This window comes from Phasianus colchicus, chromosome 1 (assembly GCF_987193195.1).
Source record: "Phasianus colchicus chromosome 1, bPhaCol1.hap1.1, whole genome shotgun sequence".
NCBI lineage: Eukaryota > Metazoa > Chordata > Aves > Galliformes > Phasianidae > Phasianus > Phasianus colchicus.
The window spans coordinates 54,729,793-54,851,688 of record NC_143436.1 but is presented as its reverse complement, the minus strand read 5'-3'; the positions used below and the strand labels follow the sequence as shown (position 1 = coordinate 54,851,688).

Below are 121,896 nucleotides of genomic sequence, written 5' to 3'. Positions count from 1 at the left end.
ATGCTGTAAAGACATTCAGAAGAAGGTCAGAAACTGAAAATTATGTAAAATAAAGGAAATAGTTTAATTAAGCATCTGCTCTATTCTCTTGATTTTCATCTGTTGAACATAGAGCAAGAAGTAGACAACTGGCAAATCATTTTAAGATTGAAGAGAAGTGGAGATTGGCCTACAGTTAGAAGTCTGAGATGGCAACCTGTTGGGAAACAATTTCTCTCCCTTTATTTTTCTTTCTTTTTTTAATGCCGTGTTTTGAGCCCATTAACCTTATATGTCTTCTTGGATATTGCCAGGATATATAAATATTCTACTTTCTCTTTCAAATGGTGTTCCCTTTGCTTACATCTCTCCTTGCAGATTTAAACCTCTAGTCTCTTTGGAAGTTTGCATCACTTTTGAAAAACAATTTTAGGAAACTGAGAAAACACACAAGATGTAAAAATCATTAACAGGCGTAGTACAGGGTTAGATTATAGGACATACAGAAAAGAAACAAGAGTTTAATCTGAAAAGCAAAGCAGAGGTAGAAGCAAAGCCTTAGTTTAGTTATGACATATATTTTAAGTTGCTTGTATAACCAATGGATCACTGTGCATCTAGTTTAGATCACAGCACTCTTATCAGTGTTCAGGGAATTAGCAGCCCACTTAGAAAGTTCTGTTTCTGGTCTTTGATTCCAATATTAAAGGAAAAGGCAGTGATGTGTGAAGGAGAGGTAATGTGAAGAACTAAATTCCACACTTAACTGTCATTGCCCATGTTTTATGTTTGCCAAATCTCGGTGTTGTCTGCAGGATAGCTTCAGCTCTATAAAAGCTGAGCTCACTGAGTTCTTACTGTGAGGCCGTGATTTAGAGAGACATGTTAATTGGAGACAGGTCACTTTCAGTAACTGTTTTGTGGGGGAGACTGGACTGTAGGAAAATGTAAGACTGTTTATTGGAGTTAAAGAGGTATTCAGACTTCGGAGAGAGTCCATGTTGCGTCACCACCAAACTCTACTTGACAGAACACAAACATAGTGCCACGTTTATAAATAAATAAAATCAAGGAAGTAATGCACACCTTTCATTTTGAATCTAATGTATTTGTGGTTTTGTACGTGGTTACACTGACTGTAACTTTGAATATTTTCCCCCAGCTAGGCTTGTGTTCCCCAAATGATATTACTGTAAGGAAAAAACTTGGACAGATTCCCACTACCTGGTTTTCCATAGGAGCCTTGCATGCTTTTGGGAAATCAGCCAAAAGATCTTCCATAAAATTAGAAGATTTAATTAGATCTTAATGTCTAAATGGTAACAACTTGAGCAAACTCCAAGTATCTGGTTATTATAACAGTGTGCGTCATCTTTGAAGACTTGCAAGAAACAAGTTGCTTACTTCTTTTTCCTCTTCCAAATTGTGGGTTAGTTTAATAAATAAATGATTAAATTATTTGACTTTTCTATCAAAGGAACTGCTTTGGATCATCAGATAAAAGCAAACCATTTTTGGCAGGAAATTAATTTGTAGTAAGGAAACTGTGCCAGACAGAGGAGATGGAGTTTCTATAAATTCAGAATTCCATTTAATAGAATGAATAATAGTTGGAGAACTTATCCAGCACTGTTGAAGCCTTTGTTCAAAACATCACTGCTTGCATAATAATTGCTCCCTGAGAAACCCAAGATTTACAGTGAAAAGAATCCTGAAAAACTCTAATTGGAAAATGATTTTTGATTTATCTTTTGATAATAATTTACAAAGAGCAGCATTATAGTTTTTTTAATTTGAATTTCAGGAGGAAGCCAATTTGTTATCTTAAACCAGTAAGGTAAACAAGGAGCTTCGCTCACACAATTGCAGGCAGTTCTCACTCAGAGGTATAGGAAAAGTGGTAAACGCTATGGACTAACTCTGTCATAGAGACATACATACTTTCACACTTAAAATGAATCCCACTCTTTGATGAATTAGACTAGATTTGAGTAGTCTAATCATGTGATGCCTTTCAGGTATTACAATTATTAAAATATAGTCTTATTCCTTCTTGGTTTTTTTAGTTGTTGGTTTTTTTTTCCCCCCACGTTTGCTGAAATAATCCATGGAAAAAAATATTTATTATTTATTTATTATAAGAGTTTGTGGTAATTTTCCAAGACACTGTTCCCCATTTTCATCTTGAACATAGAGCCCTGCCACAGACCTGGTTTGTGCTAAGGGCTGTCTTTACACCTCTACTCCGGTGAGCATTTTAAGTAGGTACCACTGGAGAACATTTTATCCCCAATACTTTGCTACTCAGCTGTTTTCTTTTGAACTTTAGCTAAAACATGGATTATGTCTGGTTGTTCCGTAGGAAGCGCTTTTTCTGTACATGTGACTCCATATCAAGGGATTTGGACTGGCCTGGTTTTAGGAGTCTTCCTTTAATCATTACAGTGTTTTGAAACCTATTCTGACCCCCATCATGGTACCTCCCTCAGATGTGTCTGTGGCACACAGTTTTGTGCTACAAAGTTAGAATGCACAAAATGATGGGAAAGTATTTCCACCATATTCCAGTGGAGCAGTGCTGTGCAAAACAATGAAAGTAAACACTACCAGGAAATTAAATGAGATGATGACTTTGCAACGTTGTACAGTCTCTTCGGGAAGGTTTCAAATGATGACAAAAAGTACAAGATAATAAGGAACCAGGTCCTTTGATTAAGTATTGCAAATGTCTTTGTTAGAAATTACAAATTACAGAGGTCTCCATTGTACTGTCATTGCAGTTGCCACCAAGCAGTTGCAGTCTTGTAATAATTTCACCTGCAGACCCCTGTAGCTTGTAAGGGAAATCACTTCCAGTTGACAGTGGCTGACCCTTTGACCCACATGATGTTTTTGCCTAGATCACGAGCCGTGACTGATGTGCACAAAGTACAGCCCATCACAATCCAAAAACTCACACTTTTCATCATGTTGCATTTATCACGTGTCTATACAGCACACTTTTGTAGAGTCTACCAGTGTAAACAGTCAAGGTGGTTTGAAATAACCAATTGGTAGACTGGTAAGGCAGGGGGACATCTCCATGACATCCTGCTTCTGGTGATCCTACTGTCTTTTTTGCACTCTGGATGAGGAATGATGGCTTCATTCCCACTGGAGGGCCAACTGTGCAGTGTATTACTTGTGAGCCTCCCCTGGCTGGTTGTACCTCTCCCAGTGACAGAAGACCGGTGCAAAGAGCCCTGTGCTGGAGGGGCTGGCCTTGTTAAACTATGCTGGGATTTGTTTTTCTGCTTCCCTCACTCCCTTAGCAGCAAAATCCAAGTGACTGCACTGAGTTTCCTTTTATGTGCCTTCTGAGAAAGCCTTATGTTCAGAGCTGTGCTGGTGACAATCAAATTAATCACTGTCCCGTCAGCAGCTGTGCTTCAAGCTCTCCTGGCAGTGGCACAGGAGGCAGGCTGCAGCCTGGGATGTCAATAAATCCTTGTCCAAAGTAGGTCAGCAAATTGTGCCTGGCTTCAAGAAACAGCTTTGTTCAAAGACAGCATGTTTCTTGGTGCTTCTGAAGATCATTTTCTTCAAATGTCTTCCATGGAAAGAACCCTGCAGACCTCAATGGAAGTGCTGATTCTCCAGAGTCTGAGCCCTTTGGGCTCAGAAAAAAGTATTCTGAAGAGAGAGAATACCAAAGGCTTGTTTAAAAAATGCATGAGGAATCCTTTCTAAGGAGTCTTGCTATACCTCTGCTGTTTTCTTTTCTGTAAACATATCCTTCAGAGATATAAACGATATAAACATCTTAAATTTCAGTTTTACAGTATCCATATACAGCCTTACCAGCTGAAAGCTTACCTGGTCCAAAATACTTATTTCAAATTTTGATAAGAGTTTGTGCATATTATTCTGATTTCCAGGAAATTATTGTAATTAATTGTTCACTCCCACAGCTTGTGTTTTTTTATTTTTAACTTCAGGGTTAGTTTCAACTGACTTGGATGCTGGTATTAAAATGACAAGTCCTCTCCTTTTGCAAAGTATTTACCAATGACAGCATAGCCAGTGCTGCTTGTCACTGTGCAACTGCTTGTGGCAAAGTTGTGGTTTATGGACATCACTTATAAATCAAATTATTCTAAATAACTTTGCTTCTTATGAAGCTTTTAGGTCAAGTCTGAAAGATAGTAGAGTCTATAAAAACATTGGCTCTGAGCTACTTCAGGTTGTCATCCAAGACATAAAAATACATTTCTGACTGCTAGGGTTTTTTTCTGTAATGAATTCCATGCTGCTGTCCATTTTCAAGGTGATTCTTTATAGCCCTGTTCCAGTCTTTCTTAAATGCTACTGTGATTCTGCAATAAATAGGCAACCAACCATTCCTGGGTGCTCTGTAAAGTCCCAAATACAACATAGCTTAAAATAAATGTTTGCATCCTGGTGTGTTTTTCTGACCTCCAGTGCACACTGTGTATGTCTACGCTATGTCTAAATATCAGAAGATTCCCTCTGTCTTGCTCCCCTCCTCACAACAAACAGAAAATATTAAAGAATGCCAAAATTAATCTTCCTAATGTATCCACATCATGATAGATGTTCAAAAATATGATCAAATTCTTTTTTTTTTTTCCCCCACAGGATATATGCTGTAGTAGACTAACCTAAGCAGATATTCATATTTTCCCTGAAAATTTTGCACATCTTTGTTTATTCATTTTATCATTGTTTTACCGTTGCTTGGGACCAATTTATTGCCCAGGAATATGTTTTCTTGAAATGCCTGCACAAATTAGACAATACAAATGCAATTTTTTTTTTTTCTTCCAAAGTAAACATTTATCTTTGAATTACTAAAAGTTGCTTCTTGGTCACCCAAAGGTGGTCTTATTACTGAGGGCAATGAGGAAACATATCAAGCCTCAAGCTCAAATGATCCTGCTTAGACTTTACTGTAATTTACTGGGAAATCAAAAGTTGCCATTGTGCTGCTGAAGGCATTAAAATAACCTTAAAAAGGGAGGCTGATGGCCTTACTGCTTCTCAAAAACTAGCATAGGTGCATCAAGGGAGAAGAGATATCTGAAAAGAAATACAGCTCCTTCAGATGGCCAGGAACTGCTTGGGAACATGATGCAAAAAATGTAGTTTTCCTAAAAAGCCAAATGAGGAGCCTGTAAAAACAGTTAATCACTGGTTTATTCTGTCTGTGTCTCTGTCACTGCTGTTTTGTTATTGTTCCTTAAAATCTAGCTACTTGTGGAAAAAGTCAGAAGTACACAGCTGCTCTTTTCCAGGAGGTTCTCTGTTGTTGGTTTGCTTTTGATTCTTACTGTTTATCTGATTTTGGAACTAAAAATAGACATGAGGCACTGGAAATCAGAAACTCCAGTCCTGCCTGTGCCACAGGCTTGCTAGTGTTGGCTATATCAATTGGCCCAAAACCTTCAAAAAGCTTTCAAATTTGAATGCTCAAACATGGGGCCTTTGTTCTGATAAGATCTCAGTATTCCTCCAATGAAAGCCAAGAGTCTGTGCTGGTGAGCTTGTTCCCAAGGCTCTTGCAACCCCCAGTGAGGCTGGGCTGCCCAATCTGGAACCTGTTCTCTGTTCTCTCTGTGTCCTCTGCTGTGCATCAGCTGGAGGACAAGGAGGTGTGCCTCTTGTGTATAGAAAAAGGAAACTGGAAGGAGATTCTGGAGGTGAGCAGAAAAGCAAGCGTCACAGCAATGCTGATGAATTGCTATCTGTTGAAATGCTATTCCCTGCACTTCTTGAGTGGAAATTATGGAGAAGCAATCAGAAGCTTAATTTCATTACAAATCCTGAGGAACATTACTCATATTAGCAAAACAACTTAGTGTGTTTTTCTTCTTCTTTTCTCTTTAAAAGCCTCAGAATGCGTGACTGTTTCCATTAATAGCTTGGAAATAAGATCTTGTTTTTCTTTGAGGGAAAACAAATAATTCCTGATATAATTCCCAGCCTAAATGCAATTGCATGGATCTTCCTGTGAGTTTTCCCACCATGTTTGTAGCCAGGCCTGGAGCAGGACTTGCAGCCAACCATGCAAGCTGACTACAGCTCCACACATTGTGAACAACACTTTTTCATCTTGCAGCAGGCTGCTTTGCATTCATCAGAGGTAATACCAACTGTGCCCACCTTATGGGTTGAACAGCTGCCAACACACCTGTATGGAAAGCCCTGGAAATGGCTCACTTGCATGTTTTTTTGTTGGCTTTGAGCAAAATTCTGAGCCCTTCAAAAGGAAGTGGAGTAAGTTTTTCATATGCACATTTCATACAGATATGTCTCTTCTGACTCTAAGGGCGACTGTTCAATCTCACTGCTCCCAGAATGTTCAGACAAGGCCACGCCAAGGCCCAGCCTGAGAAAAAACTCTAACATCACAAAAATCCAGACTTACCCTTAACAAAGTGTGAAAATGCTGTGGCCAAGCTCTGTTTGTAAGGAAAGATTTGGACAAAAGGCTCGTTCCCTTCCCCCTCTGCCCAGAAAAGGGATCAATGACAGAAGTAATTAAGAGATATTTTTGGTGTTTCCTGTATGTCCAGCCTTGGATCTGTTAGCATCAGAGTTTTTTCTTCCTGCATTCACACCCTCTGGCTGACAAATCGGCATGCATCATTGCAGAAGAGCAAGCAGCTCCTGCTGGTGCAGGGACCTGAGCATGGTGATGGGGTGATGTGGTGATGTGGCTGGGCTTCTCTGGGGCCTTCACTCACATGCAGCTGCAGCTATGGGTGGGGAAAAGCCATTTCACACAGATGGCAAAGACAGGAGTGATCTCAGCGTGCTCCTAGCTGTGTGTTGGTTATCAGGTCCATCAGGCCCCAGTGTGGGACTGCAGTGTGTTGAACATCAGTTGGACAATAGCAGCCAAGGCCTTGCCATAAGTAACCCTGGAGATCAGCCTCAGTGAGGCCGCTTCTTTCTGGAAATATTTCCTTTCCTGAAATGCTTTGAAAGGGAAGATCTGGTGGCATTCCCCAGACACTAACAGGTCAGCAGGTGGCACTGAGTGAAGACTGGAGAGACAAAGTTTCTCTCCTCTCCAGAGAAGCCTGTTAAATAAGGTGTTGTGTGAGGGGAAGGGCACCACAAGAGGATGCAGAGAGTGCATGGAGGAAGAAAGGAAGCAAAGAAACAGTAGAGAGCGCAAGGAGGTCTGAAGGTATGTGGCTGAACTTGTGGTTTGTGTGGGAAAATGGGGAAATTAGGGGCATAACATGGCCCTCTGGGTTCGTAAAAGGGGCTGTAGACTTGCATTGGGCTTTTAGGGGCAGATGCCAGGGAAGGGATGTGGGACAGACACTGGAAAAACTGACTGCAGAAAGCAGCCACCTCAGGGTATTTGCAAACTCTGCAACTTCTTCCTTTGACATCAACCACTGCCAGCAAATTCCTGGGCACTGTTTCACCAGTGAAAACATTTCAGGTGTGCGGAGTTGGGGATTTACAGGCTGACAGCTCAACTGTGATTAAAGTGGCAGACTGGCCTTCTGGCGAGGAAAAAGGAACCAGACATGGGGAAGTGGAAGCTTTGTGCTGCAAAAGCCCTCACTGCACAGGGACTGGCAGATTTTTTGTGCCATGAAAGCAGATGTGAGGTTAAGTCACAAGTCTTAGAGGTTTGTCGGGAGGATCTATGCTGAAGAGATTGAAATCTTACCTCCACCTGGACTTGGCCTGCAGTGTGTGTCATCCAGTGGATTGCAGGGAAATGTTCAAAAACCTATGGGTATCTTCCATGAGCACCTTTGTGGGTGTTTAGAAATCATGGCAGGTCTGAGGTGCTTGGAAGGGAAACACCCTATTCAGAAACCAGATCTGGTTGTGACTGCTTAACTGGTAGTAAGTGATGTGACTCTGAAGCTATAGAATCACAGAATCACAGAGTTAGGCCGCTTGGAGAATACTGTAGGTGATACTGTAGGTGCTCAGGGCAGTAGACTGTGAAAGGTCTGTGTGCTCCTCCCTTGCCTTGGGATGCTACTTAAGGGCTAAAATGTTGAGAAATGAATAGGTAGCAAGAGCTGTTGGAAGAGGCAGGCCAAAGGCTTCCCAGCTGGAGTGGGAACCTTGCAAGGAGGAATCAGAGATCTGGTCCTGCTTGTGATGGGAGCTAAGAGGGATTGTAGACTCTGGGAACAAGCAAACGAAACCTTCTGTGCAAGAAAGGAGAGTTTCACCATCCCTTTCTTGTATACGTGTAAGGGAGGCAAACCAGAAGTTTAGAGCTATTTTAGTGGGTGAACATTTTTACGTGGCAAAGAGGAAGCTGGTGAAGGGTATGGAGCACAAGTCTTATGGAGAGCAGCTGAGGGAACTGGGATTATACACTGTGGAAGAGACTCACGGGAGATCTTAGTGCTCTCTACAAGCATCTGAAAGGAGGTGGTGGTGAGGTGGGAGTCAGCCTCTTCTTCCAGGTAACAGTGATATGATGAGAGGTAGTGGCCTTAAACTATGCCAGGGAAGGTTCAGTTTGAACATTAGGAAACATTTCTTCTCAGAAGGAGTAGTGGAACAGGCTGCCCAGGGAGATGGAGTCACTGTGCCTGGAGGTGTTCAAGAAACATGTAGACGTGGTATTTTAGGGACATGGATTAGCGGGCAATATTGGTGGTAGGAAGATGGTTGACCAAATGGAGGATCCTAGAGGTCTTTTCCAACATTAATGATTCTATGACTCCATTTCTCCTGCTGAGCATGCAGTGGTTATGCAATCACCTTGAACATTTCTATTCAGTTTCCTTATAAGCACATGTACTTGGACAGTACTAAAAAGGGGATTATTCCAGCCTCGATATGTTACTAAGACCCAACAACAAAGTTGCAAAGACATCAGCATGCACACGTGTTGGGTTCCCCACGAGAGGGCAGCATTGCTCCAGCAGTGATTGGGTTACTCTCCTGCTGCTGAACACAGCTCTGTAGTTCTATTTGATGGGCAGGCTGAGAGAGGAAAAATGACCGCACAGCATCGATTTTCTCATTGCAGCTGAGGAATAGCAACATTCAGAAAAGAAGAGATTATTTAATGGGGGAAAAAATCTGTTAAAATGGAAAACTTTTAATTTGTGTGCAAGGGAGGTGAAATGTAAAGTTAATTTATTTATGAAGGGCAGATCTTTTATTCAAGGTTTACTCATAGCATGAGAAAATTAGAGTTCATTATTTTGTATGCTTTCTATCATTTAAAACTATTTGTCCCACAAGTTGAGCACTGTACTAATCTCTATGCCTAAGTGAGGCACTTGGTCCTGACTATGGGAAATGCAGGTCACCTCCAAGTATAATTGAGCTCAGCTGGGTTCTAGGCCATCGATACCAACATGGTCCATTGGTCCTGAATGGAAGTAGCCCAAAGAAAGACTGCACCACTTAAAAGGTTGGCTAACAAAAGTTAAAAAAAAGCAAAAACAAAAACAAAAAAAAACCACCCAAACCTTGTGGTTAGTTGTGGATGAGTCTGAACGAGACGGGATTGCAGCTGGCTGCTGATCCCACATGCTGTGAACTGGCAAAGTTACTCCTCCCAAGTGGCCAGTGAAATATATTCAGTGTACAGTCAATGTTTCCTTTACAGCCCATGTCTCCTTCTCTTCCAGGAGTTGAAATGTCAGGGAGAGATGACGTTTTTCTGCAGAGAGAAATGCAAGAGCTGTGTTGAGTGCAAGATGAATCCCCTTGAAGCAGCCCCTCTACCTTCTGAGGGTGGAGAAGGCTGTGTATCTGCCTCAGTGTTTCACAGACCATTGCTCAGATTTGTGCTGAGGTCCAATTATCCACTACCATCACTAGCAATAATAAGAGAATTGAGGGGAACCCTGAAAGCACTTATGGGCCTTAATGACTCTGGCTGGCTTTCTCTAGACCCCCACCTGTGCTGTGAGCCCAGGAACTTATTTCAGCCCAGCCTAGGGCCTGCTGCCTTGTCACTGAGCTGGGCTACTGCTGAGTCTGTCTCCAGCCCCACCAGGGCCATTCTGTGGCCTTGACCTGTCTGCTCCTGGCTCTGGATACCCTGGTATTGGCTTGACCTTTGCTATGCCACCAAGGAAGCCTGTTGCCTGCCTTGCCTCCCCATGTTCAGCCCTCTGGGGCTGCAACCCTTGGTAAGTGCCACCCTGTGCAGGGCTAGCGCTGACACTTGGCTTGTCCCCTGTCCTGAGGCAGCCCTGTGTGGCCCACTGGCAAGATGCTGGTTTTGTCCAACCTGTGTCCCATTGATGTCTGGGTGGTGTGTCCCCCATTAGCTTATTAGGCCTTCCTTGCTGACATTTCACTGGCTGTTTCAGCTCTGATATCTCTGCACTAATTTTACGTGCTGTAATATGAGCCTTCTGCCAATGGGGAAGGGATAAAAATAAGGTTGTTGTCCTCCTGTTGTGCATGGATATGAGTGTTATATAGAAATGGGTCCTGTTGCAAAGTAGTGCTTTTCCTTTTTGGACTTTGCAGTCATAGGGCACAATCAAGCGATGGATTGGGCTGTGGTGTTTCAGAAGGGAGTTAGTATTTTCATTGCTCTATCTTAGCTTGTAGTAACACTTCCTTAGGAAGTGCTCTGGCATGCCAGAACCAGTGGGCTCACTTAGCAGGCCAGCAGCAAGTTAGCAGAGCACCACGAGAAACAAATGTGTTAATGAGCGTGGTGTCTTCACAGCAGACTCATTTTTCTCTCCTGGAAGACAGACTATAAATCACTGTAAAGCATCTTGTGCTTTTTGCCATGGATATCTCTCCATAATTAACTAACATGCATTGGTGTTTCATTTCTCACAAACAGATACTTATGGCCCATTCTTCATTTGGGCTAGATTTAAAATGAAACAAAAAAAATGACAGCCATTGTTCTTTGACTCACTCAGCTCTCCTTGGTAGCCAAAGAGTGTTTCTTCTTCAGACACTTCCCATTACCTCTGACATCTAATCTCTTTAAGAGGCTGGGCAATTTCAGGCAGCTTTCAGTTTATACTCAGTGTTATTAGAAAAAATAAATATGCCACCAGGAGAATTCCATACTCTGAAGCAGAAAAAAGAATGAACATAAATGTTTGAGGGGATACTTTTGTATCAGTAAAAAAGAGTTCCAGAAAGTGGTTCTTTCAGCATCAGCACAGATTAAATAAGAAGTATATCATTTGTCTTGGTCTGTTTTAAAGATATCAAAAGGGGAATGGGTGACCAGGCTTATAGAGCTTCAGTGCATACCTTTCAGTGCACAAAAAGCTGTGTCACTGCAAAGCCTTCCCAAGCGCTTCAGATACATTTCAGAATCCTGCACTGCCAGTCACAGATTTTATTCCAGTTGCTCTTAAGAGTGATTTATGAGTACAGAGTGCTGCACATCCCAGGGCGCTTTGAGAAATTGCAGTTACTCACATCACTCAATCAGTTGCCATGCTGTGAAGGACTTGGCCTAATGTGCATTTTCAGTGCATCGAGAAACCCAGAAGTGCAACAAAAACAACTCTCCAAGAGGAAAATACTGTGGACTCAGTTTTCTTGCTGGGCTGAGAGACAGAGAGAATAACAGATGGCAGCTGTGTTGCCCAGTGATCTGTTGGAGGATGTTTAGATACCTTTGAATGCACATAGTTGTGCAGGATGGATAGCATTAGGCAGTGCTACCCAGCAGATGAAGAAACAAGACCTTTTTCTGAAGAAGAGTGGATGAAATTTGGTAACCCTTATTAAATGCCAAGACTAGCAGCAATTTCTCATTTACTCTAATGTAGACATCACAAGGCTTGTTTCACATATGCTGTCCTATTGCAATGAAAGGAATGATGCCTGACTACAGCAAGAGGAGACCTGGTCCTGCCTTTGTCACACAAACAGTCAGGTTTATCTGAAAAGCAGCATAGTTCAGAAGATGCTCAGTATACTTTGAATTTGTTCATCTATGTGGGTTTTTTTCATTGTTTTTATTTCTGTTTTTCCCATCTAATAAGCTGAAAAACCTGCTTGGAGCTGTTTTGTTTTTGTGTGTGTGTGTGTTATGGGCATGAGAAATTACTCTCTCCTATGTAGATATCTACTGTCTAATGAAGGAAAAGCTGCTGCTGCTAACTAGAAGACATCATGGAGATGATAGATTAAGGTCTTTCCCTTCTGCTAGTCTACAATGTGATCGTCAAAGACTCAGTTCCTCACAGACCTGAAAGGCCTTTTTTTTCCACTCCAGTACAGAAATGTGAATATGACACACATTTGTTCCTCAACAGTCTTGAGGGAAATAGCAAAGGCTCTGTGCCTAGTGACTGAGCCCATCCCATGTACGTTAGTTTTCCTTAAAATCTCTCTCTGAGATAATAGGTCCAGTGTCATGATGGTGATAATTCCTTTGCTGACAGGCTCTGCACTGGAGCAGTAGCTCAGCTTTAACTACTGGAGCTAGGAATTCCTGCTGAGATTTACCGTTTGTACCCCGGGTTATGTCCCTACATCGCCCCGCCATTTGGCCACTGTGTTTTCCTGCTTCTGCCAATGCTGTGATTGTAGGAATGGAGCACTTTTACTCTTGAAATATCTGAGACCTGTTGCAAAGCCCGTTAAAACTGATGCAGCTTTCTTTTATGGATTTCACTAGGTTTGGCTCAAGTCCTCGGCAACATTGCTCTTGCTTAATGTGAAACTTGGAAGCAACCCTGGGTAAACAAGCCAGGCTAATATTCTACAGGCTGATCGTAACTACTTGAAGGAGAAGGTAAGATGTGAGGTGGGTGAACGAGGAAAAAATATTAACAATCTTTATCTTAAAAAGTTTTATCCAAGAAGCATCAGGCTAGATTTGACTTTGGTGAAATATATATCTAATCTTATATGAGTATGTCCGTTTTACACTAAAATTCATGAATGAGTGCCAAATATCAGCTCTGAAAGAGAGAGGCTTTCAGCTTATGGCAAAGCCCAGCTCAGATTTACACATAGGCAAGGGAGTTGCCAAGAACAGAAGATACTGCATGGCCTTGTGTGTTAATCTCAGGCTCCTGGAGAACCAGGCCTGAGGCTAAGGGAAAGATGCAAATAACTAAACCAGTGCTGCTTGACAGGGACATGGGTGATGGATACGCCCATCCTTCTGGTGATAAAATTGGATGCTGCCTGTGCTTCTGAGATGTCTACTCCAGATGGAAATGTCCTGCTTCCAGCCTCAACCATAGTGACTTTAGTTATTCTGCTTTGTTGTGCTCTTTTGTGCTCTTCTCAGGAATCACTGACCAGTACACTTCTAAACTCTTTTGTAACCTGTGCTAAATGCACTTTGAATAAAACAAAGTAATTAGAAATCCTGTGCTGTTTTCTGAAAGCAGATGGAACCCATCTTCATTGGAGATGGGATCCTGAAACAGCAGCGTGACGTTTTATGGCTGTTTCTGTGTTTGTGTTGATCTGCTGAGTACCATGATCACACTAAAATGAAGCTATCATGCCAGAAATTTGGTTAAGAGGGACCACCCTGAATTTTAATAACAATTTTGAATAACATCTTGGCATTTCACAAGCGTCTTGGCTGCTGTTGGATTTGTGCTGTTATTTCAGTAAAGAAAGTGCTCCCACTGTCTTTCAAATGTAAAGTATATGTCATATTTTTACTAAGAGATCTTTTAAGATCTGCAGCATACCAAGTGGGAGATATTCAGGGTCATGATAGAGCACTTAGCATAAAACCTTGGGAGATGAATTCATTAGCATGCTAGCGAGTGATGTAATTTTGCTGATATTAAGACCTGATTAAAAGGCCCAGCCTTTTTATGAATCATTATGCGTTTTTGGAGGGGTGGGTGGGGAGGAATAATTCTGTGTTTGTACTCGTGCAGTCATGCTTATTGCATTTGACTCTTTTCAAGCTGGACTGGTCTTAGCCGTACCTTTGCCATTCTATGTTTCTTTTGTAAATTAAGCTACTGCAGTATTTTACAATTTGCAGACCAGATTCAATCCTCATGAAATGAACAGCTACTTTGCAGATAGCAAAAGTTGTGGAAAGTGTGATACGGCTTCTCTACTTGTAGAGCCAATTTTTGTGAGGCTGTTGTGCTGCTGAGCCAGAGGAACATATCAGAATTCCTCCTTCTCCTCTTTATGTGGGAATGTGCTGCTGTTGTGATATCTTAGTAGGCAAATCTTGCAGTATTGAACCTTAGAAGGGTAACGCTTTTAAAAGTTATTGAAAAATAAGGGTCATGATTTTTCCCTGCGTCCATGTGGAAACCTGCAAGAAATCAAACAGAGGGAGGCAGTTTTAAAAGAGAAAGAAGAAAGAGAGATGTAGATGATAATGGAATATGAAATACTGGCACCAATGTTGTCTAACTGGCTCTTATTAGAATTTACTTCTTCTCTACTCCTGCACTGTTGTTTAGACACTGCTAACTTTGGTATGTAGCCTGTGTATGAAAGAGCACTTGCTCGTGAGAACCATTCCAATTAATGGATCCAAGCTGTTTCATGCAAGAAAGGGCCGGAGAATTGCTTTCTATTTATGCTAAATTAGAGTGGACGTGAAATAGCAGAGTGAGCTCTCAAAAAGACTGAAACTTTAGCAAAAATTTGTTCTCAAGAAGCCTGATCCAAAGCTCATGGAAGACAATTGTTTCACTAACTTCAATGACCTTTGGATCACACTCCAAGTTCTGTGCTAAAGCTGGTGTATGTTTTATTTTATTTTCTTGTGTTTGTACTACTGTTTCTGTCCAAAAGCAACTGTTAGATTTCTGGAAAAGACAATTTGAGCAATTAGAGTGAATGAAACTTTGCTGTGAATAAGCTGCCAATAGAAATGTGCTAATGGCACCCAGGGATTGAGTATTAATAGGGACTAATTAATGGGCCTGATTTGATGCCACAAAGGGAACACTGCTACCATTTGTGCTCTGACACAAGTTAAATGTTAATGAGTCCCCAGAGGTGTCTGAATTTGGGTCCCAATTAATGTAACCACATGCATGGCTTAGCCATTTGTATATACCTAAGTGATATTTGAGTTAAGTGAATCTTACTTTTACTTGCTGATTATGAGTAGGAAAACCCCTTAATAAGACAAGATATTGGTGCTCCTAATATTGATCACTCCTAATATTTTGGTATCTGAAACCTATACCGTACAGGAGGATGGAGTCCCATCATACCTCTGAAAATCTTGTTTAAAATGAACTACCTGCATGGTGACAGAAATCCTTGAGACTTTGTGTGTTACACTGCAGGAATCAACTGGTGTTTTATGTACTGTTACCAGAACTGGGGTTTGCACTGCCAAGTTCTCTGTGCCAGGTCTGCACAAGTTGATTGTGGATCAGTCGTGCTGAGGAGTGTGCTACAGAGATTTCTGCTCCTGGAAGGCAGCATTGTAGGCCTATGCAGATTGGTGTGCCTAAGTAGCACTGCATTGCACAGCATGGATTTACTCAGTCTATGTACATGAAGGCATCTACCTCCATCTGGTGAGTCTCTACAGGTAGTAAATATAACCTCATTTCAAAGACTACATCTCTGTGTTAAACTCTGTACAGGCATAGATATCCCCCAAAAGTGCTTACAGTCATCATGGGCATTAGTTTGAATCTAGATGTAGCTGAATATTGTTTCTTAGATCAGAGCTTTGCAAAACACACTTAATCATTTCAATCACTCTTAGTCTAGAAGGAACTGAGAGTACTTTGGAGGAAATTCATACATATACTGGCACTTCTTCAGTCCTGTTGGCATGGGATCTCTTCCAAGTAGGCTGTTGTTTGCTCCCTGAAGGTCTCCAATCATGGACTATATCAACAAAGCCAGCCCTGTGCAGTGATAGATCACTGCATCTAGAGAGTTGGTTCTCAGTTCCCTAGTACAAATCTGGTGTGGTAACAGGTTTTTGCACAGACTTCCTTCTAGGAGACATTCTGCGTCAAGTCCTGGATCCAAAGGGACCCATTATCATCACAGACTTGCTTTTGTTTCCCTGGCATCTGTGGTTGTGGGACTGTTTAAATATGTGTATTACCAAATCTACTAAGATGGCTTGTGGAGGTGAAGAAAGGGAGCAAATGATCTGCTTTGTGAGAACTCTTCAAGGCTGTTTGTTCTGTCAGGGCCTACTTGTGGCTACAACTCTGTGTTACCTCATGCTGCAAAGGTCTGTGCTCAAAGCTAGGTTTCAGGCAGGTCTAAGGTGACGCCAGAGCAGCAACTGCCTCTATCATCCCTACAAATTCTCCGTTTACCTTGGTTATCTAGCTGACTAATTTGCTTGTTATTGCTGTCACCTTTGCTACCGCTCCCTAGTTCCTGGAGAGGCACATCTAGGCTGTGTGGTACCCTGCAAGGGAGAGAAAAAGCACTGAGAAGCCTATGCTTCTCTTCTGTGTTGTTCATCTATCATAGATTTGGGAACAGAGATAGACAGCTGACTGGAGACACAGGTAATGCAGATTTATAAGTTGATACATACTCAAGATGTTGATACGTACTCAAATCCATAGTATTTCCATTTGAATATTTCCCTTCTGAGTACTGGAGACACCAAAGCTTCTATAAAACATGCCTTCCTTCTAATTCATGTTTTTCAAGCAAGAATGTAAAGGTTGTGAAGCTTTTTAGCTGTACCTGGAATGTAACTGTAGGATTTCTTTGTAGTTTTAAGATTTGTTTATCCCATGTTTGGATTCACCTTGCCTGAAGCTGTTGTATTTGTCTAACTTCAAGGCTTCAACTGTGGCTTCAGGCTTCCAGTATTCAAGGTACAAGCTTATATATATGTACTACTGCTGGTAAATTCTTGGAGGTAAGATAGCTCGCAAATCTTATGACCCAGTAGTTGCTGTATGGGTTTTATTTCAAAGCCTTTAATTCACAGCTACACCTTCTCTTTGTTGTTTGTTTGAAATGGATCCCCTCAAACTCTCAGACTGGAAGGCTGCCCAAAAGCCTGTGACATACACAGAGTTGATCTTCTAACAGTTGGTCCACATACCTTTGGTGATGTGCTCATGACGACTTTGGCTTTCCTAAGCTGAGCATTGTGCAAGCAGTTATGTGTCAGTGCATTCACTTATTCAGGTCTCCAAACTACTTTACTTTTTTTTTTTTTTTTTTGAAAAGAAACAGCAAGCAAGGATTATTATAATGCCAGTCATTTGCAACCACAAATATTACAAAAGCAAAGCTGACAAACTGGGGGAGAATGCAGTAAAAATAATACAAACTTTCAAAATTAAAACCAGCAGATTTGAGGTAAAGGCAACTAGAAATATGTGCCTATTGATAAGAGCCAGGAGCAAGAAATACATGTCTGTAATACATATATGTTATAAAAAGTATAAAGATTGATTCAATATAATTCTAACTTCAAAACCCTTCAATTGACTATATTTTGGGGTTGTTATGAGAAAAACACGCATTGTCTGTCTTCAAACACAAAGTGAGTGAGCTAGTCCCTCTGGGCTCTTAAAGTATTAAAGACAAAGGAGTTCCTAGAAAGGGAGAGTTGAAGCACATGGATGATTCCTGTGCTGTGGATCAGTCTCTTGGAGGATCTTGTCTTATTTAGGGGTAGATGGCAAGGAGCACTGCTAAGCACTGAACTGAGTGCTGAAAGTTAGTTGTTGCATAGGCTGCTTTTGTCTCTTTGTGACACAACTACTGCTTGCTCCCCTGTGTAAGCTCAGAGCTTTACCAGTTTGGGGAAAGAAAAGAGATAGAGCAGCTTGACTGGCAGCATTTAAAATTATCCTCTGCGGGTGCTTTGAATTCTTCTGAAGGGTTCTTGTTCTGAAAGGGTAGGCTAGGTTTGCTTTCTGAAATCATAGATATCCAAAAAAGTGTGTAGAGGCACATCAACTGAGCCACACCTGGCTTGCTTCTGTTTTGCCAGGTGTAGACACAGTTCAACTGTGCTTTTCAAGCAGTGTTTTCTTACTCTGTTGGATTAGCTTCTAGGACTGATCCACCTGGATGTCAGCTAGACAGTGCCTTTTCAAAACATCATTAATATTGGAAGTGCTTGTCATTCATTGATACACACAGTTCAATATAATATTCATATGTCTTCATATAAACAAATAATATCCACCATTAAAAATAAAGCTGAGCAGCTCACAGATTTTTTGAAAGTCCTGTTTTCTGGGAACTTGAATTTATGAATTTACCTGCATTATTCTTACACTTCCCTAAATTTGTAGCGAAAGTAGTGCCCAGGTTGCAGTAGGATAAAGATGTATATTTGTACATGCATGTTGCTGTGATTGCATAACTTTCAAAAAGCAGACCCCACAGTACTGGACAAGGAGACAGCTGCCAAGTAAGACAGTGACATCATTGTCATTGGAGATACTCATCTGTAAGGTTTGGGCTGGGATTAATATGGATAAACACGCTGCTCTTCAAAGGCGTGGAATAAAGAACTGCAGAAAGGTCTTCTTCCAGCTCTAATGCTTCTGTGGAAGGCTGTCTGGAAAGTAGATTAAATGGCAAACAACCCAATGTACTCATGGTGTTGCTGAAAATAGCAAACGGTGTATGGTTTCAGTTAAAAGCTACATGGAAAGTTGTGTATGCTGGAATTGTGGGATTATGGTTGACAGCAATTGCTCATCTCAATGAGTCTTGAAACATCTCTATGTTGGAAAAATAAAAATAAAAAAATCTTATACCCTATATAATGTTTAGTGCCTAGCTGTATGTGCCAAGAGAAGGCAAGGTTGTCTGTCCATAAGCATTTTCCAACAAAAGAAGGCAAAAGCTTGGGTTGCCTGACTCACATCAGGCTCCTCAAATGGCAAATAAAGTGTGGAGCAAATCCTGTGAACTGATGTAACTTAGGCTAACGATGTGTGCAGAAAAGGATTTCAACATTTAGCTGCTCAGAATTTTTATCTGTAGAAATTTAAATTGAATTATTAATACATTTTAGAAGAAGGGAAAGATGTGTTGTGACTTCTTTCTGGAACGGCCCCATTTCATCTGAAAGGGTATCCGCTGTGGAAAGGAGAAAGGAAATCCCCTTTCATGTGTCCTGCTTGGCAGAGCTGTGCAGTATAATGTCTCTGGCTTAAAAAGATTTGTGGCAAGCAGATAATTTCTTCAAGGGGAACAAGTAGTCTCTTAAAAGATGCCCTTTATACAACAGAACTCTAAAAAGCCTTGGCAGCACAGCCTTAGCAGCAGATGAAAAACAGGCTAAACTGTGTGCTAGCAAAGGAGCCTGAGTTGATTTACGGAGACAGAAATGAAGTCAGGTAAGCCTTGCAGAGGCTTCAAGTCATCAGCATCACTTTTTCTTCTGGGTAAGGCTGTCTTTTGTATGTTGTTTTCTTCACCAGTCTTTCAATGTATGGAAAATGCAAGATATTGCAAAATGTGTGGCCAAATACCATGTATTTGCAACCTCCCTGCAGCAACAGCAGCTGTTCCTTATGTGGAAAAGTGATATATCCTGTTAGCTATGCTAAATCTGATGTAACTAGGGGAAATTCTTTTCAGGCTGCCAGCAGCATATAAATGTCCTGCTCCAAGGAATGAAAGAAAATACAAAAAAGCTGGGAATACCTCTGCTGATAGCCAAATAATAATAATAATAAAAAAAATTTTTCCAAAACATACGTCCCTTTCATACATGGTTTCCCCTTTCATCACGGGTATGGTTCAAAACTCCAGTAACAACCTTTCCATCTATTCTAGTGATGTCAGTAGATTTTGCTCATTATTCGTATGATCTGCAGAAGCTGTTTCTCAGCTAATTTCTCTGGAGGTTTCTGAAAATCAAAGTTTTATAAAACTGTGAGCTGACATGATTCTTACTCTTACCTTCCATGCTGGTGCACTGACATTTTCACAGTTTCTTCACCTAACTCAGCTGATACATCCTTAGATGTATGAGGTACAGCCAATAGGTGGGCGTTAGGGCAGACAGATGTTGATACTGTGGATAGAAGTACTGTTGAGATAGATCCCAGAGGCTATTATAGATAGGCCCATCAACAATTTGAGTACACAGAGGTAGTGAGTGTGTTCATCAGCTGTTGAGCCTTGAATACCTGAATGGCAATCGAGAGTACAGGAACATGGCAGTGTAATTTTTAAAAGGCACTGGAGAATTTCAGCAATTGGATCTTTGTCGGTTCCTTTTGGAAACCTTTTGAAACCTATAAAAAGATGGAATTTTGGCTTTGATCTCAAAGCAATAAATGTGCTTAGAAAAGTTGCTTTCATTAAAGATTGAACCCCTATAAAATACAGGAATAGCTGGTTAATTGTTGAAATCACAGTGGGACCAACTTGGGGGATTAATGGCGTACCCTTCTGTTTTGGTAGACTGAAGTAGACAGAGAGCTATTGGTCCTTCTTTTAGCCTGGGGATACAAGTTTGAATTGCCTTGTCTAGCTGGAATGTACTGCGCATCCATAGGGATAAAACAGAAGTGAATAGAGAAAAGGGAACTGTACTGAATAAATAATATAATATGGCACATTTCATGGTGATCACAGTCAAAGGTTTATATATAATGTACAAAGTTGGACTATTAAAAAGTGATGTTGGAGTGGTATGCTTGCTCGACTCACATTGATGGCATGTTTATCTTTAATGTGTTTCAATGGTTCTGTAATTTTAATGCTAATAGACCATTCCTGTGGTTTGCTTTATTATATGGAACCTGAACAGTGTTTTATAAGTCATTTTGGCATGTATTCCAGTTGGACAAGAGAAGCTATTCCAGTTGGATGAGAGAATTGATTGAAAGCTGAAAACCAAAACATATCTGAGAAAATGCCAGCCAGAGAACACAATGTGAATGATGTTGAAGCCAATATAGTATTGCTACAGGGTTAATACTATTACTAGGGGTAATGAATTCTGAATGCTGTTCATTTTTAATCCCTATCTTCTCTGAGCAATGAAGTGCTTGGGTCAAAGTCATAAAGCGTAAGCATAAAATAGAAGGAGCTTGAAACAGAATATCCTGAGCTAACCCATACATGTATATGCAGAAGAATGAGATAATATATATAGTTGCTGGAACTATTTGCATATCTGTATGAAGGATTTTATATAATGTTACCAGGAGAGACTTGTTTGATGTCAGTCTTAAGAGCTGGCAAAGCATGGGGGCAGGTTGGCTCTAGTTCAGGAAAGTGTAACATTAAGCATTCAGGAGGATTTACTTGTATCCCTAAAGTTGAACACATGTTTAAGTGTCCTCCTGGCCTGGGGCCCATTTGTTTAGTACCTTGCAGAACCAACTTCAAAATGGTTGAGTGGGCAGAGGAGTATTAGCTAACGCTATTGCAACCAAAGCTTGGAAATAGATGTGGTACACTTGCCTTAAGCCCCAGCCTCTTCTTTCTTTCTTTTTCTTTTCCTTTCCTAAGCTAACGATTAATCTAGGACTTTTCCAAATTGACTGGGGAAGCACTGTAGGGCTGAGCACTGTATCTTCATCTTCCAGGCTTATGTAGAACTCTTGTTGACTTCATTGGGACAGGGTTTTCCAGTTGGTGTTTAAAGCTTAATCAGAAAGGAATACTCATCCTGCAAAAGGGAAATATTTTGGTGGCTGTAACTGTCTGTTGGCTCAATGAACTTGTCCTCCTTCTGGTGGCAGAAGATCAGCTGCTCTGTGAGCCCTGGGGTGGTGTGCTCTTACACAGCTGGCTGGCTCTTGTGGACCATAGTGAGCAGTGATCATGGGGCACTGCCCATATGGCTGCCACCAGGCTCTGCTGCCCTTGCTTTTCCAGCAGCGCCACTGCAGCCATACCACAGACAGATGTGAAACCACTTGGTTTTACTGTGGCAAATCTACGAGTAAACTTAAAAACATTAAAAACTTTCCCAGTGATGTGCTGGGTCCTGTGATCTTGTGAACTGAAGCCAAAAGTTTACCATTTCTGTTATGGCTAAACAATCATGAGCTGCAGCGGGATTTTTGTTCTCGTTCTTTTAGTCTAGTGGGAGATTGCTTTCTTTGGTATAACATAATTGCAGTGTTCTCCATGGAATGTTATGTCTGGCAAGAGTGCAAATGATAGAACTGAGGTTTGGAGCACCTTCTATCTTCACAGTGGGGAGGCTGAATTACTGCTAAGGGGAAAAATCTTTATTCATTTATTAATGTATTTTTGTCAGATATAGCCAACCACAACTTGTTTCCTCAGACACGTACATGTGGAAATACTCGGTTTTGAATATGCTCTCACATAAAATGTGTATAACACTGCGCAAGTACTAATAATCCAACTAAAACCAGCTTCTACTTGCAGAAGTTCTCTCTAGAAGGCCATTTGCTGTTTTATGTTTGAATATAATTTTCCCATTTGCCAACGATGTTTAACACAAAACTAATCTAGCTCTGAAAAGCCCAAGCTTTGATTTAATGGTCGAGCGAGCAGAGTATGGATTTGAGAGAGGAAATTGTCTTCAGCTAGTATCTCCTTTGACTTCAGACAGTTCCCATTGGCTCTCAGACTCCGCATGTTTAAATTGTGGGTAATTAGTTTGTGAAGTTTTTGATACCAGAATATTTTATAAGAATTCTTGATTTACAGTTTGTCTACTTATTGAAGAGAACCATATTCTTGCGAAGGAAACAAGTCCTAAGTAAACTGTCTTTCATCATGCTGTATAATCACACGTTCTGGCTTTAAAAGTCCAAGGATGTTCCCAGAAGGCTGCATATTAACACAAGTACAGTCCTAAGATAGCTCAAGGGTGGTCAAACTTGTGAAGATGTGAGTAGCAAAATGATCACAGATGGAGACTGCGGCTTCATGTGTCCTTGGACTGTTAATCCTCTCCACTAGTTAAGACATCCCATTACCTCAGCCTGCTGCTCTTTACTTGGCCTGTTATTTAATGCAGCCCTGGAGTAATCACTACTTTCATTCACTTGCAAGTCTGTTTGGGGCAACAACTTTGTAAATTCACATTACAAGATATTTCTAGTTGCTAATGCTCCTTTTTATGTGCCCTTTTGCTCAACCCAAATTTGAGAAGGAAAGCACAATTTTAATTTATTATTAAGCAGTATAAGAAAGTGAGTTGGCAAGAAAACATGCTAACTTGTGAGTTAGAGCTCCTTGTGGGATCAGCTTGAGCAGTGTTATACCATAATACCAAAATTCATCACGTGCTTTCTCATCTAACTGTCTTCCTCAGCCTCTCTACAGCTTCAGTGACTCCTCTTCACACTTTCTCATAACTTTCACATAACTTTATGCCAGTGGGAATTTTTGTTGTTGTTACTGACAGGGAAAACAGGAGTCTTTTATTTCTGCTATGTTTTCTGTTCAGAATTAGGAGGACAAGAGATGTTTGGAACATTCTATTGAGGGTGGCCTTTTTCCTTGATGTGACGTATGAATTTTTTTCTGGTGGGGTCTTATGCAGCCATCTAGGCTGCAAAAAGCTCAGTACACTGTTTCATGATGCAGAATAAAGATTTGCAAAATATCCTAACTGGAGTAAGGCATGAATGAAGTTGTGGGGTGAAACCTGTTTCATTTTTATTTTATTACTTTTTCTTTTTTCTTTCTTTCTTTTTTTCCTTTTTTTTTTTTTTTTTTTTCCCAAAGTAGAACTGGAGTATGCTTTTAAAAGTTTACCCACTATTTTCCTCCAGTCAAAACAAGCTAATGAAGTTGCCATGGACCTAGAAAAGTACTTGACCAACTCACATCAGCATTTCTGATGGTGTTCAGATTTTTCATTTTGTTCTGATCTCTGTTTTAAGATTTAGTTACTGAACATTTCTGTAAAGATAAGGTAATGAAGATGATAGAGTCCCAGTTATACCTTTTAAAACTTGTGCAAATAGTATGCTATTCATAATTATTTTTCTGTGCAAGAATAAATCCCAAGCTTGCTGCAATGTTTTTACAGTGTTTTAAATGTAGAAAATGGACCTGTCAATCCAGCATGTTTGGAGAGTCTGTATCTTTGGAGTTCTTGTCATTTCTTCCATCTCCCAAAGCAGTAGGCATGGCCTCTTGGCCTCACTCTCTAAACAACCTAAATGGATTTAAAACAGATTTCAGCATGGTCAGTGCACATTGTTCTTTGCCAGTCAAAAAAACAGAATGATCATGACATAACGTTCTTATCCTGTCTTTGCTTTTGAAGGTTCCTTTTGCCTGTTCCTTTTGTGGCACAAACTGTATAGCATGGGTATCCAACCTTTTGGCTTGCCTGGGCCACACTGAGTGAAGAATTGTCTAGGGCCCATCTATGAAGGTTGCTCTGAAAGTAATGTCTCCTAATTATTTCTGTTGAAACTACAACTGACACAACGAGTACGATAACACTATCTAATAGAGCAAATTCTTGGCTACAGAACACTCTTTCACTACCATTAACTATGTATTTTCACCACCAATGAACTAGAGTCTGCATGCTGCACTCGTAACAATCCTCACCAGTGGAGGTGATCCATTGTTGCTTTTGCCACTGCTGAAATGGACTGTCCACTGCCTCACTGTGCTCACATCCATTGTTTGGTCTCCATAGATGTTTGGCAAGTGTTGATGAATGTCATTAAGTGCCTTTTTTTTTTTTTTTTTTTTTTTTTTGCATGGAGGAGTTCGATGACACACATCCCTTTACTTCATACACACTTCCATGTCAGATGCCATTCTGTCAGTCTGTCCCTCTTCTGCCAACTGTCATGCAGCAACAAAATGTAATGAGATATTGGTGGGAAGGTTCAACCTCTACTGCCATGCCACCAACATCCACGTCTGACATCACGGGCCAGCATCATTAAATAGGAGACATTACTTTTGAAGCAGCCCTCATAAAATATATAACATACTTAACATATGTAAGTGACAGAACATAATTTTAATTTTTTTTTTTTTTAAATTAAAACATACAAAAAATAAGCAACAAAACCATAAAACTAGTGGGATATGTGACTTTGTTTTTGTGCAACTGATGCCTCAGTCATTGATCAGTGGCAATGGCTGCAATTCTCAGTGAGCTCTCAATGTGTTTCTTACAGATTTTTGCTGAAAATTTACTCTCTCTGCACCTCATCCTTGAAAAGAATTTTTCACAGATGTATGTATTGCCAAAAAGCAGTGACATGAATAAGGTGTGATTGTGAAATGAGGAGTATTTCTCTCTGGTGAGAGAGAGCTTATAAAGGTTGGGTAAAGAGACATGGTCAAATTTTGTACTGTGACTCTATACATTTTATCTGAAAATTTGCGAGTTATGTATTTATGTCGACTGGTTTCAGTCCAGTATGTACCAATTACACACGAATGTTTTGTTGTTGTGAATGATGGGTGTGTGCCTGGGATCAGGCTGAGCAGCTCAGTGGGGCAGAGCTGTTGCCATGACTGCATGGGGCAGCTGCAGAATGAGCTGGGCCAGGTCACTTACAGCCTGGGGGCTGTGGGTTGGATGTACCCGTTGTATGGCAAACAATATGGTTAGTTTTCAGCTAGAGGGACAGTCTTTATTAACAGAACTGAAGAGGTAACTGTCCAAGAAAATGATCAACAAACAGCTCGAGCTGGTTGTAGGACAAAAATATCCAAGCTCAATTATCTGGAAAAGAGCTGAGATGATCAGAGTTTGAGTCTACTAATAAAGTGTTGATGCAGGGGTTTAGAGGTTTTCAACACTTGCTGAAGGAAGAAAAAGTTGTAACAGAAAGTGTTTGCATTAAATATCACCTTTTCCTGAATCTGTTATATCAACTAAAATGAAGCATTCATTTTTCAAGGCGGATTATTACCCTGGAATTAAAAAGGCATTCTTAAGTTACTTATATTCAGCTTATCTGTATGGCTACATCTCTTCAACTTCCAGTAATCTGCAGTGAAGGGAAGATTTCTGGGAAGAATCTGGGAAAGCTAAGATTAATCCATAGGTTAAATTCCTTCTTTTTCCTTGTTTGGTGGACATGGTAAAATGCACATTTAATGAGAAGACTGATTTTCACCACAGAGTGGAGGTACAGTTCTATGAACTGAAGGAACTGATATCTCTTCTACCATAGGCAAAACTGGCTCTGGTTTGGCTTTTTAGTATGTTTATCATGTAGTTTAGAGAAGCAATTCTTGTTTTTCAAACAACTGAAGTTTAAAACATTAAATCCTGATTGGTGTCATTGGAGTGAATTTGTGTCTTTGCAGTTGGTTTGTTCTGTATATGCTGGTATGATTAGCTGTAAATCCACTGGTTGAAACCAGTCTGTGTATTGGTTATTGAGTAATTGTTCAGTACCATACCACAAAGATCACATAAGATGTAATCCTAAATGATCTATCATATGACATCGTATTGAGCTGTAACTACAATACTTTTAGAGGAACTGTTGTCTTCATTGTATGTTTGTATATACAGTAATAAAATAATTTAAGGAAACCATGCGTACACAGGTAAGAAGGAAAAAAAAAAAGCATGTTGTATTAGCATATGTGGTACCGTTTGTGCTCTTGATATATGACAGGATTGTTTTCTAGTCTGGAAACTGAGATGAAAAGTGAAAAGCAGTGAAGTTTTTTATGCCTGTGGGGAAGAGTTTGAACACACGTTCCGATGGGTATTCTGCTTGCCAAAAGAGGAATCATTCTGTGCAAAATGTAGGTAATTGTAGTAAGACACTTTCTACTTTGATCAAAACTGTATGCTATTAGAAGATTAGATTCTCCAGTGCTGTCAGCCAGGCTTTGCTGATGTCAGCAAAATTTGATTTACTCCAGACGAGAATCTAGAACATTTTTGGGCTTTAAGGCTGAGTTGGAAGAATTTATTTGATGACACATCCATTTTATTAGGTATCAGTCTGATTAAACAATCCAAATACAGTCTATCAGCCAGAATTCTGACAGGAAGAGATGGATGAATGAAAAATCAACTGGAGATGGAAATGAGAATATTTTTTTCATTGGGATTTCCAAAAAAATAAAAATAAAAAGAAACGTAGCTTGGGAAATTTCTCAGTAGAAAGCTAAATGCCTAATGAAATACATCTGAGAGACAACTGTCACAGAGATCTTAAATGATGTAAACAAAAAGTAACTGAAAAAGATTGAGCCTAGAGATTCATTCCAATTTCCATTTGAGTCAATTGAAAGACTTGCATTGACTTCACTGAGAGATGGCTAGAGTCCAAACTCTTTAAATATGGCTAAGGGCTCTCAATGGATAACCTTTGGCTTTCTCTAGCCCATCACTAACATCTGTCCTTTGGGATATCTGTTCTGTGGTGCAAAGATTTCTTCTGTCAAACAAAGTGTGGGAGATCTGCTCGTTTCTCTGTCCCTCCATACACATGAACTTGTACTTGCTAAACATGAGACCTCTGAGGACTCTGTTTCTACCATACTGAATATTTGTCTCTTTCTTACCCCTTGGCCTTTCACGGAAGGATTTCCAGCTCTCTCCTGCCCTTTAACAGTGAGACAATATAGCATTACAGACTGATTATGGAAACACTTTGGTGGTCACTTTTTTAGGAGGCCAAATTCACTGCCTGTTTGTAAAATGTAGTCAGTCTTTGTTTCTAAGATGGATTTTGTCAGATTTTACCATCTTTATACATTGCATTCCCTTGTGATTAACCAAGAGTTTCAGTCTTTCTCCTGCCTGTGTCATAGCTCCAGACAATAGACTTGGAAATTTCCATCCACGTGCACTTGGAAAGTGGTGGAAACTACCATTTTTGAAAGGGGTTAATAATATCTCAGAGAGTCCAGCAGAACATTTGAAACATTTGCCAAATCCTTGCAGGATGGCTGAAACACTAGCTCTCCCAGGGAAGCATTTTTACTGAATCTCTTCACGTCAAATAAAACACACCTCTGGGTAAGCTTGTGTTTCAGTATTTTTAATAAGAGTAGATATTATACCCCTGCTGAGGAAATAAGGATTTAGTGTTTTAGAACAGTCTGCCAGAAAAAGAAGGGAGGAGGTATTAATAGAACTCTCTTCAGGACAAAAATGGAGAAAACTTAATCAGAGTGAGAATTTTGGCAAATCTGAGTAAGGGAACCTTAGTAATGCTCATGGTTAGCTTGGGTGGTAGGAGTAGTAATCTCATATTAGGAAATTCCCATGACATTTGATTGGAATGAAAAATTAGATAAACATATTTAATTGAGCCTGGGGGATTTAATTTTTTTCTTGCTCATGCAATTCATAAAATGATTCTTGTCACCTTAACCAAAAGTAGAGGAAAAGTCAGAACCAAGAAAACAGAGGCTTGGAATCTTTCCTCCACTACAGATAACCTTGAATGCCTTAAATCAGTCATTTATCATTTGTCCTCCTGAGATCTTCTGGGGACTTGCGGTAGACTAATTGAGCTGTCCGTATTCCCAAACATAAATGGAGCTCTGAAAAGATCACAGATAACTTTGGATACATTCATTCTCTGATGCCTCTTCCTGCCAGGCCTCCTTTACCTCATTCTTTTTATTTATTTATTATTTTATGTATATATTTATTTTTATTCTGTGGGTTATGAGATTAGAAAGTAGAAACCCTTGTGTTTCGGCAGAATGAAGAAGACTTCAGAGCTACTAGACACTTCAGATTCTGTCTGCGTGGCATGGGTAGGGCATAGATTACGTGCGTGAAGATGTAGGAGGGTTGGTGATGTGGGTTTGGATGCCCGGATGAGGGAGAACGTTATCATTCTAAACAAAGGGCTAGATTTGAAGAGGGGAAAGTCATCCTCGTCTGGAATGAAGGTGTACTGCATGGAGAGCTGCTGTAATATTCTCGAAGGTTAGATTTAGGAAGTGAACCTGGATGAAGTTCAGCAATTCATTTTTCATCCTAAAATGCCTACTTGAAGAGGTCACAAGTTTTGCCTTCTTCCCAGGCTATGGATCCATTGGATTCAAGACACAAATAAGCAATAGATCTTCAAGATGAAATGCTGTCTTTTGGGATGTGCAAACACACTCTGCAAAGATGGGATGATTTGTTCAACTGGTTCTGAAAAGGGACTCTGTGCAGGTCAGATCTCTGAATCTGAATCAGGCTGAATTTGAACTGTAGGAGCAAAGTGATGGTCCCTCCAAGAAAAAGTGCCACGGACCAGAAAGGCTTTCAGAGGATTTAAGAGAAGTTTCAGGGGTGCTTGAGATTGTGCCTAAGAGTTTGTGATTTTGCAAAACTGTTCTAGGAGGCAAATACTACCAGAATATGGAGGTGAAATGTCTGCGGTCATGTCCCTCCAGGAATTCATCCTGTTCAGATGTCCTGGTATAGTCCCAGTGTCAGTGGGCATTTGTGAAGTTGAACCAGCTTTGCTATATAGAGTCTCTAAAACAAGGTGAAAACATTTCCAGAGATGGCAATTTCTTACTAATAGATTTCGAGTGTTTTCCAGTACTTTCCGCAGTTTTTCATGAAATTGAAAACATTACAAATCTCCCTTTCAAATGCATTTTTCATAACCATGTGAAAAAATCCAGTTAATGTGGTTCACATTTTTATAGTAATGAGCAGAGTATTAAAATATGCATGTCTCAAAACTGCATAATGATCATAAGAGTTATTATTCAGAGACAGACAATAGCAATATTAATGAAGCTCAGACATCTGTCAAACTAATCTGTAGTTTAAAGTTCAGGAAACAAAGGCAGGATTTGATGTTTTTTTAGCTGTGATTTCCCATTTCTGTTAAATTCTGTTGACTGTGAGTTGTTGAAAACAGATTAATTTATACATTTCATGAGTTTACAGAACCATAGTAGCGAGGAACTTAGAAGAGTTGATATAGTGAGTCCTCAGAACTTGCCATATTGGTACGTGAAATCTGGAGCAGTTCATACAATATAAAATTATAGCAGAAATGGTGGAAGTAGCCTCCATGGGAATGCTGCACTAGTGTGTAGAAAAACTCACAGACATTCAAATTCAAGGGGTATCTTCTATTAGTTTCCTGGAAATGGAGTTTCACTCTTTTTATGTAAAGGTTGTCAGTTTCTCCTCTTAGAATTCTGATGGTTGCAAGGGGAGAGGAGCAGCCTGCTATTCGTTTCATAGTTTAGAGTTAAAGGCAAAATCTGAATGTTGAGGATGAAGCAAGACATTTGCGTACATGTTTTCTTTTGTCTCACTTGTTTTCCTAGCCTTTTTCTTTCCTTATCAGTTTTATGAAACTCTACATACAACATGAGAGGGGATTAAGTTGGTATGGCTATAAAGTTTAGTGTGAGCGCTGGGAACTGCAGCTTAAGGTGTCACTTGCTCTAGCTGAGGCAAGGAGAGACTGCTGCAATGCACATCCCAGCACTGCCCAGAGCAGCCTGGGGTTGTTGGACCCAAGGTATGTTCCTCTGATCCCCCAGTGATCTCACAGCCTCCTGATGAACAGCCTGTCTGGGTAGTAAATGCATACACCTGTTAGAGTTTGGGTAAGGAGGGTTTGAAATATGATGCATACGTAGAGCCAGTACCATGCCTTGAATGAAAGATTTAGGGCTGCCTGAAACAGAAGAGTGCATTAAATTAATGAGCCTTTAAAAGCCCTCCCTTTGCTGAGAGAAAAGTTTCCACCAAAGTACCTCTGTTACCACCAGTGAAATGCTGTCAGTTTAAGCCTTGCATCCTTTCAGTGTATTATAAGGATTTATAGGATTTCTACTCTTTGATAGCCTCCTACATACTCTACTTTCACTGCGTGATGTAATTAATCTAGCTCTTTCATTTTTCTCCAATAAAAATAAGTGACATAGCAAGGACGTACAAACCCAAGAAGTAAGAAAATCCTTGACAGAGCTCTTCAACAGTTGTCAGTTTCACAGAGTTAAGAATACGGCCACTATGAATGCTGTGGAAAACTCTATGCGAATAATCAGCTCAGAGAAATCACAGGTCTGGCATGCCTTGAAAATCAATTTGATCTTGCAGGGCACCTCTGCAGCCTGGCTGGGCTTTGAGTTTGTAGTCATAAGAGCACAGCAGAGGTTCCTCCAGCACTAAGTGCCGTGCTCTGCCTCTAAAATAGACTGTGGGCTGAGAAGTGAAGCTTGTTGGAAAAAAAGCAATAACATTGGTTAGGTGGGTTCCACACACATTTTGTAGATTTTTCCTTTGGCAGAAGGCAGGAAAATGACTCTCTATCTTTAGGAATGCAGTTTTTGCTTACACAGCCTTAGTTTTGCAAGTTGACAGGGAGTCATCCACTTGCATACGTGTTCAGATTCAGCCTCTGAATTTAATGCATTCTGTTTGCTGGTTGGATATATTGCCATGAGCATCCATTAGATTGCCCAAGGCACTCAGGGAGAGTGGAAATCATTTACTGAATCCTATTCTGAGCAGCTGTAGTGCTACACATCTCTTGCAGTACAAAGCAAGTTGTTAAGAGGTCTCTGTTTCTGTTCAGTCAGAAAGTACAGGTTTATTGAAAAAAAAATCACAGAGAATGGTTAAAGGCAAAGTTCTTCTGGAGTTCAGGCTTGAATTTTTGCTCAAATTCCATTAGCATATCTTTGAATGAATAATTAATGTTACTCTCTTTGAGAAATCAGCATGCTAGTCAACAAAAAGATTTTGTAGAAGTTTCCATCCACCTGAAAGACTTTTGAGTGATTATCTCTTCTTTACTTTCACTTATCTCCAGTAGCTGTACTCTTCATTTTGGTTATTGTTTGGCTGCTACTTATGTTAGTGTGCGCCTTCTTTTAAATAGCATTCAGACTTCTCATAGAATCATAGGATGGCTTGGGTTGAAATAGACTGCAAGGATCATGAAGCTCTAACCCCCCTGCCACAGGCAGGACCGCTAACTTCCATATCTAATACTAGACCAGGCTGCCCAGGGCCCCATCCAATCTGGCCTTGAACACCTCCAGGGACGGGGCATCCACAGCCTCTCTGGGCAGCCTGTTCCAGCACATCACCACTCTCTTAGTGAAGAACTTCCCCCTGACATCCAACCTAAATCTCCCCTCCCTCAACTTAAAACCATTTCCCCTTGTCCTGCCATTATCTACCTTTGTAAAGAGTTGACTTTCCTCCTGTTTCTAGGCTCCCTTGAGCTACTGGAAAGCTGAAACAAGATCACCCTACAGCCTTCTTTTCTCCAGGTGGAAAGAGCCCAGCTCCCTCAGCCTGTCTTCATAGCGGAGGTGCTCCAGCCCTCTGACTATGTTTGTAGCTCTCCTCTGGACACTCTCCAACAGCTCCCTGTCTTTCTTGTACTGGGGGCTCCAGATCTGAACACTGTACTCCAGATGGGGCCTCACAAGAGCAGAGTAGAGGGGGACAATCACCTCCCTGTCCCTGCTGGCCACCCCTCTTCTGATGGAGCCCAGGATACCATTTGCTTTCTGAGCTGCAAGAGCATACTGCTGGCTCATGTTAAGTTTTTCATCCACTAGGACCCTCTTCTCTGCTAAGACTGTTTGTATAAAGACAAGAAGTTATGATAAAATTTTTAAAAAGAATATTTGATTCTCACATGTAATCCTTCTACTGTTTACATGTGGAATAATCAGAGTTGAATTACTGTTCTGGAGTTCAGACTTCTGGAAATAAAGACATGTTTGCTACCTCTCCTGGCATGGGAGAGCTCACCAAGATCAATGAACTTGGATAGAAATATTCTGAGAACTCCTGTATAAAATAAATATGTGGCGTTATTCAGATGTCCTGGTAATGAGTATATTGCCTGTGGCATTATTTTAGTGATGCAAGCTCAGAATACTCTGAAATCACCCACTGAACTTTGCTGAACTACAGTATGGCAACTGCCAGAAAGAGATGCCTGCTAGTTGCCATCATCAACTCAAAACTAGTCACCTTGAAGAGATGTTTGTGCTCCACTATTCATCATTTTATTGGCCTTTTGTACTTCTTTTTTCAGGTTAGTTTTGCAAGTGAATTGATAATAAGTTGTGTCTAGCAGTCTCAACACAGGAGTTAGCAGTCGAGACCTCTTGGCCTCTAGTCACTCATCTGACAATGGTATGTTTCAGTTTGATCAGTTCACTCAATTTCTTTGAGTTACAGTTTTTAATATACTCTGTCTTGCTTATCATGAGAGTATAATGGAAAAGACTACATTCATTTTTTATAAAAACTACAGTCTCATAATAAATCTTAATTTTAGATTCCAAATTTTTTTTCAGGTAGGATAATAAATAATAATGATGTGGTTATATGTGAAGGAAATGATGAAACACAAGTGATGACTTTGAAATTAATAGTGTGTGAACACAAGAAGTTATAGGAGTGGGAAAGAGGTTGGAAGTAGGTTAATCATAGAATCGTTAAGGTTGGAAAAGACATCTAAGATCATCTAGTTCAACCAACCACCACAATGTTGCTCACTAAACCATATTCTTTAGTATTACATCTACACATTTCTTGAACATCACGGGGGATGACGACTCCACCACATCCCTGTTCTAGAGTCTGACCACTTTGAGAAGTTTTTCCTAATAACCAACCTGAAATTAATGTGTAATTAATTCTAATTCTTGGCAGAAGAGAATTTGCAGTCATTTAAATAGCTTATCTTAGCTAATAACTTGTAGTCCATAGTTAACTTTTTAGTTGTTTTTATTTGAAGTCATTTGCATGGACAATATAGTGACTAAGTGGCCTTAACTCAATTTCTTTCTTGATCCTGGTTGTTCTCTTCATTAGAAAGTATATTACCTTGTAAAAGCCATAAATCATCAGCACACACTTGTCTGTGTATGTTCTTAAACACATACACTATTGAAGTCCCTGGGTCAAAATTTGTCTGCCTAAGACACCAACAGTGTTTTTTATGCAGGACAAATATTTACAGTGATCAGATTCCTCTTACTTTAGAGATAATTAGTCTTTTGACACCAGTCGAAAGATGATGAGAACAGTGCTTGTTCTATTTGATACCTACTGGATATACATATTAGAACTCCTATTCCTGCATCCCATACTCAGCATTGAAGGAGTCTACGTTGTGGATGCTACTTCCTCTAGACTGTATCAAGAACATCCCCAGCAATATTTAAATAATGATTTACCCTAAGTCCAGCTGTTAATATGACAACTGCATCTTTTTCAGCCCCGCTCCCAATTTAGCTCATCTAGCAAATGGTGGTATACAGTAAATAACTCCAGGTCACTAGAACATGTTGTTTGTGTATGGAACTCTGAAAAACAAAAAAAAGTCAAGTTGATTCCAAACTAATTCAAGACAAAATTTAAAAAAAATCTAATATTTATAGGAGACAGAGGCCTCTGAAACATTCACCATCAGATACTGTATCACCACTTAAAAATAAATTTGATTTCTCAGTTTTTAGGCACTCTTCTATATTGATCATCCGCCGTACTTTGTAATAATTTACTGAAGAAGGATACCTCCTTTGCACTTTTTCGAGCTCTTTCAATAGTTAAAACTTAATCCCTCTGCCAAGCCAAAAGAGAGAAAGATAACTCCTAGCTTGCTGAGTTGCCGCCAGCAACCGGTAGCTTGGCTGAGCTTGGCAGTCAGTGCAATCGTTACCTTAACCTCCATTCTATTACATCCACAGCTCCAGCGTTGCCCTAGTAATGACATGAAAAGATTGCACATTTACTGTGTTTTTTTCTTCACATTTTCTGTGTTCTTCTTCCTATAAGTTATTTTTGAGAACGTCTTTTAGGGAAACATCACAATCAGGATTGATCCATCCATCCCTGCTATTGATCCTGTCATTCAATTATAAATACCCGTTAAATAAAGTTTCAGTAAGTTGGCAGTACAAAGAGATCATTTCAATGGTTGGACTAAGATGATCTTAGTGTTCTTCCCAACCTTTTTATTCTATGATTCCGGAGCATTTACATTACTGCTTTAGGAATGAAATCATAGATGTTTCTGAAGATTTTATCACAGTCTTGCCTGAGATTCAAAACTTCAGAAAGTAGAATCTTGTCTGTGTAACTTTTCTCAGTTATTTGAGTATATCTTTAAAAAAAAAAAAACTGATGAGGAAAATGGAAAACAGGACATCAGTGTTTCTGCTCAGGTCAGTCATATTGTGAGATGTCACTGAAATAAGAAGGTAGGGTTTTTTTGTTTGTTTGTTTTCATTTTTATTATATATTTCCTCACAAAACAGTCATTGCAAGCCTTAAGGTTATTGTGGTTGGCATTTACAAAGATGTTATTTATCCTTAAAACAGTTCCACAAAATTATTATGTGCTCACCTAGGTCTGCAGGCTTGACTGTGCCAAAATAAAGGACCTATGCAAGTGATTGAGCAGTGACTGCATGTGCTGGTGGCTTAACCTTTCCACTGCAAATGATTTAGTTTTTTGTAAACTATTTAAAAGCAGCTGTGAGTTAGGTACTTCTATGAATTACACTGCTGCATTAGTCTGACATTTAAAAAACAAACAAACAAAAAACAACACAAGAAACTGTCAGAAAAAAAACATTAAAGCCTCAGCCCCCCTAACCTCTCTCAGTGATCTGAGGTTGGGATTGCAAGCAGTAAAATTTAGTAAGATATACTAGGTGACTTTGGACTGCACCAATGCAAGTAAAATGCCTCTTTTTTTAAAAAAAAAAAAAAAAAAAAAAAAAGAACAACTTCCACAGAAGTTTGTGCTTGTCACAATAGTGCCTGGGGGCACTGCTGAACAGTGTGTAAACATGCAGCTACAGTACAGTCCACAGGCTGGAATGAGTAATGGTAGCTAGCAGCATACAGTGTCTAGGTTAGCCTCACTCTCCTGCTGGGTATTTTCTGTTGGAGCTTTCAGCACAAACTCCTTATTCAGTTCCCAGACTGCTTGATTTTTCTTCTACGACAAATATGATTGTGAATTAAAGCAGAAAGAGAGCTTCAGGTTTGCTCAGCTCTTCCTGTGAAGGAGTTTGAAGACATCAAAGATGTTCCCATGACAGACAACTGGGCACAGCCTGTGTTCAGTGTCCTTGGCACACAGAGGAAACTGCCAGATTCTGACTGTTCACTGGTGGATTAATTCACAATCCTGCTAGCCAGGAAAAATTTAGCAGAAGTCAGTGGTCCTATGGCAGTATAAAACCAAATCAAAAAGAAAAAGTGGACCAGAGTGAATACAGCTACAGGATGGGATGTTTTACCAAGTCCATTCTCACTCTGACAGACCAAGTCAGCTAAAGAGTAAGAACTAGGAAATAAGCACTAGGTATCTACAGTATCTGTTTTCAAAGTACTGGCTCTGTGTCAAGGACTGGCAGTGGCCATTTCAAAGAGGTGTTGTTCCAAGGTAAGGGCAGATCATAGGAGGAAAAAATACATAACTCCTTTTTATATTATTAAGGTTTTATGTGAAACTAGATCAGAGAGGCCTAAAGTGATGTGTCCAAGGATGCTTAATGAGGAAGAGAAGTCAGTGATAAGTCTGGCAGATAAATTCAAAGTCATCTGACAGCCTAGTACAGGAAAAGCATGCCTGCTGCAGAACTTTCTATCCACTGGTGCTCATGAAAATGCCCAAAATTCGTCAATAAATAATTTCTGTGCTTGTTTTGGACAAAGGTTAAAACCACTCCTTCTGTCAGATCACCTAATATCCATGTGAGAATTTTCCCTCAGGAACAGCATGAGTATTCATGTGGGACACTGTTTTACTAGTGTTCTACTGCTTCTGAAGTACAGAGATGATTCCTGTTTACTGAAATACTGAAATATTTTGATAATGTAGTTACAACATTGGAGCCATGATTCCTTCTTTCTTATCTTTCCTTGCCTTGTCTTGCCTAGCCTTGCCTCCTCCTCCTCCCCTTCCCACTCCTCTCCCCCTTGTAAGTCTTGTACCTGGTGAGTTTTGGTACATCTCCCTCAGTCTGTGTCCTTAAGGAATTTTTGGACATATAAAATTGGATCATGAATTCTTTGGTCTCAGCAATCTGGCTAATTGCTGTGATTATGATTACTCAACTGGCCATGACTCCATAGTTGCTTATTTTCTCTCTCACCTTCTTAGATGTGACCCAGAATCGTCTGGGCTTGTTCCCTCAGAGCTCCAAAGCATGCATGCATGCAGGAATAGGTGCTGTGATTTATTGAGTGCTGCTGGTAGTGGAGGACCAAGAAAGTCTGTTTCAGTGAAAGTCCAGAGATGGTGAAAGGGTTTGAGGTTTGTGACCCTCAGGCAATGTCGTGACCTGTACTTTTACGAACATCTGGCTTAAAATGTTGCTGAAATGTACAAGGTCTTAGCAGGTATTTTAAGAGATAGGAGATTGTAACATGTTTGCAACAAGAAAAGCAGACATTATCTCACTTCAGAAAACACACTGAAAAGAGATAATAAAACTCCTACACAATTGTAACTACTTTTGCTTTCCTAACCTGCCTTCAAGTCTTGTGTTGCCCTCAGTGTGCTTTGGATTAGTATCCTAGATAAGGAGGCAAATCTCAGCCCAAGGAGAAAGAAAAGAGAGTATTTGTGCAGGTTACATTCTTAGAAGTTGAAATACTGTGGGGGGGGGGGGGGGGGGGGAAGATACAATTCTATTGATAGCGATTGCACTAACTATGGGTGAGCCTCTATGGTGAGCAACCATATTTCCTCGTTTTGTCTGTGTCTTCCTGAATTTTGTACTGTGTTTAGCTTTCAACTAAATTTCAGCCCAAATGAATTCCATGTTGTTGGAACTCAACAGTTACAGTGAGAACACATCCACTTTGTGCTGAGATTGGAAGTAAACTGTATCTTCATTGAGCTGGTATGGGGGATAGGGATCTACATGGTACCTCCATGTGGTAAATATATATCCAAGTAGCTTTTAGCATAAATGCATTGAGATAATATTGCAAGGTTGAGTTTTGTCACTAAAGAACTATGGACATCTTTTTCCTACTTTACCTTCTAGTTTCCTGGATATTTAATTCCCAATAAAATACTCAAGAGAAAAAAGATCACAGACCCACAGATAATCGCAGTTTCTCTTTGCTGATTAAAGGAAACTTTGACTCTTGCAACAAGACACACTGCTCTCAAACATGCTTGATGTTGTTCCACAAAATCAAACCAACCTCTGGCAAGACCTATCCTGGGCAGAACAAAGAGGATAAAGATAGATACACTGCATAGAGTCTTAGCACTAAAGCCTATCTGATCAGTACTGTGGTACTGTGCTGTAAACACACTGTAGTATTGAGCAAAAACAGCACACTGCAAAACACAGCAATGAAGAATGGGAGACATGCACCATTTAAATCCGGCTGAGATCCGCTTACTTTCACGCAATTAGGTGGGCTAATTTATGTATGATTTGCTGCCAAGCCTCAGTTCCACTGAGGAGAAAGGAAAAAGATAAAACATGAGTGCCCTTTTAACTGAAGTACTTAGATAGTACTTAAAGACTTTCCATGTTGAAAAGAAGTCCAGAATACCTCAGCCAAAGGGAAGGTGTTATTTTTCATGGCAACTTCTGTGTTTTGAAAAGTATTTTCTTTCTTTTTGAAGTGAAAGCAATTCTATGGGATTTTTTATGAAACAAAAAGTACATCTTCTATTGATGTTTTATATATTTAGCTGCTGGTACTAGTATAGAACATAAAATGTGCAGTTTCCCATCACAATTGAATCTAACAAAGGCCAAAACTCAACAGTGCATGCAGCAAGGTCTAGAAGTGGGTGCATCTTCCCAGAAAAGTGCCCAAATCTGGTGCCAATCAAAAAGGTGTGTTTTCTTTGTTACCTCATCAAAAGTATCCTTCTGTCAGAACACAACAGTGTTTTAATGGAAAGGCTTTTTTGTGAAAATATTTTGACAATTCTGTAAATGTTCCTTTGAACTTCCAAAGACAGTATGGGTTCTGTATGTTCCTAATATCATCAGAGTAGTTTGCTACAAATTTAGACAAAAGTAACTTACACTATAAAAGATCGAATTAAGCTTCTATTTACCTCTTGACAAACCACAATATCCATATTTGATTGTGAAGTGTTAAGATACTTTTAATTCATTTTTAATTTTATTTTGCTTTCATAACTAACTCCTTTGTTTTAAATTACCTTCTGGCTCACAGAATCTGCACATCTGCCTATAGCTCTCTATGCATGGCTAATAAGCGATCTCCAAAGAGTCACAAAATATCCATGGAAATAAACATGAGAAATGTACTGCAAATAACCAATTAAATTAGTACTAATTATACAGATTATATGATTATTTTCATAATGAGTCTTCCCTATACAGCTTAGTGAGGATTTCTCCGGCCATTTTTAGTGGTTTCTGTATTTTCCATGCCACATCAATTTTCAGCCTCCTGCAAACCTAATGAAAATTGAACATGTACATATATAATTGAACATGTACATATATGTACATGAATGTTTGGAGAAAAGATGCAAAAAATAACATTTGCTAATGTTTCCCCAGTTATGAAGAAAATCTCTGATTACATGCAATCTGTTCACTGAGATGCACTTAAAGTCATTCTTTCTTGAAACAGAGCACCTGTGTTGGCAGTATGACCCAATCTGAAGCTCAGAGACTGAGGAACAATTCCACTCACTAACATGGGGTTTGAAACAGCGGCCTCCACAGCCTCTGCTTTCCTGTTCACTGCTTATCTGATGATGGATTTTCAGTTTGTGATTTCTTCATCTTTGGTGTCTCCGACACTGCATTGATTGCCTTTCTGCTGGGCCTGCTACTCTCCAGCATTTGTTACTAGGTTTAGCACAGAAGGAACCTTGTAGCCTGTCCTAAACAGGAGCTCAGGTGACAAAATCGATATAGTTTCTTTTGATCTTGCATTTATAAATGTTTGTTTTACAGTATTCTTTCACCAGAGAATTCACAGAAACTATTTATGTTGTTGTTTTTAATAAAATCACATCTCTCCGAGTCTCATCTCCTAGTAGTTAACCCTAATGAGATATAGTTCCAATTGTTTACCTAGATTTTTGGACTTAGCATATCTTAAGCTGTATTTTATTAGAAATATCATTACTTGCAACATTGGAAAAAAACATTTTCACGATCCATTTGATACCTATAGTTAGCAAGAGAATTTATCTTATTCCCTGTACATTTTTAGAAGAAGACAATTTTGGATCATGATGTGCGTGGGGCAAACTTATTTTATTAAACATGTAAGAAAATAACATTAAGTTGTATTTTTCAGTAACATGACAGCAAGAAATACCTTCAAAGAACCTTTCCTGGAGTTTCTGGTTTTATCAGGGTATTTGGTCTCCCTGGTTCAGTGCCTAGTAAAAATAGTCCAGCTTTAATAAAGCACAGATGTTGACATATTCACTCACCTTCATCATTGCATGGATGCATTTCATACTGAATTTCACCTAAGGAATTTTAGACTTTACAGATAATAATCAAAAACACTTCTGGCTTCCCTTTGGGATCATTGCTGTTTTTTTCAGATCAAAGATGCCCCATCAACATAATGATTTGAGATGGAAAGTTGTGATTTTTTTTATGTACTAATGAAAAGATTAATGTGGCTTAAGTATGGTAAGTTTAGCACCTCTATTTCTTAACCTTGTTTAGCCCTTCTGCTATCAGACCATATTTTTGCAATTCTTTCCCCCAAATCCTTCTTTGTCCTTTGCTATCAGCAAGGGTAGTCATCTATAATAAAGTTAGGATTCTGTTTCAATATAATTAAATGCATTTTCTTGCTGAATACGTTCCAAGCATTCCTTGGAAATACTTCCTTTTTCATGTAGAGAAAGGCTGGTATGTTTAAATTTCAAACAGTACCATTAGTACACAATCCAGTACTTTATTTCTAATGATACGTCAGATCTGGAAATTCCTCAGCCAGTTCAAGACAAGCAAAGGGGCAAGTTTTCAAAGAAGCATGCTGGAGGTACACCCACAAAATCCTTATAATTGTTAGCAGATTTTTATATTTCGCTTTGAAGATTTATCCCTTTCATACTGAGCATGCTCTGTAGACCATAATAGATTGTTAGCAGTGATTAAAAATAAATCCCATTCCAAAAGCATACTGCCTTTAGAAGGAAGAATGTTTTAGAGTGGTTACTGTAATGAACATGTCAGTGAGGGATAGCTGAAAAGATGAAGTGAAATTATCCATTTCTGGAATCATGAGAGATTTGGGTCTTTTACTTTGTATGAATCCCTTGCTCAGGAATCCTCAAATACTGAATCAGAGAGAATCTCCATAAGACGGTGCAACAAATAAATAAAGATGTTTGTAATATTGCCTATATTATATTTGTAAAAAAGCTTTTTGTTCTCTTTTACCCCAACAGCCACGTTGAGTTCAAGCTGAAACTTCACCGAATTCACTGAAATACAAATGAGAGTGTATAATTAAGCAGGAGCCCCAGAGGAAACAATCTCATTGCTAGGCAGGAATCTGTGATCTACAGTTGTACATTCATTGCTATCAGATTTGCTTATGGCCTACATGGACAACCCCAAAGCAGCTCTAATTAAGAAGATCTAGTCTAAAATCTGAACACTAAAAGGAAGGTGTATTCATCTTATTACTGCTCATTGCTTGCTAAGCAGTTTGATTTCTTTGTTTCCAGACCAAACCCCATCCTTCTGATGTCAAAGTTCAAAATTCACACTGGTAAATCGGTAAATAGGGTAAACTATATCACACAAGTGTGATAAGTATCTCAGAGTGCTGCACTGGAAGCACAGGAAGTTGAACATTAAGAGCAGAATGTATAAACTATGGATATACATTTATATAGGAATTATAGTTAATCATATGTGTTGTGGTGAAGGCATGAGGCATTACTGCAATGCAAAGTCTGTAGTCCAAAGTGAGCCTTTCCTCATTAAATGAGCTGTTGTGTTTTTCCTGGGAGGGAGAAGGCAGCTATACAAAAATGCTCACGGACTCAGGATTGTTACAGCTTCAATTTCTGCTGCAATAAAGGTGAGCATTTTGAAGGAGGGTTGTTCAACCTGCAAAAAAAATTTTTTTTTGTTGTGAGCCACATGCCAACCAGCATTAGCAGCAGTTTCACCAGCAGGTCTAGAGAAGTTTTATGCATCTTTAGTGAGTACTTATGGTAAACCTCCAGCGTAGCAGGTCCAGCTTTGGATACACCAGTAGCATAAACAGAAACAAAATGAAGAAAGCAGTGGGCTTCCAGGATGGCTAAGGAGCTGGAGGTTATGATCGTTCAAGGACAAGCTCAGGGATTGGCATTTGTTTAACTTGGGGAAAAGAAGGCAGATGTGTGAGCTAATCATCCTTTATAGCCCAATATGGAAGGTCTTGATTAGCTGGAGCCAAGTTCTTTTAGGAGGTGCAAAGTGAAAGGACAAGAGGTACCAGTCATGAGTTATCGCAGAGGAAATTCTAACCAGATCTTAAGAAAAAAATTGCTTTCCGGAAGAGTGGCTCAGCACAGAAGATTTGTGGAGAGGCTGTGAACTCTCCATCCTCGGATATTTTCAAACCTTGCCTAGATGACATCCAGTGCGACCTCATCTAAATAGTAAGTTTGCCTGTTTGGAATAGAATCTTGGATGAGGTGACATCCGGAGATCTCTTCCAAACTAAGTTTTTTTGTTATTCTGTAAAGAATGGGGAAGGAGAACTGATTGCCAGCATTAGAATTAGAATGTGCTGGTGTGTAGCCTATGCGAAGATGCCAATGAATGAAAACTGTGATGAATCTGAAGGATACATTTTATTCTGGCAAGATCTTCCATGAAGTTTAGATGGCATGTCTCATAGCACTGAATTTGGGAAACAGTCTGTTTTAATTTTAATTGAAACGGATTCACGGTACAAGATTTTGTATGAATTTGTTTGGCTTCAGGAAGGTAATTCTTCACTTTCATAATACTGTAATACCCTAGAAGATATATGGGGTTCTCTGTATGCAACAAGACAAGTAGAATGTAGTTCTAAATGCAAGACTCACCCATACCATTCTTAAGAGTGCTTTGTCAATGCAACATTCTTGAAATAAGGATCAATTCTCATTCTCCTACGTTGGTTTCTTCCTGGTGCTTCCTTTGTTGTTGTTTTTTGTTGGTGTTGTTGGCTGAGTATATATATACTAAAACAAAATAAAGGACTTATCCTTCAAACTATTGGCACTGCAAGGGACTGGCACAACTTCCTGTGATTCTTTGAGGCCAGTCTGTTGGTATGGTATTTTGTTTATTTTACTTACTATTAGGAATTGTTTTCTTCATCTCTCTCAAATCTTATGACTGCTGTGGCATAGCAGAACCAAAAAAAGCATTTAGAAGGTGTCTTTTTAATTACATACAGTATTACGCTGATTAAAGATTCCAAATATGATAAAGTCGTAATAATAACAGCAAACAGTAAAGTCTATTATCCAGTCTATTAAGTTCAAGTAAGCCACTAAACAAACTAGAAAAGCCTGCAGATAATAGGATCTTAGAAGATACAGTTAATAGAACCTTTGCAAAATCACTGTACCCATTTCTCCAACTGTGCTAGGATCAAACTTCTTCTAAAAACCTGCAGGGGTGGATACTCCCCAGTTCTTCTGGCAAGCAGTTCAATTGCCTGACTACCCTTTCATGAGAAAGTCTTTCCCAAGGACACCATCTGATTTTTTTTTTTTTTCTGCAGTTTAAGCCTGCTACATCCTGAGTATCTTTGGAATTGAAGAACAGGTTAAACTCACCTGCCATACTGTAGTCTTCCACATAGATTAAGACTTCTAGCATGCTGTATTTCTTTTTGCCACCACCTTCCTGCAGTTCTTGTTCCTTCAAATGCCATATATTTAAACAAATTCCTTTTATTGTTTTCCTGTACATGCTGCAATTTGTCTGCAACTTTATTTAAGTGTAGTGTCAAGCTGGGAAGTGGATCTCACTTGGGATCCTTCCAATACTTAGCAGAGTAGAAGGATTTCCTGTTCCTTGAATCAGAATCTCGTGGGTTTTTTTAGATTTTTTGCTATTCCTTGGAAATGATTTTTAAAATTCTTATTTTGACAACTGAACACACATCCATTTGTTTTCTCCTAAAGAAAAAGCACATTTCTATTGAACTGCCAAAACTTCACATGGAAGCAAGTTGAACAGCCATACTCAGCAAAGTCTTTGGAAATTTTAACATCATATATGATGTACTTGAGATTTGGCCCTGAGTAGACATTAGTTCTTGATATAATTGATGAGTTCTGTTATCTGTTATTAACTGTAGTACATAGCAGTTTGCAGGTCCATGGCTAACCTTTTGCCTGATTACTCAAGAAGAAATTGAAGTAGAATGCGATTATGTAGCTCACAATAGCATGCAAGTCTTGGAAGAAATGCCTTCCTTCTAGGAAAATTAGAATAGATCTGTTTGAGAGTCAGTCTTTTCTGCTATGCAAGAAAAATCCTAGCCTTGAACATATAGGCTCTCCCTTGCAGTGAAGCTTGAATTTCCCTAACTGAGTAGTCCATTACTTTGATCGTGTTCCATGTGTACAAGACAATCCAACCAATCTGTTACTTGCGACTTAAACCTTGAGTGTTATAAATAAATGCAGTGCAACTGCTGGCTAAGGGACAAATCACAACATTAAGACGATTAAGAGAAAGCAGAGCGTCAGTCCAACTACAATAAAGCTAATATCATTCAGTCCACTGTAATTTAAAACAGCTGTCAGCTAGTCCTGGCTTGTGATACAACAGGCCAAATTCTTGGACACTGAGTTATTCTTAGAAGTATGCATACAGGCATTGGCAAGTCATGCTGCAAATTGCCTGTTGCCAGCACCCTGTCAGTTCTATATGCCAACAGATATAAAAGCTATTGTTCTAGTTCATGAAAAATAACTTCAAGTTTTTAATTTCAAATTACTCAAAGGCTGGGGGGAAATGGGAGCCAGTGCATTTTAAACTGAATCTCACGCAGATGACAAATAATTTGACAAATTCGATTCACTCAAACGCTAATGGAGGTCCCGTTCATTCATTGTAATGAGCGGTGTGTGACCCAGGCTGGTCACCTCAAATGAGGGATGGGAAGAAAGGGAGAAGGACTGTGTGCCTCACAATGAAGAATAACATCGCTGCAAAATAAGTAGGCATCATACCTTCCATAATAGTTAGAATACATATTATTTTGAGTCTGATATGTTGAAATGTACACTCTCACCTACTTCATCTACACTTTCTTCCAAAGATCCATGCAGCTACCAGCATGTCCTGTGTAATATCACTTAGGAAAGTGAAAACATAAATGGAATTTTCAATAAAAATATTGTTTGATAAGAAATGGAATTATTTCTACATACATCACGCTTTCAGCATCACTGTCCTAGCTAAGATTTGTATTAGGGGTCGAACACATCTTTCCTTTCTCTTGTTCATGGAAATGCCTGATTCACAGCATCATCCTTTCTCCTTGTTTTCGTTCTTCTCTATGACTCCTTAAGTGGATGCTCGTACTTTCACAGTTCTGTGAGCAGTATTCATGATTTGGGAAATAGGGATGGTAGGAAACATGTATCATCGCAATATTCACAGGATGTATTGATGAAGTAATGCTGCACACAGGAATATTGCAATTTTGATTATGTTTTCATGTAAAGTGGAATAGAAAACTGGTGGCATTTAAAAAATAATAAATGCTATTGCACTTTGAGAGATATCCAGATTCTTTCTTATGTTATACAAATTCTAAAATGGCTAAACCTTCAATAGGTGGAGGAACATAACTTTGTTTTTAGGTGTGAGATAGAATGAAGCTCAGTTCTGTCAAGGACGTAACACATCACATTTCTATGTGCATGTATGGGCTCCTGGGAAAATATGGGGTTAGAAACAGCGGGGTGTTGAAATTTAGGCACCTCCATGGGTGACTGATCTGTGGTTTTGGGGTTGCAGTCCTCCTTTGTCCTTCAGTCTAAATTCCACTGAGTTGTAATACCATTCTAATGCCAAAGTAAATAAGAAATGGATTACAAACAGTCCTCATTGATCTGAAAGATTTTTTTCTACACTGGTTTCTAATTATTTTATGGTCTGATGGCTTTGATGGTTTCTTTTCTCAGTACCAATGAAAAACTTATCTTTTGTTGTAATCTGTTTCTATCACTGTTTTAGTTTGAGGATTAGACTTGAACAAAAATCCTTCATTTGCTGAATTTCATCTGGTCTCTCTTATGATGCAAAAGCTTCAGACAGCAGCCATTATAAGTACCTGCAAAAGTCATAAGCAGGTTTATAAGGTGTCAGGCTTAGAAAAAGAATAATCTTGTTGCTAGCTCAGAAGACAGTCACAAATCAATCACATGTTGTTTGCTTATGGGGTGCCACTGAAGGCTTTCAGACTAATTGGAGTCTAATGTATCAAACGTGAAAGGAGATTATTTTCAAATGCAAAGAATTATTAAGGCTAAATTCTGGATACAGAGCCCATGACTGAATGAGATCTCTTTGGAGGTGGAAAAAATGATAGAAATAGTTGAACTGTTTCTGTTTTGTAATAGTACTTACAATTAGTAAATGGCCATTTGCACTGCTGCACGAGGGAGTGTTTCTGCTTCACAAGTGTGTGAAGTAAGGCTCACAACATGAGGTATTGCTCCCATACGGCAGATGGAAGAAGCTGGGTGTAGAGAAGTGAAGTGCTCCCACAGGAAGCCTTTGGCAGAACCAAATGAAAAGAGTCCTGATTCATGGTCTGTGCAACAGTTGCTTGATTACATTTTCCTTTTCTTCTTGCCTTGTTTGCTGGTGAATCATGATTGTGGGTGACCCCAATTTTATACTGCAGATGGTAACATTTAAATCTCATGAAAGTTTTCATCTAATGAACTTTTTTCTATTTTTCTTTCTTTCTTTCTTTTTCTTTTTCTTTTTTTTTTTTCTTTCTTTCTTTTTTTTTTTTTTTCCCAGCTGCAAAATAAGACACTTCCCTGCATAATATCATGAATCTGGTCCACTGGTTTTATATTCTGCACTTGGCTAAATGAATAAGCCATTCTGAGAAATTTTATCAATTTTTTCCTGATTTTTTGGTCGTGTTTCTTTCTGCTTTTCCTTTCTTTCTCTCCATCTTTCATAAGGAAACAACTATGGTTGTGTTGTGCCCTGCCCAGCTTATAAGCTGTGAGTACCACAGTAGTATCAGGGTTGATTCGGTCTAGATAGAAAACATGAAGCTCGGCTCACTTCCCAGTTGGAGAGTCATGGGCATAATCTCATACTGTTGATGCTTTCTATATACTGTGAACACCACAGGCCACTTCATGTTCCTGCTATTGAAATCCTTTGGTTTTCTTTGATAAAAAAGAAGTCTTTCTACATACTTTCTAAAAACTATGAACTCATTGCAAAGAGAAAACAAATGGATGGGACAGGACATTTCTTAATAGCTTAGTTGAAAAGAATTTTCCCTCAAAAAAAAACCCAACTTTTTTTGTAAGGGAAAACTGTAAGCCTGATTGCAATATAAGCACAGCATGAAGCAATTAATGAAGGTGGTTAATACTGGTACCATTTAAACAAGGTGCTATTTTGTCCTTACAAGCCTTATTGGGAATGGATAAGCATAAACTCTGGTTTGCTGGCTTCCTGAAAAGCAAATGGACAGCTTTAACAGCTGAACAAGAGTTGTGTGGATGAGGAAGGTAACAGAGGAGATGGGCCACTTTGAAATTACCAGTAAGCAGGTAACATTTAAAAAAGTAACCATTATTTATCTACCTTCGTGAGGCCTCATCTGGATTACTGTGTCCAAACCTGGGGTCCCCATCACAAGAAAGTCATTGAACTGTTGGAACAGGTCCAGAGGAGGGCCATGAAAATGATCAAAGGACTGGAGCATATCTCCTATAAATACAGGCTGAGGGAGATGGGTTTGTTCAGCCTGGAGAACGAAAGGCTCTGGAGAGATCTCACTGTGCCTTCCAGTGCTTAAACGAAGTTTATAAACAGGAGGGAGATAGAATTTTACATGATCTCATAGGATGGAAAAAGGGGAGCAGTTTTAAACTAAAAGAGGGGATATTTAGATTAGATATCAGGAAGAAATTCTTTACTCAGAGGGCGGTGAGGCGCTGGTACAACTGCCCAGAGACACTACGGATGCCTCATCCCTGGAGGCTTCGAGGCCAGGTTGGATGGGGCCCTGGGCAACCTGAGCTGGTGGGTGGCAGCCCTGCCCATGGCAGGAGGTTGGAACTGGATGGGCTTTAAGGTCCTTTCCAACCCAAGCATTTTATGATTCTATGATTGATCTCCTAATTTTCATTTATGAGTTTGTAACCTGATGAACAAAATAGCAGAAATCTGCCCTTACTGTGTCAAAATGCTCCTTCTGAATGTAGGTGATGAAAAATACTTTGGGGAAAGAGGTTTTGTGAGGAGACCTATGGTCTACAGACACAGTCTTTGTGGAACAGCATTTCTGTGCATGCATCTCACGGGCAAGAGAAAGAGAATGTGAATCACCCCTCCTCCATGCCTGTGGAGAAAAGCATTTTAATTGCAACATGCATGATTCAGATTAGACACCAGAAAAAATTCTTTAAAGGCCAAGAGACCATGACATGAGAGTAGGTCACCCAGGGATGTTGTGGAATTGTGTCTGGAGGATTTTTGAGCAGTTAGACAAGCAGCTGCCAGAAGTGATGGTAAGCATAGCAGATCCTGCCCTGGGGCAGAGCGATGGGCTAACTGACCTCTCAAGGTCTTTTCCAGCCCACGTGGCCGTGATTGAGGGAAAGGTCCAATTACTTATGATGGGAGCAATGGAGTGAGTTGACAGCAGAGGAAATTCATGATGAATGGCACCTTATCTAGTTCTCTTATTGTTTTCTCTGCTTGCAGGCTATTCAGTATGGTGTGACTATACATTTGATTGCAGTGCTTGACTATATTTCTCTTTACGTAATTAAAGAGAAGAACACACCTTTTTTAACTTTTAGACTTTTTCAGTAATTTTTAAAAACATTTCACTTTCTACATTAAACATTTTCTCTTGCAGCTGATTAATTTTGAAACTGTATTCTTAAAGTCTGTTACTGGGGGTCTGCAGAGATCTATGTATCTATAGCAGCTGATGAGCATCACTGAAAACTTCAATAGCTTTTCAAATCCAAATAATAACCAACACAATTGCTTTAAAAGCATTTGGTTTATTTCTCTGATGTTGTTAGTAAACTAGAAAAAGGCATCCAAAAACAGGCTTTGCTCTACAATACTTCTTAAAACATCTCTGAAATGCAGTGTGCTTGAGAAAGAGAAATCTCTTTCTTAAAAGAAATATTTTTCCAGTATTTGCAAGATGTCATAAACTGTTTTATGCATAGAGAAAAATGGAACATCTGTGCCATTCATATTTATTTTCCCAACATAGCCTACCAGAAAATAAAAGAGAAGGGGGAGGATTTATTTTGCAATTTCTCCACAGCTGTTTGTGTGAATGTCCAAGGCTGCCAAAAAAGAAACTAAAAGAAACAATCAAATAACTTCCAAGATTTAAACAAAAGGGAGAAAAATAATTTAGAAAGGAGAACCCAGCATTTATTTTCTAACATTTCATGTCATTTATCAGAGCGGCTACACACGTCAGCTTGGCTGTCTGTAGTGCTTTCTGATGCGGTGTGGAAAGCAATTCTGAGGAAGGTCTCCAAAGAGTAGGTTAGATGACCCCAGACCTGCACATTCATTTTCTAATGTTCCCACATAAAAGGCTATTGTCAGCTTAGTTCTCCACATGCTCCCCTCCCCTCGCCCTCACACCTGTGATAACTCTATTATAAGGTTGCAGCCCCCCTTGAAGATTGCTCATCCCTTTTGATGTTAACTGAAAAGAATCACTGAATTATTCAGCAGTGAGATCATCATGGCAGATCTCGTATTGCGCTTGGCAATTATTGTATGCTGTCCCTGGGAAAGTCCTGCTTGCACAATGGCCTAATTCCATCCTGATGGCTCTTACACCCATTTTCGTGCTGTCTTGCTAAGGCTCCAAAGAAGTAAAGCTCCTGCTCTATAGCAAGTGTGGCCTCCAGTCTCTTAGTCTGGAGCTGAAGGAAGATGCTATGACTTCTCACTGACCCATGAGTAGATGAAAAGCTGGCTCTTGTGGATCCCAACCCCAAGCCTCTGTTAGCTGGAAGGAATGCATTTCTTGGCACCAGCTCTGTATGGTTGATAGACAGTGCCCTCACAGTGGGACCATGAATACACATTTGAATGGCTTCAGAAGACAAAGAACAGATGTTGGATCTGTGTAACAAACCATGCCTCAAAAGGCACACTTTTAACACATCTGTAACTTTGCATCTATTTTCTCTCAAGGTGAGGGTAACAGCAGCATCTAAATGGCATAGGGAGTGGCTATTAGCTCAGTGTCAAACTTTATAGAACTATCTAAACTCTCTTGTCAATGCTTCATAAGATAAATTTTTGCATCCAATAGCATGATGACTTTCTTGAAGTCTAAAATGGGTAGCTTTTGTAGAATGAATCACAGTGTACTCATATTAAGAAAAAAAAAAGAAATGAACATGTCTTGAGAAAGAAAAGAGTGCTTCCTCAGAGGCAAGCCAAGAAGGATAGTGTAAATAGTCTGTTAAAAATACACAGCCAAGGTAGTAAGAAGTAGCAGCAGAAGAATCCCACTTAGCCCAGGTTTATGGAAGTTGTCAGGAGCAGAGAATGAGACTGAAAACTGAGAAGCCAAAGTGAGAGTGAGAAACTAGTTCTGCTGTGACTGAAGAAAAGAGCTGAGGTGACATCAGTGACTTAAAAAAAATAATGGGCAGGAGGGGATAAAGTGAGGTAACAGGAGTTATTTTAAATTACTCAGAAATTGCAGGAATTAGTGGAAATGTGGAGACCAGATGCAGCTGTACAGCAAAGTAACACTCATAAAAATGACTTCTTGGTGTGCTAAGGCACCATTCAGTACTCCTGCTGGCAAGGAGAGCATAGATTCAGGTCTCTTCCCCAGGTAGGTCTCTTCCTGAACTGGCCTGCTTGGCTGTATTTTATTAGAAAATACTACATTTCTAAGGCTGACATCTTGAGGGTGAGACTTTATAAACTGGGCTTCTTACAGCACTTCTTCCAGGGCCACAAGGGAGGCCTAAAGCTGAATGCAAAATTTAGGCTAAGGATTGCATTGTGTTGGTTCCAGTGAAGATTTTCTGTTACAAACAGGATTTTAAGATGTATTGGTAGTTCAGGGATAGACAGTGATACACAAGCTAGCAGGCAGGGTTCATAAACACAATGCATCACTGCTGCCTGCGGAGATGCTCTAGGCTCGAGGCTGCCCAGGGGGAGGCAGCATCATCTGTGGGGTGGCCAAGTGTCCTACATATGGGGGCAAAGAAGGGGGATGAGCAGTACTGTTTTCTGTCCTCATGTCATGCTGATCTGGGCAAGAGATGGAGCACACCCAAAGTGGTGGCATTTGCACCATCAGATGCTGCAATCCAAGAGCTAAAGAAGGTGGCAGGCTCCAAGCTTCTGCTTGTCTCTCAGTCAGTTCTTTTGAGTCTACAATGCTGAGGACTTAGGGCAAAGTCATGGCACAGCCATAGCTTCAGCTGTCCCAGCCCCTTTGCTCTCTTGTTCTTAGGAAGTCTTAGGTTATAAGCCATGACAGCTGATGTCCTTAGAGGGCCACTGGTTCTTTGCCTTTTTGCATGTTTCCAAGGTTCTATCCTTTCAGCTGGCATGCAGTGTGTATGTAGCTATGTGGGTTTGTGAAGAGGCCCACTGGCTCCAGACATGCTCTGAGTGGGGAGAGAGGAGGGCATACCTGCCCCTGGGTGTTCCATAGCTGTGCCCAAATAAACCCAGCCCTAAGCATTGCCTCCGCCTGGCTGCCCAGCAGTCCACACCAGAGGACGTGGAGGACAGCCATTCAGAGAATACAGACTTGGTACAGCAGCTGCCTGAACTAGCAGCCTGCTGCTCTGGTGGTGTGGCAGAGGCTGATGTAGAGGGGCATCACCGTAGGGTACACTGTTTTCCTGCCAGATGCAATTTGCCTGGGCTGCACTGAAGCTTGAGGTCAGGCCAGCGCCCACAGGTATGTGTTTAGACCCTTTTCATGGGGCTGCAGTCAAATTGTAGAGATAGCATCTGTATTTCTCATACTGTGACAAAACTTGGCTTCATGTCCCTACTATAAGAAGACTGAGAGGAATACCAAGCTGGTTCTGATGTAAATGCAGCTGAACTCGCAATATACGTTGACTGAAGTTCTGTGACTAAGTGCAGAAAGCATCTGATAGGAGTGGAAAACACCAGCAATGCAAAGAATAGACAGTCTTGATCACAAAGGGACTCAGGGCTGCAAGTGCTAGGGCAAACCACACCGGTGTGCCAAAAGCATCATTAGAAATTTATTCACAGAAGAGGGTGTTTTGCACCTGTGTTATCTGAACTCGAACCCTGCTGGGGCTGGTCAGCAGTCATCGGGTCACCTGCATGGGCTGGTGGGGCTGGGTGACTGACCAAGCTGGGCTGCCTGCTGCTAGACTTTCAAAGTCCACCTCGTTTCTCTGAGGGCATCTTGAACATAAATCCAGAGAGAGGTTTAATGCTGTCATCCAGACGGCAAGCTGTTTTTCTTTCAGAAATGATTGCCATGAGGAAAGGGGAGATTAGGCCCTGCCAGCCAGCCCTCCAAGTGGCTCTGACACAAAAATGTCGTTATCGGTGCTTTTAACCAGGCTAATTGATCACTTGTTAACAGTGGCCCTGACCAGCGAGGTCTGGGAGGGGCAAACTTGTTAAAATGATGACTGCTGATTGATTTTTTAAATTTGGGGTAGATAAAGCCAATTTGCCCGTGACACAGAGCTTAACATTGCATTGTTTTGAGAAGTGCTGCGGGATTATTGGTGACCTCCAGGGGTCAGAGCCAGTGGTTTTTCCATGTCATCTGACAGGGAGAGACCTCATTAACAGAGACCAGGCAGCTTCTGCGAGGATGGTAAATTAATGATGATACAGAGGAAAGAGTGCTATCTGCAAAATGCATGCTGTCATTTCCTTTGGTCTGTGGCATTTCCTTTTCCATCTCCTTCACAATGTTCTTTAGCTTGCAGCAGAAGTGGCCTGCCATGGTCTGTGTCCCACATGCATGCAAAACAGGTAATGGGATGTGCAAAGGAGTTTTCCAAGGTTGGGTGTGCACTTTTGTGCTATCTCCATGAAATCTAAGGAAGATTGACAGCTGATGGATCGTAAGAGGTTGCTGTATTTTCTTTTGCTCCTCTCCCCTTGCCACTTCTAATTATCTGAGTTGTCAAGTCTGGGATCCTTCAGTCTGACAAAAGTGACGCTGGGAATGGAGAGGCTGAACAACTTGCTTACATGCAGCTCTTCAGGTGTAATCAAAGATTGGCTTTGCTGTATCTTTTACATGAGATTGTTTGACTCAAAACAGTGGTCATTTCAGCTGAAAGCAGTAGCGAGAAAACAAATAAAAAATAAGAGTTGTAAACAGACCTAAGTTCCTCCTCTTGACTCCTGGGTCATCTCACCAGCCTCCAGGTACCGTGGGCTGTTTACATTAGTCTTACAGAAATGAAGGCAGGAGCTTGCAATTCCCTACCATTGCATTCCATCAGTGTTTGGCCGTGTCTTTAACCTCTGCTCCTCAGGACAGAGAGCGCACTTAACAGCACTAGCAGCTGGCTGATACTATTGTGCATGTGCCAAAAAGCGTATGAAAAATACACTGAAAGTTTGCTGGGATTACATTTGGGTCACAGAGATGAGGAAGGTAGAGGCAATACGAAAAATGGTGCTGGAGCAGGAGATGCGGACAGGAAGTGAGATGCAGAAGGAAAAAGGATACAGAAGAAACCAGGCTTGGGTGGACCAGAAACAGGCCTGGGGCCTTGTTCTCTGCTGCAAGCTTGTCCACTAAAGAAGAGCTTATGAAAGTCTCTCCTCCTTAGTGGCAAAGAACAGTGTAATCTTGTCCGCCTACTTCCCTGTTGAAGACTTACCTGGAAGTCAGAGTGATTCCACCTCAGAGTGTAACAGGGTTATCTGTACCATCCCTGTAGTGCCTTGGCTGGAACTCACCAGTATGTCTGCTTTTTCAGATAGTTGTTTTAAAAGTGCACACCAGAAATACATTAGAAGAATGCCATCATTGTCAAGCTGTGGTCTCACAAATTAGGAAATAACAACACTACCAATCTGCAGCTTGAATGCACACTGTGGGGAGGCGTTCTGGTGCCTGTCTTCACCTATAGTATCATAGATACATAGGCATCCCTTTCTGTATTGTTAAAAATACCCTTGATTGTTAATTCAAGGCCACGGCCTGGAAAACAAAACCCCTCCCAAAATATAACTGCTTTAAATCTAATGCCATTTGTGTGGTGCTGAAGGATGCACAAACAATAGTAATCCACAGAATAAATAAATGCACTCTTATGTTCCAGGCTGATCACATGTATAATGTCTCACATTGGTACACAAACAGTTCTGCTTGCAAACACAGGCTCCCTTTTCCATTGGGGAATTTCACACCAGAGCTCTGCAAGACTGAGTCCTTGTAATGTTCTTTCTGGACAAGGACAGGCAACTGTACAGTTGCTAATACACTTGGACAGTTTTGTTAAGGATATATATTTATGCCACAGTCTGTGGAAAAATTATCTGTGAGACTTCTACACACATTGTGGAATATAACAGTGAATTGGGAACCAGATTATATTCATGTACCATGACCCACTTGAATCTATTCTGTGTGCCTGATCCCAATAAAAACTGTATGCTCCTGTCAGATATAATAACAGCTCCTTTTTCCCTCCTTCTCTGAAAGGTCAAATCCAGATTGCTAAAATGTGAAGATAGTAGTGCAGGGGGGAGTGCTGTCACTCTTCTGAGATCTTGAAATGGCCTGCCATGAGTCAAGTGCCATTACTCCGAGTGAGGTGAGCCTTAGCCAGTGATCACCCACTCAAGCAAGTAGGCTGACTGACATATGACTGACAAATCTAGACTTAAGTGTCAAATGCCTGGTGCATACACATTTGTCAAACCTTTAAAAAGACAACAAAAGCAAAAGTGTTTAATAATATAAGCATGCTAGTAAAGATAGATAAAAGATGAAACCTTATGTTGAAACTGCAGGGTGTTTCAAGTTGTAATGACAGTCTCCTTGCTATTTAATTGGAAACAATTTTTTTAGTTCAGCATCTTAGACACAAATATGGGCCAAAAATAGAAATGTAGCTAATCGTAGATACCAGGAGACATGTTCATTAATGTACCATTGAAACACGCAGATGGTAACTACAGCACACTTGCTTTGGTGAATATATATATGTTCATTATACCCTATTAGGTGATTTCTTGGCTTGGATTTGTGAAAAGTGCAGATATTTGAACTCTTTTTGAAAACTCTTAAATCAGAAAGTGCTGTATTGTACTTACCTAGATTCAAGTTTAACGTGCTCTCCTCAGGCCCATCATCATGTTTTCCAAGAGAGGTTCTTTCTTCCAAAGTCACGTACATAATCTTTTGTTTAGCATGTCCAAACACTTGAGCCTCATGACGCTTTTTACATTTTTGGAAAGGCTATTTACAGCTCACCAAACAGAACAAATCTCTCTCTATCTGAAAGCTAATATGTACAGCCATTTATTTTCTGAGGGAAACATCCTCAATCAGCAAAATGATGAATGAACAGCAAAACACCTTCTCTTTTTCTCATATGCACCTAAAGATGAACTGCATGTTTCCTCCTCCTGAGAGTTTCAGGTGGAACTTTCATAACCGATTTGGCCAATTTTGACCTATTTTGTGATGTTTCTTGTTCCTTACTTAAGGCAAGGAAAGGGAGCACGTCGAGCCCTTCCAACACCCTTTCATATGGGGCCTCATGCTCAGCTATTCCAGCTCTGCTGCCTCTGGGCTGCTCCCATGGTAGGCCAGGTGGACAAGTGGCCCTCAGAGTTTCATAAATTCTGAACGTCAGAGTAGGTGAAGGGAGAAATAGGGAGTGAGAGTGGTAATGTTCAGTTAACTCTGGTGAAGTGACATGTGAAGAACATGAATGAGAGCTTTTCAGCTCCGAAGGAAGTTAAAAGTGCTATTTCTCAGGTGAAAAACATGCTGGTGCAGTAGTACAGAATTTCCCATACTTATGAAACCTCACCAAATTCTTCCTGATTTTGGATGCTTTAGATAGGCTTGCACTGCTCTTGTCCATCTGGGCATGGCTGTATGTTTCTCCAGCAAAACAGCTTCTACATTGCAGCCTGTCCTCCAAACCTACAACTCCAGACAAGCCCACTAAAAGAGAAGAGGACTTGTGGCTACTTGCATGTTACAAAGCTGCAAAAATAAGCATCTTCCCCTACCCTGATGACAGGACCTGAACTCAGCGACATTTGTATGGGGCAAATAACCCCATGGAGTCCATCTGACTTACTCCAGACTTCTACTGACAGTCACCAAGATTGACATCTCCTTCTTAGCTGATAATCTGTTGTGCTTTGCCTTATGTATCAATTTAGTTATCTGTGAACACAACTGACAAGAGCACTCAAAGGGACTGTTTAGCAAACTGATAGTATATCTCAGAGGAAGCATTTGCAAAATGTCAGTATCCCAGTAGAGATCCTGGAATAAACAGTTCCAGTAAAGCAAATATATTCCCCTCGACAGCAAACAATGGATATATGGCTGGTCTAGGTTTTTCTCATTAGCCTCCTGAAATGTCAGACCTGATACCACATTGAATTCTGGGGTTTGTTCTTTTGGTGCTTGAGCCAGAGACATGGGAGTATTGCAAGGGTAAAATGCTAGTTTGGAAAAGCCAGAAGAATAGAGAATCCTTGCTCAGCATCTGTCCCACCAAATATCTGTGTGTATTTGAAATGATCCCACCCGATGGCACAAAATAAGTAAGTTGTAATTTGACTGTCTCAAGAAGGAGGAAAGGAAAAGTCTGCTACTAATATGAGGCAGACAGATAACAGTCCTCTGCATTTCCTAGGTGAGACTGAAGGGGCCAGTCTATTGCTCATTCAAAGCTGACAAGAGCTAAATTATCTCGCTCATAAAGAAGAAAGTAAACCAGGTATCTTTGTATAAAAACACACACACACAAAATAAGCCAACCAACCAACCAACCAACCAAAAAAAAAAAAAAAAAAAAAAAGCAAACAACACAACTGCCTACCTCATTTAGCTGTCAAAGGCTTTTACGGTCATCCTTGAGCATGAACCACGAGAGCCTGTCCGTGCCTATCAGTTGGTTAGTCACAGGAAACTGGGTGCATTTTAGAGATTCCATTGTCCTTTCATTCCCGTGTTTATTTGTCTTCCTCCACAGTGCCCTGAAAGTGATGGATAGTTTGTTGACTTCTGAACCCAAAGATAACTTTTTGAGTCGTGTCTCATGTTGGAAGAGAAGCATGTAAAGGGGAACAGGAAAGATTTCAAAGATTTTGTGCAGCAGAGGATGGCAGCAAGCCATTAATTATGTGCAAAGGAATAATAACAGATAGGCTTTTTATTTTATTTTTTTTGCAAGGTGAGCTATTGAGTGAAGTGAATAGCTGCTGCAGAATGACTGCAGCCCACGTAACCAACTAGGATTTTACAGTCTTTGTATGAAGATATTTAAAAAGATTAGCACAGCTTTGGTAGGATACATTGGTATGCTGGGATAACAAGGCCCTTTGGAAAGCTTTGGAAACTTCTTCCCCACCCCCCATCAAATTACCTCCAAGTTTTTATTTATTATTACTTAGAGAGCGCATTAAGTGCACAGTGTGCATTGTAACAAAGTCATGGCCCCTGCCCTGAAGATTTTACAAGTCTGAGGTCTCGATCTAATACCCACTTAAATCTGTGGGAGTCTTTGCCCCGACTTCGGTGTGGGTTGGATCAGATCCTTATACAGCATTTCATGAGACTTAGCAACAGTTCTTATTACACTCTAGCATGCTCAGCTAGTTCACTGCAAATTCATGGCTGAACAGTTCCCTGCAATAGTCCCACTAAATGCAATGACAACATTTCCTCCTTGGAGCACTTACTAACCTGGGCAACTGCAGGCACAGGGAGTGGGAAATCAGAAGATGAAAGGGTGGAGGTGAGCGTGCTGGTTGCTAGTGGATTTTTACCACCAGGAGAAGCATGCACCCATGACAGTACATTAGGCTAAAATTCCTTACCCTTCCTTTCTGCCTGAGTGTGAGCTGAGCAGTGGGGAAATCTCAGAGGGCACAATCACCCCGCCTTCAGCCCCAGCCACCTTCCATAAGAAAGCTGCCTGTGCAGTCTTTACCCTAGCTTTACTGTGGTTTACTGGGGGGAATTTACAACTCCTTTTCAGTTATCTCCATACCAGATCTGCAAGGACTGCGCTTGTCACAGACATTTGTGCATGCTTGCTCAGAAAGACTGTTTTTGTATGGTTTAGCTTTAATACAAATGCTTTAGGCCTCAGTGCAGCAAAGTAATTAAGTATATGCTTGACTTTAAGTCCATGAATGATCGCTGAATCTGCCTCTTTGTACTTAGAACAAAACCCGTTAAAAAAAGGAATAGCTTGAATGCCAGCAGCCCAGCTGTTCTCGAACAACCCTCTAATAACAAATCCGAGAGCATTTGCATTGGTAGAAACAAAAGTTGGATAAGGAGGCTGATTCACTGTCTGGCTTCTAGAGACATTTTATAAATAGCTGCTAGAAAAACACAGGAGGTTTTTTTATTATTATTATTAGTTGATAAAACATGTTGACAGAGTCCTTTTCAGGATTGTAACTTGGGGGCAGCATGTCTTTTTTGGACAGCAGACACATGGCAAACAGTTTATTTGCTGAAGAAAGCCAGATGCTCTGTGTCCTTGGCAGGCGATTTGTAAGATTAAGGGAAATCAAGCTAGCGACTGGAGTGTGGTAAATAAGGAAAATAAATAAATAAAACAGTTGCGCTGCCCGCAAGAAACTCTTCTTTCCTTTTTGAAAGGACAGCTGGTTTTCAGCTACTTCGCTTCACAGTGCGCGGCTGATGAGGGGAGAGAAGGCCACCTGAGGGGATGAGTGCTTCTTGTTTGTCAGCCACTGCCTTCTAGCCTGCTGCTTCGGTGTGAACAAACTCCAGTGCCTCTGTGGAGTCTTACAGCACATCACGTGGAAGATTTATGGGCATGGCATTGAGCAGCTGATGTGTGAGATTCGCATGAAGGACTGGCAGTGTACATGGCAGGCATCCTCCATCAAGCAGCAGCCCAGCCTGACTTTGAAGCCGTTGTTCTGGCAGATCTCTGATAAATAATAACATGGAGATCAAGGGCCAGATAACAGGAAATACAGTGCATCTCCTCCATGTGGGGCTTGATCCATAGCTGACGCAGATCAGAATCATGCCATTGGAAAAAGAGAATTTGTGTAGACTCAGACCAGCTGAACACCAGAGCTACCAATAAAATAAAGTAGTTCTGTGAATAAACAGAATACTAGTGGAGGAAAAAGTAGAGAGGATAAAGTTTGTGTTGTTTATCCTTTATGCAGCTGGCTTTTCTTAATTTTTCTTTAGCAGATGTTTGTGCTCTCACAGCTTTGAGATCAAGATATACCGCTTTCAAGCTGGATCAGGGAGGGGGCAGGAATGCTGCAAAATGTTCCCTGTGCCATTAGAGTTCGTCAACCAATGATCTAGAGAACCTGTGTAATAGATTTTTGAATGTCTTCTGATCCTTCTGAATTGTACACGCTCTCACTCTTGTCATGCCTCTGGGTATAACACTACCTTTTCTTTGATCAGACTTCCTTCTCAAGGGAAATACTGACACTACTTCAAATACCATTAGCGTAATTCCTCTGTCACCCATGGCAAGGCAAAGGTGGAGAGAGATATTTCCCCACTTGTATTCTCTCTAGTAGAGGCTGTAGAGATTACAGTGTCTGAGCATCTTCCAGCAGCACACTGCCATGACAGTATCTATTCCATAGTGTCATTCTTTTACCTTCATTCTTCTAAGAGGCTTGTGGGTGCAGTGAAAGCATTGTGAAGTGAGAGGACTTGAGATAAAAGGCAAACTATCCTGTATCATGAGAGCTATGCTCTCATTCATGCCAGGCTTATTTCCCTTTACATTAGCACTAAGGGACAGTGCAGAGAAATGAATTACCTAAGTGTCATTACACTAGGGTAAACCAGAAATGAACTTGTGTCTTACTTGAATAACATGAAGGAGACCCTAGAGATTGTAAAAGTTCTTGATTTTAACAAAGACCCGTCCTTCCTGCCTTGCCAACTAAATCCAGTTGGGACAAAAAGGGAGAGGGAAAAATGTGAACGGTGCATTATGTGGTGAGCAGCAGAGTCAGATTGTGCTGCCTAAATCCTCCCAAAGGAGACGAATTTGGGGAAAAAAAAAAAAAGAAAAAGAAAAAAAAAAGGGTAGGGGAAAAGTTCTAGTATGAGTTATACCTCTTTCTTAGGAAGCTCAGGCCCCAGACAAGAGATTACATTTACAGTCCCTCTTTTTGCATGGATGGACACCCCTTTATACCTCTTCTAGTCTGGGGGTTGACATGTTTTCTAGTGACTGAGGGCTACAACAGTTGGTTAGGGCAAGGAACACTGACTGGGAATGCTTGAGAGAGATGAGCTGCTGGCTTAAGACCTTGGAAATATCTTGATTTTTATTTTTTTTAAAGGCCTATTTTTAATTACTGTAACATTCTATTAATATTCAAGAGAGATAAATTAGGACCATAATTCTATTTTGAGATTGTTTTTGTCTGAGTATTGGTTTGGACTGCAAACCAGCACTTTGGCAAACTCACACTTTCCTGCATTATGGGAGAACAGTCCTTGGCTGGACCAAGTGGGACTGGAGTTAGCACTGACTGGACATGCTCTGACTGGGCGCTTGGTGGGATTTTGGTGAAGCTGCAACCATTTTGTGTGAGGCTCAAGTGCTTTCAGTTGCTGGAATCTAAGGCTAGGGATTACATAGTCTCACATAAAAGAATACAAATAGTCAGATGTTGGGATTTTGAAAAGTGTTTAATGTGACACTTTGAAAAATGTGTGTATTTCATAATTTCCCTTGAATTGCCTAAGCCTAATCTGATGTGGGTCGTGTTTTCTTTAAACTGCCTCCCCACAAAACCATCCTCCATAACAGTGTACCAGACTATTTATTCCTGGGATGGCTTGCATCACCCTTGAAAGAATTTAATAATAGCACTTGGATGGTGTACTGTTATTTATGGAGGAAAAGGTCGTGTTTTGTGCCTACGCTGGCAGTGAGCGGCTGCAGCTTTTGGTAGCAGAGTATTGGATCACTGTGCTGCGAGCAGATAGGGGAGTGTGTCTGACAGCCAGCCCTGTTGCTGTCACCACTGCAGAGCTGGGGCATCCTGCTCCTCTCTTCAGGCTTTGTTATTTATATTGCTCTGTAAATAAAACTGCTGCCTTTTCCCTCTGATAAATGGTGAGGAAACCACTGCAAGTGAATATGAATGGGGGAGTTAAGTGGGAGTATCATACTGTTGATATTTACTGGTATCCTGCTCCGAAATGGAGAAATTGGTGGCTGGTTTTGTTTTTATTTCTGGAAAGTGGTCATTTTTTATCCCTAGTATTACTCCCTTCCCATCCAGCTCTTGTATTGTTTGCCAAGTTTTGCTTTCAGATGTTCTGGAAATGCCCTTACGGCAGCAGGAAAATTCAGCACTGCCAGCCATGCCTCACTCCCAGCTGCACGTTCTTCTACCCATCCCACTCAGCTGCATGCTCCCCTCACTTCTGCTTCATCTCTGCATCCCTCTAACTTTTTCTTATTTTGGTAAATATAAATAGCAAAATAGTGGTTTCATTTTCTTCTGGAGTGGACCTTTAAGCAGAACATAAGCCTTTTTATTTGAGTACTCCATGTATGCAAATTTATAGCATAGTATTTTGTATACAAACAACCTTATAGAAACAAACCATTTCTTTTCTCCTGATTATATATGTAAGTATTATTATTATTATTATTATTTTTAAGGAAATGAACAATCAAATTAAAGGGGATATTATGTAGATTCATCTTTAGAAAAAGTTCAAGCAGGAGGAAGAAATCAAATCTTAGTCTTAATCAAGAAAATAGTACAGTGTTCTAGAAGTGCTGTTGATGTCTGTTGTTTTGTGCTGTGAACAGGACAACAGATCTTTTGGGAAAAAAGAAAAAAAGCATTTCTAAGCCCAGGTTAAGTGCGGTAAATGGAGGAGACTAAAGGCTTTCTGCTTCATTCCCTATACTTCTGTCAGCCATGTTAGCGAAACACTACCACTGGTACCATTGGCAGATAAGAGTCTGCCAAACACATTCTCAGTTGCAATCACTTTTCTTTCCATTCTGGAATTGACTCTCATGATACTGGTGGCTCTTCAGTCCTAATGGCAGCAACCAATACATATTGTTGCTGGAGTAAGCGTGGCAGGTAATGAATACTGACAGGAAGCAAGTTTTTTTCAAATAACTTTACTAAGTAGACATGAACTTCTAGAGAGGGGATCGATCCTCTCAGTTATCGTCCGTGGGGATGGAAAAAAATATATATTTGGTCTTCAGTTTTTAACAGTTTCATGTATTTGTGTGTGTGTGTGTGGTCTAGACTCCTGTGCAGTTTAGTCATAGCCTAGCCCTGATTTTCCCATTGTTTTACATTTAAGTCATGCTTAGCACTTTCCAACCCTCTTGCCTTTCCCCAGTAATGTTTATAATTTACCAAGTAAAAGGGATAAAGGTTTTAGAGTAAGTTTCAATCTCTCCCTCACTGCTAAGCATCCTGATGGAGTACAGTCTTGCCATCACCTTATAAATCAACTGTTCCAGAGGGGAAAAGGGACTGTGAAGATAATTACTCTGAAAAACTTGAAATGATCTATGCCTGAAACAGCTGGGAAGACTGCTAATGTGTAATAGAAAGCTTTACACAAAAGAAGTGGTGATGGGTTATATATATATATATATACACACATCTCTCTCCTTCTCTTCTCAAATGCTTGCAGATGCTTGACAATGCAAAATGATGTCTTCGAGGTGTTGTGCATCCACACAGTCACTGACCATTGATAAGCCATCTGGGATGAGACAGAGCTTTAGAAACTTGAAGCAGAATAAATGTTCACCTTTGGTTCCTGCTGTTCCAGCTTTATAAAGTGACCCCCATCTAGCATACTGGCCCATAGTCCGTATGAAAACTGTGAGGCAAGGGGACCAAGTCTGCCTGCCTTGCTATTCCTATGCCCAGCACCATCCTCTGCCCCACCACTTTGCTTTGAACTTTGATCCTACCTTCTTTTTATTTTCTCAGCGATTGAGTTAAGGTCCAGGATTTAAGCTAGTTGGTTTAAATTCAAGCCATATGAGACAGAAGTGATTTTCTTGGACAGGAAAAATAATCTTGGGGAGTTTATAGGACTTACAATTGCTCTGTATTTTCATGGAGTATGAACACAATTTGTCTCTCTACTTCTCAATCTCAATGTCTTATTGGATCTTATTGGATTAACTTGTTGTTCTTGGAATTTCCATTTGCTGGCAGGGGCTCAGAGAGCCTTTTTTCACATTTGGTTAGCCTGGAGATTTCAGCTTTTCTTCTACAGTGTGAGATTGCTTACACAGGTGATCTCTGCTCATCATTTTCTGCTCTCTGTATTTGATTCAAATTCATATCTCTCTATCCATATTTCAGTCCTCCTTGGACTGGGGCTGACCTAAGCAGAAACCTAGGACAAAACAGTCATGGTTAGCCAGAAGATGGTATTAATGCTCCTACTGCTTGCTTACATGCAGTAGTTTCCCAAAGAACTGGGCAATGTTTTGTCAAATGTAGAAGTTGCCAAAATGAAGAATGGTGTGGTATGCACAGCTTTGAGTGCTTTATGGAGAATTATGTACCCAGGAGAAGCCTCTGAAAAACCCTTCTGGTCTCCAAGTGTCATGGGTAGATGTATCTGAGCAGCTTGCTATAAAACTCCAGACACCTAACGTTGCCACACTTTGAGTGAAACAGCAGCCTGATGCAGCATGGTTGCAGTGCAGTCCTTCCCCCCACCTGCACAACAGTGTCTGCGATTCTTCACACAGAAGTCAGACCCTTCTGAGACCCAGACATTCATACTCCTATCAAAATCTGAACAATGGTTTTATTCCATCAACGGTTTTAGGCTTTCAGCTTCTGCTGTGAATGAAAAATTCATCAGGCGAAGGCTAAAGAAGTCACACCTGTCAGCCTGACACACTGTTTATCTCCAAGATTTTACTTCAGAAAGTATAAACAGTAGAATATTTATTTTCCTTCCTGCCATCTATGAGGCCATTCAGCAATTTGAGTGTGCTCATGCACAGCTTTCATGGGCCAACCTTAATTGCACAGCAATGTGCCATAAAAACAAAGATTAGACATTATTATCTAGGAACCAATTTTACATTTTTCTCCTCTGACTTGAACTGTTTAAAATATAGGGCACTATCTCATTTTGGCTCTACATAAATATCTCAGTTGTCAAACTGCCCTTACTTAACCAGCCAACTTTTCTTGGTGGTTGAAAATCATAGTGTTTAATTGTGTCAACTGAGGTGAAAAATGTTATTGGTTCACCATCTGGCTGCACCATGTAGTTAAAAAAATTAACCAACACAGAATGTGGGATTTCAGGCCTGAAAAAATATTTTAACCATTACAAATGAGTATGATGCAAGGACAGAAGAAAGCAAATATACAAGTTATGTGTTTCTTTATCCAGGTGCATTCTTGATTTCTCCTAGATTCTTCCAACGAGCATGTAATAAACCGGGGTGTGATCGGAGCCCAAGGCATCAGTAAGAAGCTTCTGACAGATTTCAATGAGATTTTTATTAGTCTGTATCTGCAGTCTTGAAGATATTCAATAGCCATTGTAAACTACATGAGCAGAATTAACAAGTAAAAAGCAAGAAGGACTAACATGATATGCAGTTTTTCTGTCCCCAGTATTTACTGTAACTCTGATGACCTCCTCTATTTCACACCAAAGATGGAAGTAGCTCAGTAGGGAACTTCATAACAAACTGCTGTGTGCAGGAAGAAAAACCAACCTACCAGATATTAACTTTTAGCACCCATTGAATGCTCTTTGTGCTGGACAGAAGTGTTGGCATGCAGCGTAAGCCATCTGCTCCTAGCAATAGGTGGTTTATGGTATTTGAAATCCATTTTGTACAACTCTTCACCAATGAATAGTGCAACTGTGGCATTAGCTCTTAGCTAGGAATCTATCAGAGAGGAAGCTTGACGGTCTGGACAAGAGGGGAACACTTTGACCTGTATCAACTCTCATTTTCAGAGATTGCCTTCTGCACTGTGCACATATAATGCTATAGTGTTTTTAGCAAGAAAAATGTTAATGTGGATTTTTTTTTTCAATAATTGAGCTGCTTGAAATCCCTCTCCATAGCTCATCCTTTGTCCTATTTGGATGTAACCAGAGGTGCAGGCTATAGCAAATTTAAGATGAAAAGGGACGGTTAGTTCTATTAGCCTCTAATCCTGCATTGTGTAGGCTATTACATTCCACCCAGTGACCCACACTCAGAATCAAAATATTTACCTTGAAGAAAAGCATTTGCATCTCCAGGCAATAAGGATCTTTTATGCTGGAGGCAAATGGCAGGAAAGACTGAGATAAGTACAATTTGCATTATACTGGAAATGATAGGATGAAGTACGCACTCATCTTCACAGCTTCCTCTGATAAGGTGGGAACACTGCTGAATCCCTGGGAGGTTTTCAGATACGAACCAAGAGGGCAATTTTCTGCAGGCAAGGCCATGCTGGAGAGCTGTGATACAGTTCTTCGGCCAAGGAAGGTAATCTGAGAAACAGGCATTGACTCTGCTTGGATTGAATCACCTCAGCCAGTAGTGGTTATAGTTATACAGTTAAACAAGACTTTAACCTCTAGGACCCCTTACTGCGCATTACTCTTCTCCAAGAATGGAATCTGATTTGCTGTATGAAAAAGTTGCTCAATAAGGATTTTACTGTAATCTATCATCATGTTTTCCCCCATGGAATCTCAAGCATTAGGTACGATTAAAAAATCAGACACAAGGCTTTCCAGCAATTTTATAATACTTTCAGGACTGCTGTGTAGTAAAGGCTTTTGCTGCATCAGTGTTTCCTCTAAAGGCGATCTTCCACAGGGGAGATTTTCTTGGTAATACCCCATATCAGGTTGGTCAGTCTCCCACGTGCTTCAGGAGTTGCCACCTACATTTTTGTGAATGTGACAGTTCAGCAACATGTTCTATAATAAATAGTCTGTTGGACAGTTGCTCAGTAGGTGTTTCTAAACCCTACTTCTTTTCTGAAGAATATTTGGATTGGGAAGACATTGAGAAACAAGGTATGAGAGAATTGCTTCTGGCAAGATTGCTTGGATGCCCGGAGCTCACTTTGCCAAGATAAGTAGCCTCTGGTCTGTTCACAGACATCCTTTTAGTAGGGGCCAGCGAGACAACACAATGTGAAGAGTGTGAATTGCCATGAGCTTGGCAGTCTCTTTTTTCTGACCTTGTTTTTTCCATAGGGTTGACTCAAACCCTCCCCATTTTGCCCAAAAGCTGCAGGCACTGCCTTGATGACAACCTGGCAGTGGTGGCCTTTCTGTGCTTCTGTTCTCCTCTTCTTTCCAGTGAGCACCAAACAGCACTCTCACAATGCTCACAATTGCCTTCCCCTGAGTTATCAAGGAACTTATCCACGGGATGGGGCTGCCATAGGGGGCTGGCCAGCAGTGAGGGCTAGCTGTGGGTTGAGTGTACCCAGAGAAAGGCTAGCAGGGGCAGAGTTATTGTCCCAGCTTTCTTTTTTTTGTAAAAGAATGAGGCTTTTCTCTACATTCCCCCGACATCTCACTGGTAATTTCTTCTTAATTTCCTGTCTTACGTTGTCTAATACTGTTATGCCAGCCCAGTGGAATAGAAATTTTGTTTTCCAGTCCTAAGGCAAGGTTTGCTGTGAAATGAAAAGACACGGTCCAGCTTTAGTTTTAACATATTGTGCTAGTAACAATTCACTGAGCTCTGGCATTCTGCTTGGTCAAAGGGCATTTCCTCCCCTCCCTTCTTCCTCCTTCTCTCCCTCCCTACTAGTTTCTTATGAAAATAATAAAAATAGAGTGTTTGTTGACTGGGTGGAGAAATTGCATTCAGATCACATAATGTCTGAGGCCTGGCAAGACTTTGTGAATCTGTTCTGGTCTTTGCTAAGTGGATCAGGGTGCCCTCCAGTCTAGTAGCAAATATGTTAGGGAGGGAGAGGAAAGAAAAAAAAGAAAAAAAGAAGGAAAATAAAAGCTTGTAGTACTATTAATTAAAGAAACGGGTCAGTATGATTTGCAGCCCTTGACCCTTCTCCTTGTTATTTATTTATTTATTTAGAATATAAGAGATTCTGGTCCTCATCACGGTGGAAAAATAAAGTCTTTGTGGTTGGAATCACATTACACAGTACTCACTAAAACTGGCACTTCTACAGGTCTTTTATAATGTGATAAATGTGTCTGGGTGAGGATCTTAGTAGGGTCTAGTAAGTGTGCACATATCAACCCGTTCCCTACTCAAAGGGAGATTAATGTATCTGAGCACAGATGGACACTCAAGCCAAAAGATAGGAGCCTTAAAGGCACCAAATGCTCATCTCTCTCAGCTGACAGGACACTGACAACTTGCATCCTCCTAGTCTATCACTGAGAGGTCTCAAACTGTTTCAATTAACTGGGTCTCTCCTAAGGCTTTGTCCCTTGCATTAGTTTTGGAGTCAGTTTTGTGCTGATGTGCTGGACCTGCTTTCTCTGAGGCTTATTTCTCAAAGCACTCAGTTTCTTCACAAGTCTGATGGTGATGTCTGAGTTTGAAGCTTCTTCCCAGTTACGACATTTCCCTTGGGCTGCTATCAAAGACTACAGCAGCATGCGCCTTCCTGTTTTTTTATTTGTGTGTGTACGTGTGTTGTTCTACAACACACGAACAGGAATTTCCTTTCCCAAGTCTAGACATCAACCACTCACTATTTCTGTAGCTTGCAAACAGACTGTCTGCTGCCTTGGACACTTTAATTTTTCTCAGGGGAGCAGCGAATTCACACTGGGCTGATAGAAGAGGCCTTGTGCGATACCGCAGTGTATGGTCTGGTTTGTGCTCACGGTATTCTGACTGCACTAACACTCCATACAGAGCTCTCCTGGCACCTAATAGCTTGTTGTTTCTCTGCTTCCTGCTGCAGAGCCTGCCCTTGCTACCCTGGTGCTGACAGAGCACCTGTCCTGCTCTGAAAGGGAAACATGGGGACCCCCTGCTATCTGCAGACCACTAGCTAAGATGGCTGCCCTGGCACCTCAAGGCATCCTGCTCTGATTTTGTCTCTCTTCTTTGTCTTTGGGGCTATGTGTGGCTTAGAGGGTCTGGAAAAAGGCTCCTCAGGGTGTTTCCTGGTTTTGCAGGCTTGCAGGGCATGGGATGCTTCAGAAAAGCAGATTTCAGTGGCCTTTCAGAGCAAATTAAGGCTGTCAGTACTTTCCTGGGGTTTGCTGAGAGCAACAGATGGATCCTGAGAACAAGCAGTAGTCACTTTTTATAGGTTTTCTTGGTGGCTACTCTAATATGAATTTACCAGGAATAGGGGTAAGACAGAAATCTCAGAGAAATGACTTCCAGAAGGCTCCAAGTGCTGGTAAACTTAGCCCTGGTGTATATCAAAGGTAAGCAGCCCATGACTGCATAACAGATACTGTAAAGCAGAAGAGAAAAAAATCAGTGGGGACACTGGGAGTAAATTCCCACAACACAAATGACTTATCTTCCCCCTTTTCAGCCTGTGACTGTCCATCTGCATAAGTGTCTGTCTGTCTGTCTGCCCGCCTGCCTGCAAGTCATTCCTCTTCCCAAGAGCTTTTGAAGTGGTTGGCTAATTTCAGCCAAATTAGTTGAGTGAGAAAGATCTCAGCATTGCTAAGATTTTGGGAGTTTCTGGAAAGTAGGCTTGGAGAAAGAGCCTCTGCCAGAGCCTTGGCTAGAAGGGCCTGTGGGATGGGCTGAATCCTTGTGACATTCTGTGAGATTACGACAGGTCCTCAGGCAGTACAGCAGAAAAACAGACTTTAGTGCTCCTGCTTGTCATGCTCATCTGTGCATTCATAGTAGCCTGCTATAAATTCAGATTATGCTGCACTGCAGGACAGAAGGAAAGTAAACATCTACCTGTGGATACAAACAGTTGTGCTGAACTGTTTAAGTCCTGCAGTTTCCATACATTCCTTTGTATGTCTCTACACTGAAACACACCTGTAATAGTCACATCCAAACAGCTGTGGAAGTGTGTAGAGACAGTTACTACAGGATTCTCAAGATGTCTCTCTTTGGGCTGCCTTTTGCAGCGTCTCAAGGATATAAGCTGAGAGAAGAAAAGAATTAATTACCGTAAGCTTTATGTTGTAAGAAGGAAAATTCAAAGTTTCCAGGTGATGTGGTATTTCCTGTGGAAACAAATAGCCAGAGGCAAGCCTGGAGAGGTATAGCCAGCATTGCTGAGGAAAGCCAGAAGAGTTAGAGATTAGGCAGACAAGGAATAAACATTGCATACTGTGTACCAGGTGAGGAAGTAGCACGTCCTAGGAAGTGGTGACAAAGTGCTGTCAAGTGGTGAGCAAGCATGAGGTCTCAGTGGGGCTGGAGGAGTCTGGGCTGTGTCTGCTCAGGAGCAGACGTCCCATGCTACTCAGTCCTGTTGCATCCTTTACTGGTGTCAGCACAAATGAGGACCTACAGAGATATCAGGAAGGAATTAACAGAGTCAATTAGTTGTTAAACCCACTCCTGACAGCTGGAGATGCAAGGAACTCCAGGTGATGGGTTTATCTGAGCAGGAGATTGAGAGGCCCCCTGGATCTTGGCATGAAGTCTCTGAATGTGGTAAAGGATGGGATACTGAAGGCTCGTGTTGTGCCTTGAGCACAGCAGGATGTAAGTCTTGGAAAGTGATAAATCCAGAAAAATCTAAATTGGAAATGAAACTTAAATGTCTTAACTCTGAAGGCAACAAATGTCTGGAATAGCTAACTGAGGATGTGGTAAATTCTCCAGCATTCGGAGACAAAATCAAGATACCCTGGATCTCCCACAAGGTACAAGGCTTTATTCAGAGATCAGAGGGTGAAATTCTGTGGTGTGAGTTATGCAAGAAGACAAGCCAGATGATCCGTCTGATCTGCTCTCGCCTTCACAAATATGAATCAATGTTTAGCAAGGATATAGAATTACCAGGAGACAAGAAACTGAATAATAAAATAACCTCAGCATATTCAAGAGTTCACATCAAAGGGTGGACCTTTTTTTTTTTTTAAGCGGCAGTAGTGATTTGGAGGAAGATCTTGGGGATGGAGGAGGTTGTGTTGTTTTCCTACTTGGAAATGTGACTGCTGTCCAACTCTGACCCTAGGGACAAAGTTAGTCTTCATGCTGGAACTTCATAAGCTTGTTCATGGGCAACATTTGTTGGAAAATTACTGGAGTTTCTAGGTGGGCTTATTCTAAATCATAACTTTCTTCAAGATGTATTTGTCAGTCTTCAGTAGTACAATAAAGCATGGTCCTGCACAGAACAGATTTACCCAAATGGGTTATTAACCAGGATTAGGGCCAAGCAGACGTCAGTATGACTGATTAGCTCAAAATAAACAAACTTGCGAGATAAGAAATATCTCTGGCTATGCTTCTTCTGGTTGTGCATGCTCAATAGATGATGGGAAATGACACATTAGGTAGGAGGTAAAATGACTCATGCCCTGCTGTAACGTGTAGAAGTCAAAGCAGAGGAATTCAGGAATTTTCAGTCTGTGGGTATAATATGAGCAATGGCCCAGATCCAGGAAAATCTGCAGTGGAGATGGATCCCCTCAAGGTGTGGAGCCTCTCTGTCTTAGAATTGTGCAGGTGTACAGATTTATTTTGGCAGCTGAAACTCTCTAAGTACTGACATTACTATCATTTTTGTTATGCCACACACATTAAAGTTCTGATAGCCAATAATAATAGAGAAGAGAAACTGTTGTTCTTCCATGTGAATATTAGTTGGTCTTGCCAAATGAGGAATACAAAATATTTTAATTCATTTTCAGTGATAGAAGAGGTTTATATTACTTTGTTCAGTCCATGTGATCAGCATGCAAAATGTTAAAGAAGTACAGACCAAATAAATTGCAAGACTTTATGGAATTGTACTAAACTAAATCCATCCACGTACACTGAAAACTGTTAGTCCAGTCCATTTGCTACAGAGGACTTGCAAGTCAAAGTTGTAGAGATGATTTGTAAAAAACATAATTGCTTGCTCAAAGATGGTAGGAATTCCCAATTTTTTTAATGTTCATAGTGAAAAAATGGATTTTGCATTACAAGATAATCTGTTTCAGTAAGTGTGTGGATCCTTGAAAACAACTTCTACTCATTCAAAGAATTATATTCATGTTATCATTTTCTAGATGAAACACTGGTATTTTTCAAATTAATTTTAAGTGCTTATTTTTCATTTCAGAAATTTAAGAAAGAATTTAGCTACCCAGATCATTGCTGAGTGAATCCTTTTAGTCAATCTAGTAAAGGCTTTAATTTCCTCAAGCACTTCATTGTGAAAGTGAAGTGAGAAGGAAAAGCTGGTTTAGATCAGTTGGAAATTAAACAATTCTTGCTGAATGCTTCTTTCCAGTAGGCAAACATACCAACACAGTAAAAGCTCTACACAAAAACTTCCTTGAAAACTTGATGATTTTTACTATGAATTGTAGAATTTAGTCTTTCAAAACACTGCTTTGATCACTTTGGATCTTATTTTATTCATTGTCAGACTGAAGGTGACACCGTTTATTTGCACTACAGGAATATTATGAGAATAACATTCTGAAAATAGGAAAGATTCTCCTTTTTTTTTAACTGCAGCCCTACTCCAATTCTTGTGTCCAATGGTGCCATTTCTCAAGTTGTTCAGGCAAAGAAATGTGCAGAGGCACAATTCCTCCTCCTGTCCTAGCTTGGTATCTTCCCACTTTCTTTGTCCCTGTGTGTGCTCTGGCTCAGCTACTGGCTGATCTCCAAAATGAAAGGGAAGGTCTTCTGTATTTATGGCTTCTCTCTGTCCCATTCTCTGCCCTTTTCCTGCAGCACTGCCTCTGCTTTCCCTCTCTGCTTTTAGTTAATAGCGAGTGTTAAGATAAAAATTCACTAATTAGAGTACTCCCACTTCTTGTTCTTCTTGTGTCCTCTGAACGTTTTCATATCGTTACTCTGAGGCATATGGGATATCACTGAGAAGCAGTTAAATCTAATCTAGTTCCTAGAAATGCTTGGACTTATTTTTGCATATTTGCCCTTTTATTTCTTTAATGATGTTCCTTGAAAGTCTGATCCTTGAGTTGGGGAAACTCTGCTTTCTTAGCAAGAATGCAAGCAGTCTTGAGGGGATGGGAAGCAAGGATTTAGGATAATTAGGTTTGAAATTAATCTCACCTCTTCTTTAGATACCAAACTTAAGTGCTTTGTTTGGGAGATTTGTTGCTCTAAAGTCCTATCTAATCATATGAGATGAGCATAGCACATTCAGCAAATAATTCGGTTCATAGCTGGACCCACCACCATCATTTTAAAAGAGAGACGTGGCTTATAATATACATCCTCAGCCAGATCTCTACTGTTGTGAACCAGTAGCATCTATTTCATGGTGAGTGGAGATGTATCAGTTAATTTCAGCTTGTCCTTTTAAATTTTCCTGTGGAAAAGATTGATATTCCTCATTTTTCCCCCCTCAGTCAGAGCAGTTTTGCTGCATTCATTCAATTCTCCTTATGGCATGATATTCTCTTGTAGCCAAATTCTGGTGTACCTCTGAACCTGACAAAGGTCTATAATGACTGCTCTCCATGCCTCGCCATGATCAGATTTTATGCACCTGTTGGAAAGTGCTTAGAGAAACATAAATATGTGGGCAGCAGAGCCTTGCTTTGCCAGTGAGGGTGGAGAGAGTTTTGAGTGCGGTCAGGGTCCTGAATCAGCCTTGAGGTTTCTCTTCATAGGGTAGTATCAGAGAGGAGATAAAAAGCCCAGTGAGCAGGGCAGACAAAAAGAAATGCTTCTGAAGAGCATTTGCAACAACTTTGCAACCCACAGCAGTAATGGGTTTTAGTCAGGGACTGCCTTGAGAGTTCTCTGAGTGAAGGCCAATTTTCCTTTCAAGGCACTGTATATTTAGTTATTTAATCAAGCCAAATTATTCTTTCTCTCCTCATCCACAGTTAGATCACGGCACAAAACTGAGCACAGCCTTTCATTCTACCTTCTCTTGCTTCTCTGTTTGACCTAGACTTTGGGGAGCCATTAAATTGTCTGAAATATTGATTTAATAAAGGTAGAAGAATTAAAAAGGACAAAGAGACACCTGACTAATTGGCATTTCCAAGAGATTTTTGTAATCAGCCAATGGGGATTTTATAAGGTAAGAAGTATTTGCTTTCACATAAATTTCTTCCACATTCTTTCTCTCATGTTTGCTCGGTAAACCTTCTGGAATAAAGATCACATCTGCCTCTCTGTAAGCTTTATACTTGGGAGGTAATTGAGTTGGCTCTTTGTTATGAAAGCATGTACTCGTTTAATTGCACATATGTGTCTGTGAACACACTATCCCTGCTTCTCTCCTAAATTTGATTTGGAACGAATCCCATGAAGGCTCTTTTCCAGTGTTAATGGATAAAAGGTCTTTACCAAATGGAGAACTATTCAAACACAACATTTAATAAAGTTTAGTTTGAAAATTATTTTTTTGCAGGAACTCTCTTTGAAAATGCACAGTTCTGAGAGTGATTTTTTTTTCTCCCCAGAGTGATTAATAGCAAATATCTTCCGCTGGTTGTGATCTGCAACCAATCCAGTTTTATTTTTGGAAATATGGCATAAAAATGTGACAGCTTAATGGTATGAGAGTAACACATTCACACTGTTGTAAGAGTTATTTGTTACGTCCTGCCTTCCCATGCTGATCAGTAATACAAAATCTTAGAAGATAAGATCCTTACAGTGAAATGAAAGTAAATGCTGTGGTTACTTTCATTCCATTTCTGTGCTTAAGATGTTGACCGAAAGGTAGTAATGCAAGCTATGCAATTCATCTTCAACATGTTGCTGTCAGGAACAGTGGAGCAAAGTGCTGGAGGGAGGTGATATGAGGACCTGGAAATCTGTCCCTTAGGCTGAGTAGCCACATTATTCAAGCAGCATTAGGCAGTACAGATTAGGTAAACTATACTTAAAGCAGCAGTGTGTGTCAGTTTGACAGATGACTATCCTGTGGGCTTTTTATCATTTTCCATTAATTTGAATTTTACTGTATGCCAAAACTCAGCAACTTATTGTTATGAGTTGACAACCTGATATTTTTGTTCCATTTCTACTTAGCATTTGTTCAACACTAACTCAGATAAAACTTACCTGAACTGAGTTCTGCTTGTATGAGGACAAGATTAAGGTCAGCTGAATGATGCACATTTGTGCCAAAGGATGTCACTCAACTTATGGCTCCCTCCGAGCTTAGGAGAGAAGGGATGGGGGCAGAAGAGTCTGTCTTTAAATGTGGCTGGTGTTTCTGCCACAAGACATACCATCATACATCAGCATACTGTTTTGTGCCAAGTAATGCTTCTGCAGCATGTGGAGGAAACAAGTCTTCTTTTGTTTACTGATTCCTCAGTCATCCTCTGGCTGTTCCCTTTACAGTCTTTTCCTGAAGGATTTGGATACATTTAGGTCTTGGGTTTTTGGTCTATACCAGTGACAAGACTATAAAAGCAGCACATGTTTCCAAATATCTGTATTTTCCAACCAAACTGCTTACACTGGATTCATAGGGTGTTTGTAACAGAACACTTGATACTCAGCTGGGTGGTTAAGACCAAGTAAAGGGTATGAAAACAGGACTCTCAGCTGAGTGCTGTAACCACTGTTTCATTAGGCATAATGAGGAGCCAGACTCTGATTTCAAAGAGCAAAAAGACATTTATAAAATATTGTCAGCAAAATTACAGTTCTGATTTAAAAAGTTATTCAAGCTGTACTTGCCTGTATTTACAGATTTTCCTTGGGCACTAGTTTATTTGGTGTGCTGGGGCAAATAATCAAGTAGATGGGGTGTTGCATACCACTATTTGTCGTGTTAAGAAATTAAGACTTGCCTTTTCAAGAGCTGCACATTTCTTCTGTGTCCTGGGTCACTGACCAATGAGCAACTAACAAGAATCTGTTGCTTAAAGAGGTGGAATCTGATCTTGTAGTCTTTTTCAAGGGAAGCCGAGGTTGTAGCTAGAGGTTAGGACAGAAGGAGAAAAACATTCTTTGAAATTTGGTATGCATTTGTCTCTGTCAAGGCTGTGAGATTTGTGGCAAAATTCAGAGCTAGACTAGATTAATAATTTCATGCCTTCCTTAAATTCTGGCTTATGTCTTAGTTCTATATCCATGCTCATAAAATGACTACTGCTTAGGTATATGTAAGAAAGCAATAGCACAGAATTTTTTTTTTTAGGTTTACCCAGGTGGAGACCATCAACATTTTTCTTCAAAACTTTCAACTTTGACAGAGAACTGGAGTTTCTGTAATGTTTCAGTACCTCTGAAGTGTCTACTACATAGGAAAGCGCTTTCTGTTTTTTCCCCCCAGAAATAAAATGAAAACTGGTATTTTTAGTTGAAGAGGATATCCTGAAGAACTGCAGGTGCTTCAGATTTTATCATGATGCTGAAGTTTTCTGATGATGTATTTGCTATACGCACATTTTTGTTTTCATTTTCTGGTAACTTTTTAATATGCATAAAAAAGCAATGCTGTTCAGCTGACCTATGCATGGACCTGGCGCATTGCTTGACTGGTAATGGAAGAGAAATCTGTCTGGGAACAACTACTTTGCCTAGGTAGAGCAGAAAGGAGCACTGTGATTTTTGACTGGGCAGCCCTGGGATGGCATAGCTACAGGGGGGCTGCAGAAGAAATAGGGACCTCCAGAATTTGTCACAAGGCTTCTCTTATCCAGACTTGATTTCATGATTAAGAGCATCATATTGTATTAGTTCATCATTAAGAGGATGATAAAGCTCTTTCATCTTGTGTCAAGCAGACAGAATCCTGACTCATAAAGGACACATCAAAAGAACAAGATTTGTTCTTCCCATCTACAGAGATTACAGAAGCATTGTGAGAGGTAAGACAAACCTAACTGAGGTGGTCGGCTTAATTATGAAGAATAACAGGCCTACAAATTCTTAACACCAAACATTTAGTTCAGAGAGTTTTGAAATTGAGACAGATGCTTTGCAAGCATTGCATTGCACTGCCTTTGATGGAGTGATGCTCATTTACACCAATAAAGAGTTTTGGTCTTGTTCTGTACTTTCAGAAGCAACAGAGAAAGCCAGTTAGGAATGACGATTTCAGAAGAGCAAGGCATAACAGAGGGTCTGCTTATCTGTGAGTCAGAGCTCACCTTGTAATTTATGTTGTGCGAAGCCTGGTAACAGTGCTGGGGAGCCAAGTACTTCCTGATAACCGCACCTCCCGGAATTGTGCAGTGCTGCGACTAATAAATCTTAGCGATGGCACACAGCTAAGCTGGGAAAAAATGAAATCAGCCACTCGGGCAGCTGAACAGCCGTCTCAGCAGTGCTGATTCACCCAGAATGATGCACTCCAAGGGGTTTTCACCACCTAAACAGATGTTCCCCTAGCACAGGATGCTTTCCATTTTTATATTGTTCATGCTGGATTTGTGTGTTGTAGGTCAGATCTTCAGCTGCTTGTAACCAGACCTGTCTAGTCAATTGCTGTCGGGACAAGACTCATGCTCTCAGACCCCATCTCCTGCTTCCGTCTGCAGTGCAGGCCTCCGTCCTGCTGCGGGCGGCCCCGAGCTGGAGGGAAGCCATGGTGCTGTGCTGCATGCGGCACTGCGTCTGCGAACAGGCTGTGCTGGAAGGTGTGCTTCCCAGCTGATGGGACATCGCTTCCACCAGACCCAGCTGCCCGTCCCCTCTGCTGGCGAAGGTGGTATGACATATCCCTTGTGACCTGGAGGCCCTGCATTGCCCTGCTGGGCAGCAAAAATGCTGACCAGATTACACTGCTATGGTACGTTGGATTTTTTTGTCATCTTCAACTTTTACATGTTCGCGTCTCAAAACAGAAGATTTTGTATTTCAAGGTTTCACAGAAGAGTCTGAAGCATGCCCTTTGCAGGTGCTAATCTGGGACATTACTGAGAGGCAGAGAGAGGAGGATCACATAATTTAAGTATTAAGAAGAGTATGGAACTGTACAGTGCCAAGTGTGCTGAAGTGTTAATCCCCATGTGAAACTACTGCAGTGCAATACAATAAATAGCAATAATAAAGACACAATAGCAATTCAAGTCTTCTGTAAGCTCAGGAGAAGTGACATTTAGCAAATGATAGAGCAGACTCTTCTTAACTTGTGCTGCTTCTCAGATGTTGTGGAACTCTATTCAGTGTCACATGAAGACAGACATGCTCTCTAAGATGGATAAAAGGCAGAAATTTACATGGAAGTGTGTCTATTAACTGCCAGTATTTAGCAGTGGCTATTGTACACTGTGATGTGAGATACTGTGATTTTCCCTGCTATAGATATGAAGGAATGAAAGACTTATGTAAGGAGTAAGTGGTACCTTTGCTGTCAGAGCACAGTGATCCCTGGCAGATGACTCTTTACTGCTTGCCACAGTAGCACTAAATATAAGATTTTCAAGTGTCCTGCCCAAGCACCAGTCCAGATTTGAGGATTGAAATGCCAACATGGCATCTGTTGTGGGCTCAGGGCTTTGACTAATGGGATCAAGGGCTTTTGTTGTTGTATAATGTGGATTAGACCACTGACAGCTTTGTTTCTGCTTTGGATACTAGTTCATAGGGAGGAGAGTCATGGGAGAAACTTTCTTTCACACAGCGTTTGTGGCTGTCACCTGAAGAGCTTGCTGTAACAACCCCTGCACTGGAACTTCTCTCTTCTAACAGTACCTGAGACCAACTCGTGGCTGTCCCAGGCAATACCTTGTCTAAACCGTTGTCACTGTTTTAAGATTACATGCCATGATACCTAAGGTATACATTAGTATTTATTTACTGAAATTAGGTGCAATTCTGAGGACACTGGCAATGTGCTTTGTTTTTCTCCATTCAGTAATGTCAGATTAATCCCAACATTCTGTGTTTTCTTGTGAGCTTTCTGCAGCAAGGTTTTGGATGAACTTCCCAAAAATCTCAAGGCTTTTACTCTGGTACAGTTTCTTGTGAATTTTCCCCTATCCTTCAAAAGATGCTTTTCAGGTATTTTGGAGTCAGCGGACCCCAAAACAAAAAGGGAATACTTGAGCACAACTTCAAGATTTTAGTCTGATTTAATCATTAATCATTTGAGATTTGTTGAAATGTTTATGAACTGAGTACTACTGAACCATAGAAGAATTCCTACTGAAACCCACACCCAGGTACATTTTCTCATGTTACTGATTTTATGAGAATAAGGTAAATTTTTCCTGCACAGTCTTAAAGGATATAGCCATCTCCTACAGAAAATGTAGTCTTCTCTTACTGTGAAGTGGTAGCAATCTCAGAAGGGTGACAGATATTTTCTGCATGGCCTATGAGATGAAGAGTGAGCAGCAGGATGAGTTTTCTTGAATGTCAGCTGATTCATTGATGTGACTGTTTGCATTACTAAATGCTCTGTTACAGTGTGAAGGAATATACCAATAGCTAGAAATATTGCTGGTTATTAAGTGCATGTTTTTTTCCTCTGCTATTTTTGGTAGCCTTCTTTTGGTTGAAAGAATAATGTAAAGCTTATTAACAGGAGCAGACACTCAGGACCAGTATTGTTCTCTCTGGAATGAATATTCTGGAACCATGCCTTCATGTTATTACAGGAAGATAAGCAACGTTTTTCTGCAGCATGTGGCAGAAACCCTTATTTAGATTACAGTAGTAGAGCTGAAACTCCTTAAAAGTTATTCTTAGCAGTGGATGTTTAACAGGGTTCTCTATACATAACTGTGTTTCCAAACAGTTCAGTATTGTCTTAGGAAACCATGAAGTAAAATCAATTATTGTGTTCCATTAGGAAAAGAACAATGAACCAATTACACCCACGCATTCAGGGATTTAAAATTTTTTAAAATCCATGATAGGTTATGGCTGTCAGTCCAACCTCTGGTGTGGAGGAATTGGGACAGGGTGCCTAAGGAGGTGGTGAAGTCACTGTCCCTGGGGGTGTTGAAGAACCGTGTGGATGTGGCACTGAGGACGTGGTCATGGGCATGGTGGAGGTGGGCTGCTGGTTTGAATAGTTGATTTTAGTGGTCTTTTCCAACCTTAATGTTCCTATAAGTCTACAAAATATCAGCAAACTTAATTGCAACAGCTCATGATATTTTTCTGTCCACGCTAATGAACAGATTTTAGTCTTTCCTTAAAGACTGTATTGGGTAGAGTATTTGGTTCATCGTATTCAATTATTATACCCTTCACAGTTTAAAGAAAATGCATGCCCTGTTTCTGCTTGGAGCCTGTCCATCTTTGGTTTCAACCTAGTGGATTTCATTATGCTTTTTACGCTATATATGACACCTACAGTTAAAAATCTCTTTCTTACAGTTACACTAGTTACTCTACCATCCAAGTATCTGTGAGCTGTGATCATATTACCTCTTAGACTTCTCTGGGATAAATCAGATTAAACTTCTTTAGTCTCAGTCTGATTTCCAGACCACAGGTCATTCCTGTAGCTCTTTTCTGAACCCTTTCCAAATTCTGAATACACTTCGTAAAGTTTGGATGCCAGAACTACATGTGTTATTTCAGCAATATTCTCACTAGAGCTATATACTGACTCTTTCAAACTCCCTTGCTTATTTATCTAAAGACTGGAATTGCTCTGGAGAGTCACGTTCAACTGATTATCTAATGTGAGCATGAAGTTGTTTCAAAGTTAATTACATGTGAGTTGCCTGGTTCATTGCTAAAAGAGTGACATAAAGCTTTTGTTGCAAGATGTATGAGCTTGCTTTTTGTTCCGAAAATGCAAGTAGTACAGTTGACGGGGAATTAATCCTTATAACAGACTTGTTCCCCACATCACTTTTATCAGCCTATATCCCCTTTGTGTTTAAAACTTCTCCTGCAGTGGTTTTGGCACTGTTTCTACCTTTTTGTTTTGTTTTGTTTTGTTTTTGTCTGAACTGTTGGCTCAGACAAAACTGGTAGCTGTGGCTGGCACCAAGAATAGAGCTCTCCTAAATTCCAGTTCCTTGAATGATAGCTATTCTGCTAAAATTACTTTTAGAGATTCATTTGTTAACCAGCTTTTAAGCCATTTAAAGCTAATGGATCGTTATGTGGGAGTGAGTTAAACACCTTAAAAGGCCTAAATATTTTTCCCTTTTGCAGCTACTTCTGTCAGCCAAGCTGGCAATCCTCACCAGGACTGTAATCAAGTCCTGTGAGTTTACAAATGTTATTAATGACTGCTGTTTAACATCATTCCTAATTGCCAGTGGAACAGCAAGTATCAAGTTAGGGTCTGAATATATCATTGCGTTTCCTTCTGAATCAGAAAGAAAAACATTTGTCAAGTAATTCTCCATTTCCCATGTAATGATTGATAATTTTACTGTTCTTTACTACTATTGGATCCATCCCATGCAATCTAGGATATACTAAGATCAACTTTTCCACCTGGAAATGATGCTTCTCTGGAACTTGTTGAGAGAATCTATCTGTTTCAACTATAGTATCAGCAGAAACCTTCATAGGTTGGTAGAGAAACTGTGGGAAAGAAGAAAATGAGTCCTACCTTGGAGATGCCTATGTCAACTTCTCAGCTTACTTAAATTCTGGTGGGAGAGAGCCTGTGTGGGGGCCTGCATGAAGGCTGAGAGGAGGGGGCGTGCTTATCCGTCGGTTCACTTGATGACTCTGGCACACCGTCTAGACTCCTGCCTTCCAAAGGGTTTCCTTTCTGAGAAAAGCCCCCCAAAGAGGCATATCCCCTAGGCCTGGCTGAGTGCTCCAACCTTCCTCCCACTCATGTTTCACATGTGAGAGCTGATCGATCTGCCAGGGGTTAGAAGGCTTCCCAGGAAAGTGTGTCCCCAGGTTCGCGTCCTCACTCTGATTTGGAGTGGTTCCCTGACCACCGAAGTATACGGGCCGTTTCTCTTTTGTCCAATGAATGCTTAATTGAAATCAGCTTCAAATCAGATGGAGCAAGAACTCGAATCTGCAGCTCCCTTTTATCTCCAGGGAACGTCCTAGCCACTGCACTGCATACTCTCATTCTCGCTAGCTCAGTCCATATGTAATTATTTATGTGGAGTGGAGAGGATCCAAGGAGATGGGGGCAGAGGGTGAGAGAGAGTTAATGAGAGGAGTGTGCGTGGGGAGAAAACCTGGCTGCCCGCGGCCTTCTGGCAGAGCTGTTCACACTGCTGTCCCTCCTCTGCCTGATAGCGCCTGGGAGCTGGGAGCTGGGAGCTGGGCCTTTTCTTTTGGAGGGGAAAACCCAGGTGCTGACCTATTTGCTGTTTGGCTTCCTCTTCTTTTTCCTCTCTGGCTCTTATGTGTGAAGGTTTTGGAAGCATGATGGCTTTGTTCTGGTGCATAATAAAAACAGATTTGAAAAGTAGCCCCTTCCCCCCATTTTTTTTTTTTTTCCTTCTGAATTGTGAAATAAAATTCTTGTTTTGTGGCCAGCCCTTCACATCACATCTGAGAGACAGAAACGTACAGCAGAAAGATTGATGGAGGTGAACCTGACAAAACCTGATTGTGCATTCCTTTTCCATTAGTCAACAAGCTCTTCTCTATAATAGATCAAGACTTTTTGGACTTGTTGCTTGTTGAGGTATACTCTTTCATTTGTCCCCTTCAGGCACGCTGTGGAAGCATGGCTCTGATTTGCTCAGCACTGTCCACTTCTCCCATTCCATCTCCATCTTCCCTGCCTGGTGCCCACTCACTTGCTGAAGAACAGATCAAGTAAGAAACAGTCTGAGGGTACCAAGGCCTTTCCACTGGTGACTGGTGTTAGAGCATGTGTCAAGCCAAGAGATTCGCAGCTTTGTTCCACTGTGTATGCTAGGTCAGCCCTAAGGTGCAGCACTGACTTCACAGCATGTACTGTGCTGGGGAGGTGGGACAAATAGCAGAGCATTTTAACATCAGGGTTACAGCTCTTAATTCAGTAAAGCTGGACTAGCACAGTGGAGAACTGTAGCCTACTGCCAGAAACTTGAAATAGCATCTTTTGTGGGATTCTCAAAGTGATTGAAACCTCCCAGCATAATATTTTGACTGACTTTTGGGACTTCTCAGCATAGGACACATTTTCAGGTTTTACACTACTACCATAAAGGCTGCTGTTCCTTTCACTCTTTTTGAATTTTGAAAATAAAAGCAAAGGCTTTCTGTTATGAGAGAACTGTTCTATTTTGCCTGTAGCAAAGAATGAAAGTGATGTGCTGGAAAGTCTGTCATTGTGTTTGTCATTGTACAGATGTGCTCATCAGCAAATGTCTGCATCAGATCTTTTCAATTTGATTTTGTCTTCACTTTTTTTTTTTTCTTTATTCCTTCCCCAGAGCCTCCATACTATCCCTAAACATATTTTGCTTTTGCTTATTCTTATTCTACTCTGTTAACTTACACCAATCTCTTTGTACTGAGTTGTTAGTACAGTGCATGGCTTCTGAACACTTTTAAAGATATCTATGTCATAGAATCATAGAATGGCCTGGGTTGAAAAGGACCACAAAGATCATCTAGTTTCAACCCCCCCTGCTATGTGCAGGGTTGCCAACCACCAGACCAGGCTGCCCAGAGCCACATCCAGCCTGGCCTTGAATGCCTCCAGGGATGGGGCATCCACAGCCTCCTTGGGCAACCTGTCCCAGTGTGTCACCACCCTCTGGGTGAAGAACTTCCTCCCAGTATCTAAACCTCCCGTCTCAGTTTAAAACCATTCCCCCTTGTCCTATCACTATCAACTCATGTAAACAGCCATTCCCCCTCCTGTTTTTATGCTTCCTTCAAGTGCTGGAAGGACACAATGAGGTCTCCCCAGAGCCTTCTCTTCTCCAAGCTAAACAAGCCCAGTTCCCTCAACCTTTCCTCGTAAGAGAGGTGCTCCAGCCGTCTGATCATCTTAGTTGTTCTCCTCTGAACTCATTCCAAGATCTCCACGTCTTTCTTGTACTGGGGGTCCCAGGCCTGGACGCAGTACTGCAGATGGGGCCTCACAAGAGCTGAGTAGAGGGGGACAATCACCTCCCTCTCCCTGCTGGCCACTCCTCTTTTAATGCAGCCCAAAACATAGTTGACCTTCTGGGCTGCAAGCGCACACTGCTGGCTCATGTCCAGCTTCTTGCCCACCAGGACCCCCAAGTTCTTCTCCACAGGGCTGCTCTTATGGTGTTCTTCACCTAGCCTGTATAAATATCTGGGATTGCCCCAACCCAAGTGCTACACCTTGCACTTGGCCTTGTTGAACCTCATTAAGTTCACATGGGCCCACTTCTCCAGCCTGTCCAGGTCCCTCTGGATGTCTTCCCTTCCTTCCAATGTATCGACTGCACCGCTCAGCTTGATGTCATCAGCAAACTTGCTGAGGGTGTACTCAGTGCCATCGTCTGTGTCATTGATGAAGATGTTGAAGAGCACCAGTCCCAAGACCGACCCCTGGGGGACACCGCTTGTGACTGGCCTTCACCCTGACATAGAGCCATTGATCACAAGGGATGTAGTAACAAAACTGTGGAGTCAGATTTGGCAAGTTTAGTTAAATGGAATTTTTGAAGTCCACTGTATGGACTGTACAAAATTTTGATTTCATTCAAGATGCTGTATTCATAAGGAAAAGCTCTAAGCTAGGATTTCTGAACCACAGAACCATTTTTACTCATTGGAAGTACTAGGTACAGTTTTCAGTTTGGGCTGGATACATAGATTTCCAGACACCAAAGCTCACTGTAACACAGAAGCATGGAGTAGGGACTATTTTCCCATTGTAGCTGTTGCAGGGGAAAGGGTAAGTATGGTGTTGCTTTTAAGCAAATGCTGGCTTAATGCTATGGGCATAGTGTGTGCTGTGCATGATCCTTTTTGACAGGGATGATGTTACCATGAAATCGGTCTTGTCTAGTTCTATCTTGTGTTCCAAAATACAAAGAACTGCTAGTTGCTTGGAGACATAGTTATATTAGCAGTGACCTGGAAGATTTCTTTTGTGAAAGCTGCCCTTATTCTAAGTGTCTCCACATACTTTCAGAACAGTAAGTGAATTATGCTACATCTGTGACTGAATGACTGCAACTGGACCCAAACTGAACAAAACATACCTAGAAGTTGAGGATTTGGTTCCAGGGATTTAACTTGTTCTATTACAGAGAAAGGAGCAAATGAGAAACTCACTTTTATGTTGAAGGCATCCCATAGCCTGGTTAGTTGAAACCTTCAGTGCATAAATCAGGGTTTAACTCAAGCCTCAGGTTAGCTTTGCTATTGAGCTTTAATGCTTATAAATGCTTTTTAGAGTTTAAATGATGTCAGCCTTCGATGTTTATGAAACCGTGGAAGTGCTGAGTCGAAAACATTCACATTAATAAGGAAACGCTGGGAACCACTGGGATTGTGCCAGTGTCAACCAGTGTTATTAAGCTACGAAGTTCTTTGGCATGGCTGAGCTAGAGAAGATCATACCCAATTTATCTCTTGTGGTTAGTCATTTGATTCATGTCTTCTGAGTCATGGCTTTGTCTTGGACTGAAAATACCAACTTTCTTATCAACCAGCTAAGAAAAATGGATTTTTTTTTTTAACAAAGTTTTGGCCATACATTCATGCTAATCAGAGATGAGCTGCTCATTTACCAGGACCATATCTTAGTAGCAGCCAGTGCCTTACTGATGCATTACTATCTCCCAGTCTACAGTGCCTCTGACTGATCTGAGTTTAAATAGCAAGATTTATTTCTTTGAGGCCCTGCATATATTAGTGCAATGTTGCAGTTGTTATCTTGTGCCAATGGGTACCAAGGGCCCACAACACTGCCCTTTCTGTGTCGTGCTGCAAGGGTTCCCTTACTTCAGTGTTATCCTCAGGTGCTGCACTAAGGGAAAAGTGTCTTCCACATAGTTTTGAAGTTACCTCGTCAGGCAATCCGAACACATGGAATATGAAAAAAATAAGTGACTTTGTTGGTCCTGCAGTCACTGCTCATCAGCTTCATGTAAAATGAAAGCACTAGAATGAAACCACTCTTTGACATCTGATTGCTGCTGATGATTAATATGATTCTATTTGGTTTGTTAAAAACAAAAACAAAAAACAACCACATACTCTTTTCCTTCGAATGGGAAACTTGTTTTCATCAGGGTTGCTAAAAGCAGCTGTAGTTTCAGGGTGACAGACATCTTTCTGCTCTTTGTCTCTGCTCTGCCTTGGATGTACCTCCATCATTTCCCACACAAGTTTTTCAGCAACCACAAAGCTTTTCAGTAAGATACAGTGAGAAGATATTACTGCTGTTTCATAATGAAACTATGGCCACTCATGACTCTGGGGCAGATGGAAGCTCTCTGAGTTTTTTCTGTTCTGGGTATTTTAACGTGGTGCACTCCCTAGCAACATAACATACTCTGCATGTCTCAGCCTGAAACACACAGATGAGAAGTGAAGAGCCTTAGATTTATCTCCTGAAGCTGACCGACAGCCATATAAAGCAAGTCTTACTGGTTGCCACTTGGACATGTACAGAAAGCCACTTTCGCAAAGAGGTCCATAAAAGCTCACTAAAACCTCAGGGTTTTGTGCTGCCTTTTTTTGAAATTTATTCTCCCAGTGTTACATATCATTTATATATTTTGACTCAAGTAGCTTGAAAAAAAAGTGGTTTGGGACCTTCTTTATGCCTAATCCATCCTCGAACCCTTCCCCCTTGCCTCATAGAAAGCCCAAGTTGAAGAGCCAAATTCACAATTATACTGTTCCATTTAATGCTAACACAACTACTCTGGTAACAAAAGAATAGGACAAAAGCAGGGAGAGTGATCCCTCAGCCCCAGAACAAATATGGCCTTTACTAGGATGCAAACACGATATGAGACTTCTCACTGTAGCTGGAGTTTGCATCACTGATGATATTTTCCTCCTAGGAAGTCCCCTGGCAAATAAAATATGTGGCAGAAGAGAGAGGACAGGGTATAATTTTTCATCGTTATGACTTTTAAGCAAAAGCCTAGTTTGGAAAGTCGGGAAGTCCAGCATTCTGGAGAGAACAAAGGAGTGGTTTGGGTGAGGCGGCATTTGCCACAATTACAGGAGGCGATTTTGGGGTCGGGTGCAGCTGTTGTGTAGAGGGATGCAAGTACAGGCTAACACCACTGATTACAGTGGAGCTGTGCCAGATGTGCATCAGCCTATGTGAGTGCACATTTTCACGTACAGCCTTTTTATTCTAGCTCATGGCAAGCTGCTTTTTCTCTTCTTCCAGCTTTCTCTCTCTAACATTTATGAAGAACAATTGTCTGCTCCTTGTAATTGGGAGGGCATTACAAGCCATGAATGCCTTTGTTGCGGTAAACCACTTCCTCATCATGTCTCTTATGTCCTTGCTTTGTAAGAACAAAATAAGCTCTGTTTGGCATCCTAAAATGGGATAACATCAAGTTTTCTGCATCTGTCCAACTGAGCATCTGCAGGGTCTATTATGCCGGATGCGTTTAACCTGGCCTGGCACCAGAAACATTATCTATGTTCCCAGAATGCTCTGGGATGTAATTGGATGTCAAATCCACATACATCACGGAGGCTCAGCCAGGCTTGCCACAAGCTTGCATAGTCCACCCACTCCAAAGCTAAAAGCCAGCATTACGTTTGATTAAACTTATTGCACCCCTTGTAACAGAAATGGCTGATATCCTTGTCCTAGAACTTTTCAGTATACCAGTTTACATTGTTTTTTCCTTAAAGCAGTTGCAAATCACCTTGTACAGTCCTTGTACATACACTTTAGCTATGCATATTATTCTAACTGGTGCCTGTTTCTGCAGACAACCATCCAAATTACTTAGTTCTGATGTCTGCTCCTCAAAGCACTGACATTATACAGCCCCTTAAAAAGTCATTTAGACATGGTACCTGAATGCACTGATGTCTGCCATAGTCTGGTGGTAACAAGAATTTCAGCGCTGTGTGGGAAATGCAGTTTCAGGTGCGAGCTTGGCTGCTCAGATTGCAGGGAGCAGTCCTGTTTTTCTGATTTGTGAGTGCCTGTACATCTGTACCACTGAAGGTGGTAGATCTAAATCAAAAAATGTGAGCCTTGCTTTTCTTACCCATCTTCTAAAAATTATTTACCAGAAGTCATGTCTATATGGTCATAGAATCATAGAATCATATCATAGAATCATAGGCCTTGAATGCCTCCAGAGATGGGGCATCCACAACCTCACTGGGCAGCCTGTTCCAGTGCGTCACCACCCTCACAGCAAAGAATTTCTTCCTGTTATCTAGACTAAATTTACCCTTTTCCAGTTTAAAGTCATTTCCCCTCATCCTGTCGCTACATGCCCTTATAAAGAGGGCAGCTTTCATGTAGGCCCCTTCAGGTACTGGAAGGAATTATCTACTTTTCTTTTTCAGAGAATCATTACTAAAATCTTTTATTCACTGCAAAATTAACATGACTAACAATTAGCAAAAGCCATTACGCTGAGTGCTACCTCAACATGAAAGCTGGATGAGGCTTTCATGCAACCTGGTCTACAGGGAGATGTCCCTGCCTATAGCTGGGGCATTGGAACTAAGTGATCTTAAAGGTCCCTTCCAACCATAACCATTTTACAATTCTGTGATATTAAGTGAATGTAAAATCCAGCATAACAAGATTTGCAGAGTGGATGCTTGCTTTTTTGTTGCACCAACGGAATTCTCTAAAATAAACAGAACAACCAATCTCAAGCAGATGCATGGAACAACAATCAGGTTTCATCTCTGGTTTTAATCTTTTGAAACCACAGCATCTGGCATTCAGAGCTCAAAAGAACTGCAGACTGAATCAGGAGTTTGCTGTAACTTAGCAGCTTGGAGGAAGCAGATGCACGGCTATGTAACAGGGAGAGATGAAACTATTCTGTTCAGATAATTGAATTATAATAAAACATGCAAGTGTTGGAACCTGGAGACAAATGAATGTCCAGAGCCAATGAAATGTTATCAGATACAGCTTGGGAACAATAGAACAGAAAAGCCAATGCCCAGCTCCAACACAGTGTCTGAAGTGATGAAACTGAATGCCCAAGTTTTATTGGTAGTTGCTATACTGCGTGACACACACACACACACACAAAGTGGAGTGAATCAATGTTGTGTGAAATCTAGGCTGGGATTGTGAATGAAGAGTAGTATGATACCAGTTCTGCTCTCTGACAATTGAGACAGACTTCTTCTTCTTAACAAGGCAGCAAATACGAAAGAAAACCCAACCCATGAAAGCCACATGGGTCTGATTTCCCATTTCCCTGCTCACTGTGCCATCATTTACCTCAGAGGCTTTGCATCACTTGGTGTGACTACCCACATCTCCTGGTCTCGTGGGGCTGAAGTCATTCTTCAGACAGCAGCTGGCCTTTAAGGACTCAACAGAGGGGGAGATGATGCTGGGCAGAACAGCTAAGCCTGCACAAAGAAATATCTTTCAAACATGCTGGAAGCTCCATGGAGACCAGTCTTGTGACATGGTTACACCATCACAGACATGTTCCCAGTGCAGTGGTTGGTGGGTGCCTCTTGCCAACCTGCCTGAGACAAGAGTGGAACATGTGTGTCAGGGTTGCCAAACATTTGCTGGGAGCAGAGATACCCCAAAACTGTTGGAGGGAAGTTTCACATATGTATTAAAACCTCATCAAGGTCATTGTTTTATTACTTTTTAGTAAACTTAGCATTACATAGCAAACAATTTTTTTTCTCATTTTGCTATCTGCCCTCTTTCTGCTCCTTCCTTTGCTTTTTTTTTTTCCTTCTACCCTTTCTGAGTGATTTATCACGAAGTGATTTTGCTTAAAATGTCCCTAAAAGTAGACATCAAGTAGCAGTAAAAATTCAAAGGCATTTATGCCGTGGTGTCTAATGAACCACCACTAGTCTGTAGTAAAGACATCTACCTTGTCATGTTCACAGAAGGCTCATATCCTGATTCAAGCTGTACTCCACTGATCCTTTTTTTCTTCCTGGATTTACAGCTCTGAATGGTGAGATCACAGCACAGTCTGATATTTCTTATCCTTTCCAAATGTGGAGAATGACTCCCTTTTGCAACTCACATAAATGTAATTCATCTGTGTTCTCAGCCTCCCATTCCGATCTCCAGTCCTTTTTAAAACAGGTCCATTCCTCCCCCTTCTCTGCTGCTTACGTGTTGGTTCAGCATGCTTTAGTCTATTTCTGTATGACAACACATGCAGATCAGCACCAGAAATTACGAAACCACTTAAATTTTCAGACAAAAAAAAATCGGAAACTGTTTACATTCACAAATGGTACCTATAGAAACAGTTTTTGCAACTATTGCTTCCTCTGGTAGCAAGTAAATAATAAAAAAAGAAAAATTGGATTTCATTCCAGAAGGATAAATATGACAGCAGATATTTACAGAAGAATTGGATTGTTTTTATGAAAAGAGCATTTTCTCTGCAGCTTTCCAAATGGGATCTAAACAACTGAACTGACAAAAGATTAAAGCACAGTCTATTACTCCAGCACAGAAAAAATATAACCCAAAGCATTCTTGTAATAACAGCACATTACTGACAGAGTGAAGAAAGCAGTGCCATTCTTCTACCCCATTATTCTCTTCTAACTCATTGAGCTCATTCCACAATGTGAAGAGATCTTTGTATGAAAAAGGTAAATAATTTCTGCAAAACATTTTTCAGAAATGCTTGAATTAAGAAAATACATAAGCTTTTCTTGTAGAAAAGGCACTTAGCCCTTGAGAAGCATCAAAGAAAGTTGGAAATATAGAAAGATGAGCAAGTTTTCCAACCCAGAGTTTGCACACTGCAACTCTGTCCCTGTACTCTTGCTTTTAAACAGGAGAAAATAGGGTAAGGATGGAGACAGAGGTTTGTGGATGTTTGTGTATTCTGCTGGACATGATGACAGACTTACTGAGTGATAGGAACTTTACCTTCGGACCTGCTGAGAAGTACCAGTAAAACAGGACTACAGTATTTGGATGCCACATTGTACTCTTCTTTAGAAACAATTAATGCAAGAAGAGGCAGCTCTGTCTTGCTGGTAATGTATTTTATGAAGGAGAGGTTAATTCATCATAACTTCAAACCAATTGGCTACAAAACAATTTGCTTCTGGTTTTCTCCCAGCATCCTCAGAGACATTTGACTGGCATGGTGGATGCTTCCCTACACATTTGGCAAAAGAAGTGGGGACCTCAGTCCAAAAAAGATGATCCTGAAATAGCAAAATTTTGGTCCACACCTAGCAAAGAGAAGTGATGCAGATGGTACAAGTGGTATCAATTGCAAAGCCTAGGCTTGTGCGGTTGGAGAGCAGTGCAGAACTACTCCTAGGTACGTGCAAGCCCTCAGCTTAGGTGCTCAGGGACCAGGGACTTTGTGCATGCTCATTACCCACTTGAAATGCAGCCACAGGGAGTGATGACTCCAGCAACATTTTCCTTACATATTGAGATCAATGAGATCATTCTGGGGTTGATGCTGTACACCTAGAACAGGCTCTCCCATGCTGCCTGAAATGTATGGTTTTGGTGCACTCTAATTTGCTCTTGATGGTTTCCAATATACCTAGCCTAAGTTTATGATGAGGGGGAAAACTTCTTAAGGAACGATAAATGAACAGAAGAGACCTGAATCAAGGTCGTTTAGTTTTGTTTGTTTTCCTAATATGGTAATCTATCAGCTGTTATCAAAGGAATGCATCTTTAGATCTACTTCCCTTAAATATGCCTTTCTATGCTTTTTGAGTATTTAAACCAGTTTGAAATTTCCTCTGATAGATATGTTGCAACTTCTACAGATCCTAACAATCAGCACAAATATTTTTGAAGGAGAAATCTTATTTGCCAAGCCTTTGAGCAACTCAGTTAATTTTATTGCTAATTGAACTCTATTTCAATCTTCAGTTTTCAAAACAGATCTAATTACAGTGTAAATGCTTCCCCCAGGCCTTCCCCATATTTCTAAACTCAGTTTGCTGCTTGTTTTCTTTCTATAGGAACTGAAGTTATCAGACTGGTAAGAATAATGATAAAATATAGAAGAGATTCTTTATTTAGGCAACTTTTCTATCGGGAGAGAAATAAAAGAAGAAAAAAACAGCAGAAAACTTGACAGTTTATCATCATGCAACACTGAACGTGATGATAAATGAAAGTTGTTCACTAGAAATTAAGATGCCCTTTTATCCCTGGTGACTCTGACCACTTGCAAAGCCTTTGGGCACCCGTAAAGTGCGGACCTGTCATTGCTCTGATATGCCTTTGACAGAGAAGAGTGCCTTCACTCTAAAGGCATTTGACCATCCTATACTCAGGGCTGATCCTTGCTGTACCACATGACATCATTCCGCATGTTTTAGTGGTTACCAACTGTTTTGCTGGACAGTAAAAGAAGCTGATCAAAGCTGAGTTCAAGAGATATGTTGATGATATATTTTGTGAGATTCTTTGCCTAACCAAGCCCTGCAATCTCCTCCAGAGTCAACACAGGCGTACTCTCAGTAGGCTCGCAAAGGGAAACTGCTTCAGGTTGTTGTTTTTTTTTTAATTTCCTGGGGAACGATCTTGCTCTGGGTATGTCTCATACTAAGCAGTAGAAGAACAAAGTGCTAAATATTGCATTATGATACACAGCTTCTGCTGGAAGAGGCTTTGCAGGGGGAATGGAAGGCTGTGGCATTCTGTGCATTCCTTGCTTGCAGTCAACTCAGCTTAGAAAGATAAAGTACAATCTGCTGCTTGCTATCCGTCATGAGAAATGAAACCTGATAATTTTGGAGTAATATTTAGCTTGTCATTCTGGGGCCATTACACTGAGTTAGTAGTGCTAAGAGAATGGATTTATTTCCTTCTCTCTCCATTACTGTTATAAGTCTCAGATTAATAATGCTGCAGGCTTCGAAGTCTATTTTGTTCATAGCTGCTGGCTGCGGAACAGGCAAAAACAAAGATCGGATTTGCAATGAAATGGGCATTAAAACCCTTTAAAAAGCGTGTCTTGGCCCTACTATGAAGAGCTATTAACAACTTTCTGGGATGACTGTAGAAAAAGTTTTTATAGGTGGCCAAAATATCTTGGGTTAGCTACCTCACAAATAGGTATTTTCAGTTTGTTCAGCTCCCTGTTCTTCCTGCTAAGGCCTTTTTCCATTGCTGTTTTATAGGACTGTAAAAGGGAATCAGGCCTCAGTTTAAATGGGAATCAAGGCTTTGGGATGCAGGCACCAGTACAGTCTCAGCGCACCAAGGCAGTATGCATCAGCCATGCTCAGAAATGAATGGGAGCCAGCAGCTGCAGCATTTGATTGCATCCACAACTACCATGTATTAAAAAATAATCAGGAAGTGAAAAAGTCTAAAGAAAAGTCATACCTAACGACAGAGACTCTATCAGTAAAGCTGACTTGTCTCAGAGTAACAAGTATCTTTTAGGTGTGAATATCCAAAATGCATTAGTTGACTGTTGTGTTAAGCTCATCTCAGCTTGTGGCTAGTGTTGAAGAGGAACTCTGTCTGTTTTTCCCAGATAAGTCAAGCAAAATCTTAAGAGTCATCCTAGAGGTTTCATGTTCAAAATTGCATGAGTTCTTGTAACTTCTGGCATATCATTCCTTACGGATAAATATAGTGATGTGCATTGCAAAATCAAAAACCCCACACTGATTTTTTTACTTTGACTCACACAGGATGCTTTTTAGGTTACTAAATTCATTGTGAGTGCCCACCATGTACAGAAGTGGGAATGAGAGTTGCTTAAACCAATTCAGGGTTTACTTTACAAACATCAGCTAGAGCAATGCTAGTGTTGGGTGTCGACTGTTGAGATGGAGGCATCACTCCCTGCTGATAAGACATGAAGCACTTGTAATAGAGGTGCTGATAGTAGTTGTGTGACTACACAAGTATGGAAAGCAAAGAATTGTAAGGGGAATGGGCTATCTCAGAAATGAAAACTTTTCTTTTACATGTTGAAACAAACAGTGAGTCCAAAGCCTCCACAGTGAAGCAAGGAAGAAGAGAAAGCAGTGTTGTGTGTCTTTTTTTTATTAGAGGATGCTATCCAGGTATGGTACAAAACCAAACAACGTTTTATTTAGAGGAAGATTTTGGTGTTTGTATGCAATGTGTTTGTGGGTAGTGAAATAATTTACACCAAGAAGCAAGCTTATCCATGTGTGGTTCAGGGAGCTGAATGTTTTAGAAGAGGACACATAGCCAACAAGGGTAGTCATGGGATTTCGGACAGAGTTCACAAGGGAGAATTTGCCCATTGCTGAGTAACAACATAGTAAGTGGGAAGAGCACAGTAAGGTCATGGAGTGGACAGTTTTCTAAATAGAGAGATGCCAGAAGCACAGACCCAAGCAGAACACACTGACTGCACCATTAAAAAGTCTTTGCTGCAAGAATTCTTAGTGGGGGGTAAGACATTTCTTGCCTCGTCTTACTGGAAGAGGTGGAAAACAAGGATGTTAGTGGGAGTAAAATGCACTGCCTTGATCTGACTATTCCTTAACGTCACTCATGGGTCCTGTCTAATCCTCCTCTCTGGCAATGCTCTTGTCCATCTGTGTTTATCTCTACGCCGAGTGTCCCACCGGCTTTTAAATTTGTGGATGTGCTCCAGATTTAGTGATGAATTTGTACTTTATGATATTTATATCTCCACCCTTCCCTGATTGTTGCACAAGATTTCATGCTGGAATTCTTAACCTTAGGTTTTTAAAAAGGTCTTGAGGATCTATGGAAAAAAAAGAGCATTTTCTTTCTTAAAAACTACATTGTTTTGACAGCAGAGAAGAATATAACTAAGGACAAAGTAAATTAACTTTTAAGTGTGTTTCCTAGATAGGTTGAGCCTCTGCAGATTGTGAGATTTGTAAAGTCTGGTGGCATGAAAAAAATGTGCTCTGGAAAATAGGTTGTTATTTGTTTGTAAGTTTGCAAAAGGAGTGGGGAACAAAATTCAAAGGAGCATGATCCTGCTTGAGGGAAACCAACACGGAAGCTCTTTCCCCCAGAGAATCCTGAGGGACCACGTGCACTCCAAGGATGTGCCACATCCCACTAAACACCAGTGACACTTTATCACAAATAAGCAGTGATAGGTGAGGGGCTGACCTATTGAGGAGAAGGACCTGGCTGTCCTGGTAGACAACAGGTTGGCCATTAGCCAGCTGTGTGCCCTTGGGGCCCAGAAAGCCAATGGTATCCTGGGTGCATTACAAAGAGTGTGGCTAGCAGGTTGAGGGAGGTGATCCTCCCTGTCTGCTCTGCCCTGATGAGGTCACATCTCATCAGGGGAGTGCTGTGTCCAGGTCTGGGCTCCTCAGTTCAAAAAAGGCAGGATGATAAAGTGGTGGAGCATCTCCCTTATGAGGAAAAGCTGAGCAACCTGGGTCTGTTCATCCTTGGGAAAAGAAGACTGAGGGGGGGATCTGATAAGTGTTTATAAGTATCTGGGAGGTGGGAGACAAATGGATGAGGCCAGGTTCTTCTTAGTGATGCATAGTGATAGGACAAGGAGCAATGGCCTAAAACTTGAACATAGGAAGTTCCATAAAAACATGCAGAAGAACTATATGGTAAGGGTGACAGAGCACTGGGACAGGCTGCCCAAAGAGGTTGTGGAGTCTCCTTCTATGGAAATATTTAGGACTCATCTTTATGCCTACCTGTGCGACCTATTGTAAGGTACCTGCTTTAGCAGGGGGTTGGACTTGATGATCTCTTGAGGTCCCTTCCAACCTCCATAGTTCTGTGATTCTGTGACTTCAGTTCATGTGTATGACTGCAGAAATTGAGACTGTGAAGTTATCTCAAACATACATAGAAATGAATGAATCAGTGAATGCAATAATTGCTAACAGAAGGAAATGACAGTGCAGGAATGGTAAACTAGAGATATATTTTCCTCTAAAAAGGATGGGAAGCTTCTTTCACTAGAACAGCATGAATAGGTCAAAAGTGCATGCAATATAATGAATGATGAACTTTATATACTCGCAAAAATCTAATTATTGTGCTAGGTATTTGGTATAATGAATTTACTGGAACAGAAATAGACGCCTACTGAAGATGTCTGTAATACACCCTCACAGCTCTCCAAAAGTTTATTTTTGAGTTTGCTTTTATATTATTCATTTCTTGCACTGAAGCTCGATTTAAGGAATCAAAGTATGACTAACAGTTGCAAACTTCTGACTGAATATTTTTATTCTCAGCCTGTCACAGACCTCTATTTTTAGTCGGCTGGAACAGTGGCAGGGTTATTAGCATCACTTATTTCTGGTGTCTGTGATGCATTTTTAGAATCTTACCAAAGAGGAAGTGTTGCTTAATATTTTATTTAATCTGTTAAAAACATCCTGTGAGGCTGATCTTTTAATGTCAACTTTTTTACATGTTATGTTTTGAAGACCAAGGAGACCACCATCAACTTTCTATTTTTATGTTATAGCAAAATATTACAGAAATGGGACTGATAAACAGAAACGGGAAGGATAGTTTTTTAGCAGGATTGAGCAAGTTGCATAGTGTTTTTCATCCCTAAAGGGATGGAGCACAATCACATACCACTGAAATTAATAGAAGTTATAGTTAATTATCTTTTGAGGATCAAACTATCTATCTCTGTGCTTGTTTCCTTGAAGTAATTGGGGTTTAATGCACCTTCCTACAACCTGAGAGTGTTATAGGAATTAATCTAGGAGTCAAAAAACCTGAATGCTTTTCTGGGAGGAGTGAGTGGCCAAAAACAAAGCATGGCAACTCCTTTCCTACACAGCAGCTCCTAGGGATTGTTCACCTTTGTGAGTACAAAGTGGAATATTATGCTTTGCAGGTGATGAACAATCTATTGGAGATACACTGTCTATATAAAAATATAAAACCAGGAATTTTTATGTGATAATTAAGAACAATAGATCAATACATTTGGAGTTAACAAGAATTTAGGTCTCCATCTTTAAACATATATTCAGTCAGATCCAGTTCTTACATCCAGCTGGAGTAGGCTGTCGTTCCTCCATAAAGCTTACCATGAATTTAAACTTCAGTATAATCATGCATTTTTTAAAAAATATTTGAGGGTCTGACCTGGTGAATAATGAAGTCAGCTGAAAACTCCAATTGAATCCTAAGAAGTTTTGAACAGATGGTAAGATTTGCAATGGGAAAAGGATGAGTAATTGACATACATGTCAGGTAATCTGCTACTTACTAGAAAAATAACATAATTAAAGGAGGAAAAAGCGTGGGAGAGCACGAGTGAGAACATGTGTACATGAGCCTGCTCTTGATACCAGAATGTCTGCAACTCGCCTATTTTTTCATATAATTTCTTAAGTGGTGTAATTATACTTAGTGAACTGGGTCTAATGAGAACACGATGCAAAACGCAACGTGCAAACATCTTAGCTTAAGTTAAAGATTACTTCTGCATGATCTGTTGTTTTGCTCTGAGTGTAGCAGAATGTATGAGGAAGCAACTGTCAGGAGCAAAATATTTTCTGATAAAATGAAGTCCTTTTTCCTCTGAGCACTGTGTATTCCAGTGCCACCAAAATTCCTTCTCCTTCACTTTTGGCCAGAAGAGTTCAATACTCATTTAGTTGTATTTTTGGAGATACTGTGTGGTACTGAATTCTCTGCAATTCACTCACATCAGCTGCCAGGACACAAAATGACTGTCTCCACACTTTTATGTGGCTTGTTGCAGGTGCACAGCATTTCTCCAGTAAGTTTTAAGTGAGGGTGTATTAATTACAAAGCAAGATGTAGTTACTTAGGGAACATTAGAAAAAATGTTAGTGGCCAGGTCAGAACTATTTGGAAAGATGCATGAATGCCTTTTCTGCAACCACAGCTTCAAGAACAGTTTTGAAATAACTGTTACCATGTGGCAACTTTGACTGCAGACAGAAGGTAGTGAAGGTATCCTATAAAAACCTAAGATGAATCTTTCTTTTCCTTCCCACAGGTCCCTTTCCCACTCTACTGAGTTTTGTGGCTGATTCTGGTCAAACTCCTTGCACCGAGTCCCCACACTGTTGCTGTCATTTCAGTGTGCAGCCAGCTCTTTGCATCACCTGTGCTTCTACAAGGGGTGATACTGGAAATGGCAGATGTAAGAACCAAGGATAACTTGAGAAGGAGTTAAGATGTCAGAGAATGGTGGTCAGACAATATTAAAAACACTTTCTATGCACATTCCTTTATTCTCTAAGGCAAATATGAAGCCCTAGCAGTAAAATGGGAAGAATCAGCAGTAGCACAGAGGTGCGTGCCAGCAACAGAGCAATTGTCATCTACACATCAGATGCTTAAAATGCCACATGCAACAATGCAGAGCACAATGCAGAGGGCTCACTGCTAAGCTTTTTCACAGTTCACTGCCACTGAAAGGAGCAGCAAAAATGCTGGGGAAAATGTTGACAACTGGAATCACAACTTCTGTTTTACAGCCCAGGGATTCTGGCTTGCAAAACAAGCACAAAATTCCAACCAACAATTCAAACCATTTAGAAGTTCAGTACAGCATCCATACCAAAAATTATATGGGCCGATCTGCTTGGAATTTAGCTAAGTGAAATAGAGATTTGATTCCAAAAGCACAGATATGAGCTGAAGCTTTTTCTGTACAAGCTTCTTTCACAGCTATTCATCAGGCAGTAACCCATGGGCATCTCCACCCCACACAGCTGGGCACAGACCACAGGCAGGGCGGTAAGATGTGCCTCCATCACAAAACATGGGGATGCGAGAAGGTGCTGGCTCCTGTCCCAGCTGGAACACAGATGGCTTTATGTGGGGCTGCACCCAAACTAAAAATCCCTTTTTTGAAGCAAGGCCAATTAGTAATTATATTGCATCCGGCTCTGGAAATAGGTAGCTCAGGGCAGTTTGCCTCTGTGCTTCACTGCTGGGCGTAGACGTGACTAAAACTGCAGCACAGTGCTGAAGAGACTGTGACTCTCATGCTGCTTTTTAAAGTCACCTTTGAAAATCATGATGGGTGTGTGGGGGATCTTTCAGCTTATTTAGTTTTCCATTGAAATATAGTGCTTGAGGTCCTTCAGCTCATCACATCATTCCTGTACCATATGAGTCATACAACTTCCTGTCTAGGAACCAGGCAGAGCTCTTCTGATTTCAGAGTCCCAACATGACAGGCAAGCATGTAAGTAGGCTGCAGTAGTGACTGCAAGAAGGATCATGGCCACCCAGGCAGGAGTTGAGGAGCAAGGCATCATGCTCTGTGTTCCTTCTTTTGTGAGATTAGAGAATGCCTCAGCTCATTACACTACAAAACACCCTCAAGCAGAAAGTGACATGGTTTCGACTTTTGTTTTGGGCCTCCGTACTCTTTCCCTCCCCCCATTTTTAATTTGTTCCTGACTGCCCTATGGCAGCTGCACTTCTAACCCAGTGGTGCTCAGCCCAGTGTTGCAATCTGCTCTGCATCAGTTTGGGGGCCCTGTCACAGCCCCCCAGGACAGGGCTAATGGCTGATGATATCTGTTCCTTCTCCAGAGTAATGCTGGTGGGAGTGGACTTTGGCTGTCAAGTCTCCTGTTACTGCCTGAAGTTTTGCACTGCCTTCACTGTATTCAAACTGAGGCGTCTGATTATATGAAATGTACTCACACATAATTCCTGCATGGTCTTTTCTGCTGTTAACTTTTGGTTCAAGAGAATAATATGTGTAAAAATGCACTCAGCTTTTTACCAGCAGAGCTAGAATACTCATAGTGTAATTACTTAGAGATGCTATTTTCAACCACTGTACATTGCTTTCACTGGTAAAATGGCAAAATGATCTTGATTTGAACATCACAGTTACTGCTGACACAACACTGGCTTTGCTCCACAGGTTTTGATGACTTATCCTCATGACAATTATTTTGGGATTGTTTCGTTCAACAGTTTTTGATGATGAATTTCTGGTTGTTTCTGAATAGCTTACTGCTGGGAGTTCTTCACTCACTGCTTTTGAAATTCCTGTTTCTATTGTGGAAGTTGTTGGGAGTGGAGTTTTCTCCTTCCTGGATGGGATTCTCCTCTAGCTCAGCAATGCTCCTAATCCCATGTTTCTGACATCAGTTGCCATGGGAATGTCTGAGCACTGCACACTCAATGACCTGATTTTCTGCAGAAACCATATGAGAAAGAGGATGAAATCAGAGGGAGCTCCGTCATTCATATGATGTACAAAATACAAATTTATGTGGCAAACGGCCACAGCTGCAAAAGCTGGGCAGCCTGAAGTGATTTTTTGTGTTTAAGGTGTACGTCTTGAAGCAGAGGAAGACTCTTCTTCTGTGTCTCCTAAACTCCTAGCTCTTGTTCTTAGTCTGAACTAGATAGTCTGACAGTCCAGGCACAATGCTGCTGGGTCCTTCTCTTCACAGATATACGTTGTTTAGGTTTGAGGTTGCTGTTGTTCATGACACTTCCATGCTTTTTTGAAATCTGGATAGTTGAATGAGGCATCAACACAGGATTTAGATTTGTTTCTTCTCTTTTACCTCTAGATGTTTCATGGTTTTAATTTGCTAGCAAAAAAGAAATCCCTAGCCCTTGGAATGTTTCCTTCTAATCAGATTGCACTTTACCTTAATTTCAGCAACACTTGTGTTTCCACTGAAATGAAAATACAAAATAATGTCCTCTGATTTTTTAGATAATTCCTTTCATCCTCTACTTAGCTGTCTTCTGAAAATCTAGACCTGTCATCTAAAGAGAACTATTTGTGCTGAAACCTGTGCTGTTAGAAAGGAATTTTCTTTGTTCAAACACAATGAATTCATTGACTGTGCAGAAATGAAAACTACTGCAATTTAGTCACATTTCATACAGTTAATTTATAGAAAGATTTTTAGTCATATGTCATTTGTATGTACCTGATGATGGTGGAGCTGATTGGTTATTACAATTTCCCAATTCACAATGCAAGCAAATGTGCTATCTTTGATGGAATTTTACATTATTGTCCCACTTTTGAGAAATATTCTGCCCGTGGAAAAGGGCAGATATGCTAGCTCCTTACTTTTAACTCTCTTACTGTGATCAGTGGGTTCTTATTTGGCACTGTTATGAGCTGAAACTACTGAGAAGAAAAGGATAGCCCCCTGCTCTTTGTAGCCACCAGAATTCAAGCAGTGGAGTACATGGCCTGATGTAATCTAGTTCTGTAAAATATGCTCAGATCTGGTAAAAAATCACTTTTCCTTTAGTGAGAAGCTAACTTGCAAAATCTGCTTTCATTTTGTAGGTCAGCCTACTCTGCTATATGAATTAAATGTGCAACTTCTTTGATGACAGCATTTTGTTTAAGCTGGTGAATGACTCTATGCCTTGCCAATTTATGACACTATTTCCCTCTGGGCATCCCTTTTGGCTTATCTGTTACTGCCAAGATATGTGAATTCAATCATCTGGTAGTAGTTGAGTTGCACATCTCACTCCAATAAATGGCTGATGGTCAAGCTGACTCAGCTGCTGCTGTGTGTTATTCCTCTAAACTTGTTACATTTGCTTAATTAATTCATTCCTGCTTTCAGACTCTAGAAGCTGATAAGGGAAGGTTGCCCTTAGCTCAGTTCCTATTTCCTAACTTAAGCATTTGATTTAATGTAAAAATAAAATTACATTAGTCCTTTGAACTCATATCTGTCCATGATTCAAAGGATTAAAAGAAGTTAATCCAATCTTCTTAAAAGGTTTTTGAACTTTTGAGAGTATCTTTCTTCTTGGGGGCACACTGTGTTGTGTTAGCCCCTTTTGTAATTTTCTGTCACCTATAGATTTGTGAGGCTTGAAAGGACTTCTACAGCCATCTCATCTGCCTGTGCCTGCCCTGGGCCATTGAGCTCACTCATGGGTTACTGCACTGGACAGGTTCTTTCTGCCTTTTTTCTTAATGGGCCCTCTGACAAAGCCCCCAGAAAATAGATATGCCATAGATGACAAATATAAGTTTTTTTCCTAATATTTTCTTTTCACAGTGGACTGACAACCATTAGGAAGCCCTATGTTTCCATCCAGTTCATGAATCCATGAAGGCTGTACTTTGTTGGCTAAACACAAATGTTAAATATCCCTAAATTCCTCAGATACCAGATGAATTACCACAGACAATAAACAAAAGAAGTTTTCTCCTTCCTGGATGGGATTCTCCTCTAGCTCAGCAATGCCAGCAGCTCCTGATCCCATGTTTCTGACATCAGTTGCCATGATGTCGCTCCTCCCACCAAAAGTCACTTCAAAACTCACACCTGGCCATAATCTTTTCTACTTGAACTAATTACTGTTTGCAGTGGCCTATGGAACAAGGTTCCTTTGTTTAATAGCCATATTCCAGTCTGCAGAGATTTCATAATATTGCTTGTTCATTTTTAGAACTGTCTATACTTTACAAAAATTTGCCTTTTCAGAAACTTTTGGTTCTCAAAAGACTTGAAAAAAGCAAAGGAAAAATTAGTGACTCTGAAAAACCAGAGGAGTTTTCATACTTAAAACTTCCTGAGAGAAGGATCAGAGAACATCAGATTTTATTCATCTTCTTGAATAATTCATAAATACTTACACAAAAATCTGAAGGAGTTTTTAGTCTATGTAGGCGCTGTGCAAAAGTGGAAGCTTTATTTATTTTTAAGTAGACACGTCGAGTTGAATTTCCATTTGTTACACAAGGCACATAATTTTATTAATATTTTACAAATAAGCTTCTGGAAGATAGTGAATGGCTGTTAAGGCCACAAGGTATCAATGCAATAACCTGCTCAGAAACCTTGTGTAACATCAGCTGTGAGTCCAGAAAATTCTGCAATAAGGGAAATCACTCTTTCCAAGTATGTTATTACAATGGCTTCTGGGATTTTTCCTTAAGGAAGTATCCTTTTTTAACATGCAGACAACAGGCAACAATAAATTAACTATTAAAATAGTCTATAAAGTGCAATTTGTGGCTGTTGTAAGGTAGTATCTCTCATTGTCTCTTACTGTAACATCTACTTATTTTTTAGAGTGTGAGATTTCTCTTTTTTTTTAATCAATAGCTCAGTGATATTGGGATTTAGCTAAGCAGATACAAGTCTCTCTAGAAAGCATTTAACCCTGCACCACTCATCTTCTGGACAGAGTCTCTAATCAGCCTTTCATCTGAGGCTGTCACAGTGTCATAAATGTTTCACACTGTGTAGAATAATACAGATGTTAATGGAATGAGGGTAATTTTCTCTTATGCAGTTTTAGTGTTTTCTAAGCATTGACTTAGATATGGAAGTGGAACCCCTAACTCTTCCCATTCTTTATAGCTCTAATGCCACGGGAGCTATGAAGCCACTGTCTTCTTATGCTCAACCAGTGTTGAAATAGTTAAATAAGAGCTCCAAGAGGAAAGCTTCATGGATCCCTGGATGAGAGTGTTCATCCAGGGATGTGGGTAATGTGCTCACAAATGTCCCCAGGCAGATGCTGGTACTGTACCTGTTTCCTAGATGAACAGAGATTAGTTAACTGCTTGGATCTTGACTAGAAAGGAAGCAGGCCTTTCAATTACCCTTTGAAAGACATAAGACCAGCTTTGGTTTGTGAAATAAAAAAAAATAGGAGCCTGGTTTCATAAAAAAAGCAAAGATTATGAATTGCTATCAAAGGCAGGCAATTCCTACCAGCAATTCAGTTAGGGTTTGTTTAAACACAAATGGTGAGGTTTGCTTGTTGGGTCTTCATTCCTCACAGTCAAGTGAAGCTAGCACCAAAGTACTGCTGTTCTTGTAAATCCTACCATAGGAGAATAATTATGGCAGCAATTATTTGAGTCAAAGGTAATGACATCTTCAGTGCAAACCTGTTTCCTACTTTTTCTGGTATATTTTATTCACACTGTTGTGAAACTGTCAGTTCGTAAGAAGCATCCAGGGCTACAAGTTGATTGAGTGAACTGCCAATGACCACAAGGTGAGAGCTGACTTTGTTTCAGCCATAGCTTTGTAGCCTTCATAGGGAACCCATGCATCTGCCTGGCTGGGCACTGTTACCTGGACACTGTTACCTGCCTACTGGCACCATACCTTGATGAGCAACTCTCTCTGACACCCAAGAGCAGCAATGGAATGGAGGAAGACAACAAGCCCTGTTGTAATCCTTTTCTCTGGGTTATGAGGTTTAGAAAAGCCTTTTTTTTAAATTAATTTTTTTTTTTATGTGAAGTTTCTTTGAACAAACATGCACACAACAAAATCATGCTCTTTGTCCTGAGAGCATGCCTCAGCAGCATTCCATCCCATGGCACTTAATCAGTAATTGTCGTCTTCTTTATAATGAGGCCTACATCTTATACCTATGATAAGTACTATGATAAGTAGTTTTAGAGCTGCTGTAGTTTCATAGCTTAGCCCTGAAGTTTTGCTCTGAATTTTTCCATGGGCAGGATGGCTGATTCACCTCCATTTCAGAACAATCCAGGTTTAAAATGATACAGAATTTCTTCCTGACCCACTACTATAAAGGCTGACGTTACATACCATGCAGACATTATGTGGATACTTCCTATGAACTAGTTTGCCTTTTTGATGCAAGAGAGATTGGTCTGGTTTAATTTCCCACCTCCACAACAAAAAGTCTGTCCGAATAGGAGAACAGCACTCTCGCATGGCATCTACAATCTTTGCTGTAATTACAACAGTTACAGGATGGATTGTGCTATTGCTATGGTTCACCTGTAACAATGATTTTTACCAGCCTTTTTGTCAGTAGATATACAGTTTGAAGCATTACCTAGTACATTTGACCTATAAAAAAGAATCCTTGACATCGTTAAGATAATACTGCAAAGAGAGGGATCTTGGTATAAAGGCTGCAAACATATAGTTGTGGATTAGGATTTAACAGAAAAAAAGCTCGTAGAATTCCTCATTTGTTCCATTCACAGTCATGCAAGGCACTAAGCAAAACCGTATCTTGCAGAAACTGCTCAGCATATGTGAAGAAAAAAGTTAATGTAGAAAGCCTTAGCACAGCTTAGTTCAGCGTCTTTCACTAAGAGGGAATGGCATAGTTTTAAGAGAGCTTTGACAAGCTGCAGAAGAGCTCTGACAAGCTTGCAGTCCACAAAGAGACGGGGAATTAATGTCTTGGTGTTTTGTGGTGCTGTTTTTAGAAAAACTTTCTTAGTCCCAGTTAAGTACTCCCCCTTGGATGCTGTTTTCATTCAATGTCCAGTGAATCAAAGCAAAGACTATTAGTGAATTCACTGGGCTTTTAATGAGGCACGTAACCCTTGGCTATCCCTGATGGCTTCTTTCTCTGCTTCCAAACTATAGTTATTAACACAACTTTTTATTTCTTTCTGTGAGGTCCATGGTTTGTAAATATTTATATTTATATTTATATTTGATTTAAACAGGTTTGTTTATAACTGTATGCCGAAAGGTCCAAAAGCTGACAAAATTTGGGAGTTACTGTAGATCTTGCTACCAAACCTGTCTTCTGCATGATTTATCACGTGGCAGCTGTGGAAAGCTAAGACCATGATAAAAACTCTGGTTTGATAAAGTGTTTGTATGAAGAATAGCTCTTACAATGTTTGTAGAAGAGTGTCATGTCTTAAAAATGTTGTGGCAGCCCAAGAATTTGCTTCAGTTGCAATCATAAGAATCCCTTTGGTTATGATCACTAATAGTTTGGCATGGGGAGCAAAGCCAAAACAGCATTCAAATAGCCTTTCGAATAGCAGCAGGTTAGGAATAAAACCAGGTTACAGATAAAGAGGGAAAGAGACAAAAGGCGAAGAAAAAAGTGGGGGAAATCATTTGAGGGACCCAGCAAAGGAAATTTCATTTTAGTGTGATGTCTCTTCTTGGTCTGGGGGTTATATGATGGGACTACAACTATTATGCACTGTGGTTGCAGGCATATAACTGCCTGTAGACTATGAAAATAATTGTTTTCGAGTTTTATTTCTAACTCCTTTTCACTGAAAAAATATTGTTTCCTTCTTTAAAAAAATATGGTAGTGAGGACAGAGGTTTTGTGTTAGAACTTTAGTCTTGTGTCACTCAGTAGCTACACACATCCTGTCTATGGGTCTTGACTGCACCAGACTGCAGTAAGTATCAAAACAAAAGTTCACGGCATATACTGTACAGGCAGACACCCAAAGCTCTTTGTTCTCTATGACTTCCACAGATGTGCAGTTCTTGTCTTCCCTTCCAGCTCAGCAGCATTTCAAAATCACATGTTCCTGTCTGGTCAGGTCCCTTTGAGATACCAGTTTGGAATTCCTTTCAAATATCTCATTTAACACTAAGTTCCCTCAAAAGACAAAAGATGTTGTTTCTCGGAGGAAACAGGTTTTCTTCAGGGAACTCTATGGCTGTTGTTACTACCTTTCCTCCCACATGTCCTTCCCAACACCACATTTCTTAGAACGTTTTAAGGGGCCTGAAATACTAGTTTCCACTTTGACATACTCTGAAAAAAAAAAACCAGTGCTATTAATCTTCATTCATGAATAATGAGTTCATGAGACCTATAGGGACGTTCACATGAAAATATCTGATTTCTGGAGAAGCTGATTTTGGAACATTTTTCTTCCTCTTTTGTACACAGTTAAAGCTTATACATGTTAAAATTTGACACACACTCTGAAGATCTAGTGTAAGGTATCAACTGGTAGTAGAAAAACTGTTTGCTGCCACTGGACAAGATCTGATGTATATAAATCAGGTGAAATCCACAGACAATTTAATCAAAGCATGTGTTGTTCATAGTTTCCACTGGGTTTTTATGACTGAACTAGCACCACAGCTCAGAAGTGAAAAAGCTTGGAAATCTATTAATACCTGCCCTCACACATTCTTTTTAAAAGACGGTGTGCCAGCCTCACAATCTTCTATTGCATCTTTATGAAATAATTATTGCTGGGGTTTGCTAATAATTACATGGCAAATTATTGCAGCAAAATAATGCTATTATATTCTCTAAGAAAAAAAAAATAAGGAATTTAATGTTCCACCAGAAAGTTCATGGTCTCTACTGCACATGTTTAGCAGGATTCTTTCTATTTTCAGTGTGCTCACGGCGCCTACAAAGCACCAGACCTTACCTCAGGCATAATCCAAGACCTCCTGCAGGCAGTTTCAATGCTCCCTAAACTCAAAAATCCATATTTCAGTATGTTTTTCAACACGATGCTTTGCGTAAGCAAGGTGAGCATTGCAGACCTGTGAGAGATGGGATGGACTTTGCTGGCAGAGCAGGGCTCTGTTCCCAAATGGAGATGTCCTTGTGTAAAGTGGTTGGCTTTTTGGTGTCTTTCACCAGTTGTAATGTAAATTGAACATCACCTTTGTTTTGGTAGAAAGACAAATATGTGAACAGCTCTGGGCTACTCTAAGGGCTACTGAAACTGCTATTGCTCCAGGGGGAGTACATGAATGAGGAAGACTTCAGAACTGCTTGTAAAAGTTATGACAAAGGAAAAAGTATTTTATTCTTGGTCCTGAAGTGGTCTGTGCTGCTTCCTTCCTCTCCTTCTCCCTCTCAATGAAGAGTTTTATGGTGCTTCAAACACAGATGACGCTCTCATCTGGTGCCAGCAGTCACCATTCTATGTCAATTAATTATACTTTTATTTATGTTGTATAGTTATAGATTTTTTTAACTTCGAAATCGTTATTCCTGAAAAATCTATTGCTAACTAATAACCATGGATTTTTTTTTCAAATGTTAGAAAATGAAAACTGGCCACAAATCAAGTACACCAGCTTTTATCTGAAAACGCCTCTACTCTGAAAAGACTTGATGCTTTATTCCAAATGTAGGCTTGTCACCATAGAGATAAGATGAACTCAAGGATTTAAGACTTACCAGAAAATATTATGTGCCATGTTTGTGATAAAGCTTTGCTTGCTTAAAACAGATGCTGACAGTGTAAACCAGCATCTAACAAAGAAAGACTGACAGAAACAAAGAAAGGATTCACATTCTTTACATAAAAGCTATCTGTTTGTAACAAAGAAGGGTGTAAGTAATGAAGCTCTCAGACCTCTTTAACAGCTGTAGTTGCTGTGCATTTTAGTGACTCAGTCATATAAGTATTCTTTCTGGGTATTCTTCCTCTGTTTCTCCCTTTCAAAAATAAATGTTCTGTTTTTATTTGGTTTAGTTTATGCCTTAAGATTTTAAAATTCTGTTTTTGTTTTTGTTTTTTGTTTTGTTTTTTTTTACATCCAAAAAGAAACCTTATCAATTCTTTTTGTTGATATATAATGTGTCCTTTGCTATGGTTTTTTGGGGGGGAGCATAATAGTCCCTCTATTCCTATGAATTATTTTATTGCTCCCAGATTTGGGCTAATTATCCCAAATGACTACTATCTTGCATGGACCCTAAATATTCAGACAATTTGCTCCCTCTCATTACCCATGAAAGAACAGCTAGAGTTTTCATGCCTTGATAACTGAAATGCTGCTGAAACTGTGACATGGGATATTGAAGCATATTGATGGGTAATAGTTTTTTAAAAATAAATTTTCTGTTGAAAATGAGGCTTTCAAGGCTTTCCATTGCTTGGGAAAATGCTATGTCTCTTAAGCACACTGCCTCTCAATGTTGAGAAGATCCTTTATTGTAAAGTTTTTATCCAGGATCCAGGAGAGATGGAGACAGCAGCATCTGTGCAACATGAGGAATATCTAGTATCCTAAAAGAGCTATGGTGGCATCTTCCCATCCTCTCCATGACAATGATGCAAATGTCTGTCCCTGCTAGAGTAGAGGCCATGAGATGAGGTCAACTGCTCTTGCAGGCACCAGCCACAGCCAGGCCAGTTCTTCTTGAGGATTGTGGTGACTTCAGACAGGAGACTGCTTGGAGATGTGAGGAGGTGAGAGTGTAGAAACTTCTGAGGCTCCTGGACTTGTAGAGCTTGCAGGTGGAGCAGGACTCAGCCTTTGTGGTGGCAACTAATGGCATGTGGGAGAAACGCATTTCCTAAGAAAGTATTTCTACTTTTACTATTACACTATTCGTGGTATTAAAGTTATTAGCAACAATAATAGAATTTTCGAAATTATCTTTAGTAGTTATCTCTGCAGTGCCGTAAATGTTTTAGTACACAGCAGGAAATACGATGAAGTCTTCCCACCCAAGCTAGGACTACTCTTTAAACACAATGAAGCCATTTTAACAATCTTGGCCGAGCTCAGCAGATATTCCAAGAGGTGCGAGATTGTTTTAGGAGAGGGGAGCAAGGGCTGAAAATTCATTTAAATTGAAAAACAGCAGTCATGCATTTCTCTAAATGATTGTTTTCAGTACCATAAGCCACATCCTTTCAAATTTCCTCTGCTTGGCCACATCATTGGAATGAAGTGTCATAGCTGGTTAAGTCACTTTGACATCATCTTGATGATGTGTCAAGCTCAGGAAATTTGAAAGGACAGGACTCAGAAAGGTCTTACCCTAACTTGCCTTCTTTTGACAATTCCTCCCTGCTGCCCCACACCCTCCCTGCTCCTTTTTTCAGCTCTAGTGTTTCTGAGTTCAATTAACTCTTAAAATTCCTACAATAAGGCTAAGCCTTTGTTTTTAAGGCCAGTATTTTCAATGTATCCAAATATTCACAAGGATGGAAGTTAAGTGGAATCAGTTATGTTGAAACTGTCAGAGAAAAATGGTATTATGTAAACCTCAGCTGGCAAGGGGCACGTGGCTGCAGCTTGAGCGTAAGACAGGATGAGATGCTGCAGTCTGTGAGACCTCTGCTTACTTTGTCATGCAACTAATGGACATAAAGTTCATTGCAAAGAATGATTAACAACTAGCTAGGAAGGCTTTTCCTTCAAACGCTGCTACTGGGAAACTGTTCAAAACCTTACAGCTCTGATTAGCAAGCAGTGTATAAAGCTCTTGTGCCAGAGCTGTCCTTCAGCTCTACCCCCATGTACTCAAAGAGAACAATCCTATGTCTCCACTGCGCAAAGCTAAACAAACCCAGATACATTTTCTCAGGAAGTAGCTTCTCCTTTCTTTTGAGAAATCTTTCTCTGCATTATTTTCAGATTCAGTGCTTTTTTTCTTGGTAATAAATGACTAAGAAAGAAAACTTTATGGGCTTCCCACATTTTCTCACACAATACTATCATTTCCTTTTGTTGTTGGAAATACCTTCCATAAATACATATCACAGAATCTTAGGGTTTAATCATGGTTGCATCCTTTTGATGGTTCATATCGATTTTGAGATCCTTTCATATGCTCAGCTCTTTCTCTCCAGTAGGAATCCTTGTTAGTAGACTTCATGGTTTGGAGGCAGATTGCCTAAATTCATGAGGTATGTGTGTGCTTGCCATCAGTCGTAGAACTGCAGAATCTTTAGGGTTGGAAAAACCACTAAGATCACCTGGTCCAACCTCCAGCCCATCCCCACCATGCCCAATGACCACATCTCTCAGTGCCACATCCACACAGTTCTGGAACACCTCCAGGGACGGTGACTGCACCACAGGGCAGCCTGTGCCACTGCAGCACTGCTCTTTCTGAGAATAAAGTTTTCCAGATATACAATCTGAACCTCTCCTGGCACAACTAAAGGCCATTACCTCTTGTCCTGTTGCTACATAGGAGAAGAGGGCTGACTCTCACCTCACTACAGCCTTCTTTCAGGTCCAGACTGAATAATCCCAGTTCCCTCAGCCACTCTCTGCAAGACTTGTGCTTCAGAGCTTCACAGCTCCATTGCCCTTCTCTGGACACTCTCCAGTCTGCTATGCCTGAAGGTTCAGACTATCCAGTAGCAGACAAGCAGAGGCAGACCTTTGTCTTTTCTCTCTCTGTGTAAGGGCATTCCTCTCGGTTCTGTTACATACAATCTCACTTCTCATGCACCAGGCCCCAGGGTTATCCATTGCTTTCTTTCCAGCTCTTTTCATGCTTTCCAGTTTTATGTCATCAGTAAATAACTCTTGTTTTCTATTTCCTGTGTCAAGGTCACTAATAAAACTATGAAGTAAGTAGGTCCCAAGGTCAGTCTGTCAAACAATAGAGATTTTCACTCACCTGATAATTTCTCTTCAGCAGAGCCTGTTGTGTGCCTCCCTTTAGGTGGTTCCCTGATGACCTTATTGTTGTTATATGAATTCTCGGCTTCTGTGTGTAATGTAATTTTTTCCCTATGGCTTTACATCAAATGTTCACTTGAAATCCAGACAAACTGCTGCCTTTTCCTTGTTTAGGAAAACATTTTTAATAACTAAGAAATACGCCCGCTATTCTTGCACAATTCAGTTTTGTTGAAGTCATACCACATTTTATAACATTTTTCATTTCTGTCAATGTATTATTTCTTTCAAAATTCATTGTTAGATTTTGGATACTGTTGAAGTCAGATTAGTCCCTAATTGTCAGTCAGCTACTTTCGTATTTTCACCTCAGTTATAGAATCATAGAATCACAGAACATCCCAAGTTGGAAGGGACCCACAAGTCACCAAGTAACCAAGATTCAGGTTAAATTGTTCACTCAGAGGGCAGTGAGGCAGTGGCACAGCTGCCCAGAGAAGCTGTGGGTGCCCCATCCCTGGAGGCACTCAAGGCCAGGCTTGGTGGTTTCCTGGGCAGCCTATTCTAGAAGTTGTCAGACCTGCCCATGGCAAGGGGTTGACACTGGATGATCTTTGAGATCCCTTCCAACCCAGGCCATTTCATGGCTGTGATTATCCACCCTACTCTCTTCCACTATCTTTATTAAAAAACAAGACACAATTTTGGAACTGTATCTGAATTGTCATCGATTTCTACACTGCCTTTGCTCCAGTAGTTTTACTTTTAAAAATTGTTTTACATACGATAAAACAGCTTTTTTCTCAATTTCTTTTTCAAGATGTAATTCAGCCTGAACTGTTTTCATTCTCATTTTACCTGTCTGTTTCCTGACATCTAGTATAGCTCATTTTGCTGATTATTCCTTTTATTTATTTATTTTTCCTCCTGACAAGGCTCTTTTAAAAAACTTTAATCAATTTTTGAGGTGATTATTTACCTCTTTCTGTCTGGAGTCTTTCCCCACATGTTTGCAAAGATTTTTCCTTTGCTTATGATTCAGATTCCAGATAGGTTTTATCCCTTTGACTTTAAGTAAGTCTGTTTCCTCTGTATTCAGGTCCTTGATTTCTTTTTGGATAGATGACTAATTAGACGCCTTCATTCTTCATTCTTTATCTATTTGAAATCTAAAACCTTAATTACAAAACTGCCTTTGTTTACCCTTAAGTTGTATTTTAACTCAATCAACTCATGATCCACTTGAAACAAGTTTTTATTTCTTATCACTTATAAAAACAAGGAAAAATTAAGGGTCCCCTCTTATTCAATTAACCTTATCTTAGCTGATAAAGAAAATTGTCTGCTATCATACTTACTTAGGAAAACCTGGACCTTATCATTAATATTTATTTTTCATGATATATTTTAGCATGTTATGTACTCTGAATAGTATTATCCACACTATGTCATTGCTTACTGTTTTATGGTCTTTCATAGAAAATCATGTAATATTATTCTGCCTTATACGTGTTACTCCACCAGATTTTCCTTTAAAAATTCCTCTGTTCATCACAAATCCTTCAAACTTTTTATTCCCTCATCCTTGGCAATTCAACAAGATTTCACATCATTGTCTAGTCTTTAATTTCCCCTTTCATTTTAGGGAAAACGTGGACACTTCAGTTTTCCTTTTATGATTAATTTCCCTTAATGATCATTTGTTTAGTAACTAGAGTAGATGCAGTCCTTCCTCCAAGGGTGCTGTCACTTGGGTGTTTTTTTTTCCAATATTCACCCTCAATTTTCCCTCCCTTTTGTTATTTCCATCTGAAGGTTGGGGAAGGCAGATGAGTATGTTACTATTTTATACCCCTGGTATCTTTGTCTGGGAGCTCAGAAACAAAAGGACAGCAGTGCATGCAGCATGTTCTTGCTGCTCATTCTGCACTGATATATTGCTTTTGTGTTTTACTCTAGTGACAGCCACGGGGCACGTATAAATTCTATCCTTCTAATTTTATACCCTTTTCCTAGCTGTTTTCATCTCCGTTGTTGATTGCTTTTGCCACCAGCTCAGCAGAGTACCCAAAGCAGCCCCAGACTAAGGACCTCTCCATGAGAAGACCATGTGAGAAACATCACCTTTATTGCAAGAGATTGGAAACTGGCCAGATGATCTCTTTATTTTGATGTTATTTTGCATTGACACCATTAGACATTTGTGGTTTCCACCGGTGAGAGAGGTAAGTGGGAGGACAGTATTTTCAGAGCTGAATCAAGAGATTCATTTTCCTAAAATAAATATAGCAGCAGACTTCAGTAATGGGTTAGAGACACTGTTGGTTGTAGCTTCCATTTCTTTCTCTAACCATTACTAATTACATTATTTAATCATTTTGAAGAGCAGACTACTTTCCAACCTCTTTATTCAAAATGCCCTCTGCCTGAACTCTTCAAACCTGGCACAGAAATTTCTGGTAAAGTTTACAATACAAATGGTTTATGGAAATAAAGTGGCACTGGAAATGTTTTCACTGACTGTGCCAGTTCAAACCCACATAAGTCATGCAGTGAATTGTTATGGTTTGAAAAGAGCTGTTTGTGTTTCATTTTTTTTTATGCATTAATTAAATGACTTATAAAGCTACTAACATCTTAGGTCAGTGAGAGTGCCAAAATGGACATTATAAAAATGTTCACTTTGGTATTAATTCTGTGTTTATGGGGCGTCTCATGTCTCTAAAACCTCCCTAGACTGCTATTAATCATAACCTATCAAGTACATTCATCACATATTTTTCCTGCCATATGCTAAAGAACGTCTTATTAATTAAAGGGTTGAAAAATTGGAAGTGTTCCTTTTCTCTCCTATTGTTTTGTGGAAGAGGAAATGATAAAGTTCAAACATTAAAACCACTCCTTTCCAGAAAATGTTCTTATTGGGAAAGCAGAGTTCAGTCACATTAAAAACAAAATTGTTTTGCAAAGTTTGGCCCAAATCTGGGTCGGGCTGCTTGCTCATCTAGTTCTTCTGAACTCAACTCACTGTAAAAGCAGGACTTGGCTTTTTAGCACTTATGCTGCAAAATCCATGACTGTTATTAAAGGCATTTTAATTAAACCCAGCATTAAAACTACATTTTTCTTTCAAACCATCTATAAGCAATAATTAGCAGCAAGGGGTTTTTCAAACCTCAGAAGAAATTGTTTGGGTGATACGCTATATGTGGTTTATAGATTTAAAATCCCTGGGGTTTTGTTTTCTGGGAAAGAGAAGACAAATCTCCATTTTAAAGTTGGGTTGAGTTTTCTGTTCATTTCCTACTGGACACCAGTCCACATCTCAAAAAGCTAAGCGTAGCCTTAATTCATGACAGCTGTTTTCTTTACAATAGAATTGAGTTTTATGGAGATCCATTCATATTTGAGGTGTCCCAAAGTACTTAACAATAATGACTCTGTGCCAGCTCTCATAGACCACTGCATCCTATCAGAGATTTTCTTGATGAAGATTTGGGATTTGGATCCTTTGCTGATAGTGAAAGGGTGCCATGGGGACCACCAGAGCAGCTGTTCTGCACCCAGCAGCCCAGTCCTAGCCTTGGGAGAGGATACTTCTGGGACCTTGCAGTAACCTCATGTTGCCTTAGGAAGCACAGCAAAATTCCTTTAGTATTTCTCAGCAGTGACAGCCTCAGTCAGTTCTACATGTGCCTCTCTGATGTATTTCTGTATTTTCTATGCTTTCTGTCCAATGCGTGAGTTGTTTAGCCTTGGATCCTACAAGACTGGCACAGAAGAAGGATGTAAGTGCAGTCTGACTGTGTTAGCTCTTTACCATATAGCAGGTTGGGCAGCACAGGGCAGGTAAGTTCCTTCCACCCTCAACAGTGATGATGTTGTTAAGTCACAAAGAAATCCTGGATTAGTCACTGTCTGCTTATCAGAGTCAGCCCATGCATATCTACTGAGCATGTCCAAGTCTCTAAGATTTAATATCCATTCTAATGCTTGTCAAATGATAACAACTTGAAAGTTGCTATTCTACATCCCACATGTTTTATTTTAAACATAACCTTAAAATGGCAAGAGTAAGTATATACATATCTTAAGATTTGTAGGCATAATAACTCAAACCAACAGATATGAGAAGGAAGTTTCTCTTAGGTATATATTTACTAGTAGTTGGGACTTCAGTGTAATACTGAAGATGAGGAGCTCTGAGATCACAACAAGGAACACTTCTCAACAGTGATGCATAGGTTATAAGCTACATCTGTGCTCACCATCCACATCCTTGCTACTGCAGGCAGCCACTTTGTAAATCAGCTGTACAAACAGGAGGGGGACTGACATTGAACACCTTTGGAAAGAGTGGACCAACCTTTCTGTTACCTACATCTGTACATATACTAACACAGATGATTGCCTAGAAAAGGAATTGGTTGCCTTTAGCTGAATAAATTATTCAAACCAGATAGATAAAATTGAATTACACTTAGACTTTTTCCCCCATGAGATTTGCACAAATTTAGTAGTTTTGCGTTTGAAACAAAGGGATTTTCTAGACTCTCAGTGAAGTAGAGAAAAGTCTTCTGGGATAAATACATACATTACAAGTTCACAAACTGCGTCAGAGGTTTGAAACTAACAAACAAATTATATTAAGCTGTGGTCATGAATAGCATAAACTCAATAGATCTAAATTCTTCCCTTGTGATTCTGTGAAATCAGTGAAGTTACTTTGGACTTTTTTTTGGACTTTGAAATACCAGTTTTATTGCATAGGATTAGGCTCATCTTTAGGGGCCACAGATGGATTCCAGCTATCATGAAAGATAGTTTTTTGAGAATGGATATCCTAAGGGGGTTTTCTACAAAAAAGCTGAAGAGAAGCTTTCATCACTATTATGTATTTAAAATACATCAGCATGATAAGGAGTGTGGTTAAGGATAGGCAGGGATCTCATGGTGTCAAATGAACTTTGAAGACTGAAGTTACATGTGAGCATGAAACTGTGAGAAGAAGAGTAGAAGAAAGGGAAGGTGAAATGAACAAAGATCAAGCAGTTTCATGGTTGGAGGAGTCATGATCTTTTAGCCTGACCTCCTACATGACACATTGCAAGAATGCAGCAGGGAAAAGCTTAAGTGAGAATGGGCTGGGATAATAAGGAGAATAAAGAATCAAGCTACTCTTATAAGTAGGATAAGAAGAAAGCAAGGTCTTGGCAAAGGCTTAAATGATACAGAGCCTTCCAAAACAAAGCATTGCCCAAGGCAGATACTATTTTCCAAAAAACTTCTTCCCATTTCCCACTTTAATCCGAAGCATGCAGAATGCACCAATAATCTTAAAAGGAGCACTTCTACTTCCAGGAACAGAGTTGTCCAAGCCTGGCTCAAATACAGTGAATTCTTTTTTACTCATCTTCTTGTAGGTAGGTTTTAGTGGGTGATGACATTCATCTGTTATAGCAAAGGATAAGTAAGTCTGTTCCTATTTTTACTCTTAGGACGAAATCCAGATGTGCATTCTTAGTATTATCTCTATCCTTATTCTGAAAATTTCTCATTCACCTCGAAAATTTGTTTAGCTGACACAAAATAAAGATTCAGACTCAGTGCCTGACAGATAAATGCTGCAAACAAACAAATGAATGGGGAGAGATAAATGAACAAAATGTTAGACTGTTCTTTATCTCAATTTCCCACTCATTTTAATCACTGACTGGCTCTATGGTTCTCTTTTGGAAATATCCACATGTTTCTGGTCTCTCTGGGTGGATCATGTCCCATAGTCTCTAATTATTTGAAATTTGCTCATCCTTTTAAGCTAGTCCTTTAAAATCTTGCCATAGAGAAAAAAAAAAAGAAAAAGAAAAAAAAAAGCTATCTTCAGAGGGTGAGGTTTGGTCACATCCTCTGAAGATAGCTGGCATACGTTGCCTTCAGGAGGTACCTATTTCTCTCTACTGGGAAACTCAGAGAGTTCTTAGATACATGAAGTTGGATGAAATGAATCCCACGCTTCATAACTAGATGTATTAATACAATCAAGTGAAATGTCCTCATTGTTTTGCAAATCTGCAATGCATATTTCTCTCCTTCCTCTTTTTTCAGCTTTTCATCTCTCTGATACTTAAGCTGTAGATTTTAGTAGTGTTTGTGGGAGAATGGGAAAACGTTAATCACATTGCAGAAAATAATCAAGTGCAATCATACAACAATTTGTATCACTCAAAGCCAAGCACAAACTTTGTGCAGTATTCATTACAAAGTGACATTTGGCTACAACATTTTGCTGTACATGGAAATGAGTGACCTTTTTTTTTCCATGTTATTTGGGGCCTTATCTATCTCCATACAGTTGTCTGGTCTCCTTGGAGTTTCTCACAGGTTTTAAGGTTCTCAACAACCTTGTAGTAATGATCTCCATGAGTCACAAAGCATGGAAGTACCCACTCCTAAACCTTTACAGCCATTTAAGTTAAGATTTATCTGAGTTCCATTGAGGAAACGATAAAGGGCAAAGCAGCACAAGTCCCACTGTATGCATGTCCCTTTGCCCAGGCATCCTGGTCTTAATTTCCTTGACATGTAGACCCCTACATAAATAACCCCTGCTTAATTTTACTTATGTTGTTTAAGCCCCAGTGGCAGCAGCTGGTAAGGCTGTCCCCAGGGGTCTGCTACAAAGCACTCTGAGGACTACATGGGCTTTTGGTTTGACTGAGCATGGATGTTCTTATTCCCTGATACGTATGAATTTTGTTGATATCATGATTTATACTCATAGCCAGTGAGAGTCTTGTTCTCCTTTCACAGTATATAATTAAAGTAATTTTTCTAGTGTAAGGACATGGTTCTGGATTAAGTCCAAGAGGGAGCAAGTGGCATGTGATGTAACTTAATTATCTTTTTGTCAGTTGTGCTTTGCTGAGCATCTGGCCTTCAGTCTTTCACGCTGAAGCTTCCAGTTAATTAGAACTACCATCAGAATTGTGATGTAGCCTAATTGCACATGCCTCCTCAACTTTGTTTAAAAAAAAATTAAATCTAATCTACTCATTATAAAGTTTATTGGTAGAGTTAATTGGCTAAATCTGTCATTGGAAAGATTGAGGAAATTGGCTAATTTAACTAGACAATAGAACTTAAAACTCCAATGTCCAAACAATCCTCTTGTTGCTGTTACTAGACTTCTACTTTATCCTTTCTCTTTTAAAAACATTTTTGCAATTAAGATTGATTATATAAGGCTGATTATTCTAAGACTGATTACTTTTAGGGCCGCTGAGAGAGCTTTTCTTCTCTCTCTTCTTCCACTGAAGTGTGGCAGAGACAGCATTAAATGCAGTTGTGGATTCAGATATGTTTACGGTAGGCAGAGCCTTCAGATTAACATGACACATGGCATTTGTGAACTGTTAGATTCTATTTCAAAGCATTAGGCTAGGATTTCACATTTTGTTTTTATAAAGAGCAAATACACTTCAGTTGCTTTGTTTTAAGATGGATTTGAAATGCTAGTTGGGGCACAGATATGGAACCCATACTTGTTGCAAAAAACTTGCTTCCTGGAATAGAAATACTTTTTTTTTCCTTTAGGATTTCTCCCAGATGCTAAGTGAACTGCTACTGTGAGACCGGCTGGCCGAAAAGCCATCCCCCTCTCTAATAAGGGAAAAAAAGAGTTAAGGAATGAAAGAAGTTAACTTAAAACAGGGGGACACAAAGACTTTTCAAAAATATGCACGCCACAGAATGATAATGGGTATAGGGTGCAAAATTCCTCACTGTAATCAGCACTTCAGGCAAGCAAGCTACCTTCTTCAGCAGAAGATATCTTATTCACTACTGGTGATCACACTATGGCTTCTGGAGCTATACACAGATGTCACAGCTGGTTTGGGTGAAGATTCATGATCTCAACATCTGTAGCACAGGCAAACCAGGGGAGCTCCAAAAGCACAGTGCCAGTGTTAATATGGCCATCCTGAACGGGTCTGTATGCCTTTGGCTGAGAGGAGACGACCTTTCAGTGAGACTATAGGACAGAAATCTGAAGGTCTCCCCACAGCCAGATTAGCTCTGTGTCTCAACAGTGGGTCTCCCCACGGGGCCCACGTACTAGTGAAGGTACACTCCACAGGAGGTTGTCACATACGTGTGAGCAAACACAGAAGTTCCCTACCCTGTCACTTGCATCCTGAGTGCCAGAAGTCCACCTGCAAGCCCCCAGCAGTCTGTCAAGAAGCTGAAAGGAAAAGAGGTAAAGAACTCCCAGGTACTCCCAGACTATCCCAGGAGATGACAACAGAATGGCCTGTGTGATTCTTTTAGGCCATCATCAGATTTCTGGCCTTAAGCTGCAAACAAGAACCCAAATGTCATTTAAGATTTCCAGAAGTCCATAAGGCAAAATCTCAGCCTGAAGAATAACCTGGTGTTCTGACAAGAAAGAACAACACCTGCCATAAAAGAGTTTTTTTGCTGTTACAACTCTTACTCCTAATTTTCATCAGACCTTATGGGAAAGTCTGTGGATTTCCAGGAACTTGCAGACAACAGTAAGCATCTCAGGTTTCCCATTGTAATGCACGCTAAACAGGAAAGGTGGAATGATTGCTTGAATTCTTTGCCTGCAAAAAGTGAACAAACTTTTTTTTTTTTTTAAATTCCCTCAGATGTAATTGGTTACTGCGTATTTAGGACCAAAATTGCTCTAATTAAAAAGATCAAACCAGCAAGTAATGCTTGCTTGTCTACGTTTGCAGTGATCTGTGCACGGGTTAGGAAGGAAGCATGACTGAGTGTTTCTATGGAGATTAGAAAGAACAGGTTCTGTTTCCTAGGCATAGCTATAACTACTGAAGGCAAATGTTAAGTTAGGAAGATCTGTTTTTTTTACAAGGATGTTTTGTTCCAGCCGTGGATGTGTTTTCCTCTCTTTGCTTGTACTGTGAGAGGCTGGGAGACCAGAAGAGTCTGGGGCAAAAAAGAGCAGCCTGTCCCATACCCCTTGCCTGAGAGATGCCACATTACAAAGAGACCTGGAGATTGACGCTGCTGCTTTATAGCCAGAAGAGATTTCCCCAGAACAAAGCACATCCTCTTTACCTCAAAAGGGTGATGTGTTATAATAGAATTTAAGTTTTCAGGTTGTATTTCCTTGATTCTTCCCTGAGAGGGGACCCAAAAAAAGGCAAGTAAGATAAATGAAATGAAATTTATGTATTTATATATATCCTTAAAAAGATGCATACGTATATGTGCAGATATATCCTACAGAAATAGGAATGGAGTCCTTTAACTTGTTTCATTTACAGCATCAACCAACTCCTTAATTTGTGCTCGTAACTGCTGGTCTCAACATCCTGCATTGCACTGGGCTGGAACAGGTGCTCCAAAGGAAGGTTTCTCTTGAAACCCTGACACAAATTCCCTGAGCCTTGAAGAGCAGAGATGGCACATCCTTGAACCTTTACACTTCCACCTTCTACTTCAGCTGTGGTTCATTAAGCCACTTTCCAATGCTGGGTCAGGATGGAATTGGTTATGTTGGAACACGACCCATTTTCAGACAAAAATTTTATTTTTCTCCATTTTCCCTTTTGCCACAGATTTACATCTCCAGTCTTCAGCTTGAAATTATTTTGGATCTTTGCTTGTGCTTTTAAGGAGGTTCTTTGTCAAAACCTGAGCCCTGACTGTTCTTTGTAGTTCCAAAATGTGATACAGATTCTGCTTCTGAGTATTGAAGTAATATATTAGCAAACCAGGGCTGAATTCAAACACTCAAGTGAACTAGAAACAAGTATGTCTATGATCCAAGCCATTTTCATGCTCTTTGAAGAGTGCTGAGACAAAAACAGTCTTTAATAGCTATCCTGTCATTTTTATTGTACTTCATACACAGGTTGATGTGTTAAAAATATTGTTATTAAAAGTTTATAATAGTTCCCATTGTTATATCAAAAATCATGCTTCTCCTGTATCTTCATGTTCAGCTAAGCCTAACTGATATAGACATCTTAAAGAAAAAGTGATCACTGTTCTTTTCCTTCTGCTTCTTGGCTGCTTTTTTCCACCCTCTTTCTGGAGCAATATAGTATTCCAGATATCGCACAGGAAAAAACACGACTCTTCCCAGGCTTTGGAGGATGTTCTCAGGGGTTCCCTATGGCTGCTACTGCTGCTTGCAAGGAGCTATGCAGTAGGACCACTCCAGCTCACCTGGCAAAGAGAAGATTCTTGTACCTTAATGACTCGTACCCAGCACTCTCTAGTGGGCTGTTTTAGGTTTTGTGGCAAACCACCTGAAAAACTGAATAAGAAACTTCGTCTAGCCATGTTGTTTGGCACTGACATCAATCAACTGGTAAGAAGATTTTTGGACTTAGTATTCAGCCTGGGTTTATTCATTCACTGCTTTTGCTGTCCTCTAATGGGTTATGGTCCCCATCTCTGGAGATCTGTACTGTTGGGATCCCAATCTCTGCTGTTGTCCCATTCCTGACATCCTTTAGAGAAGACATCAGTGCTCTGTTGTACTTCAACAGTTATTGGCTCTGGAATGTAAGTAACTTCCTGGACTCTTTTATGGGGCTCTGAGGAGAAATCCTGCTTCAGGATGATAACATTTAGTGGGATTCCCCAGAGGCACTGCAGTTGCAGATGCCAAGTAAATGAGCCACGTTACCACTTGCATGATAAGAAACCTTACACAGTGCACTTTGCAACCTGCTTTAATATTACCCTTTTCATCTCCTCCTGACTTTTTCAAAGCTGTATGGCTTGTCTTTGCAGGACACCTGTAGTGGTGGGTGGCCTGTACAGCACAGAAAAAAAGTGCAAAAGAATAGCAGGGCTTGATTCCACTGCCACAACAGGTCCCCTCAACTGTGGAGCCAAAGAAGGAAAGAAATCAGCTCTAAAGCCTCAGTCCTTCAGCAGCATTCAGACATAGATGGGAGCTGCTGTTACTTCGTGTGATCCACAGTCACCTCTCAGAGGAATAAGGAACCACTGCCCAAAAATATGCTGGGCCCAGACCACTGTTCTCTGTGTTGTGTACTGAATTCCAAAAAACAAGATAGCAGCCTTTGGTAGTTGTCAGTGGTATTAATTTGATAATGCAATAAGGACATTTAGCTGTAGTGTTGCTTAAAGCTATCACAGCCTATGTTTAATGAGAGGTTAGGGAAAAGGCCTGAATGCACTGTGTCAGCATGATGGTATACTGGAATCTGCATTATGTCCTGCAGAAAACTGTCCTCCATTTAAGATACTACAATAGACTGCTTAGCACGCTTCCACCCAAAACAAAGGCAGCTCAGGAATTTGTGAACTGTGGGAAGCCAGGCTTTGTCTGGGTATTATTTTGGGAAAGGAATATGTGTGGGTGAATGAGAGATGGTTCAGGTGGGGAGGGAGGAGCCAGCATGTGGGAAAAAGACTGGAGGGATCTGCAGCCCAGGCAGAGCTACATCAGCAGTGTCCTGGGAGCAGCCTGAGAACCAGAGAGCAGCTGGGA

General features: G+C 40.3%; 2 long non-coding RNA genes across 3 annotated transcripts; one reads left to right on the top strand and one right to left on the bottom strand.

Moving 5' to 3' along the window:
- Nucleotides 1-8,946: 8,946 nt before the first annotated feature.
- Nucleotides 8,947-88,670, bottom strand: LOC149919612 (uncharacterized). Of its 2 annotated transcripts, none has more exons than XR_016468011.1 (3): nucleotides 57,072-57,614; nucleotides 23,896-24,001; nucleotides 8,947-9,646 (listed from the first exon to the last, which is right to left on the bottom strand). It is a non-coding gene; the product is annotated as an uncharacterized LOC149919612 (long non-coding RNA). The 2 variants fall into 2 exon arrangements; XR_016468008.1 differs by lacking the exon at nucleotides 8,947-9,646 and adding an exon at nucleotides 88,588-88,670 and having other exon boundaries at nucleotides 22,157-24,001; nucleotides 57,072-57,228.
- On the top strand, nucleotides 12,268-83,079 carry LOC149919613 (uncharacterized). The gene is made up of 4 exons (XR_016467996.1): nucleotides 12,268-12,509; nucleotides 12,602-12,718; nucleotides 76,097-76,180; nucleotides 76,756-83,079. It is a non-coding gene; the product is annotated as an uncharacterized LOC149919613 (long non-coding RNA).
- Nucleotides 88,671-121,896: the final 33,226 nt, after the last annotated feature.